We start from the raw sequence: 134,013 nt of genomic DNA, 5'->3' as shown, positions 1-134,013 counted from the left end.
GGGCGCGCTTCTTCACCAAACTAGATCTCAGGAGCGCTTACAACCTGGTGCGTATCCGGGAGGAAGACGAGTGGAAGATGGCGTTCAGTACGACCTCAGGGCATTATGAGTACCTCGTCATGCCGTACGGGTTGATGAATGCTCCATCAGTCTTCCAAGCCTTTGTAGACAAGATTTTTAGGGACCTGCACGGGCAGGGTGTAGTGGTGTATATTGATGACATTCTGATATACTTCGCTACACGCGCCGAGCATGTGTCCCTGGTGCGCAGGGTGCTTGGTCGACTGTTGGAGCATGACCTGTACGTCAAGGCTGAGATATGCCTGTTCTTCAAACAGTCTGTCTCCTTCCTAGGGTACCGCCTTTCCACCTCAGGGGTGGAGATGGAGAGTGACCGCATTTCAGCTGTGCGTAATTGGCCGACTCCCACCACGGTAAAGGAGGTGCAGCAGTTTCTAGGGTTTGCCAATTACTACCGGAGGTTTATCCGGGGCTTTGGTCAGGTAGTGGTTCCCATTACCTCACTGCTGAAGGGGGGACCGGTACGTTTGCAGTGGTCGGCTGAGGCGGACAGGGCTTTTGGTCACCTGAGGGCTCTGTTTACCTCGGCTCCCGTGCTGGCTCATCCGGATCCCTCTTTGGCGTTCATAGTGGAGGTGGACGCGTCCGAGGCTAGGATAGGAGCCGTGCTCTCTCAGCGCTCGGGTACGCCACCGAAGCGCCGCCCCTGTGCCTTCTTCTCGAGGAAGCTCAGCCCGGCGGGGCGAAACTATGACGTGGGGGACCGGGCGCTGTTGGCTGTTTTCAAGGCTCTGAAGGCGTGGAGACATTCGCTTGAGGGGGCTAAACACCCTTTTCTCATCTGGACTGACCACCGCAATTTGGAGTACATCCGGGCAGCGAGGAGACTGAACCCTTGCCAGGCAAGGTGGGCCATGTTTTTCACCCGTTCTGTTTTCTCACTTTCTTACAGACCGGGTTCCTAGAACGTGAAGGCAGATGCACTGTCCCGGCTGTATGACACAGAGGAGCGGCCCATGGATCCCACCCCCATACTCCCGACCTCCTGCCTGGTGGCACCGGTAGTAAGGGAGCTGGACGTGGACATTGAGCATGCGTTACATGCAGAGCCCGCTCCCCTCCAGTGTCCCGCTGGGTGTCTGTACGTTCCGTCTGCTGTCCGTGATCGGCTGATCTATTGGGCCCACACGTCACCTTCCTCTGGTCATCCAGGCATCGGTCGGACGGTGCGCTGTCTGAGTGGGAAGTACTGGTGGAGTGGGAAGGACATGAGGGTTTATGTTTCCTCTTGCTCGGTGTGTGCTCAGTGTAAGGCTCCTAGGCACCTGCCTAGAGGTAAGCTACAACCCTTACCCGTTCCACAACGGCCATGGTTGCACCTGTCAATCAATTTCCTGACCGATCTCCCCCATCACAGGGAAACACCACGATCCTGGTTGTTGTGGATCGTTTCTCTAAGTCCTGCCGTCTCCTTCCTCTGCCCGGTCTCCCTAAGGCCCTACAGACTGCAGAGGCCTTGTTTACGCATGTCTTCCGGCACTACGGGGTGCCTGAGGATGTAGTGTCTGATCGGGGTCCCCAGTTCACTTTGAGGGTCTGGGGGTCTCGATCAGCCTTACCTCGGGTTTTCATCCCGAGAGTAACGGGCAGGTGGAGAGAGTTAACCAGGATGTGGGTAGGTTTCTGAGGTCTTATTGCCAGGACAGGCCGGGGGAGTGGGCGGCGTTTGTGCCCTGGGCAGAGATGGCCCAGAAATCGCTCCGCCACTCCTCCACTAACCTCTTCCCCTTCCAGTGCGTACTGGGGTGTCAGCCAGTTCTGGCTCCTTGGCATCAGAGTCAGACCGAGGCTCCTGCGGTGGACGACTGGTTCCGGCACGCGGAGGAGACATGGGACACCGCTCATGTTCACCTTCAGCGCGCCGTGCTGCGCCAGAAAGCCAGCGCAGACCATCACCGCAGTGAGGCCGGTCTGGCTCTCGACGCGAAACCTGCCCCTCCGCCTGCCCTGCCGGAAGCTGGGTCCGCGGTTTGTGGGGCCATTTAAAGTCCTGGGGAGACTGAACGAGGTGAGTTACAGGTTAAAGCTTCCCCCCGATTACCGTATTAACCCCTCGTTCCATGTGTCTCTCCTCAGGCCGGTGGTGGCTGGCCCGCTCCAGGAGTCTGAGGTGCGGGAGGTTCCTCCGCCACCTCTGGACATCGAGGGGGCCCCGGCGTACTCCGTTCGACCCATACTCGAGTCAAGGCGCCGGGCGAGGGGCCATCAGTACCTCGTGGACTGGGAGGGGTACGGTCCGGAGGAGAGATGCTGGGTTCCGGTGGAGGACGTGTTGGACCCTTCAATGCTGCGGGAGTTCCACCGTCTCCGTCCGGATCGCCCTGCACCTCGCCCTCAGGGTCGTCCTCGAGGCCAGTGTCGGCGCGCTGCTGGAGCCGCGCGTCAAGGGGGGGGGGGGGGGGGGGTATTGTCACGACTTCCATCGAAGTCGGTTCCTCTCCTTGTTCGGGCGGCGTTCGGCGGTCGGCGTCACCGGTCTTCTAGCCATCATCGATCCACTTTTCATTTTCCATTTGTTTTGTCTTGGTTTCCTACACACCTGGTTCTCATTTCCCTCATTAAGTGTTGTGTATTTAACCCTCTGTTCCCCCCCATGTCTTTGTGTGGAATTGTTTGTTGTAAGTGCACATGTTTACTGGTGCGCGTCAGGTTTTGTACCCATGTTGGTTAATTATTTTTGCCGTTGGTTTTGAAATTAAACTGCTCCGGCTATTACCTAGTTCTGCTCTCCTGCGTCTGACTTCACTGCCACCAGTTACGCACCCCATTACGTCGGTTTTGTTGCTAAACATCTAACCCAAACCAACCCGTCTATTGTACAACTCTGATAAGACAAGACATGAAAAAATGTATTTGCTCCTGCCCCCTAAAAGGTCTGTGTACGGCCTGCCCTTCAATGTTTATTACCTAGAGTAAACCTTCCTGTAGGAGCCTTAACCACTGGGCACAGACGTCAGTTTTGATTTATATTTGTTTGAGTTGTCAACTACTGTGAATTTAACGTGAAATCAAGAAAACATTTCACCGTGTCATTGGATTTAAGTTAAAAGTTGGGTGAAAAAAACACGAAGTGTCCTTACGTTGACTTTTTGCAAATCCAATCAGTTTTCCACGTTGATGCAATGTCATCACATAGTTTATTATATTGTTTTAATGGCGTGGAAACAACGTGGGACAATGTTTCACTGCTTGCATAATAAACATTAGGACAATGTTTCACTGTTTGCATAATAAACATTAGGACAATGTTTTACTGCTTGCATAATAAACATTAGCACAATGTTTTACTGCTTGCATAATAAACATTAGCACAATGTTTTACTGCTTGCATAATAAACATGAGGACAATATTTTACTGCTTGCATAATAAACATGAGGACAATGTTTCACTCTGACAGCAGAGGCGTTCCATTCACGGCCCCATAAAACTGATTATCCTCATCATTCAGTTATTGGACTTGTCTGGTTATCTTCACGCCATATTAATATCTGTGTTGTCAGACATCGGTAGCCTAATAATTCAGTTGAAGGAAATTGATTCTTGCTTGATTGCTAGCAGTCAGAGATCCACCAGTGTCATATCTGTGAGTAGGTGATTGTGTGCACATATGGAAGAGCGCATAGAACAGGTTTGTATTGTGTGTTGAAGTTAATTGAAGGATAGCCTCACTGAGCCGTCGCTATGGCAACATGTGTTTTTTCCTCTGACCGTTTTCACAGCTCTGGCATTGAACAGGTTAAAAGCTGAATATTGTCATAATAGTAAGAGTACACATTCTCAGAAACACAAATTCTCAGAAAGACTTAAAGGGCTAAGAGGACTCGGCCACTGTTTGTTTTGAATAAAGTTTTTTTTTTTTTTTTGCCTGGCTTAACAAGGTCCACTGTACTGTCGGATATAATACACACAATTTTACTTTACAGTATCATACATGGGGCCCTCACCATAATCCATACAGCCTTGAGAATTTCTGACCACGTGGCCTGACCATACATTGCATTCGGAAAGTATTCAGACCCCTTGACTTTTTCCACATTTTGTTACGTTACAGCCTTATTCTAAAATGTATTCAATTGTTTTATTTCCCCCCATCAGTCTACACACAAAACCCCATAATGACAAAGCAAAAACAAGTTTTTACACATATTTTTTTTTAAATAATTCAATACTGAAAAATCACATGTACATAAGTATTCAGACCCTTTACTCAGTACTTTGTTGAAGCCCCTTTGGCAGTGATTACACCCTCGATTCTTCTTGGGTATGACGCTACAAGCTTGGCACACCTGTATTTGGGGAGTTTCTCCCATTCTTCTCTGCAGATCCTCTCAAGCTCTGTCAGGTTGGATGGTGAGCGTCGCTGCACAGCTATTTTCAGGTCTCTCCAGATATGTTCGATCAGGTTCAAGTCCGGGCTCTGAGTGGGACACTCAAGGACATCCATAGATTTGTCCCCAAGCCACTCCTGCGTTATCTTGGATGTGTGCTCTGGGTTGTTGTCCTGTTGGAAGGTGAACCTTCGCCCCAGGCTAAGGTCCTGAGCGCTCTGGAGCAGGTTTTCATCATGGATCTCTCTGTACTTTTCTCTGTTCATCTTTCCCTCGATCCTGACTAGTCCCTGCCGCTGAAAAACATTCACACAGCATGATGCTGCCACCACCATGCTTCACCGTAGGGATGGTGTCATGTTTCCTCCAGATGTGACGTCTGGCATTCAGGCCAAAGAGTTCAATCTTGGTTTCATCAGACCAGAGAATCTTGTTTCTTATGGTCTGAGAGTCCCTTAGGTGCCTTTTGGCAAACTCTGTTACTCGTGTGCCTTTTACTGGAGTGGTTTCTGTATGGCCACTCTACCATAAAGGCCTGATTGGTGGAGTGCTGCAGAGATGGTTGTCCTTGTGGAAGGTTCTCCCATCTCCACAGAAGAACTCTGGAGCTCTGTCAGAGTTACCATCAGTTCCTTGGTCACCTCCCTGAGCAAGGCCCTTCTCCCCGATTGCTCAGTTTGGCCAGGCGGCCAGCTCTAGGAAGAGTCTTGGTGGTTCCAAACTTCTTACATTTAAGAATGATGGAGCTCACTGTGTTCTTTGGGACCTTCTATGCTGCACAAATGTTTTGGTACCCTTCCCCAGATCTGTGCCTCGACACAATCCTGTCTCAGAGCTCTACGGACAATTCCTTTGACCTCATGGCTTGGTTTTCGCCCTGACATGCACTGTCAACTGTGGGACCTTATGTAGACAGGTGTGTGCCTTTCCAAATCATGTCCAATCAATTGAATTTACCACAGGTGGACTCCAATCAAGTTGTTGAAACATCTCAAGGATGATGAATGGAGCTCAATTTCGATTTTCATAGCAAAATATCTGAATAGTTATGTAAATGTGATATTTCTGTTTTAAATGTTTTTGTAAAAATTGATAAAACCTGTTTTTGCTTTGTCGTTTTGGGGTATTATGTGTAGATTGATGTGGAAAACAATTAATTGTATTATTTTATAATAAGGCTGCAATGTAACAAAATGTGGAAAAGGGAAGGGGTCTGAATACTTTCCAAATGCACTGATGGCACATATGTTTACCAATCAACAAGCATTTTGTTGCAAACGTAACGTTAGCTGGGCCTCTCACCATTTCCTGGAAGCCCTCGCACCACTGTTCTTCTCACAGATCATAGTTTCTGTCTCCTGGGCGTCTTTGATTGGCCATATATACACACCCCTGATACTCTCATGGGTGTCCTCAGGACAGCTCCCTGGATCTGTAGAGGGGGAAAGAAGTCAGGCACCGTCCTTCTTTCCTGAAGTAATCACAGATCTGAGAAAGTATGATTGGTGACAGCAGTGGGCACCATTCATTCACTTATCAAGTCTAATATGCACTGAGAACAGCCTCTGAAGCCTCAGCCTCAGCACAAAACATTAGGAACAACTGCTCTTTCCATGACATAGAGTGACCAGGTTCATCTAGAGGAAAGTTATGATCCCTTATTGATGTCACTTCAATCAGTGTAGATGAAGGTGAAGAGAATGGTTAAAGAAAGATTTTTAAGCCTTGAGACAATTGAGACATGGATTGTGTATGTGTACCATTGAGAGGTTGAATTGGTAAGACAAAATATTTAAGTGCCTTTGAACGGGTTATGGTAGTAGGTGCCAGGCGCACCGGTTTGAGTGTGTCAAGAACTGCAATGCTGCTGGGTTTTTCACGCTGAACAGTTGTGTATCAAGAATGATCCACCACCCAAAGGACATCCAGCCAACTTGACACAACTATGGGGAGCATTAGAGTCAACATGGGCCAGCATCCCTGTGGAACGCTTTCGACACCTTGTAGAGTCCATGCCCCGATGAATTGAGGCTGTTCTGTGGGCAAAAGGGGGGTGCAATTCAATATTAGGAAGGTGTTCATAATGTTTTGTACACTCAGTGTAGATCAGCAAATCTAATACAGATCGAGGAAAGCCGTACTGTACCTATATGTGAGACGTGAACGTCTCTGCTGTCTACCTGGATCTCTCCACCAAAATGGATCCTGGACAGAAGGTCATTGATGAGTCTCTGAGTGGTCATGATGTTCCGTGCATCAGCATCCTGAACATGGAAGGTACATCTAAACCTATACAGACAACATGGGATGAGTACACGAAACCATAGGCAGCTGCTAATAGACCAGGGTCCATACGTATCAAGCGTCTCAGAGTAGGACTGCTGATCTAGGATCAGGTCTTCCGTATCCATGTTATCTTTTTCCTTGTGATCTAAAAGGCAAAACTGATCCTAAATTAACATTGTGAGATGCATGATACATACCTCCCATGATTATCATGATACATACCTCCCATGATTCAGTAAAATATAAAATAATGGTTACTGTAATTTCAACTGCATACTAAATCAAGATGTAGTTTTCAATATCTATCAAGGCGTCTCTGAATTGTCAGACATGGTTTGTTTCATCATCACTTACCTTTTCTGATTTCTCAGCTCAGCAGTCTAACAGAGAAGACACCATAAGGAAGTATTTACTGTTCGCTATTCATCAAACACACACACAATTCATTGCTACTGGGAAACCATTTGTTTACTCATATTGAACGTTATTTGAAGACAAGGCCATAGACTTACAGTGTGGTAATAAAGATCATGGTTATTAATTGTTGCAGTAGTATAACTGGTTCCTTATTGCTGCGATGATGCTTTGTTTACCCAAATTACATTTTACATTTAATTATACCCTAATCAATTTGCATGTTTGATAAAAGCCAAAATGTTTAAAGCATACTCACCATCTCCACTCTTTGAGTCTCTTTTTTATCATTGTCCCTACAAAAAAACACATGGACAGAGGTGTAAAAGTAACAAATTACAACTACTCTAGTTACTGTAATTGAGTAGCTTTTCCGAGAACCTGTTTTTTTTAGTATTTTTCAGTCAGTAATTTTACTTCTACTTGAGTAAAATGTAATGTAAGTAACTGTACTTCGACTTCAGTAGGATATTTCAGAAGCCTACTCTTTCCACCCCTGATTTTAGTTGCTTTGAATGTTACATTTATTTTGAATATGTTCATAGTATAATAGTATTTTTACATACAGATGTTGCAAGCATAAAATAAATTAACTTTATTTATTTTCTCTCTTGCTTTTTCAATTGAACGCATGGAAAAGATCATGTGTAACAACGTTCAGGTAACCTTAGCAAAGTTAGCTAATTATTATCAAGGTCAATGTTTTTATTTTAAAAGTAACTCAATTACTTTTACTCTGAGTACTTTTTAAATTATCTACTTTTTACTTTTACCTGAGTAGCTTTTTTTACACCAGTAATTTTACTTCTACTTGAGTACAATTTCATTGAAGTAACTGTACTTCAACTTGAGTAGGATATTTCAGTACTCTTTCCACCCCTGCACATCGAATGCAGTATTGCTTTTATTATGCTATTTTACATGTAGCCATATACATTCATGTAGGTAGGTTGATGCCATTTGTGAATGATGAGGACTTACTTATAAGTCGATTGAAATATTTGGAAATGTAATGCGTTCATCCTGACTTCCCCAAGCTTTCTCTGAACCTGTAGCCAATACATAAAGACGCTGTATAAAAAGTTATATCGAGGAGAATGTTATTGTACGTTTATCATCTTCCAGTTTCAGTGCTGTCATTGTTGTGTTTCTTACCCATTTCTGAATGGTTTCCCCTGGGTCGCTGCCAGTTACAGTCGTTGTCATGTTCAGCTTCATTTGAACTCTGTAGAAGGTGGATGCAATGCCTAATAACAGCATAACAGTGGAAATCATTGTACATTTGAACAGCCTTCATCTCTAACCTTGAATATTGCACCCATGGAGACGGAAAGAACTTCAGAGCCACTGATATTTTTCTATGAAAATTAAGCATATTTTTTTGCGATAGCAGACTCTAATCAAATGTGTCTTATTGGCTGACCTGTTCCTGTTGAGTTGAGGTCTGAAGGTTCTTTGGTTGTAGACAGGCCAGTGGGACTTACAGGCAATCCAGGGGATGGTTGCTGTGTCTCTGTAGGGGTTACAGGGTCTACAGACAAGAAATTAACCAGTTTCTTTTGAATAGATTTATGAAAATGTAATGGAAGCCAATTTCAGGTCCTCCTTAGTGCATAGCAGTCAGCATTTTTATTTTATGAAATAACTTTGTCACCTGATGTATTAGTGCTGGTTGGTGAACCAGGAGTGGTGTTGGTGACAGTGGGAGGAGAGGCTGTCACATTGGGGAAAGCCACTGTGAAGAAGAGAGATATTACAAATAGGTATGCATAGCAGCGTGAAAAATGTGAATGTGCATTAGATTTGCATCCATGTGTATGCTTTGTGCATGCTATTTGTATGTGTTTGAATATGTACAGTTGAAGTCTAAAGTTTACATACACCTTAGCCAAATACACTTAAACTCAGTTTTTCACAATTCCTGACATTTAATCCAAGTAAAAATTCCCTGTCTTAGGTCAGTTAGGATCCCCACTTTATTTTAAGAATGTGAAATGTCTGAATAATAGTAGAGAGAGTTATTTATTTCAGCTCTGATTTCTTTCATCACATTCCTAGTGGGTCAGAAGTTTACGTACACTCAATTAGTAATTGGTAGCATTACCTTTAAATTGTTTAACTTGGGTCAAACATTTTGGGTAGCCTTCCACAAGCTTCCCACAATAAGTTGGGTGAATTTTGGCCCATTCCTACCGACAGCGCTGATGTAACTGAGTCAGGTTTGCAGGCCTCCTTGCTCGCACACGCTTTCTCAGTTTCTATAGGATGAGGTCAGGGCTTTGTGATGGCCACTCCAATACCTTGACTTTGTTGTACTTAAGCCATTTTCCACAACTTCGGAAGTATGCTTGGGGTCATTGTCCATTTGGAAGACCCATTTGCGGCCAAGCTTTAACTTCATGACTGATGTCTGAGATGTTGCTTCAATATATCCACATACATTTCCATCCTCATGATGCCATCTATTTTGTGAAGTGCACCAGTCCCTCCTGCAGCTAAGCACCCCCACCTAATGATGCTGCCACCCCCGTGCTTCACGGTTGGGATGGTGTTCTTCGGCTTGCAAACCTCCCCCTTTTTCCTCCAAACATAACGATGGTCATTATGGCCAAACAGTTCTATTTTTGTTTCATCAGACCAGAGGAAATTTCTCCAAAAAGTACAATCTTTGTCCCCATGTGCAGTTGCAAACCATAGTCTGTCTTTTTTATGGCGGTTTTGGAGCAGTGGCTTCTTCCTTGCTGAGCGGCCTTTCAGGTTAATTTGATATAGGTCTCGTTTTACTGTGGATATAGATATTTTTGTACCTGTTTCCTCCAGCATCTTCACAAGGTCCTTTGTTGTTGTTCTGGGATTGATTTTTACTTTTCGCACCAAGGTACGCTAATCTCTAGGAGACAGAACGCGCCTCCTTCCTGATCGGTATGACGGCTGGTGGTCCCATGGTGTTAATACTTGCGTACTATTGTTTATATAGATGAACGTGGTACCTTCAGGCATTTGGAAATTGCTCCCAAGGATGATCCAGACTTGTGGAGGTCTACAATTTTTTTCTGAGGTCTTGGCTGATTTCCTTTGATTTTCCCATGATGTCAAGCAAAGAGGCACTGAGTTTGAAGGTAGGCCTTGAAATACATTCACAGATACACCTCCAATTGACTCAAATGATGTCAATTAGCCTCTCAGAAGCTTCTAAAGCCATGACATCGTTTTCTGGAATTCTCCAAGCTGCTTAAAGTCAACTTAGTGTATGTAACCTTCTGACCCACTGGAATTGTGATACAGTGAATTTCTTGTGTCATGCACAAAGTAGATGTCCTAACCGACTTGCCAAAACTAGAAATTTGTGGAGTGGTTGAAAAAATACTTTTAATGACTCCAACCTAAGTGTATGTAAACTTCAGACTTCAACTGTACATTGTGTACAAAACATTAAGATCACTTGTTTTTCCATTACAGACTGACCAGGTGAATCCAGGGGAAAGCTATGATCCCTTATTGATGTCACTTGTTAAATCCACTTCAATCAGTGTAGATGAAGGGGAGAAGAAAAATCTGCCGATGTGCCCTTGAGCAAGGCACTTAACCCTAATTTCTCCTGTAATAATGCTCCTTTAATAATGCCAATTCAATAATGTTTACACATCTTGCATTACTCATCTCATATGTATATACTGTATTTTATACCATCTATTGCATCTTGCCTATGCCGCTGAGTCATTGCTCATCCATATATTTATATGTATATATTCTTATTCCATTCCTTTACTTAGATTTGTGTGTATTAGGTAGTTGTTGTGGAATTGTTAGATTACTTGTTAGATATTGCTGCTCTGTCGGATCTGGAAGCACAAGCATTTCGCTACACTCGCAATAACATCTGCTAACCATGTGTATGTGACCAATAATATTTGATTGGATTTGATTTTAAGTCACTCTGAATAAGAGTGTCTGTAAATGACAAAAATTTAAATGTATAACTTTTGCCCTTTATTGTACATTCGTTCAATGGGGCCCTTTTAATAGGACTCAAAAATCACCCACAATAGAATACAGTAGAACACAATAAGTATGGAAACTAACCACACTGGATGTTAGTGTCATCTTCAGGTAGGCAAATCTGGTAATCCCAGTCGTTGTTGTCCCATCTCACCACGTTCCCATCAATACAGCTATGGGCCCTCAGCTCCTCAGCTGTCTGCTCATGCCCCCACATCCTGAACAGGCTGATGGCCCCCAGGAAATTCTTCCCATTCTCAAACTCCATCACCCCACCCACTATGTTATGGGACACCCCCAAGGTCAGGGTGCCATTGTGGGCCAGTCGCCGGGGCAGGGTGGCGTTAACATGGGCGTCCAGGCGACTGCTCCCATTGATGTAGAGCCGGAGCCTCTCGGAGTGGCTGGACCAGGTGAGGCAGACATTGTGCCAGCATTTCAGGGGCAGATCCTCTGGTACGGACCACTGATGCCCAAACAGCCATGCCACCAGGAACCCTCCTCGGCCTGCCAGCCCCAGCTCTACCTGTCTCTCGCCAGGCGCCTTGTATACGAAGCCTGTCCACTCAGATGTTGCGATCTTTCGGTGCAGGTGCACACACACACTGAGCTCTTCCAGGGAGGGCACTACGCACCCCTTATCCAGCTGCCACACACAGTGACGACCCATGAACACCACTTTCTTACCCCACAGGCTGGGGCCTGGGGAGCCTGGTACAGACACAGAACCAATATCACACATTATTGGAAAATTTCACAAAACTCCTCCAGTCTTCAGTCAAAGCCATAATGCATTTTATTGATACTATTGTAACACTAATGCTTCATAATTACATTATTATACAGTATATTTATGACCATACCGGAGCATGGAAGACAAGTGGCTGCCAGTACTGATAAACACACAGTTATAAAACACGGTCTCCTGGCAGAATCCATCACGAGTCTAAAGACAAAAGAGAAACAATATCTCTCATGTCAGAAAAGGGGAACAATGACTATCTGCAAATAGAACCGTTATCAGTACAGTGCCCTCCATAATTATTGGGACAGGGTAGCATTTTCTCTTCTTTTGGCTCTATTCTCCAAAAGTTTGGATTTGAAATATAACAATGACTATGAGGTTAAAGTGCAGTATGTCAGCTTAAATTTGAGGGTATTTTCATCCATATCAGTTGAACCGTTTAGAAATTTGTACATAGTCCCCCCACTTTAGGGGAGTAAAGGTATTGGGAAAAATTCACTTATGTGTATTAAAGTAGACAGAAGGCACTGTACATGCAAACAAAACTATGACTTACCTGTGTCATTCCCCAGTCCAAACAGCACTCTCCTTTGCCAGAAAACACAAGCAAATGAGAGTTTAATAAACTGTCTCTTATTTGTCTATAATATTTAATGGAAGGTAAAGAGAAAAAGTTGACCTCCTGGGACAATAGTCTTTGTTGAAGGAGGGAGACTTTAGTGTATTTATCTTTAAGAAGACCTCCACGCCCTCTCCTTTAGTACCCTAGGTTACTTATTAATTAGCAATAAACGTAACTAACACAACAGAGGGCAGCTGGACAATGCTATCTAAAACTTTAGTTCTTCAAATATGGAAATAAATACAAATTCTACCCAACTTAGATGTACTGTATGTCCCCTATCTACAGTTGAAGTCATTAAAACTTGTTTTTCAACCACTCCACACATTTATTGTTAACAAACTATAGTTTTGGCAAGTCTGTTAGGACATCTACTTTGTGCATGACACAAGTCATTTTTCCAACAATTGTTTACCTACAGATTGTTTCACTTATAATTCACTGTATCACAATTCCAGTGGGTCAGAAGTTTGCATACACTAAGTTGACTGTGCCTTTAAACAGCTTGGAAAATTCCAGAAAATGATGTCATGGCTTTAGAAGCTTCAGATAGGCTAATTGACATCATTTGAGTCAATTGGAGGTGTACCTGTGGATGTATTTCAAGGCCTACCTTCAAACTCAGTGCCTCTTTGCTTGACATCATTGGAAAATCAAAAGAAATCAGCCAAGACCTCAGAAAAATAATTGTAGACCTCCACAAGTCTGGTTCATCCTTGGGAGCAATTTCCAAACGCCTGAAGGTACCACGTTTATCTGTACAAACAATAGTACGCAAGTATAAACACCATGGGACAACGCAGCCGTCGTACCGCTCAGGAAGGAGAGGCGTTTTGTCTCCTAGAGATGAACGTACCTTGGTGCAAAAAGTGCAAATCAATCCCAGAACAACAGCAAAGGACCTTGTGAAGATGCTGGAGGAAACAGGTACAAAAGTATCTATATCCACAGTAAAACGAGTCCTATATCGGCATAACCTGAAAGGTCACTCAGCAAGGAAGAAGTCACTGCTCCAAAACCGCCATAAAAAAGCCAGACTACAGTTTGCAACTGCACATAGGGACAAAGATTGTACTTTTTGGAGAAATGTCCTCTGGTCTGATGAAACAAATATTGAACTGTTTGGCCATAATGACCATCGTTATGTTTGGAGGAAAAAGGGGGAGGCTTGTAAGCTGAAGAACACCATCCCAACCGTGAAGCATGGGGGTGGCAGCATCATGTTGTGGGGGTGCTTAGCTGCAGGAGGGTCTGGTGCACTTCACAAAATAGATGGCATCATGAGGATGGAAATGCATGTGGATATATTGAAGCAACATCTCAGACATCAGTCAGGAAGTTAAAGCTTGGTCGTAAATGGGTCTTCCAAATGGACAATGACCCCAAGCATACTTCCAAAGTTGTGGCAAAATGGCTTAAGGACAACAAAGTCAAGGTATTGGAGTGGCCATCACAAAGCCCTGACCTCAATCCCATAGAAAATTTGTGGGCAGAAATGAAAAAGTGTGTGCGAGCAAGGAGGCCTACAAATCTGACCCAGTTACACTAGCTCTGTCAGGAGGAATGGGCCAAAATTCACCCAACTTATTGTGCGAAGCTTGTGGAAGGCTACCTGGAACGTTTGACCCAAGTTAAACAATTTAAAGGAAATGCTACCAAATACTAATTGAGTGTATGTAAACTTCTGACCCACTGGGAATGTGATGAAAGAAATAAGAGCTGAAATAAATCATTCTCTCTACGATTATTCTAACATTTCACATTCTTAAAATAAAGTGGTGATCCTAACTGACCTAAAACAGGGAACTTTTTACTTGGATTAAATGTCAGGAATTGTGAAAAACTGATTTTAAATGTATTTGCTTAAGGTGTATTTAAACTTCCGACTTCAACTGTATGTTAAAGGCTTTGATTTGTTTGATTTGGGTCTTTTCACTATTTGATATGCAGCTAACAGACAGACATGTCTAGAGAATGAGTCAGGGGTGATGGGAAACCACCTGGTGTCTATACATCATAAGCTATGCACTCATTAGCACAGTTAAATAAAGGTTCAATTTAAAAAATAATAATAATAAAAAAATAAATGCAAAGATATGCACACAGATGCCATGCAGCAATGCATAGCGAAAATACGCACTTATACTTAGAAAATACTGTAACATTTAGATTCGCATTAATATTTAGGCTAATCCTTCTGGTAATAGTGACTTAATTTGAATGCAAGTGTAAGATATACTTGCTGACATTTGACAAACACCATGCCGAATGGCATATGAACTGAAATTGGAGACGGTTTACTATAATTGAGGAGAATAACAGTTTAATCAACCCTGTTGTATGGTGGTACAGCATGTGCTTAGTCTGAGAATAAGAGAGGCAATGTAAAATAAATATATAGGCTATAGAGTGTGTGTGTTTGTGCATATGTGTGCCCACATGTAGTATGTGTGAGCGTAGCCCAAGATGTACACTTTAGGAGCCTACTGTTACTCCTTAAGATCGAAGGTCCTTACAGAATATGTTAATTTCAGAAGTACAGTGCATGCGGAAGGTATTTGGACCCTTTGGTTTTCTCCACATTATGTTATGTTACAGCCTTATTATAAAATTGATTAAATATAAATATCAAATCTCATCAATCTACACTCAATACCCCATAATGACAAAGCTAAAACAGGTTCTTAGAAATGTTTGGAAATTTATTAAAAATAAAAATAAAGAAATACCTTATTTAAATAAGTATTCAGACCCTTTGCTATGAGACTTGAAATTGAGCTCAGGAGCATCCTATTTCCATTGATCATCCTTGAGATGTTTCTACAACTTGATTGGAGTCCACACGTGGTAAATTCAATTGATTGGTCATGATTTGGAAAGGCACACACCTGTCTACATAAGGTACCACAGTTGACAGTGCATGTCAGAGCAAAAACTAAACCATGAGGTCGAAGGAATTGTCCTTAGAGCTCTGAGACAGGATTGTGTCGAGGCACAGATCTGGGGAAGGGTACCAAAAAAATGTCTGCACCATTAAAGGTCCCCAAGAACACAGTGGCCTCCATCATTCTTAAATGTAAGAAGTTTGGCACCACCAAGACTCTTCCTAGAGCTGGCCGCCTTGCCAAACTGAGCAATCAGGGGAGAAGGGCCTATGTCAGACAGAAGCCACTCCTCAGTAAAATGCACATGATAGCCTGCTTGGAGTTTGCCAAAAGGCACCTAAAGGACTCTCAGACCATGAGAAATAAGATTCTCTGGTCTGATGAAACCAAGATTGAACTTTTTGGCCTGAATGCCAAGCGTCATGTCTTGAGGAAACTTGGCACCATCCCTACGGTGAAGCATGGTGATGGCAGCATCATACTGTGGGGATGTTTTTCAGCGGCTGGTACTGGGAGACTAGTCAGGATCGAGGGAAAGATGAACGGAGGAAAGTACAGAGAGATCCTTGATGAAAACCAATCCAGAGCGCTCAGGACCTCAGACTGGGGCGAAGGTATACCTTCCAACAGGACAATGACCCTAAGCATACAGCCAAGACAATGCAAGAGTGTTTTCCGGACAAGTCTCTGAATGTCCTTGAGTGGCTCAGCCAGAGCTCGGACTTGAATCCGATCAAACATCTGGAGAAACCTGAAAATAGCTGTGCAGTGACACTCCCCATCCAACCTGACAGAGCTTGAGAGGATATGCAGAGAAGAATGGGAGAAACTCCCCAAATACAGGTGTGTCAAGCTTGTAGCGTCATACCCAAGAAGACACAAGACTCTAATTGCTTCCAAAGTTGATTCAACAAAGTACTGAGTAAAGGGTCTGAAAACTTATGTAAATATGATATTTCAGTTTTAGATTTTTTTTATGAAGTTGCAAACATTTCTAAAAGCCTGTTTTTGCTTTGTCATTACGGGGTATTGTGTGTAGATTGATGAGCGAAAAAAAACATTTTTAATACGTTTTAGAAAAAGGCTGTAATGTAACAAAATGTGGAAAAAGTCAAGTGGTCTGAATACTTTCCGAATGCTCTGACAGCCAAAACAGCCAAATACTCCCTCTAAACGTGAATCGATTCTCAATTGCGATACGGTTCTAGAAACATAAAGCCCTTTGCCTTCATATCACATCAAAATTATTTCACAAATGCAAGATATACACTTACTGTACACAGTTTTAACCGGCTTTATCACAGTTGCAGCCGACAGTATTTTTCAGTGACAACACGTTTCTTGCGGCCTTTTTCCATTACACACTGACACACTGGTGTTCAGCACTTGCTAGATTAGCTAACTAACACTGGTGGTCCCTCTGTCTTCTGTAAACACCCGCTGTAACATGGAGATATGGCAGTGTGGGAACCCTAACCCTATAAGGGTGTGTATCAATTTAACCTTTAGGTTTTTTGAAAAATATTTATTGCTGATATGAAAGATAAGGTCCTTAAACTTCCAAAACCGTACCGTAAGCGATGCGTGTTAATGTTCAGGCCAAGAGTCGTGGCGCTTGACAAACAGAATACACTTTGTCCAATGACTCTTATGTGTAGTGTCATGTAATTGATGTAGTTCTGTCCTTGAGCTGCTCTTGTCTACTAATGTTCTGTATTATGTTGTGTTTCATGTTTTGTGTGGACCCCAGGAAGAGTTGCTGCTGCTTTCGCAAGATCTAATGGCGATCTATAATAAAATATCAATACCGAACTATAATGTTGTGCAACGTTCACCTTTAGGTTTTCAGTTCAGATAACAAATGTAATAGTTTTCCTGAGAGTCTGCTGTTTTGATTTAAGGTCATTACTTTATTCTCCTGAGCCTGCCACCTATTGGGCATTTAGTGTGCTGTAACCTTCAAGGTGCATCACTATTCAGTAGTTGAGTCTTTTTCTTTATATAACTGGCATTTCTGTATACAGTTTATAATCTGCAATACACTACATGAGGAGTAAGGCCCATGGAGGCACACACACAGCCTACATGGTACTCAAATCAAATCAATAAGGTCTCTGCATATAAATACTTAGGGGTATGGTTAGATGATAGGCTTTCTTTTAAAAAACATGTTACTGAACTGGGAAAAAAGCTCAAATTCAAGATAGGATTCCTTTACAGAAACAGGGCTTGTCTGTCCTCTGTAAATAGGGAAAAAATTGTGCAGGCTACTTTTATGTCCGTTTTAGATTATGGTGATATTATCTATATGCATGCATCGGCAAACACATTAAAACCACTGGATGCTATTTACCATTGTGCACTCAGGTTTATCACGGGTGATAGTTACAGAACTCATCACTGTATCCTATATCAACATGTGGGTTGGGTCTCTCTATCTGTGAGGCGAGAGCAACATGCTCTCTTGTTTATTTATAAAGCACTTCTTTTAAAACTACCTCCATATATATCATCATTAATTTCCACAAGATGTACTAATTTTAAAACCAGATCACAGATGTGGATTACATTAGAGACTCCTGCGGTCTCCACAGAGTTGGGTAGGACTGCCTTCAGTTCCTTTGCACCTTATTCATGGAACAAACTGCAGATCCAACTTAAGTTAGACACTCTGGTGTCCCTTGCCCATTTTAAAATGCTTATGGAGGATCAATATGATGTTGTCTGTGATTGTTTCTGTTGAATTGTGTATGTTTTGAAATGTTCTTGTCTGTATGTCTAAAACTGTACATGTCAACATGTTTACACAGGGCACAGCCGTAAAAGAGATCCAGGTCTCAGTCTGTTTTCCCTGTTAAAATAAAGATTTAAAAAAATAAAAAAAACATACACCTGGCTATTCCTTTGTATGAAACAGAGGACCGTATTCATCCACTTTCAAGGCTCACCTGCTCCCCCCTCCCTTCCTTGACCTTATAGAACAGAGCCCAGCCCCTGGAAAGGGCTTCCCAGCCAGGACCAGACCAGGGGGAACCTGAGAAGGCCAGCCGTTACGTAGGCTCCAGGTGGACATCAGCATCCCCAGTGTTCCCTTGCCTTCTATTGGCCTGGGAGGGAATCTCTCCTGTGTCACAGAGCAGGAATGCTGGGTGGTGAGAGGGGGATTCCCATGAAGCTTTCCCACCACTGTGAGCCACCCTGTGGAGAGAGAGGGAGGGGCCTGAAGGTTAAAGGAGGCAAGCACCCTCTCGTTCTCTTCTGCTGTGCTGAGTGAGGGTCTGCCATGTAGAGTAGCAGGCAGTTCCGAATACATGTTGGATGAGTTCCACAGACCCTGGACACCCATAAAGTTTACCCATAAAGTTTGAGTGAGAACACACTGGGAAGAAGCATTACAGGTATGGTAATTAAGGACTATGTCTATGTAATTTAGCATGATTGTTGCTGTTTTTCTCTATATTGGCTCTTCTTCTTTGGTGTTTTATGGCATTGTGCAATGTTAAGGTGAATTACTGCTACCTACTGGGCATATGGACATATTCAAAATTCTGAAATGTAATCAATATTGGCTACAATTTAGAATTTTTCTGACATCAGCTATCATTGACAGAATGTTTGTGGCATTTTGTAAAAATATGACTTGGAACCCCTAGAGGGCAGTCTACTCTTTTTGCAAAATGATGGAGAAATGAATGATTTCCTGACTTCTTCAGTTGATTACTATAATTTGAATGTCTCCCACATTGAGCAGCCCAGACTGCAGGACCATGGAGGGTCTTTCTATGGAGGCCAGTGTTTCTGCAGCTCTGCTGATGGTAGGTCCTTCTACATTCTGTGTTATGTTGTGGGGGGGTTTCACCATAGAGTTATGCCAATAAGTGTTTATTTGTGGCTTGTGCTTCTCCACAGGCATCCTGTCTGCTGGCACTGTCTGAGCCCAGCTGTGATCAGACCCAGTTTCTGCACTCTAATGGCAGTTGTGTTGACTGTCCTGTCTGTGGACCTGGGGAGCAGCTAACAGACGTAACACATAGAGTTACTGTGTGTGTGTGTGTGTGTGTGTGTGTGTGTGTGTGTGTGTGTGTGTGTGTGTGTGTGTGTGTGCGTGCGTGCGTGCGTGCGTGCGTGCGTGCGTGCGTGCGTGTGCGTCCGTCCGTCCGTTAGTTCGTCCATCCATATGCCTGTGTGTGTGTGTGTGTGTGTGTGTGTGCATGCGTGCGTGCGTGCGTGCGTGCGTGCGTGCGTGCGTGCGTGCGTGCGTGCGTGCGTGCGTGCGTGCATGCATGCGTGCGTGCATGCATGAGTCTGTCTGTCTGTCTGTGTGTGTGTGTGTGGTGGGCTGTGTGTCTATGTGTCTATGTGTCTGTTTGTCTGTGTGTATCTGTTTAACTGCCTCTGGCTCTACACCTGTCTGATTCCTGTCCCAGGACTGTGGTTATGGGGATGGGGGAGAGGGCGGCCGCTGTGTGGCGTGTGCAGAGGGGCAGTTCAGTACTGAGACTGGGTTGGCCCCCTGCTGGCAGTGCACTCGTTGTATTCTGCTAAACCGCCAGGAGAGAGCAGTGTGCTCACCCACCAACAACGCCCAGTGTGGCAACTGCCTCCCAGGGTAAGTCCTATATCTATGGGGTGAGTAAAGTGCAGTGCAGACAAAAGGAAACACGTAACATTTCACTTCAGGGGGTCAAGTTTGGACTTGGCTGGTTTCCGTTTGTGACATAATACTGATTACAATTCCATTGTATTGTATTCCAATAACGTTCAGGAGAGGCCAAAAACCGTTGTAGTCTTAGAGAGCATGAAGGAAACTTAGGATCAGTCACCATCCCCATGGGCCATGCTGCGTATGTCTTTATGTCTGGTGTTTATGTCTGGTGTTTATGTCTGTACTCAGGTATTATAAGCTCAGAAGTAGGAGTGGGGAGGTGGACCTGTCGTGCATGCCCTGTTACAGCCCCACAGGCAAGATCCGGAAAGAGTGTTTACCTTTGCAGTGGAAACACACCTCCACAGCAGGTAAGGTAAACATGAATCTAACAGCCAGCAAATAAGTGAATGTTGTTAGCAAACAATTATAACATCACTGTAAGCCTTCCACTGGTAGCGCCCATTGATTTTCAAATGATCTTCCTCAGAGTGAGAATTTCATTGGCAATCACTATTTCCAGGAGAAGTTTCAAAGGAGTTACAGAGAACAGTGAGTAATAGTACATTGACTCTTAAAACTAGTTGTGTAGATGATGGTTATGTGTGTATTGTTCATCTAGTGACGCTGGATACGGTCCAAGTCTCCATGGCTCTTATTGGTTCAGTGACTTCCGCCTCAATCTTCCTACTGCTTCTGTTGCTTTGGGCCTTACTACTGATCATTGAGAGATTCAGTGAGTTTTGCCTTCACGTTCAAACCATGGCTAAAAACTGTACTCGATCTCACATTTGTTTTCTGTATTCACACAAGGTGGGAATGGAATGTGGATTATATGTGGTTTTTTTTTGTGGGGTGTTCAGAACAGGTTCCAAAGTATTGTCCTGAAGGTCTACATTCTGAAGTAGACACAGCCTTCCCACGGAATACACTCCTCTCTAACACCACAGAGACTGGAGAGAAACCACCAGTTACCCCATCAGAGAGTCCTGGACCAACACAGAACGCCCAACACAGGTACCTATCCTCCTGGCCAGAGGTTCTGCTTTGGGGAATAACTGTAATCGGGTCAATTGAACAATCTTCTCTGCATTGCTCCGTCTACCGGTCATGTTGGCTGGTGGATGAATAGATGTCAAACAATAGATCCTCTTTCTTTCCACCAATAAGATGCCTAAGCTCACTGAGTAATGAGGGTAAAGTGCATCCCACCTCTATTGTCATCAATGTCACCACCAACATTAAGCCATCCCTTCAACATGGAGGTGAAGACGGCCCCTGGGAGGGTCAGAGAGGACACTGTCACACACCAGAGCAGGTATTGCATGTGCTTTGTGTTTTCATTTTCATTTTCTAATGAATAATGATCTATTATAAATTATGAGACACTAGGAAATTCTTATAACTAGTCTAACTCACTCCACTTTTCATTTGTAGATGGAACAAAAACTGTTAGAAATCTGCACAGTAGCTCAAGGTACAGTAGGCTCTCCCATGTCGATCAAGTGATGTTGAGGGTGAGATTGATCAATTCAATCAATTCATGCTCTGGTATTTTCATATGAATATACAACCAAATGTTTTCAGAAACTGATATCAGGTTGACTTTTTGTGTTTCCACGGTTTGGGTGTTGACTGACAAGTCTCTATTACAGTGCTTACACCAATATTTATGTCATTGACTGACACTGAACTCCTAGTCTTCTTGTGCTGGTCCAGGTCAGAGTCTGGAGGAGCTAAACTATGACACAGTCCAGGACCTGTCTCTGCTGCTGGACTCAGGGGGCTGTGGCCGGGGCAGCGGGGTGAGAAGGCTGGGCTATTCCCTGGGTGTCACCCCGGAGGTCCTTTCTAACCTCCATGGCTTCCAGGATCTCTTCCAGTACCTGCGCACCTCCACCTACATCCTACTGCCCCAACTGGCCCAGGCCGCCGCCCTCCTGCCCCGCCCTGACGTTGTTGCTAGGATACACCGTGGTCTGGTGACCAATCACACAGAGACATCCAGGCCCTAGGGACATGTTGCCAATCCCACCTTGGCCTGTGTGACATACAGTGCATTTGGAAAGTATTCAGACCCCTTGACTTTTTCCACATTTTGTTACGTTACAGCCTTATTCTAAAATGGATTCAATTGTTTTCTCCCCTCATCAATCTAAACACAATACCCCATAATGACAAAGCAAAAACAGGTATTTAGATTTTTTCCCCAAAAAACATAAATTAATAATAACTGAAATATCAAATTTACATAAGTTTTCAGACCCTTTACTCAGTACTTTGTTGAAGCAGCTTTGGCAGCAATTACAGCCTCAAGTCTTCTTGGGTTTGACGCTACAAGCTTGGTACACCTGTATTTGGGGAGTTTCTTCCATTCTTCTCTACAGATCCTCTCAAGCTCTGTCAAGTTGGATTGGGAGTGTCGCTGCACAGCTATTTTCAGGTCTCTCCAGATATGTTCAATCGGGTTCAAGACCGGGCTCTGGCTGGGCCATTCAAGGATATTCAGAGACTTGTCCCCAAGCCACTCCTGGGTTGTCTTGGCTGTATGCTTTGGGTCGTTGTCCTGTTGGAAGGTGAACCTTTGCCCCAGGTCCTGAGGTCGTGGGGCAAAGGTCATGAGCGCTGACGTCCTGAATGTTTTGGAACAGGTTTTCATCAAGGATCTCTCTGCACTTTGCTCCGTTCATCTTTCCCTCGATCCTGATTAGTCTCCCAGTCCCTGCCGCTGAGAAACATCCCCACAGCGTGATGCTGTGGAGCTCTGTCAGAGTGACCATCACCTCCCTGACCAAGGCCCTTCTCCCCAGATTGATCAGTTTGACCATGCAGCCAGCTCTAGAAAGAGTCTTGGTGAATCCAAACTTCTTACATTTAAGAATGATGTCCACTGTGTTCTTGGGGACCTTCAATGCTGCAGAAATGTTTTGGTACCCTTCCCCAGATCTGTGCCTCGACACAATCTTGTCTCGCTCTACGGACAATTCCTTCGACCTCGTGGCTTGGTTTTTTCACCTGTGGGACCTTGTATAGACAGGTATGTGCCTTTCTAAATCACGTCCATTCAATTGAATTTACCACAGGTGGACTCCAATCAAGTTGTAGAAACATCTCACGGATTATCAATGGAAACAGGATGCACCTGAGCTCAATTTCGAGTCTCATAGCAAAGGGTCTGAAAACGTATTTATTTTATGAATTTTTAAACATTTCTAAAAACCTGTTTTTGCTTTGTCATTATGTCAATGTTGGTTTAATCAAGCGAAACGGAGCAGCACTTGACAGTTTGAAACGTGATTTCTTTTGGGCTATAAACTGCCATTGCTTGTACACATTTGGTTAAATTAACCCATTGAATGTATAGCCATTACATATGTAATACCGTTGAACTCCTTTCTGTTGCATAAGACAGTGTGGTATCATTTGTTTGCATATGGTGTGAATAGTCAGCATTGTAATGTGACCTAGATAGATGACTTTGTCATCCGAATCACAGGATGCAAAGCACAGAGACGTCATCATAAACCATCAAATAGTATGTAAACTGCAGGCTGTGAACCCATGACAAATATACCATTGTGGGGTTTATAGTATCTCATAGGTATACTGGCCCAACATCTCACTACCACTTCCATTATTTGTGATGGTGGTTAGAGTGTTAAATAACATGGGGCTCTTCTGTATCATTCTGGGAAGTGTAACTGAACCCACAGTGTCATGTTTCTCCCTGTTTTCCATTCAAATTAATGAGGGCCCGCTGGCTAAGGCATTTGAAATGGGGTAGGACAAAAGCATTAGTGTTGGATGGAAATAGGGAGAACATGTTGTTTTCTTTATGGGAGGGGTTGGTTCACCACTGCAGCAAAGCAGTTTCTCCTGAAACTATCTCCTCAGACTCTCCAGCTTTCTCCATAAGGTAAGTCCTCAAGGAGACTTTGTATTTATGCTATGACAGCAATACATATAATGTTTATACAAAACAATATATATTAAATGTAACCTTTATTTAACTAGGCAAGTCAGTTAAGAACCAATTCTTATTTACAATGACGGCCTACTCCAGCCAAACCCGGACGAAGCCGGGCGAATTGTGCGCTGCCCTATGGAACTCCCAATCACGGCCAGATGTGATACAGCCTGGATTCAAACCAGGGACTGTAGTGACGCATCCTGCACTGCGATGCAGTGCCTTAGACCGTGGCGCCACTCGGGAGGCCTAATATTATTTGTGTTCTAATTAAACTTCCATTGTAATAAAACATGCATACATTATCATTCCATAATCTGTGTTTTGAAAGGATTTCACCATCAACATGTCAAAATACATGATAAGCAACAGTTGCCTACTGTCAACCATAAATTCTCACGCTAGGTGACGCTATTGCCTATTATTGGCTCATGTTTTACTTGGATGTCCACGTACCCGCGGATTATGCGCGTTTCTGGGTAATGTGCCATAAAAAATAGAGAAGGAAAACTTCATAGAAATGGCGGAGGGTGCAACGTCTCTGAAAGAGTTGCGAGCTCAAATGGGTAAGAAATACACATAGCATAACTAAATATTGATGTGCCAAATGTATTTCATTAAGTCGAAATTGCTCTTGGTTGTTTGCTAAGTGACCCTGCTACCGGTAACCTAGCTACACATTTTGAACATGTTTTGTGGCTAGTAAGCCGTAGCTATCCGTTGACAATGTGCTGGGGTTGGTAGTCTGATCCCCTCCGGTGCTAGTTTGATAGCTAACGTTATCTGTCAAAGCTACTACTAGCTAGCGAAATGGCTACATCAAAATGATAGTTTACCGGGTCATTTATTTTGCACTGTAATGTAACATGGCTAGGTATCATAACCACGCCATTATATTTGGTACAACGTTCGGCATGTTTCAATTAAAGTTAGTTTATTTATTGTGAACTGCAATTAAACATCTAAACTAACAGAGTTACTGTAGTAGCAGAACGACAACCAATCGTTGGTTCATGACGGTTTGACACATCTGCGCGCTGATGTCTGGCGCCATACATACATTGTTAACTTTTTTTATTTTTTATATTTGGCTAACTAGTTGGCTTTTACCTAACTAACTTATTTGGCCATTTAACATAGTTGGCTGATTTGTGTATACACTTAGCTAGCCAGCCTCACAAGTGTTTACTTTCTGACTAACGTCATGCCCATCTTTGACTCCTAGTCTTACCGTTAACTAATAAGCTAACTTTAGGTACCCTGCCATTTTGTATGAAAAGTAGTAAACGGTGGTTTCTGGCTGGCTAACTAACTAGTTTACTAGCCAACGTTAGGTAGATATCTTGGCTAATAAGATTGATTCTGGGAAGGCCAGCAAGTGATACTTTTTTAAATTAAATTAGCAGGGTAGCTGAGCAAAGAGCTAACGTTAGTTAGCTAACCATATTTATTTGTCTATGCAGCAGTTTTCCTACTTGGCTGTATGTAACTGTTAGCTAACTTTAGCTAGTTAACGTTACAACATCAATTGTCTTGGCCTGTTAGCTAGCTAGCATTCAAGCGGGATTCAAGCAGTGAACATTATCTCAAAGTAAAAAATATTTCAGTCTACTGTACTAACCTTGTTTACATGTCACAGGTTCTAAGGTGTTCACCCATAAAATTAATATTTAATTCAAGTTTTATAAAGATATGTCCATTCAATAGAGAATTGCAATAATCCAAACCCTATGTTAGATGAGTGACTGAAAGTTTAGCACGATTAGAGTGACTAGAATAGTGTAATCATGGTCAAAAATTGTCTTGACAAGGTAGCTAGCTACATAACTTCTAACGTGGTTTTGCACTGAGTTCCACACAGGCACTGAACAACAAGCCCACATAGCTGCTGATGGAGGATAAGACTGTCCAGTTACAGCTAGTTTTCATGGATGCAGTCAGTGATAAAGGGTTGTTTCTTGAGCGGTTGAAAATTGCTGTATAAACCAACACTTTTTCTGTCTTTTACTCCTCTATAACGGCAGTAATTTTATTTACACACAGTTCCTTTCAATGTCCCTCGTTCATTCCTTTTATCTCTTCTGCGGGCCACTTCCTGAGTGGCAGCCAAGTGCTCACTGGGTCTACGTCAGAAGGTCTGAATGCCCAGTTTGTTTTGACTCAAGCTGTAAGATTTGGCTGAAATGCTAGTGTCCCCCCCCCCCCCAACATAACACGGCTTGGGTGTGCAATTTTCCTTGTGGAGAAGGGGTTTCTGAAAGTAGACCATAACTTTTCTTCATCCAGTTTCCCATTCACTATTTTCACTCTGAAAGTTATCCACACTGATTTTTGTGGCTTTGTGGAAGTATTTTCCAGTGAAATGCAATCTAGCCTAGAGGGTGATGAGGGGATGTTTGAAAATCCCAACTGCACTGACTTTGTAGAGGTTCCCTCAACATTTGGACATAGGAAGGCTAACAAAATAATGGCTGGAATCTAGTCCAGCCTTAAAATCTCCACAAGAATGTGAGCTTGTGTATCAAACTGGGCATTCAGACCTTGAGTGCAGATCAGATGCCTGGGACTCAAATCCAGGCACGGCTATCTGAATCCTGGCTCTGCCTGGGCTGTAGAATCAAAAGCTTGATCAATATTTCTGAATCGCTGTGACTGAATCAAAGGAGGAAATTGACAGGCCTTATTTGGTGCAGTCGCTTGTAGCAGTGAAACGGCTAGGAGGAGATCCTGTCATCTCTGCATTCTGCAGGAGGTTAACCCTGAGTTGAGGTCATGACCCGCTAGTCAGTGAGATGGCAGAGCCCCAGTCAAGAACACAGTTTGGTTCCTCACCAGGCATTACAGCACAGAGAAGAACGTGCCCCCAGGCAGGTCAACTCTTTTTATAAGGTGAATAAGAACTGATTGTGTTGCAGTTAACGATCATGGATGTGCTTACTCATGCAAAAGGCCCTCTCCTTTCGGCACAGTGGAAAGATTTGAGAAGCAAATGTAGACTACATTATTTGAATAAGAGGCCAGTCCATCGCCCTCTCATTTTGACGGTATAGAGTAGTAAATGACACACTAAAAAGGAAAGATGGGCCTAGTTCATAGATTTTGCTTTGAATCAGTGGACTGTATAAGCATTGAGCCTACTAGCCTATCCACTCAATTGCACTTGTTGGCCCACCATGAGTGATGTTGATGAAATGTGATGTATGTCCACACCTGGGACAGTCCTTGTGTGCACCCTAAGGAGCCAAGCTCTGGTCAGGGCATTCTCTCATTAGCCAGTGAGAATGGCGTACGACCTGCTGTCGCTGACGTATCATCCCGGTGGCTCTGGAAATAGCCCAGGCTTAGCTCTTGAGTGAATGTGTCCCAAGTTCTCATGGACAAGATCTGCTGTCTGTGTGTGTGCGCACCCTCATCACAGTTGTGCCCGGTGAAGGCTGTCATTGTTAGACCGTGTGGACACATTACACTCCAGGCATCTGCAGTACTGCACTTCCTGCCAACCAAGTAACACCCAGCCTGTTACCGCTGCAGCCGGGGTCCTGGAGAGAGAGAGAGGGAGAGAGAGGGAGCGCGAGTGTTGGAACAACTTCACTGACCCACTGAACTTACTCGTCGTCTGACTGGTATGTGTGTATGTGTGTGTGTGTGTGGTGGGTGGTGCTTTGAACAGGAGGCACCAGTGCAACGGTCAGTCAGCATGGGTCTTCTTTAGCAGTGAACCAATGTTCTCAGTTTATTGTGAAGAATAAGGGGTTATGAAGTCGGGTGGATATCTGAGTACCCTTATGCCTCATACTGTTATACAAGTGCTCATTGGTGTGCATTACCCATAGTGCCTTGAAGTTAGATGTTTGCTGGTTGGATACTGGTGGTTTTGGCCATCTGTGAACATAATTGCAGCCTCATGTTAGTGCAGGCTGGCCTGCTTCCTGTTTATGACCATTGACTGGCCTCTTCCAAGACAGGAGCCCCGTGGAGAGTGGTCTCTTACTGCCTCCCCTAACAGCTCTGCCTGGGGCTGTTCCCTAGCCTAGCTAGCCTAAACCAATATAGATGGGTTAGCTGACAACGTCAAATTATGTGCACGCTTCAATGGGGAAGAAGTCTGTATTGCTGTGATTCTGGATGGACAGATAGCAACAATGACAAGAAACTGCCATGTGGGGAATTGTAAGTGACTTGTTTAATCTTGTTCTTGATACCATGTCTTGTTTTGAGGTATTTTGACAGATTTCATGTCAATACTATTATGGCTAAAATAATTGCTTGCTAGCTAACCAACAACTGTCACCTACAATGTATTTTAAAGACAAGTGATCATTGTGCAAATGTGTTTGTCTCCAATGTTTATTGAAAATATAATGGGTTACATGTCAACAATCTAAGCCAACCGTGTATGATTTTGCCCAATAGTTGTCGGTTTTGTTGCTAAACAACCAACCCGTCTATAGCCAGTCTATTTACTATGTTGCGTGTGATTTATAGAGAGCTCTGTTCAAAGCTGTTCCTGTACTATATCCTAACTGCCTAATAGGATAAGTTACGTACTTCAGACTAATCGGTTAAGGAGTTTCCCCCTATCGCAGCAATGTGGCGCCTCCGCAGCTAGCAAGCATATGCTATATAAAATGGAATGTCCTCTATGGTCTGATGCAGGAAAAAGTAGGTTGTTTTCAAAGGATAGTGTTTTAGTTGTGGACATAGGCTAGGCAGGCAAATCTGTTGTGTATCCTAATGGTTTTCCATAATACAGTCACCATTGACTTCTGGTTTAAAAAACACTACCCACGTTCTGGCCCGGCTTTGTGCTGCGTCAGTCTGTCTGATTTTCTGCAGCCAGCCCATTCAGGTCTAATGTATGCTTATCGATGCAAATCTCCATAGTGATGGAGAGATGGATGCAGGTGCCCTCTTCCTCCCCTCGTCAGCTCTTCTCTATGTTGACCTTTTTACAAGGATGATGTGTGCACCTAAGTTGAAACAGTTAGGTGCACACAAAGAAATGTAGAATCCTTCATTTTTCTAGCCGCACTGGTGCTCCTACATTTTAAAATGGTCGCACTGTATAGCCCTGGGACACCTGGCTCTTTCAGTTCTACATTACGTTGACATGTATGGAGAGAAAGTCCTGGATCAATACATAGTTTGACTAATATTGGCTTTGAAAAATGTATGGTATCAACATTCTCAAGGGGTAGTAGTAGGGTTAATGGGTATGGACTGGAGCATAGTTGGGTGTAACCAGGGACTCAGTCATTAATGTTGATATGGTGGACTGTTATTTGCGTCCATCGTAATGGAGCATGCCCACTATTTGCCCACTGCCCTCCTTTTTTGAGTGGATAGAAGGATGGTGACTGACTCGGTCTCCTTTTTCACATTCTGTGATATCCTCAGCCTGCTCTTTACTGTGTCTGCTAGGGCAGGCTACACCAAGGCCTAATCACGCTATCACACAAACAGGTGATCATTAAGGCTGGTTCACTAATACATTACTGAGATATTGCTGCAGCTTTGTTTGCTGTGTTAGGAGCTAGTCAAGAGGACAAACCTATTGAGCTACTCTGTAAAGAACAATGGCTAAAGATGCACATCTATTCCAGTAATATTGGGAGTGGAGGAGCATTATTTGGGTAAAATAAAAAATGTCACCATGATTTAACTTCTAAGTGGTCCGTCTGAACGTCAGGAAATCATGTAGAAACGTGTCATAGCTACATAATTCTTGTCTCTGGTGATTGTGTACCACACACTCACATTTTGTAACACTTTTAAAACAATTACCTGAATTCCAGATCGTCAAATCAGCCAATCGCTGGTATGGGCATAGTTGTCGAACACATCCATCCATTTTATATCGACATGACAAAGTATATATTTTGCTTAGATGTGCTTAAAGATAAACTTGTTGTTAATCCCACCACAGTGTTCGATTTCAAAAAGACTTTGGTACGAAAGCACACCAAACGATTGTTAGGTCAGCACCTAGTCACAGCCAAAGGGAGGAGTCACGAAAAGCAGAAAGAGATAAATGTATCACTAACCTTTGACGATCTGCATCAGATGACACGCATAGGACTTCATGTTACACAATACATGTATGTTTTGTTCGATAAAGTTCATATTTATATCCAAAAATATTAGTTTACATTGGCGTGCTATGTTCAGTAATGTTTTGCCTCCAAAACATCTGGTGATTTTGCAGAGAGCCACATCAATTTACAGAAATACTCATAATAAACATTGATAAAAGATACAAGTATTATACATGGAACTTTAGATAAACTTCTCCTTAATGCAACCACTGTCAGAAAAAATAAAAAAAATAAAAAATACGGAAAAAGCACACCATGCTATAATCTGAGTACAGCGCTCCGAGCCCAAATAAGCCATACAGATATCCGCCATGTTTGAGTCAACAGAAGTCTGAAATAGCATTATAAATATTCACTTACCTTTGATCTTCATCAGAATGCACTCCCAGGAATCCCAGTTCCACAATAAATGTTTGTTTTGTTCGATATAGTCCATCATTTATGTCCAAATACCTCCATTTTGTTCGCGCTTCCAGTCCAGTAATCCAAATTCATGACGAGCAGGTCAGACAAAGTCAAACAATTCCATTACAGTTCGTAGAAACATGTCAAACGATGTATAGAATCAATCTTTAGGATGTTTTTAACAAATCTTCAATAATGTTTCAACCGGAGAATTCCTTTGTCTTCAGAAATGCAATGGAAAGCAGGTCGCTCTCACGTAAGCACGCATGTTCAGCTCATGCCAGGCACCTGACTCAAAGAGCTCTCCTTCCCTCATTCTTCACAGTAGAAGCATCAAACAAGGTTCTAAAGACTGTTGACATCTAGTGGAAGCCGTAGGAAGTGCAATATGGCCAATATCCCACTGTATATTGGATAGACAAACCTCAGATTTCCCACTTCCTGGTTGGATTTTTTTCTCAGGTTTTTGCCTGCCATATGAGTTCTGTTATACTCAGACATCATTCAAACAGTTTTAGAAACTTCAGAGTGTTTTTTTATCCAAATCTACTAATAATATGCATATCTGAGCCTGGGTAGCAGGCAGTTTACTCTGGGCACCTTATTCATCCAAGCTACTCAATACTGCCACCCAGCCATAAGTTAATCTAAACAGTGTACCAAATTATTGAACTACATTTCTGTAAGTACCATGTCGCAATGTGCTGTGTCTGTGGGAAATGAAGATGTAACAGAAAGGAGATGGGTATCCAATTGGGCAATATATGGAAAATCGCCCAACCAAAACTGACTGTCAACTCATCACATTCACCTAATGCGGTTGCTAAGCTAATTGTCACGCAATCCCTTCTGAAAGGCAGGATATGAGTCTATTTTGCAATGTTGTACTTGTTCATGAAATGCATGCCATGTTTGTTTTTTGAGCTAGCACCCAATTGATTCCCATTCACTCCTTGGAGGGCTCTCCTTGTCCCAGAATGCACTGCGCATCCCATTGACGATGCATGGGCAACGTACACAATGGGTGTTAATACAATTCTAATGGAGATTCCCATCTCTTCAAAAGTAACTCTGTGGGAAAGAAATGTGCTCTGGGCAGAGATGAAATGCAAGTTGAACTCGGTGAGAGACTTCTAAATTGATAGTGCAGTTTAGCAGATTTTTACAGTAGGTAGCTACTTCCCATGCTTTGACTTTGGTATTATTGTGTGTAGCTACAGTGGGGCAAAAAGGTATTTAGTCAGCCACCAATTGTGCAAGTTCTCCCAATGAAAAAGATGAGAGGCCTGTAATTTTCATCATAGGTACACTTCAACTATGACAGACAAAATGAGGGGGAAAAATCCAGAAAATCACATTGTAGGATTTTTAATGAATTTATTTGCAAATTATGGTGGAAAATAAGTATTTGGTCACCTACAAACAAGCAAGACTTCTGGCTCTCACAGACCTGTAACTTCTTCTTTAAGAGGCTCCTCTGTCCTCCACTCGTTACCTGTATTAATGGCACCTGTTTGAACTTGTTATCAGTATAAAAGACACCTGTCCACAACCTCAAACAGTCACACTCCAAACTCCACTATGGCCAAGAGTTGTCAAAGGACACCAGAAACAAAATTGTAGACCTGCACCAGGCTGGGAAGACAGAATCTGCAATAGGTAAGCAGCTTGTTTTGAAGAAATCAACTGTGGGAGCAATTATTAGGAAATGGAAGACATACAAGACCACTGATAATCTCCCTCGATCTGGGGCTCCACGCAAGATCTCACCCCGTGGGGTCAAAATGATCACAAGAACGGTGAGCAAAAATCCCAGAACCACACGGGGGGACCTAGTGAATGACCTGCAGAGAGCTGGGACCAAAGTAACAAAGCCTACCATCAGTAACATACTACGCCGCCAGGGACTCAACTCCTGCAGTGCCAGACGTGTCCCCCTGCTTAAGCCAGTACATGTCCAGGCCCGTCTGAAGTTTGCTAGAGAGCATTTGGATGATCCAGAAGAAGATTGGGAGAATGTCAGATGAAACCAAAAAGTTATATTTTGGTTAACTCAACTCGTCGTGTTTGGAGGACAAAGAATGTTGAGTTGCATCCAAAGAACACCATACCTACTGTGAAGCATGGGGGTGGAAACATCATGCTTTGGGGCTGTTTTTCTGCAAAGGGACCAGGACGACTGATCCGTGTAAAGAAAAGAATGAATGGGGCCATGTATCGTGAGATTTTGAGTGAAAACCTCCTTCCATCAGCAAGGGCATTGAAGATGAAACGTGGCTGGGTCTTTCAGCATGACAATGATCCCAAACACACCGCCCGGGCAACGAAGGAGTGGCTTCGTAAGAAGCATTTCAAGGTCCTGGAGTGGCCTAGCCAGTCTCCAGATCTCAACCCCATAGAAAATCTTTGGAGGGAGTTGAAAGTCCGTGTTGCCCAGCAACAACCCCAAAACATCACTGCTCTGGAGGAGATCTGCATGGAGGAATGGGCCAAAATACCAGCAACAGTGTGTGAAAACCTTGTGAAGACTTACAGAAAACGTTTGACCTCTGTCATTGCCAACAAAGGGTATATAACAAAGTATTGAGAAACTTTTGTTATTGACCAAATACTTATTTTCCACCATAATTTGCAAATTCATTAAAAATCCTACATTGTGATTTTCTGGATTTTTTTCTCATTTTGTCTGTCATAGTTGAAGTGTACCTATGATGAAAATTACAGGCCATCTTTCATCTTTTTAAGTGGGAGAACTTGCACAATTGGTGGCTGACTAAATACTTTTTTGCCCCACTGTATGTTTTCTAGCTAGCCAGCCCAGAGAGAGCATTGCATTGTGGGTTTTGTAGTAGACTTGAGCTGCAACAGATTTCCAAAAACGATTTTCACATGTTTCTACCAGTCATGCTATAACGCCAAAATGAAACATTTGTTAACAAAAATAGTTTTCAATGTAACACTAACACTGTTAATCATAGGAATTAGTGGTTCGGGGTGGATTATCCCTTAATATTTTTTCAGTTCTCTTTGGCACTGCGCTTGGAATTAGTGTGAATTTTGAGGCTTTGGTCCACAGTGAGCCAGATATATAAACCCTTGTCTGGTCTCTCAAGCTGTACTCTGCCTCGCACAGCAACAGTTGCCATGCGACAGAGCTGCCTAAGCCTTGGCAGGGCGAGGAGGACACCAGATGAATAGTGTTGTAAGAGTCACTTTAAGCCGATGTGAGGGTAACTTCATTTTGTGGATGATTCATAAATATCTGCACAGACTTGGATTATATCTTTTCTTTTCCCTATTTGGTACATCCAAGAGCTGTGTGTTTGCTAAAGTTAATCTAATTTCCCTCCACCTGTGTTTCTCTCCCCTGTCTATTCCCCTGATGGAAAGGTGGATGTTTATATTGTCGGCAGCTCATGAGACACGTCACTACTTAATTGTTAACCCCAAATGTGTATCTGAGCAGGAATTAAACTACCCCTCAGTTTCTAGAGGCAGTGGGTTGGCTAACTAGTGCATAAGCTTATGAATGCTATCGTCATTCATTAAAACTCCTTTTCATCCACTTTTTTAATCACTTAACCTGGGATTCCCACCCAGTGACGCGTTACCTCGTACCCCTGGACATCGACTTGGTATTGGTACCCCTGCTATGTACCTAATTTATCGTTACTCATTGTATATCTATTATGACTTTTATTACGTGTTTTTACTTCATATTTGTCTTTTCTCTCTGCATTGTTGGAATGGGCCCATAAGTAAGCATTTCAGTGTTAGTCCAGACCTGTTGTTTACGAAACATGTGGCGGGGGGAAAACATTTATTTGAGGAGAGGAAAAGTAAACTGACCTCCATTTCCTGTGGGATTAGCAGCAGACATTCATTCATCCATGATGACCTGCATGAAAAATATTGATACTGTTTCAGGGCTCAACACTAATGCTTGTTCTCTTGTCAGTGTCAAGTAAAAAATAAAATGTCGGAAAAGAAGAATATAGATATAAAGGGATACTTTTTCTACTTCTGAGCCGGATACCATCTTTATACCTCTGTGTCCAGTATGAAGGAAGTTGGAGGTAGGTTCATGAGCCAATGCTAACTAGAGTTAGCGCAATGTATTGATATCTGCTAGCAAATGGTATCCACAAGTTCATCAGACTCTGGGGAAGTAGATAAAGGGCCCCATTGCCAAAATCCCGAAGTATCCCTTTAAGTTGTCCAAATGGACAAGTTTTAATAAATAACACAAATCGCAATATCAAACAATTAATCTGCTCAGAATTGGATCAGAGGCCAACATTGAAATAATATTTAAATGAATAAAGAAGCCTACATGTCAGTGTATGTGATATGCATATTGACTACAGCCTCATGTACAAACTGATGCTCACTTGAGGGATGGGCCAGAAAATGTTGCCAAACTATGAGACTTTAAATTACAGAAATATAGGCTAAATGTCAGTCATGTTTGACAAGTATAATGAATGATAACTAACATTAACGTCTATGGGTTTGATTCTGTCGCCATACTCGGCACAGTTCATTCAGATCAAATTGTCACAAGATCAGAGAGTGAAGAACAGTGCCTGTTGCACATCGCCCACCTTGAATCTGATTGGAGGTGGTCAGCATTTTGAAACTATTTAACCATTAACTTAATTGTTTAAAACCTGGATTTTTTTGTCATTTTATGAACCATGTCTTGTTTCAAAGTAGACTAGCCAGAAAATGACCATGGAAATGTTGAGGGAATGCGTTTAGAAACACTTCATGCCTTTGAAACTAGCATTTCTTTCATGTTCTATTTTTCAAATCAACATTATTTTATTGTCCAGCAGCCAAAGGCACAATCCTACTCATATTAGTAACCCATGCTAGTTGCTGCATCTTTAGAGCTCCCCTTTTTTCTTAATTTCTAACTTAGGTTTTCAGCTCTGTCACATGAAACTGCTCGCTCGTGCGAAGTGTTTTTGGCTAATTGCATTTTGGAACCTTCACGTGTAGCCTACAGCCATGTACACATTTCTGAGCTTATAATATGAAGAAATACAACTTCATCAACATTTTAAGCTAAACTGTCTGATCTGTTGCATCAGCCTCATTGCTTTTGAAAAAGTTTTGTTGTGCAGTGGTTCTATGAATTTTGGATCTGTCGTCCCTGTACCTAGCATCGAACATGGTGGCGACACAGTACAGAGGCTCAGAGAGAATTCCACCAAATCACTTTTTTACAGCCTCTTGTAGAGTACTTTTGAAAGTTTTAACCCCACGGTATGTTTTGACAGAGGGTATCACGTCTGCTGCAGACGCAGTTGAGCTTATTTCTCGAGTCGGTTGTTTGAATGGAGGTAGGAGTGTTCATGTTTCAAAAAATGTTCTCCAGTGCCATTGAAATGGCAGCAGTGGTATGAGAACCAGCACATTCTTGAACATGCAGTACGGCTTTCCTTAGTACGAAATCCTCGTCGACTCACTGTGCAGTCAGACTCAGCATGCTCATGGGGCTGACATCGCTGGTCCAAATGTCAGTTGTGAAGCTAATAGCAGTGACACCCATAACAAGTAGCTCATAGATATGCATTACAACAATACTATGTAACTCCGGTAGGGCAACATCTGAAAAATGGTGCATACTTGGTAGTGTGTACCGGTGCTCGACAAGTCGGTGCAAGCCAACATCATCCACGAGAGCGAACGGTTGATTTTCAAGGGCAATGAATTCCATTATCTTGGAGTTAATGGATTTCGTCTTTGAGTTGTCTCGCTTAAATTTTCTTACTCTTGCAAATGAATGCTCGACTTGAACTTGTTGTTGGAAGTGTACGCTTAGTATTTTTCTGCTTCTGTTCTGTGTAGAGCTGTATTTCATGGCGCCACTACGTCATCTACCTACGTTATATAGGTATGCACGTCAGCTTTGACATCGGTTTTGCACATTGGCGTTAAACTATACATCGGGCCGATGTTGGCTTTTTTTAGCTAATATCGTCCGATTCCGATGTGCTTACCGATATATCGTGCATCCCTAGGATTTGGGCCCATCTGGGAGCAACATTATAGCCTTAGCGTCTGACTCATTAAAGAAAAAAAATCTTTGAGGTGAGTAATCGCTGTTTTGATATCCAGAAGCTCTTTTCGGTCATAAGAGACGTTCACAACAACATTATGTACAAAATAAGTTACAAAAAATGCGGATAAGCACACAAAATAGCACAATTGGTTAGGAGCCCATAAAACGGCAGCCGTCCCCCTCTGGCGTCATTCTGTTGAGTTTAGTTTTTTTGTCCTATTGACTACATCCTATTGCTCTAGTCTGTGAAGACCAATGGCTAAAGATACACATCTATTCCAGTAATATTGGGAGTGGAGGAGCATTGAACTTTGAGCTCCATTGTCTGTCACTGTTTGAGGTGTTCTCTCCAGAACCACACTGATATGGGCTAATGTAATGCTAAAGGGATGTAACATAGTCCTCTTCTATAGTCCCCTTTATGTTCCTGATTTGAGTTTCCACTCGCTGTTAACCTGCCTTTGTTTTGTGTTCATATCCGGCTTTTTTCTTTTTCTCCTGCAGATTCTCTTCCTCCTTATGAGCTTTTCTGTAATATGCACTCCCGGTCATCCCACTCAGCAGAAAACAACAGTATGAAACAAAGCATGGCAGTGAACACAGTGTACTGTCAGTGTCACTTCTTGTAAGGAGAGCCATGTCACCACCACTCCCCTATTGTCACCTACTGTCTCAATGCAGACAGGTAGGGAGAGGCAGAGGTGCTGTGGGAAGTAAGGATCACGGTTCCTTTCTGTTGCACTAACATTATTGTTTGCATGTGACATCATAAAGAGCAGTGAGAGGGGACCGGTTTTGTGTTGACTTTGTTCTCCAACAGTCTGAAAGGTCCTTTTTTGTGGTCTCCTTTCCTGTATTCTTCCCTTCACAATCTCTAATCTAACCAGATAGAGCATCACCGAAGCAGCAGTTGAAAATTCCAACCTGTCCTTCCACTTATCAGTGGCGGTCATGAAGGACAGGAGTCAGGAGGCTATTTCAGACTATTGGCTTGAGCTTGATCAGCAGCCAGAGTGCTATCACATGATGACCCCTCTGTCAGCAGTCTCACAATGCTCCTAACACAGCGGTGTAATGTACTTAGGTAGCACTTTGAAATATTTGTATTTAAGGAGTTTTTGGGGTATCTGTACTTTACTTCACTACATTCCTAAAGAAAATAATGTACTTTTTACTCCTTACATTTTACCTGACACCCAAAAGTTACATTTTAAATGCTTAGCGGGACAGAAAATGGCCCAATTCACACACTTATCAAGAGAACATCCCTGGTCATCCCTACTACCGCTGATCTGGCAGACTCACTAAACACAAAGGCTTTGTTTGTAAATGATATCTGACTGTTGACGTGTGCCCCCTGTCTATCCGTAAATTTAAAAAAGCAAGTAAATGCCGTCTGGTTTACTTAAGTCATTTCCTATTAAGGTATCTTTTTACTTTTACTCAAGTAAGACAATTGGGTACTTTTTCCACCACTCCTGACACACACATGCGCGCACACATTTTCACGTACTGGGGACGAGGAAAGAGCTGCTACCAGGGCTCAGAGCTGTTGATCACGTTCTCTCCACCTCTTCCCTCTCTCCGTTTCCTCCCTGCCGGCCTAGTGCCTTGGCTGCCGTGATAGGCTTAATATAGAGGCCCCTCTAGCAATAGGTTACAACTTTGAATGGAGCCATTTTGGCCATGCTGAGTGGGGCTCTCTGATGTGCCCTATGGAGGTCTAGGCCTCAATGTTTTTTAGTCATTTGCCCAAGTCTGAAACCAACATTTAACCCTTACCCCTACACTAAAGTGTTCCTCATCTGACTGATCCTTTAAAATCCAGGGATGTCTGCATAGGGTGGTCACTTGAATGCTGGGAACTGGGTGTTTCGAGAGTTTCACAGAGCCCAGTGCACAGCAGCCTGGCTGACCGTTGATGAGAGGGGGCAGGGGGAGGCTGAATAGCTGGATTGTTCTGTAGCTTTAATTCCTCTGGATCTCTCTAGAACATGCATTCCTATGGAGGACAAACAGAGCACAGAGAACCACCTGCTCTAGACTGCTCAGCAGCTTGTTATTCCAAAGGCATTTTCATTTCATTAGACATTGCATCATGCTATTCTAGACAGCGTGACCTGACTTTCTCTCTCTGTGTGTCTTTAGCTGCATCTGCGCAGGCGCAGGCAGAGGAGCGGCGCAGCCTAGCAGGGAACAGCCCAGTGCCTGCATCCCCTGCAACAGCAAACACACCACCCAACACCACTGCAGCGAAGTCTCCCCGGCCAGGTAACAAAATATCCCCAGCCTGCTGCATCTGCATTGTCACACACAAACAAACAAACAAACAGGGTACATTCATATGCATATATTATGCATACCTATAGCTTAGGCCTACACAAACGAATACACACCCACCACCAGAACAACTCGTATGTCTCTCCCATAGCCTCTGCCAGAGTTCCAGTGTGGAGGCTTAGCTAATATTTGATGTCATTAACCATGTGGTAAACATGACGATGGCTCAGTAGTCATAAATTAGGCCTACCTGTAATTCATTGCCAAGTAGCCACAGGCTTTTATTTATATATATTCCTTATTTCATACAGGCTTTTAACTACACATCTCATTGTCTTGTTTTCCTGGGTTATGAGTGACACTTATCACTCACACGTCACACCGCCATGTCATTGTGGCTTAATGCCGCATAAACAGTGCTGTCAACTGTTGCAGTAATAAGGTGATGACTCAAAGGGCATTAATGTCATTCATGATGAGCACATCTGCCTGTCAGGTGATTAACTCACGGTGACCCTGCAGCACATCATAATCCACCGCTGATTTTCTGCCCATGCCCACACTATTTCCACTGTGTGTGTGTGTGTGTGTACACACTTATGTGCATCTCTGTGTGCATGCAGTCATTGATGGTGCTGCACTAAGGATAGACGACCGGCTTCGAGTGGCAAAAGAGAGACGAGAGGAGGCCGATAGGCAGCAAGGTAAGAGCTCAGTCTGAATGGTGGGTCCATTTCTATGGGTTGGTCATAGTCCATCAACACGTTCTACTAGCTTTTAGCTAAGGTCTCAGGAGTCCGGCCTGTACACCATTCTCTTTAATGGGCCCAGTCTCTGATGCTGACCATTTCATTCCTTATCTACTCATTGGATTAGCAACATACACAAGTGTATACACAAGTTCCTGTTAAGACAGGAAATGCCTTCTATATAGTGGGACTTTACTGGGAGATTTAATTGGGTGATGATTTTGACCACTGGGCTGGTCACAAAGTAAACAAACCAATGTGTTTTCCCTGTTTCTCTTCACACTGCGTGCGCACACATGCCACACCTAAACACACACACGCCTATCCAGCTGCGAAGGACTCTCAGATCCTGGAGAGAGAGCATAAGGCCAAGCTGCAGGTGGCGCGTCAGATGGAGGAGCGCCAGAAGAAGCTGGACGAGCAGCGCAGGAAGGAGGAGCAGAGACGCTCGGCTGTGGAGGAGAAAAGGAAGCAGAAACAGGAGGAAGAGAAGGTACTGGGGTCCTCAACACCAGGGTGGCGCTACAGATACAGCTCTTGTTTTGTAGACTATTTGTGTTGTCAATGGCGTAAATGTGTGCACTAAACTGGAGCATGTCGACATCCACAGTAAGCGAAAATAATGTATTTGAATTGGGACGGATGAACTGCAGCGACTAATCAGATGTGCAGCTATCACGAGTTGACTATTTTCACTGCTCAGGTTCATGGGATTTTATGGTGTAGCCTAATTGGCAGAGTTAATGCTATGTCTCTGTTAGAGCATGAGTGAACAACTTGTTATGAATGAAACCATCTCCTGTTTTTGCTTCTTTTAATTGGCGTCTGCTGCAGGAAACTCATTCCCTCAGTGTTCTTATTCCAGCCTGATTGGCACTAGTGACCTGTTGCTTTGCACCACTGCTAAGCAGACAAATGCAACTCTACCACCCCAGAACAATGTAGTGTTGGTATTCAATATGGAAGACTGAATCGTTTAAAACATTACTGGGATATTATTCTTTGCTTCATCTAATATCACATTATCTAACGTTGTCATCACCCCCTCTTGTTTCACTATGATCATATTGTAGTGATCTGTTATTGTCAGACTGAAAACAGCATTTCTCTTTGAGTTACCGACTCACCTCATTCTGGGACGTAGGCTCATATTGTCACCATTATCCCTTTGACCCTGTTTATTTGGGTTTGGGAGACCCAGAGTATTACTTTGTCATGTGAATGACTTTGCATTCCCCCCTCTTCTCCTTTCCCCCTCTCTCTCCTTCTCTCTCTCCCTCTGTGTGCTGCAGGAGCACTATGAGGCGGTGATGCGGCGGACCCTGGAGCGCAGCCAGAGAGTGGAGCAGAGGCAGAAGAGGTGGTCTTGGGGAGGACTCTCAGAATCAGACAACCGATCCGGTAAGGAATCCTCCTCCGTACCATTCCACTCTGCTATATACCATATGGATAGGACTGCTAAGTGTATAGGACTCACGCATGTGTGTAAGGATTTATGGTTTCCTGTTTGTCTGACAGCGGACGCTGAAAAACACAGGTCGGTTAAAACTTGCTGACTCATCCTCAGAGTGACTGGCTCGTTATTGGTTTGCTGTCAGCTGGAGTTATGTTGATTACGCATCGGTATATGTTCTGCGTATGTCCAAGGCTCGCTTAATGACATTTCTCAACATTTTCTATGTTTTTCTTTTGAAAAAATATATATGGAGCATACTCTTAATGTGCAGTGAGCAATAGCATAGCTGCTATACTATATCTCAAACCATGTTTTTCTTTAATTTATTGTTCATAATCATATAGGGGCCGTTTCCCAGACACAGATTAAGCCTAGTCCTGGACATAAAGTATAATCCAAGAGAATCTCAATTTGAAAGCTCTTAGTCGAGGATTAGGCTTAATCTGTGTAAGGGAATCCGGACCATACTTCATAAAACCAATGTTCATATTATAGGTCAAAAAAATATGTCTGTTATCAGGCCATTTGACCCTTATGTGGTCTGATCCCAAAGAGCCTCATCCGAGTCTTATCATGTGAGCTTGTTTCCTAGCAGCTGTGTTGTGGGCGCTGACTGTCAGAGATGGAAATCTACTGATTGTCAGCCAGCCCTTTTCCTCCTCCTCAACACTGCCCCTGTGGGCGGTATGTGTCTGCTCCTGTCTCCCCGCTGAGAGCCTCTTTCCCCCCCCCCCACAGGAGACCCTGACGCAGGCGCCGCCTCTCCAGTAGCTATAGTAATCTCCCCCGCGTCTCCAGAAAAGCCCCCCAGGACACAAAGTGCAGGTTAAACTGGTTGATACCTGTACTGTACCCACAGCAAAGCAGCATGGACTGGCACTGTTATGTTAACCACCAGCCCTTATCTTACTCACTCACTGCCTCACTAATATCTTCCTTGTTCTCCCAGGGATGGGTTCATGTTGCTTGTATGCACAGGTCTAGGATCAGCTTACCCTCACCCAATCCTGACATTAACCATTAGTGGGGGAAATGCAAGGCTGACCTTAGATCAGCATGTATGGGCAACTTCACTGTCACTTCTGTCCCACAAGCCTTTGGACTTCCTCGTTTTCTTTACTCTCTCACTCACTTTGAAGCACTTCCAGATGAGGTGTCACATGGAGGTTCAGCTCTCTGAGCAGCACTGCTGTTGACTGTTTAACACCTGTGCCAACTAATGTTGATCTCTTGACTGTTCATCTGTGGTATCTATTCCGTGGATTTTTTTTCTTCTGGCTTTTCAACTCTTATCACTAACTGCTGTGCCTGCCTATGAACTGGAATGGCTTTGGTCTGCTACTTGTTCTGTTATGAAAATGTATTATATTCAGTAGTGCCTTAGTTCAATGTTTGTTTTATACATGGACCCCACCGGTGTAGTATGCCCAAGAATTGAGACTAAATGAGTGTTGAATGTTGGTTGCAGGTCATTAGGACTCTGCAGAACCCTGTCCTCCACCCCCTCCCGCCATGTCCTTTCCCCTTCTCCCAGTCTCCCATTGGTCAGTCTCCTGTATAACCCCCTCCCTCCCTTCCTGTCTGTCTCTCCCTCCACCCCTTAGTTGACAAGCGCTCCACTTCCACCATGAACCTGAAACAGCTGTCTGAGGCTGGCATTAACAAGCGCCTGTCCTCCTCCTCCGCCACCCTCATCAACTCTCCCGACAAAAGTAAGTCCCCTTCTCACCCTCCTGCTTTCCATCCTACCCTCCACCCAGCCACCGTCTCAGCCCACTGTCACTGTTATTGTCACTGCGTTGACCCTCTCCTTCCCGTGTCCAGGAGCTGAGTGACAAGCCAATCAGCGGAACATTAAGAGACTGGTAAACCAATGCCTTGGCTCGCTGTCTCTGACCTCAACCAATGATCAACCCAGCATGAACTTGTGATTCCATTTCATCCATTTACTGTTCACTTTCAGTTTTGTAGTGCGTTTTGTGACACAGTGAAGTGTCAATGAATCATAAGGAGTTGCCCCAAAGCATCAGTGACTAATTTGTGAACTCTTCTATCCTCTTCGTTAGTCTTTGTACTGTACCTTCCTAATGCTAATGCAATTCATCCTGGTTTGATTCACAGGGAATTGCATTGTTTCTGACCACCTCTGAGAAGAAGAATCATTCTAGGTCCAATCGTTCTCTCTCCACAGCTTCCTTTTCCTCCACCGTTGCCAAGATACTCACAATGTTGTCTGTCCTCTCTCGCTCTCTGATATTGTTGATTTCTCTCCTCCTTAACCTGTCTCTGTGTCAAATTCCACTAGCCTGTTTCCTTTTTCACCAGGGTTAGGAACACATTCTGAGAATGTCGGCACATTTCTTTTGTAATAACAATCACCTGTGACCTTGGGCCTTCCTGTGGTAGTATGATGGGAATTGTAAGACCAACTGCAGCAATATTTCAGTGTGTATGTCCCTCTTAAGTAGAAGGGACAAATTGCTAAGACCAACTACAACAATGTTCCTATGACTGTTATTGTGAAGGAGACGGAAAGAGAAATGGCTGTGTCACTGTTTCACCCTGGGTGTCTACTCGTTGTCTCTCAGGTGCTCGTGTGAGGAGTTCGTCATTGAACCGGTTGCCTAGAAATGACAAAATCGACTTATACACTCAGCCCAATAAGGAAGGCAGGAAAAAGCTTCAGGTGGAACAGACAGGTGCATATTAAGGCCCTCCTTTACATGCTCTACACTCCCTCTAATAGGTCTGAGCAACCATTGCCTGGTGTGGCTCTGAGGCTCCTTCCAACCCACTGGGTAAAGACGGCAATCCGGCGCCTATTCCACGTTGATTCAACCTGTGCCCACTGGGAAGGCCCTCTTTCAGCACAGTAAACGAGTGCCTGAAGATATTTAAGATAATTGACCTAGTCTTTGAAAGTGTTTTTAGTTTTTTGCATGTTTTTTAGATCTAGATGAATGTTTTCTTGGGACTGATTAGTTGATCGATGCAGGCTAACACCATGGACTACTGTGGTGCTAGACGACATGTAGCTCTCTACCAAGAGCGCGTCAGTAACCAGATTATGACCAGTGCAATGGCTGTGTTCCTTCTGCTCACATGGAACATACAGTGCAATTTAGCCACACAGTCCTACTAACATGGACTTTAAGGCCAATTGATTTGTACTGTAATGAGAACAAAATAATGCTAAATAACATTCATGTGGTTCTTGTGGACTTTTAGGGGAGCTTGACCCGCCCCCTCTGTCTGATAGGCTGTAACCCCACTCTCCTGTCTGTAGGACCCTCCCTGAAGAAGAGAAGCTCCTCCCTTACACGAGCGGGAGGGGGCAGAACGCAAACCCCCTCCAAGCTCGACAAGGGGACGACGGACGACCAAGGTGGCTAGCATGTACCTATTTTATATTCTCGTCGTTGTCTGCATCGCTCGGGCCTCCTCTTTTTGTAATAACAAGCACGCATCTCCGCAGACATTTTGTCTTTTAACTCAGTTCGCTAATGTTCAGCTCCTAGCGGTGATTTGTATGCGCCAGCTGGGGAGGTGTAGCCAGTTGCCGCTACTGTTGTCGTGCTGTGATTGTGAAGTGCAGCAGCCTAGTGCTTCTAAACTTCCAAACCAGCCTTCTCCCATTTTCCTCCACTCTTTGCCCCTCTCTACACGTGTGCTCTTTTCCAGCCAACACCGCACACACTTGTCTGTCTGCCTCTCGATAGCCTCTAACCTACCGCCCAACTCCTGTGTCTCCGTCTATCCCTGGTCTCGTCCAGGGGCTCTCTCTGGTCCTCGTGTCGCTAACTCACCCCACTCCTTTGTCTTTCTCGAACAGATCCGTCCTATATTGTTGCTCACCGCTGTGTTTCGCTCCCAGATAATCTTGTCTTAACCTCTCTCTCTCATCGGAGCTGCTATAAACCAGAAATACCTCCTTTGTGCTCCTGACTAACACAACGTTTTGTTTGTTTGTCACAATGGGTTTGTTGTTTTCCCTGCAGATGACGTATGTAAGCAAAGGATTTGACACGTGTGGTCTTGTGCCCCAGCGGTGTATGTCAGTGCCATCCCACTGTAGCTAGTGTGTCGAGAGCACTGGCATGGCCACTGACTCTCCTTGTTGAAATGCTGTGCTACTACTACTAAATGTGTTGTATGTGTTAACCATATCTCACTCCATCCGACCATACTGTATATGAATTGAGGTCGTTTTTTCAAAGTAACTATCTAATTTGCGTTCTTTCTTTTCCCCCGACGCAGTTAAGCCAAAACCATGCCCCGTTATTCAGAGGGGCGTTCAACAACGCTTTGAGCGCTCTCCAAGTCCGGAAGTGAATATCTTTGTATTGCAAAATTTCAGTCACTGATTAATAACGTTTGCCCTTGTATTTTCAAGATTGAAAAATATACTAAAATAATGCCGTGGACCGAGCTAGCCGTTTGCGTCCCTTAACGCTCAGACCGATTCAATAGCTGTAGCATAGCGTATTCGACTGAATGATTTAGCGAATAAATATTTGAGGAATTATGAATAGTAAGCATACGCTTTCAAATGATTGACTACTTATGATAATATAACTTCAAATACCGAGCTAGTAACGTAAATTAGCCTAGGTTAATTTTGCTGACCTGAAATTGATGGAATTCAGCAGAGTTCTGAGACATTTTTACAACCCATTGAAACTCTGAAAATAAATACATGGGCAAATGTTACCAAACATCGTGATGATGATAATAGGCCTGCATTATGGTAGTCAGCTAATTGTTAAATTACACTTTCCATCCTTAACTTGGAAGGTCACCGTCTCTGCGCTGGTCGCTTGTGAGTGAGACACCGCTAGCTAGCCAATGGGAGCGTAGTAGAACGCGCCTCTGAATAACGGGACGTGGTTTTGGCTTAACTGCGTTGGGGAGAAATAAAATACGCATCTCATTTACAGGGCAAATTGTTTCTCAGTGATGTGACGTTTTGTGAGACTTAATGCACTGTTCAAATATCCTTCAGCCTTTCAGTTTGAGTCAATAAGATCATCTTTGAATGTCTCATACTGAGTTAGAAGAATCCCACAACGAGACATCTATGTCTGTCCTTAAAAGCTGGATCCCTTCATTAACTAGACAGGGGAAAACTCACCCATCCCCAACCGTTCTTAACCATGTTCCCTGAATTGTCCTGTCCTGATTATCCTGTAATCAGTCTGGAGCTCCGCGACTGACAGTTGGAAGGGGCTGGCTCCATGCTTTTAGGGGCTGGCCCACTCTACCCCTCACATATTAGTCTGTCTGAAAAAGATGTCCACTCTGTTAGGGAGCCTGAAGGAGGCCTCGATGGAAGTCCCTTCATCCAAAGTGCCAAAATGGAAACAGCGCTTATAGCCCATTTTACTTTTACCTTTCTGTTTTTGTTTTTCATCCTTTTGTAACTGGGATACTTGGATTCCAATGGAACCAACAGTATTCCGTCATTGCATGAGATCAAGAGCTCTCTGTTTTTACTGTCAGACTCACTGTCTCCTGATAACGTGCATAAGTGATCGGTACACCACTGTCTTTTCAAATGCAGTGGGCAGGGCATAGAATTACTGCCTTAGTTTGTCATTTTCCATTTGACTTTAAATTCTTGTTCTTCCCAAAACAAAGCACTGAGTCTGTACAGTAGAAACCTAAGAGTAATTGCGCACTCTTACGTTGAGCCCTTACCTCCATGTTCCCTGCCCCCCTATCTACCCCATAGCACACCCCCTTTCCTATCTGTGGACTAAGCTCACTAACACTCTTTTTACCCCCTCTGCACCAGGGACACACCTTGATTTGACCTCATTGTACCTCACTTGTTGTCCTCTTCAGTTGCTCGACAATCACTCTGGGTCTGTCTCAATACTTTTTCATGGCTTCCTTTCCTGGTCTCCTTGTCCTCATGACCACTGGGTGGAATGGGTGATAGGACTAGGTTTCCACAGGGAAGCCATTCAAGACTATTGCAACACGGGCTTGGTTTCTTATGTTTATTCTCTCCTTTTACAAGTGGAAATCACATGGTGACCCCCCCCCAAAACCCCATTCCGCCCCTTTCTTTGTGTTGACCCTCACCCCCCCCCCCCTCTCCTCCTCTCGCCTCCTTCTTTTTCTTGTTTTGGCTCCTTCATTTTTGGGGGGGTTCTGCTCATTCTGGCCGTGTAGCTCGCAAGCCCCTGGCGAGCCCCGTGGACGGAGGGTTCCTCAGTCGCCTGCTCACCCCCACCCAGGCCTCACTAGCTAGGAGCAAGAGCACCGCTGCCCTGTCGGCCGAAGGAGGCGATGCCCCAGGTAACCCCCACAGAGGAGACCCCCTTTAGAGCTTGAGGGACTCAGCAACGCACAGGGACCCCCCCCCCCCCCCCCAACTCTGCTTCTGGCCTCCATTATATCACCAGCTACAGTATACGATAATAGCCCGAAATCCACACCCCTGCCCCGTTACATCATTACCTAATAGCTATTAAACACCCAGATCTCCCCCCACCCCAGGACCCTATTATGTCACTAGATGTATAGAAATATATCTCTAGCCCAGGCCCCTGCTGCTGGCTAGGCAAATCCTTTGAAGCAAACTGTGGCCCCTTGTTGTTTTTGGTGGTGGTTGATGTACAGTGGTGGCTGAAGGCTATAGTCCTGCGATTTCGATGTTGAGGGGCCCTGCTTGCTTAGTGGTACAAAACTTGCTTTACAGTAAAAGTACACTTGTGATCACAAGGTTGTGTATACATATGTAGATTGGTGCCACACACACACAGGCACTGCTCACATGCACTCAGCTCAGACACAATTGTCTGAGGATGGAGCCCTGGGGAACAGGGTCCATGCTGGAGGCTTTGCACTAAGCTGCTTTCTTGTGGGCCCAGTGCTGGTTGCGTGAGAGAGAATGAGTGTTGTGGTGGTTGTGTGCTGGTAACTAGTAATGATCCCAGTGAGCTTGGGACTTGCCTAGAGGAGCTTCTGCTCTAATCCCGGTGTTACCACTCTATTCTATTAGTACATTGCCTGTGGAATACCTGTTACAGAATGCACAGTTCAGCTGGTCTTACTCATTTGACCTAAAGGTAGTTCAGCCCAGATCATTGACTTCCGTTGACTTGCTACACCGGTGATTTTAACTCAATTTGTTAATATCTAATGTGCTGTCATGGGAATACGTCACCATGAGGAAGTGCAGAAGCTATGAGATGTCTTCCATACTACTTAGGGATCAAATGACCCCTATCTAGAGGCTCTTCCTCCACTTACCTAATGGACTTAACCCCCTGATCACATTACCTGGGCTGAACCCATTAACCCTATCCTCGGAGATGGCTGGTTGAACATGGTTGAGTGGCCTGGTTGGCCTGCCATGTGCCGCATAGTGTCGTAACGAGGTGCTGATTTGACAGCTGTGCGTATCGACAACCCATTGAGACATTAGCTGGTATGGATTCCCTCCCCACTAATAATTATAGCCCCCAGAAACATGACGCACCAGTGACAGTTTATGGACAGGGAGCGTTAATTTCAACAGCGCATCCTTTATCTCTACTGCTGCTCATTCAGTAACCTATCAGGATGAGTTACAGAGCATATCTGGGAGTAGGGACTGGCAGGTTGAGAGAGATCCCTGGGCCTCCGGATTACCACTGCTAATCCCCCAATCTGACACAGCAAGCACCCAGCTACAGTAGTAAGAACCTGTGTCCCCAAACCACAGACCAGCTTACACTGGCTCTCTATGAAACAGACTGTCACTCAGGTTTACTCATTAGCACCCTTTTTAGAGAGCCTAGCTAGGTAAGCCAAATATACTGGAGTTCTCTATGGTGTAGCTGACAGTTGGCATACAGAATTCTTCCTGAAGGACTGTCATATATTCTACTGTTTTGATTTGGATTGAATTCAAGATGGAAGGAGTAGTGGCACTGGTGTACTAGGCTAAGCCCTAAAACACTCTTTAAAACAGGAAATGCTGATAAGCCTGAAATGATCAGATTTCTTTTCAACGAATGGGTACCAACCATTAACGTCATCCTCCAGCAGTTGTGCTTCTAGACTAGTGTGAGCGAGGTCGGCTTGTGCTGCATTGGTGTGATGGTGGCGGGTTGTGTGTGTGTGTGTGTGCACTGTTTGCTGTGGCGGTGTGCTCAGTGCCGTGGTGTGTCAATGTGTTCAGCTTTGTGCAGCACCAGAGCTTTAGCACCAATCAAGGGATGTCAGTCTGTCTCCAGCCCTGCCACTGCCAGCCTAGCCCCGATGCTTCAACAACCAACCGTGTGCTACCAGTGCATAATCTAACAATATGCCATGTTTTGTGCTCTTATCCCCCGAACCATCCTCTTTCTCTTTCTACTTTTATTTTCTCCATCTCTCTTTATCTCTCTCTCTCTCTCTCTCCATGCCTCTGCTTTGCTCACCCAACTCGGCTGCTTTTACCCATGCTCCCATTGGCTGGCTTCCCTGCGCTGCGATGACTGTGTCCTTTACCAGAGTGTCACCTGTGTCCTCGCTCAGCCTCGGCCAGCCCCCTGCACCCGGTGCAGCGAGGACCCCTGCGCAGCCGCAGTATCGACCGGCAGAAGAGCGCCACCCTGCCTACCTCCGCCTCGGCAGACCAAGTGGACCCCTCACTGGTGAGACCTCGTAAATGTGGAAGACAGACTTGGCATGAATAGAATGGACGTATGGAAGACAGACTTATTAATAGAATGGACATGGGATCTGATGCATGTGTCAAGCACTAAGAATGGCAAAGCCGAGCACTTTAACACCTGATAGGGTTGGGTGTAGCTAGTGTGTTCATGTCCATGGTGGCAAACTGATCATTTTTATTTTAACTAGGCAAGTCAGTTAAGAACGTTGTCGTGTCTCCACTGTGTAAATGTATCGCCATAGTAGCCAGTGGAAATACAGTAGCTACATAGTCTCTGCATTCTCAGTAAGTACATTATACTTATTATTATCCCAGATGCCATTATTCCAGATCATCAAAAGCCGTTTCAGGTATGAAGTCCACAGTGGAAATGTATGCCATGTAAATGTGTGTGGGGTATCTTTCCCAGAAGCCCGTATGACACAAGGATAATAAAGTTACAGGAACAAGGTGCTTAAAGCCATGATAACACTATCTCTCCGAGCCTGCAATGATACGGTATCAGGAAAATAAATCCTGTGGACAAATGGTACTGGTTTTATATGCACACATCCTGTATGATTTGCCAGTCAAAGCAGCCCTGTGGGTTATCCATCCACGATATTGATCTGAGAGCAGTGTTCTCTCAGGATCACATTGCTATCCCACGGCTCAGACCGAGTCTGAATTGAATCCTTTTTTTATTGTCTGTTGGGGTGAAGAGCTTTGTTCACTAGAGGAGAGCGTTGCTCACTCTTGCTGCATTAGAGATGTCTACCAAACAAGTAAATAAGATGCAACTATACTGCATTCAAGATTTAGTCCTTAAGTAGAGTCATTGGGCATTAGCAGCATCATGCTGGCCTCGAGATGTGTTCCATGAGCCTGGGAGAAGCTCTTTGATTGGTTCAGTGTCCTCCACTGCCTGGCTCTCCCTCCCTGCCCTTCCTCCATGGTCCTTCATGCATATGAAGTAGCGCTATTGTCTCAGAAAAAGACAAAGGAGCCCGCAATAGGCGGAGTACAGTAGTGAAGTGGAGCGGCTGGGTCAGGCAATGCAAAGCAGGACAGACCGACAGAGAGCAGGCCACACCCTGAGCCTGCCCAGGGCTGTGTCTCAATAGCCTGAGGTGGCTTCCTCATCTCCTTTGCTCTTTTCCTCCACCGACTGACTATGAGCAACTGGACAGGTGAAAGCCAATTCCTGGTAGGTAGCCTCTATATTGTTTTGACCCAGTCTGTGTTTTTAAGATCAGCAAGGATAAATGAGAAGATAAGGAGATGAAGCTTTGGTTGTCCTATTCAAGGAGAGATGGTTCACAGTACAGCCTACAAAAGAGATTGCAGAGAGAGACAAAGACACTTGTGTAGGTATCTCACCAAGGCTTTGCAGGGGACAGCTCTAAGCTATGGAGATGGTATGTGAGGAGAAAATTGGTGATATTCAGAATGCACGTTAAAGGGAGTCATGCTGCTTCTATGATGCGGGCAGACATGCCAGTGTCTTTGCGTGTGTGCTTGTCCATACACTCATCCTCTGAGTGATTAGCTAGTGTAAATCTCCAGTGTGCGTGTGTGGACGGAGGGTACTCTGTGTGTGGACGGAGGGTACTCTGTGTGTGGACGGAGGGTACTCTGTGTGTGGACGGAGGGTACTCTGTGTGTGGACGGAGGGTACTCTGTGTGTGTGGACGGAGGGTACTCTGTGTGTGTGGACGGAGGGTACTCTGTGTGTGTGGACGGAGGGTACTCTGTGTGTGTGTGTGTGTGTGGACGGAGGGTACTCTGTGTGTGTGTGTGTGTGGACGGAGGGTACTCTGTGTGTGTGTGTGTGGACGGAGGGTACTCTGTGTGTGTGTGTGGACGGAGGGTACTCTTTGTGTGTGTGGACGGAGGGTACTCTGTGTGTGTGTGGACGGAGGGTACTCTGTGTGTGTGTGGACGGAGGGTACTCTGTGTGTGTGGACGGAGGGTACTCTGTGTGTGTGGACGGAGGGTACTCTGTGTGTGTGGACGGAGGGTACTCTGTGTGTGTGGACGGAGGGTACTCTGTGTGTGTGTGGACGGAGGGTACTCTGTGTGTGTGTGGACGGAGGGTACTCTGTGTGTGTGTGTGGACGGAGGGTACTCTGTGTGTGTGTGTGGACGGAGGGTACTCTGTGTGTGTGTGTGGACGGAGGGTACTCTGTGTGTGTGTGTGGACGGAGGGTACTCTGTGTGTGTGTGTGGACGGAGGGTACTCTGTGTGTGTGTGTGGACGGAGGGTACTCTGTGTGTGTGTGTGTGGACGGAGGGTACTCTGTGTGTGTGTGTGGACGGAGGGTACTCTGTGTGTGTGTGTGGACGGAGGGTACTCTGTGTGTGTGTGGCGGGTCTGTGTGTGTGTGTGGACGGAGGGTACTGTGTGTGTGTGTGTGGACGGAGGGTACTGTGTGTGTGTGTGTGGACGGAGGGTACTCTGTGTGTGTGTGTGTGTGGACGGAGGGTACTCTGTGTGTGTGTGTGTGTGGACGGAGGGTACTCTGTGTGTGTGTGTGTGGACGGAGGGTTCTGTGTGTGTGTGTGGACGGAGGGTACTCTGTGTGTGTGTGTGGACGGAGGGTACTCTGTGTGTGTGTGTGGACGGAGGGTACTCTGTGTGTGTGTGTGGACGGAGGGTACTCTGTGTGTGTGTGTGGACGGAGGGTACTCTGTGTGTGTGTGTGGACGGAGGGTACTCTGTGTGTGTGTGTGGACGGAGGGTACTCTGTGTGTGTGTGTGGACGGAGGGTACTCTGTGTGTGTGTGTGGACGGAGGGTACTCTGTGTGTGTGTGTGGACGGAGGGTACTCTGTGTGTGTGTGTGGACGGAGGGTACTCTGTGTGTGTGTGTGGACGGAGGGTACTCTGTGTGTGTGTGTGTGTGGACGGAGGGTACTCTGTGTGTGTGTGTGTGTGGACGGAGGGTACTCTGTGTGTGTGTGTGTGTGTGGACGGAGGGTACTCTGTGTGTGTGTGTGTGTGGACGGAGGGTACTCTGTGTGTGTGTGTGTGTGGACGGAGGGTACTCTGTGTGTGTGTGGACGGAGGGTACTCTGTGTGTGTGTGTGTGTGGACGGAGGGTACTCTGTGTGTGTGTGTGTGTGGACGGAGGGTACTCTGTGTGTGTGTGTGTGTGGACGGAGGGTACTCTGTGTGTGTGTGTGTGTGGACGGAGGGTACTCTGTGTGTGTGTGTGTGTGGACGGAGGGTACTCTGTGTGTGTGTGTGTGTGGACGGAGGGTACTCTGTGTGTGTGTGTGTGTGTGGACGGAGGGTACTCTGTGTGTGTGTGTGTGTGTGGACGGAGGGTACTCTGTGTGTGTGTGTGTGTGTGGACGGAGGGTACTCTGTGTGTGTGTGTGTGTGTGGACGGAGGGTACTCTGTGTGTGTGTGTGTGTGGACGGAGGGTACTCTGTGTGTGTGTGTGTGTGGACGGAGGGTACTCTGTGTGTGTGTGTGTGTGGACGGAGGGTACTCTGTGTGTGTGTGTGTGTGGACGGAGGGTACTCTGTGTGTGTGTGTGTGTGGACGGAGGGTACTCTGTGTGTGTGTGTGTGTGGACGGAGGGTACTCTGTGTGTGTGTGTGTGTGTGGACGGAGGGTACTCTGTGTGTGTGTGTGTGTGGACGGAGGGTACTCTGTGTGTGTGTGTGTGTGGACGGAGGGTACTCTGTGTGTGTGTGGACGGAGGGTACTCTGTGTGTGTGTGTGTGTGGACGGAGGGTACTCTGTGTGTGTGTGTGTGTGGACGGAGGGTACTCTGTGTGTGTGTGTGTGTGGACGGAGGGTACTCTGTGTGTGTGTGTGTGTGGACGGAGGGTACTCTGTGTGTGTGTGTGTGTGGACGGAGGGTACTCTGTGTGTGTGTGTGTGTGGACGGAGGGTACTCTGTGTGTGTGTGTGTGTGTGGACGGAGGGTACTCTGTGTGTGTGTGTGTGTGGACGGAGGGTACTCTGTGTGTGTGTGTGTGTGTGGACGGAGGGTACTCTGTGTGTGTGTGTGTGTGTGGACGGAGGGTACTCTGTGTGTGTGTGTGTGTGGACGGAGGGTACTCTGTGTGTGTGTGTGTGTGGACGGAGGGTACTCTGTGTGTGTGTGTGTGTGGACGGAGGGTACTCTGTGTGTGTGTGTGTGGACGGAGGGTACTCTGTGTGTGTGTGTGTGGACGGAGGGTACTCTGTGTGTGTGTGTGTGGACGGAGGGTACTCTGTGTGTGTGTGTGTGGACGGAGGGTACTCTGTGTGTGTGTGTGTGGACGGAGGGTACTCTGTGTGTGTGTGTGTGGACGGAGGGTACTCTGTGTGTGTGTGTGTGGACGGAGGGTACTCTGTGTGTGTGTGTGTGGACGGAGGGTACTCTGTGTGTGTGTGTGTGGACGGAGGGTACTCTGTGTGTGTGTGTGGACGGAGGGTACTCTGTGTGTGTGTGTGTGGACGGAGGGTACTCTGTGTGTGTGTGTGTGGACGGAGGGTACTCTGTGTGTGTGTGTGTGTGTGGACGGAGGGTACTCTGTGTGTGTGTGTGTGTGGACGGAGGGTACTCTGTGTGTGTGTGTGTGTGGACGGAGGGTACTCTGTGTGTGTGTGTGTGGACGGAGGGTACTCTGTGTGTGTGTGTGTGTGGACGGAGGGTACTCTGTGTGTGTGTGTGTGTGGACGGAGGGTACTCTGTGTGTGTGTGTGTGTGGACGGAGGGTACTCTGTGTGTGTGTGTGTGTGGACGGAGGGTACTCTGTGTGTGTGTGTGTGTGGACGGAGGGTACTCTGTGTGTGTGTGTGTGTGGACGGAGGGTACTCTGTGTGTGTGTGTGTGTGTGTGGACGGAGGGTACTCTGTGTGTGTGTGTGTGTGGACGGAGGGTACTCTGTGTGTGTGTGTGTGTGGACGGAGGGTACTCTGTGTGTGTGTGTGTGTGTGGACGGAGGGTACTCTGTGTGTGTGTGTGTGTGTGGACGGAGGGTACTCTGTGTGTGTGTGTGTGTGGACGGAGGGTACTCTGTGTGTGTGTGTGTGGACGGAGGGTACTCTGTGTGTGTGTGTGTGTGGACGGAGGGTACTCTGTGTGTGTGTGTGTGGACGGAGGGTACTCTGTGTGTGTGTGTGTGGACGGAGGGTACTCTGTGTGTGTGTGTGTGGACGGAGGGTACTCTGTGTGTGTGTGTGTGGACGGAGGGTACTCTGTGTGTGTGTGTGTGGACGGAGGGTACTCTGTGTGTGTGTGTGTGGACGGAGGGTACTCTGTGTGTGTGTGTGGACGGAGGGTACTCTGTGTGTGTGTGTGGACGGAGGGTACTCTGTGTGTGTGTGTGGACGGAGGGTACTCTGTGTGTGTGTGTGGACGGAGGGTACTCTGTGTGTGTGTGTGTGTGTGGACGGAGGGTACTCTGTGTGTGTGTGTGTGTGTGGACGGAGGGTACTCTGTGTGTGTGTGTGTGTGTGGACGGAGGGTACTCTGTGTGTGTGTGTGTGTGTGGACGGAGGGTACTCTGTGTGTGTGTGTGTGTGGACGGAGGGTACTCTGTGTGTGTGTGTGTGTGTGTGTGTGGACGGAGGGTACTCTGTGTGTGTGTGTGTGTGTGTGTGTGGACGGAGGGTACTCTGTGTGTGTGTGTGTGTGTGTGTGTGGACGGAGGGTACTCTGTGTGTGTGTGTGTGGACGGAGGGTACTCTGTGTGTGTGTGTGTGGACGGAGGGTACTCTGTGTGTGTGTGTGGACGGAGGGTACTCTGTGTGTGTGTGTGTGTGGACGGAGGGTACTCTGTGTGTGTGTGTGTGTGGACGGAGGGTACTCTGTGTGTGTGTGTGGACGGAGGGTACTCTGTGTGTGTGTGTGGACGGAGGGTACTCTGTGTGTGTGTGTGTGGACGGAGGGTACTCTGTGTGTGTGTGTGGACGGAGGGACGGGGGGTACTCAGGGTATGTGTGTGTGTGTGTGGACGGAGGGTACTCTGTGTGTGTGTGTGTGTGTGGACGGAGGGTACTCTGTGTGTGTGTGTGTGTGTGTGGACGGAGGGTACTCTGTGTGTGTGTGGACGGAGGGTACTCTGTGTGTGTGTGTGTGTGGACGGAGGGTACTCTGTGTGTGTGTGTGTGTGTGGACGGAGGGTACTCTGTGTGTGTGTGTGTGTGTGTGGACGGAGGGTACTCTGTGTGTGTGTGTGTGTGTGTGGACGGAGGGTACTCTGTGTGTGTGTGTGTGTGTGGACGGAGGGTACTCTGTGTGTGTGTGTGTGGACGGAGGGTACTCGTGTGTGTGTGTGGACGGAGGGTACTCTGTGTGTGTGTGGACGGAGGGTACTCTGTGTGTGTGTGTGTGTGGACGGAGGGTACTCTGTGTGTGTGTGTGTGTGGACGGAGGGTACTCTGTGTGTGTGTGTGTGGACGGAGGGTACTCTGTGTGTGTGTGGACGGAGGGTACTCTGTGTGTGTGTGGACGGAGGGTACTCTGTGTGTGTGTGTGGACGGAGGGTACTCTGTGTGTGTGTGTGTGGACGGAGGGTACTCTGTGTGTGTGTGTGTGTGTGGACGGAGGGTACTCTGTGTGTGTGTGTGTGGACGGAGGGTACTCTGTGTGTGTGTGTGTGGACGGAGGGTACTCTGTGTGTGTGTGTGTGGACGGAGGGTACTCTGTGTGTGTGTGTGTGGACGGAGGGTACTCTGTGTGTGTGTGGACGGAGGGTACTCTGTGTGTGTGTGTGTGTGGACGGAGGGTACTCTGTGTGTGTGTGTGTGTGGACGGAGGGTACTCTGTGTGTGTGTGTGTGGACGGAGGGTACTCTGTGTGTGTGTGGACGGAGGGTACTCTGTGTGTGTGTGGACGGAGGGTACTCTGTGTGTGTGTGTGGACGGAGGGTACTCTGTGTGTGTGTGTGGACGGAGGGTACTCTGTGTGTGTGTGTGTGTGTGGACGGAGGGTACTCTGTGTGTGTGTGTGTGGACGGAGGGTACTCTGTGTGTGTGTGTGTGGACGGAGGGTACTCTGTGTGTGTGTGTGTGGACGGAGGGTACTCTGTGTGTGTGTGTGTGGACGGAGGGTACTCTGTGTGTGTGTGTGTGGACGGAGGGTACTCTGTGTGTGTGTGTGTGGACGGAGGGTACTCTGTGTGTGTGTGTGTGGACGGAGGGTACTCTGTGTGTGTGTGTGTGGACGGAGGGTACTCTGTGTGTGTGTGTGTGGACGGAGGGTACTCTGTGTGTGTGTGTGTGGACGGAGGGTACTCTGTGTGTGTGTGTGTGGACGGAGGGTACTCTGTGTGTGTGTGTGTGGACGGAGGGTACTCTGTGTGTGTGTGTGTGGACGGAGGGTACTCTGTGTGTGTGTGTGGACGGAGGGTACTCTGTGTGTGTGTGTGGACGGAGGGTACTCTGTGTGTGTGTGTGTGTGGACGGAGGGTACTCTGTGTGTGTGTGTGTGTGTGGACGGAGGGTACTCTGTGTGTGTGTGTGTGTGTGGACGGAGGGTACTCTGTGTGTGTGTGTGTGGACGGAGGGTACTCTGTGTGTGTGTGTGTGGACGGAGGGTACTCTGTGTGTGTGTGTGTGTGGACGGAGGGTACTCTGTGTGTGTGTGTGTGTGTGGACGGAGGGTACTCTGTGTGTGTGTGTGTGTGGACGGAGGGTACTCTGTGTGTGTGTGTGTGTGGACGGAGGGTACTCGTGTGTGTGTGTGTGTGGACGGAGGGTACTCTGTGTGTGTGTGTGTGTGGACGGAGGGTACTCTGTGTGTGTGTGTGTGTGGACGGAGGGTACTCTGTGTGTGTGTGTGTGTGGACGGAGGGTACTCTGTGTGTGTGTGTGTGTGGACGGAGGGTACTCTGTGTGTGTGTGTGTGTGGACGGAGGGTACTCTGTGTGTGTGTGTGTGTGGACGGAGGGTACTCTGTGTGTGTGTGTGTGTGTGGACGGAGGGTACTCTGTGTGTGTGTGTGTGTGTGGACGGAGGGTACTCTGTGTGTGTGTGTGTGTGTGGACGGAGGGTACTCTGTGTGTGTGTGTGTGGACGGAGGGTACTCTGTGTGTGTGTGTGTGGACGGAGGGTACTCTGTGTGTGTGTGTGTGGACGGAGGGTACTCTGTGTGTGTGTGTGTGGACGGAGGGTACTCTGTGTGTGTGTGTGTGGACGGAGGGTACTCTGTGTGTGTGTGTGTGGACGGAGGGTACTCTGTGTGTGTGTGTGTGGACGGAGGGTACTCTGTGTGTGTGTGTGTGGACGGAGGGTACTCTGTGTGTGTGTGTGTGGACGGAGGGTACTCTGTGTGTGTGTGTGGGACGGAGGGTACTCTGTGTGTGTGTGTGGACGGAGGGTACTCTGTGTGTGTGTGTGTGTGTGGACGGAGGGTACTCTGTGTGTGTGTGTGTGTGTGGACGGAGGGTACTCTGTGTGTGTGTGTGTGTGTGGACGGAGGGTACTCTGTGTGTGTGTGTGTGTGTGGACGGAGGGTACTCTGTGTGTGTGTGTGTGTGGGACGGAGGGTACTCTGTGTGTGTGTGTGTGTGTGTGTGTGGACGGAGGGTACTCTGTGTGTGTGTGTGTGTGTGTGTGTGGACGGAGGGTACTCTGTGTGTGTGTGTGTGTGTGTGTGGACGGAGGGTACTCTGTGTGTGTGTGTGTGGACGGAGGGTACTCTGTGTGTGTGTGTGTGGACGGAGGGTACTCTGTGTGTGTGTGTGGACGGAGGGTACTCTGTGTGTGTGTGTGTGTGGACGGAGGGTACTCTGTGTGTGTGTGTGTGTGGACGGAGGGTACTCTGTGTGTGTGTGTGGACGGAGGGTACTCTGTGTGTGTGTGTGGACGGAGGGTACTCTGTGTGTGTGTGTGTGGACGGAGGGTACTCTGTGTGTGTGTGTGGACGGAGGGTACTCTGTGTGTGTGTGTGGACGGAGGGTACTCTGTGTGTGTGTGTGTGGACGGAGGGTACTCTGTGTGTGTGTGTGTGTGTGTGGACGGAGGGTACTCTGTGTGTGTGTGTGTGGACGGAGGGTACTCTGTGTGTGTGTGGACGGAGGGTACTCTGTGTGTGTGTGTGTGTGGACGGAGGGTACTCTGTGTGTGTGTGTGTGTGTGGACGGAGGGTACTCTGTGTGTGTGTGTGTGTGTGGACGGAGGGTACTCTGTGTGTGTGTGTGTGTGTGTGGACGGAGGGTACTCTGTGTGTGTGTGTGTGTGTGGACGGAGGGTACTCTGTGTGTGTGTGTGTGGACGGAGGGTACTCTGTGTGTGTGTGTGGACGGAGGGTACTCTGTGTGTGTGTGGACGGAGGGTACTCTGTGTGTGTGTGTGTGTGGACGGAGGGTACTCTGTGTGTGTGTGTGTGTGGACGGAGGGTACTCTGTGTGTGTGTGTGTGGACGGAGGGTACTCTGTGTGTGTGTGGACGGAGGGTACTCTGTGTGTGTGTGGACGGAGGGTACTCTGTGTGTGTGTGTGGACGGAGGGTACTCTGTGTGTGTGTGTGGACGGAGGGTACTCTGTGTGTGTGTGTGTGTGTGGACGGAGGGTACTCTGTGTGTGTGTGTGTGGACGGAGGGTACTCTGTGTGTGTGTGTGTGGACGGAGGGTACTCTGTGTGTGTGTGTGTGGACGGAGGGTACTCTGTGTGTGTGTGTGGACGGAGGGTACTCTGTGTGTGTGTGGACGGAGGGTACTCTGTGTGTGTGTGGACGGAGGGTACTCTGTGTGTGTGTGGACGGAGGGTACTCTGTGTGTGTGTGGACGGAGGGTACTCTGTGTGTGTGTGTGTGGACGGAGGGTACTCTGTGTGTGTGTGTGGACGGAGGGTACTCTGTGTGTGTGTGTGGACGGAGGGTACTCTGTGTGTGTGGACGGAGGGTACTCTGTGTGTGTGGACGGAGGGTACTCTGTGTGTGTGTGGACGGAGGGTACTCTGTGTGTGTGTGTGGACGGAGGGTACTCTGTGTGTGTGTGTGGACGGAGGGTACTCTGTGTGTGTGTGTGGACGGAGGGTACTCTGTGTGTGTGTGTGGACGGAGGGTACTCTGTGTGTGTGTGTGGACGGAGGGTACTCTGTGTGTGTGTGGACGGAGGGTACTCTGTGTGTGTGTGGACGGAGGGTACTCTGTGTGTGTGGACGGAGGGTACTCTGTGTGTGTGGACGGAGGGTACTCTGTGTGTGTGTGGACGGAGGGTACTCTGTGTGTGTGTGGACGGAGGGTACTCTGTGTGTGTGTGGACGGAGGGTACTCTGTGTGTGTGTGTGGACGGAGGGTACTCTGTGTGTGTGTGTGGACGGAGGGTACTCTGTGTGTGTGTGTGTGTGGACGGAGGGTACTCTGTGTGTGTGTGTGTGGACGGAGGGTACTCTGTGTGTGTGTGTGTGGACGGAGGGTACTCTGTGTGTGTGTGTGTGTGGACGGAGGGTACTGTGTGTGTGTGTGTGTGGACGGAGGGTACTCTGTGTGTGTGTGTGTGGACGGAGGGTACTCTGTGTGTGTGTGTGTGTGGACGGAGGGTACTCTGTGTGTGTGTGTGTGTGGACGGAGGGTACTCTGTGTGTGTGTGTGTGTGGACGGAGGGTACTCTGTGTGTGTGTGTGTGTGGACGGAGGGTACTCTGTGTGTGTGTGTGTGGACGGAGGGTACTCTGTGTGTGTGTGTGTGGACGGAGGGTACTCTGTGTGTGTGTGTGGACGGAGGGTACTCTGTGTGTGTGTGTGTGGACGGAGGGTACTCTGTGTGTGTGTGTGTGTGTGTGTGTGGACGGAGGGTACTCTGTGTGTGTGTGTGTGGACGGAGGGTACTCTGTGTGTGTGTGTGTGTGTGTGTGTGTGTGTGTGTGTGTGGACGGAGGGTACTCTGTGTGTGTGTGTGTGGACGGAGGGTACTCTGTGTGTGTGGACGGAGGGTACTCTGTGTGTGTGTGTGTGTGTGTGTGTGTGTGTACGGAGGGTACTCTGTGTGTGTGTGTGTATGTGTGTGTGTGTGTGTGTGGACGGAGGGTACTCTGTGTGTGTGTGTGTGTGTGTGTGTGTGTGTGTGTGTGTGTGTGTGTGTGTGTGTGTGTGTGGGGGACGGAGGGTACTCTGTGTGTGTGTGGACGGAGGGTACTCTGTGTGTGTGGACGGAGGGTACTCTGTGTGTGTGGACGGAGGGTACTCTGTGTGTGTGGACGGAGGGTACTCTGTGTGTGTGGACGGAGGGTACTCTGTGTGTGTGGACGGAGGGTACTCTGTGTGTGTGTGTGGACGGAGGGTACTCTGTGTGTGTGTGTGTGGACGGAGGGTACTCTGTGTGTGTGTGTGTGTGGACGGAGGGTACTCTGTGTGTGTGTGTGGACGGAGGGTACTCTGTGTGTGTGTGTGGACGGAGGGTACTCTGTGTGTGTGTGTGGACGGAGGGTACTCTGTGTGTGTGTGTGGACGGAGGGTACTCTGTGTGTGTGTGTGGACGGAGGGTACTCTGTGTGTGTGTGTGTGTGGACGGAGGGTACTCTGTGTGTGTGTGTGTGTGGACGGAGGGTACTCTGTGTGTGTGTGGACGGAGGGTACTCTGTGTGTGTGTGTGTGGACGGAGGGTACTCTGTGTGTGTGTGGACGGAGGGTACTCTGTGTGTGTGTGTGGACGGAGGGTACTCTGTGTGTGTGTGTGGACGGAGGGTACTCTGTGTGTGTGTGGACGGAGGGTACTCTGTGTGTGTGTGTGGACGGAGGGTACTCTGTGTGTGTGTGGACGGAGGGTACTCTGTGTGTGTGTGGACGGAGGGTACTCTGTGTGTGTGTGGACGGAGGGTACTCTGTGTGTGTGGACGGAGGGTACTCTGTGTGTGTGTGTGTGTGGACGGAGGGTACTCTGTGTGTGTGTGTGTGTGTGTGGACGGAGGGTACTCTGTGTTTGTGTGTGTGTGTGGACGGAGGGTACTCTGTGTGTGTGTGTGTGTGTGGACGGAGGGTACTCTGTGTGTGTGTGGACGGAGGGTACTCTGTGTGTGTGTGTGTGGACGGAGGGTACTCTGTGTGTGTGTGTGTGTGGACGGAGGGTACTCTGTGTGTGTGTGTGGACGGAGGGTACTGTGTGTGTGTGTGGACGGAGGGTACTGTGTGTGTGTGTGTGTGTGTGGACGGAGGGTACTCTGTGTGTGTGGACGGAGGGTACTCTGTGTGTGTGTGTGTGTGTGTGGACGGAGGGTACGCTGTGTGTGTGGACGGAGGGTACTCTGTGTGTGTGTGTGGACGGAGGGTACTCTGTGTGTGTGTGTGGACGGAGGGTACTCTGTGTGTGTGTGGACGGAGGGTACTCTGTGTGTGTGTGTGGACGGAGGGTACTCTGTGTGTGTGTGTGGACGGAGGGTACTCTGTGTGTGTGTGTGGACGGAGGGTACTCTGTGTGTGGACGGAGGGTACTCTGTGTGTGTGTGTGTGTGGACGGAGGGTACTCTGTGTGTGTGTGGACGGAGGGTACTCTGTGTGTGTGTGTGTGTGTGTGTGGACGGAGGGTACTCTGTGTGTGTGTGTGTGTGTGTGTGTGTGTGTGTGTGTGGACGGAGGGTACTCTGTGTGTGTGTGTGTGTGTGGACGGAGGGTACTCTGTGTGTGTGGACGGAGGGTACTCTGTGTGTGTGTGTGTGGACGGAGGGTACTCTGTGTGTGTGTGTGTGTGGACGGAGGGTACTCTGTGTGTGTGTGTGGACGGAGGGTACTCTGTGTGTGTGTGTGTGTGGACGGAGGGTACTCTGTGTGTGTGTGTGTGTGGACGGAGGGTACTCTGTGTGTGTGTGGACGGAGGGTACTCTGTGTGTGTGTGTGTGGACGGAGGGTACTCTGTGTGTGTGTGGACGGAGGGTACTCTGTGTGTGTGTGTGGACGGAGGGTACTCTGTGTGTGTGTGTGGACGGAGGGTACTCTGTGTGTGTGTGGACGGAGGGTACTCTGTGTGTGTGTGTGGACGGAGGGTACTCTGTGTGTGTGTGGACGGAGGGTACTCTGTGTGTGTGTGGACGGAGGGTACTCTGTGTGTGTGTGGACGGAGGGTACTCTGTGTGTGTGGACGGAGGGTACTCTGTGTGTGTGTGTGTGTGGACGGAGGGTACTCTGTGTGTGTGTGTGTGTGTGTGGACGGAGGGTACTCTGTGTTTGTGTGTGTGTGTGGACGGAGGGTACTCTGTGTGTGTGTGTGTGTGTGGACGGAGGGTACTCTGTGTGTGTGTGGACGGAGGGTACTCTGTGTGTGTGTGTGTGGACGGAGGGTACTCTGTGTGTGTGTGTGTGTGGACGGAGGGTACTCTGTGTGTGTGTGTGGACGGAGGGTACTGTGTGTGTGTGTGGACGGAGGGTACTGTGTGTGTGTGTGTGTGTGTGGACGGAGGGTACTCTGTGTGTGTGGACGGAGGGTACTCTGTGTGTGTGTGTGTGTGTGTGGACGGAGGGTACGCTGTGTGTGTGGACGGAGGGTACTCTGTGTGTGTGTGTGGACGGAGGGTACTCTGTGTGTGTGTGTGGACGGAGGGTACTCTGTGTGTGTGTGGACGGAGGGTACTCTGTGTGTGTGTGTGGACGGAGGGTACTCTGTGTGTGTGTGTGGACGGAGGGTACTCTGTGTGTGTGTGTGGACGGAGGGTACTCTGTGTGTGGACGGAGGGTACTCTGTGTGTGTGTGTGTGTGGACGGAGGGTACTCTGTGTGTGTGTGGACGGAGGGTACTCTGTGTGTGTGTGTGTGTGTGTGTGGACGGAGGGTACTCTGTGTGTGTGTGTGTGTGTGTGTGTGTGTGTGTGTGTGGACGGAGGGTACTCTGTGTGTGTGTGTGTGTGTGGACGGAGGGTACTCTGTGTGTGTGGACGGAGGGTACTCTGTGTGTGTGTGTGTGGACGGAGGGTACTCTGTGTGTGTGTGTGTGTGGACGGAGGGTACTCTGTGTGTGTGTGTGTGGACGGAGGGTACTCTGTGTGTGTGTGTGTGTGTGGACGGAGGGTAATCTGTGTGTGTGTGTGGACGGAGGGTACTCTGTGTGTGTGTGTGGACGGAGGGTACTCTGTGTGTGTGTGTGTGTGTGGACGGAGGGTACTCTGTGTGTGTGTGTGGACGGAGGGTACTCTGTGTGTTTGGACGGAGGGTACTCTGTGTGTGTGGACGGAGGGTACTCTGTGTGTGTGGACGGAGGGTACTCTGTGTGTGTGGACGGAGGGTACTCTGTGTGTGTGGACGGAGGGTACTCTGTGTGTGTGGACGGAGGGTACTCTGTGTGTGTGTGTGGACGGAGGGTACTCTGTGTGTGTGTGTGGACGGAGGGTACTCTGTGTGTGTGTGTGTGGACGGAGGGTACTCTGTGTGGTGAAATGGATAGGTGACGGCGCTTCCTCTTATGAAGCCATCCCTCTCTTTCAGTCTCTTCTCCACACAAATCCTCTCACAGAATAATTATCATACAGTGCATGCACTTTGCCTTCTCTGCTTTTGGAAAGCTTTAAAAGCTATTTCTATCCCACATAAAACAAATGGTCTAGAACTAAATGCACACTCCTCTCTGGCTTTTACGGTTTCTTTCTTAAGCAGTTTTCAGACGAACCAAGGATAAATACACAGGCACGCATGTGCCACACACACACACACACACATCAGGGTTTCCGTTAACTGGCTTTTGGCTGATTAAAAAAAGAAATAATGATATAGATATATTAGAAAATAAATAACATGTACAATTGTCCGGGAGAAGAAAAAACTCTTTTAGAAATAATGCTATTTAGCCTATTAATTGATTTGAAATACCAGTCGATGAAAATACATTTGACTGGTCATGCTTATTGGTCTATAGATTACTATTAATACATTTGTGGAATTAAATTGCAGCGTGTGTACAGTATATTCGTTATGCATTTTGAAAACATATACTTAATTGTTTGAAACGAAAACGTTTTACCACATATTATTGGGGCGGCAGGTAGCCTAGTGGTTAGAGCCTTGGGTTGCTGGATCGAATCCCAGAGCTGACAAGATAAAAATCTGTCCTGCCACTGAACAAGGCAGTTAACCCATTGTTCCCTAGTAGGCCGTCATTGTAAATAAGGATTTGTTCTTAACTGACTTGCCTAGTTAAATAAACAAAAATAAATTGAGCTATGTCTTACCTTGTGTCAAAGTAGCCTAGCCAAAGTCCACCATATTAATTTATGGAGGCAATTAATTTATATAAACTTTCTTTCATTGTCCTAGTCATATTAGCAACCAATATTAGGTGTTGCATATTAGATCTCGCTTCTCCATTTTCTCCTGTCACGTCCGGTACCCTTTTGAGGCACTTGAGGTGTTTTCCTGCTAATTGTGTTATGGAATGAAAATTTGTGTAGCCTACTAGTATTTTATCAACATTTAAAGCTAAACTTTCTGATTTGTTGCATTAACCTCATTGCTTTTTAACTGTTATTTTTATGTAGCCTAGGCCAACTGGTTGTATGAATTTGGCATCTATTGTCCCACAACTGTCCCAGAGTCTGTTTTGGAATAGTCCATTTCTTTCTCAACAAGCTGACCAATAGAAGAGGCTAACTTGTCTACTAAGTCCGATAGTAGGTTGACATGGGCTAGTGACTTTGCTGTTCGTTTCTCATCTTGTTGGCTGATGAAAGGTAAATGTGGATGGTTATTCTAACATCTTCAAAGTGCATATCAAAATTCAATAAGAACGACCGCACATCGTTGCGTCCTCGAATGTTCTGTTAATATGAATTACTGTAACCTAAATGTGATTTGCATATGGGTCTGGTAAACTTCTCAAATATCCGGTGAATTAAATTGCTGCTGGTCAAATGTCAAGCTCCACATTTTCCTAATGCAAACCCTGATATACAGCTCTGGAAAGAATTTCGAGACCACTGCAAAATTATCACTTTCTCTGGTTTTACTATTTATAGGTATGTGTTTGGGTAAGAAACACTTTTCTGTTGTTTTATTCTATAAACTACTGACATTTCTCCCAAATTCCAAATAAAAATATTGTCATTTAGAGCATTTATTTGCAGAAAATTGTCAAAATAACAAAAAAGATGCAGTGTTGTCAGACCTCGACTAATACAAAGAAAATAAGTTTAATATTCATTTTTAAACAACACAATACTAATGTTTTAACTTAGGAAGAGTTCAGAAATCAATATTTGGTGGAATAACCCTGATTTTCAATCACAGCTTTCTTGGCATGCTCTCCAGCAGTCTTTCACATTGATTCCAGCCTTGCTGAAGCACCCCCAGGTCATCACGGATCCTCAACCAAATTTTACAGTTGATGCGAGACACTGTGGCTAGTAGGCCTCGCCAGGTCTCGCACCCGCTGTGAAATTTGGTGGAGGATCAGTGATGATCTGGGGGTGCTTCAGCAAGGCTGGAATCGGGCAGATTTGTCTTTGTGAAGGACGCATGAATGAAGCCACGTACAAGGTTGTCCTGGAAGAAAACGTGCTTCCTTCTGCTCCAACAATGTTCCACAACTCTGAGGATTGGTTTTTCCAGCAGGACAATGCGCCATGCCACACAGCCAGGTCAATCAAGGTGTGGATGGAGGACCACCAGATCAAGACCCTGTCATGGCCAGCCCAATCTCCAGACCTGAACCCCATTGAAAACCTCTGGAATGTGATCAAGAGGAAGATGGATGGTCACAAGCCATCAAACAAAGCTGAGCACCTTGAATTTTTGCGCCAGGAGTGGCATAAAGTCACCCAAGATCAATGTGAAAGACTGGTGGAGAGCATGCCAAGACGCATGAAAGTGGTGGTTTGAAAATCAAGGTTATTCCACCAAATATTGATTTAAGTTAAAACATTAGTATTTAAGTTAAAATATTGATCCTAAGTTAAAACATTAGTATTGTTTAAAAATGGAAATTAACTTTATTTTCTTTGCATCATTCGAGGTCTGACAACATATTTTTTGTTATTTTGACCAGTTGTCATTTTCTGCAAGTAAATGCTCTAAATGACTATTTGGTAGAAATGTTGTCAGTAGTTTATAGAATAAAACATTTTCATTTTACCCAAACATATACCTGTAAATAGTCAAACCAGAGAAACTGAAATCTTTAGTGGTTGTACTTTTCCAGAGCTGTGTGATAGAAATATATACACACACTCTCTCTGAACAAAAATATAAACAACATGCACATTTTTTTTTTACTCAGTTAGTTCATAGAAGGAAATCAGTCAATTGAAATAAATTCATTAGGCCCTAATCTATGGATTTCACATGACTGGGCAGGGGCGCAGCCTCTTGGCAGCCAGGTCTACCCACTCGGGAGCCAGGCCCAGCCAATCAGAATGAGTTTTCCCCACAGAAGAGCTTTATTACAGACAAAAATACTCCTCAGCATCCCCCGTCAGACAATCCCGCAGGTGAAGAAGCCGGATGTAAAGGTCCTGGGCTGCCGGGGTTACACGTGGTTGTGAGGCTGGTTAGACGTACTTACAAACTCTCTAAAATTACGTTGGAGGGGGCTCATGGTCGAAAAAAATAAACATTACATTCTCTGGCAACCGCTCTGTTGGACATTCCTGCAGTCAGCATGCAATTGCTCCCTCAAATCAGTGGCGTTGTGACAACTGCACATTTTATAGTGGCCTTTTTATTGTCCCCAGCACAAGGTGCACCTGTATAATGATCATGCTTCTTAATATGTTACACCTGTCAGGTAGATGGATATCTTGGCAACGGAGAAATGCTCACTAACAGGGATGTAAACAGTGTACACAATTTGATAGCAAAAAGCTTTTTGTGTGTATGGAAAATGTCTGCTCTGTTACAGTATTTCAGCTCATGGAAAATGGGACCAACACGTTGTATTTTATAATTTTGGTGTGTGTGCAGTACCAGTCAAAAGTTTGGACACCTACTCATTCAAGGGTTTTTATTTATTTTTTAATATGCTCTACATTGTAGATTAATAGAGAAGACATCAAAACTATGAAATGACACATGGAATCATGTAACCAAAAAATCTAAATATATGTTTAGCTTCAAAGTAGCAACCCTTTGCCAAGAGTGTGCAAAGCTCTCGTCAAGACATTCTCTCAACCAGCTTCACCTGGAATGCTTTTCCAACAGTCTTGGCGTTCTCACACATGCTGAGCACTTGTTGGCTGCTTTTCCTTCACTCTGTGGTCCGATTCATCCCAAACCATCTCAATTTGGTTGAGGTCGGGGGAGTGTGGAGGCCAGGTCATCTGATGCCCTTGAACCCTTGAATGCGTAGGTGTCAACTTTTAACTGGTACTATAGATAGATCTATCTATGACCAACACACCTCTCCTGAGTTTGGCATGTGTGTCCCTCTGTGGTGCCTTGTGGATGACCTTGCTGCACCATCAGCACGTGGGATTTTTAAAAATAGATGCATTTGAAACAGACAGGCCCACACAGTGACTGTCAGTCCTGTGACATTATTTAAAGCCTGATGTGTGCTGCAGTGGGGGTTGGAGGGAGACTGTCCATGACACAGACAACATGGGAGGGAGACTGTCTGTCTCATGGCTCAGGTGTTATCTGGTCACTCTCCATGTTTATTGATCCACTTCTTGTGTTCCACTGTGTTCTCATGAAGGATTTTAGTGGTGGGGCGCCATTATGCACTTAACGTGGAAACAAAATACATGACTGATTTTTCGGCCATTGAAATGCTTGGGCGGGCTGCCTAAACGTTCTGTCAAGCCGACTAATTCCAGTGTTTTTAATTGTAGAACATTTTCTGGGGATTAAATAAACACTCCGTGTAAACCGTAATAACTAAAACCAGATGGATTATGTACCCCCATGCCACACCCACCACCTAAGCCCTTTTTGATCCAGATAAAACCCTGCATGACACGAAATGAATAAAATGTTATAGCCTACATAACTTTTTATTAGAAAACATTTATTTTTATTTTTAAATGTTATTTTAAGGATGATAAAATATGACATTTGGAGGATCTGACGTAAGACTGAATGGTCCCTCTTCTCTCACTATCTCTCTTTGTGGAACGACAGAAGGAGAAAAGGTTCTCGTCGCCCGGAGGGAAACGTCCCGCCTCGCCCTCCAACATCGCAGGACGCCACCGCTCGCCCTCCCCCGCCCCCCTCCCAGCGAGCAAGAGAACCCCCTCCCCAAGTGCAAAGTAAGACACCACATTTCTCCCTGAGAAAATGTTTTAACTATATTCAATATTTCCTGTGTTTAATTGTGTACTGTTGAAATTGCTTAGCTGTTAGATAATTTATAAAACGTCATAAATCTTGTCTCCCCTCTACAGGCCAAGCCCACGTAACCGTCCCCCATCACCTGGGGGTATCAAACATCGCCCCTCATCTCCTCAGTTTAGCTCGGCCAAGCCCCCGTCCCCCCAGCCCACCTCGGCCAAACCTCCACCCATCCAGAGACCGGCCCTCACCCCCACCGGCCCCCCAACCCTGCGGAAGAGGGACTCCAAGCCAAAGGACCTGTGTCCCGTCCAGCCTGTGGCGCCCCAGTCCCCAGAGGCTCCCCAGACCAGCACAACACCCACCCCTACTCATACCACCTCCAGTAAGACCAAAGACAAGGACGGTGAGTGAACAGGACCTCCAACCTCACTGAGATCACCTTTCTCTCTAAGCTGAGTTAGCCATTTCCTTCTGTCAGTACCACAGTCATGACATAGGGCTAAAATCTCACTTGCATAAGGACCTTGCCGTGCTCCGATCAAGCAGGAAAAAATACCAACAGTCTCATAGTCTTGAGACTCACTTTCATCTGATAATGAGAGCGAGGGCCTGTACTGCGAGTCCCTGAAGCAGTGGGTTGGAAACCCTGTACTGTATGGGAACTGAGTAATAAAGAACATCCGTTTGGCCCATAGTAGTTTCTGCTCTGTCCTCCATCCTGATGATCTATAGCTTAATTCCTAAGTTTCACCACAGTGTGTTTAGTGTGTTCCTCTGCGGATCATTAGCAATGGGAAACTAACATGGCAACAGCAGAAAGTTGGTCTGTAGCTAGCTGTAAATTCTCTGTGGACCAGCACAGCCATTATCTCCCTCCCAGCTGTAGTTACATCCTGTTAGCCCTAGAGATGTCTCATGCCCCCTTCTGGTGAGAGTCCTGTACTACTACTGTAGAACTCATTAGGAGAGGGTTAATGGATACTGTGTGTGCTGCAGGGACTCACTGCTATCAATAGGACTGTCTGCAGTAGGACACACAGAGAGCTCTTTATGACCAGCAGCCACAGAGACTGTCATTTGAAATCGGATCCCAACCTTTGTTTCTCTTTTGCTCCCTCTTTCTCCATCTTTTTCATCGATCTCCCTCTCTCAACCTATAGTTTTCATTCTCCTCTCAATGTGCTATATAGTAGGAGAGTTCTGTTTGGTGCTATGGCTCCTGTATCTTGTTGGCTATGCCTTGAAAATTGGTTATTATGCCTTAACTTGGTTATTAGTGAACCAATATATGAGCTAAGATTGGTCAAACTAAACTCTTGTGTGTGTCCTCTGGCTCTCAGACAAGTCCATGGCGGGCACCAACTCGGCTGCAGAGGCTGCCATGATCCTGGCCGAGAACCGTCGTCTGGCGAGGGAGAAGAAGGAGAGGGAGGAGGCACTCCGAGTTCTGAGAGAGGAGGAGGAGAAGTGAGGAACCAGATGAGGCTAATATAATCTCTTTCTCTCTCTGGGGGGAAATTGACCGACCATATCTCGTTATCTACAGGCTGAGGAAGGAGGAGGAGAAACGCTTGGCTGAGGAGGCTCGGTTGAAATGCCTGGAGGAGGAGAAGAGGCTGGCGGAGGAGAGGAAGAAGAAAGAGGAGGAGGACGCTCTTATGGCGGAGGCAGACAGAGAAAGACTGGAGGTAGAGGAGGCCGTGAGACAGGCTGAGCTACAGAAAGAGGTACGGACAAATGTTTTTAGTCTTGTGTTGATCTAATTGATTGGTTGCTTGTGTGATTGGTAACATGTTTGTCCAATCGCAGCGTGAAGAGGCGGAGGCACAGGCTGCAATTGAGGCAGAGAAGGTCCGCATTGAGAGAGAGAGGGTCATGGCCCAGAACCAACAGGAACGCATGGAGAGGAAGAAGGTGGGTGGAGAATCACCATTTCAGCTTGCACACTTTATCATACACACTGTATGCATTCCATTCACTATGGTCTCAGTAACATGTTCATTATATACATTAAGTATGCACACTCAGGCCTCCCGGGTGGCGCAGTGGTCTAGGGCACTGCATCGCAGCGCTAGCTGCGCCACCAGAGACTCTGGGTTCGCGCCCAGGCTCTGTCGCAGCCGGCCGCGACCGAGAGGTCCGGAATTGGCCTAGCGTCGTCCGGGTTAGGGAGGGTTTGGCCGGTAGGGATATCCTTGTCTCATCGCGCACCAGCGACTCCTGTGGCGGGCCGGGCGCAGTGCTCGCTAACCAAGGTAGCCGGATGCACGGTGTTTCCTCCGACACATTGGTGCGGCTGGCTTCCGGGTTGGAGGGGCGCTGTGTTAAGAAGCAGTGTGGTTGTGTTTCGGAGGACGCATGGCTTTCGACCTTCGTCTCTCCCGAGCCCGTACGGGAGTTGTAGCGATGAGACAAGATAGTAATTACTAACAATTGGATACCACGAAATTGGGGAGAAAAGGGGGTAAAAAAAATTAAAAATGTGCACTCAGTGAAAACACCCCCTACATGACACTTGAATTTTAAAGCAGTCCAATCAAATCGATCGTGTCATTAACTTGTATTACATTGAGTGTCTGCAGGGTGTAATTTTCCATTAGTTCTTGACATGAACCTTCCTGTCGCTCTAACTTACAGCGAATTGAGGAGATCATGAAGAGAACCAGAAAAGGGGACCTAGAAAAAGTGAGTTCACATTTCTCAAGCTCTGATCTCTCCATGGCAACAGGCATTTCTACAATACTTAAGTCAGTCGCCTTGGATAAGAACACCCAGTAGTCCTTGCACCTACTTGTTGATGGATATTTTAACCAGTACTCTGTTAATGTGTCCTGTTTAGAGAGATTATGATGAGAAAGACATGCAGGATGAGGAGGGAGACGAGGAGGGTGACGAAGAAGAAACCAAGGGTAACTGTCCACCATCCGTGTGTGTACACTGTGAATGGCCTGTCTGTTTGCACAGACACCACTCCCTCTGTGTACGTGTGCAAATTGAGTCATCTGCTTGTTTCATCTCCGCAGACGACGAGTCAGCCCAGACCGGAGATGTCGCCATGGAGACGGACTGCATGGACGAGGAGGGGCGTGGCCTGACCCGCAGCGAGCCAATGGGAGAGCGTAGGGAGCCGCTGGGCAGCGTGAACTGGAAGCCAGAGGCGGACGACAAGGAGAACAACAACGGAACCAGCGCTGAGGAGCCCCTGGCTGTTAAGTATGACACTAACACACACACTCCCAAATACTTGAAGCACAATGACACTGTAGGACTATTTTGGCTTTAAGTGTCTCTTTCACTTACTCACTCGACGCCTTCCTTATACTCTGACTGGCTCTCTCCCTCCCCTTCCAGTTCAGTGCCTAAGGGTCGCCTGGTAGAAGGCTCAGAGTTCCTGAACGAGGACTCTAACAAGCTGGCCCCGGGGCTCAACGGTAAGCCTGGCCCCTGGAGCTTCGAGGAGCTCATTGACCTGGGTGTCAACTCCAAGGGCCGGCCCCTCATCGATGCAGAGGGCCGCAACCAGGGTCTCATCGACTGTGACGGGGGTCCCGAGGGGCCCAGGGTGGCCTTCGAGGACAAGGGGATCCCCGTGGCCACCCTCCACCCCTCCAGTCAGCCTATCGAAGCACTGTCAGGTGAGAGAAGTACTTTGGCAACTAAACTGGTTGTATAGTTGATTTACTGTAACTGTACTGCACGTGTTGTGTAGGAAAGTAAATAGCTTTGTGGATATTCTATAATCATTACACATTTTTGTTCCCTCTTTCTCTCTCTGTAGAGATGTGAGGCTGTACCTCTCCCTTCAGATGCCTGTTAATATTGCACTCCTGGAGTTCCTGTCCAGCTGACCCCCCTCCACACATACACACACACACACACTTACCCACATACACACACCCCGCCCAGCCTTCTTGTCTGGACAACCTCAGCCAGAGGAAGAGCATGGGGGACACATCCAGAACGCAAGCTTTGCACCCCCCACCACAAGAAAAAAAACATAACAAAGAAACGATGCTTCAGGGAAAATCTCAATTTTCCTTCAATGTGCTCGCTTTAAGGTCTCATCTTTAGCCTCCCATACTTACCATTTCACTTGGTTCTTTTTTGTTTTGTTCACACTTGATGTTTTGTTGGGGCAGGGGGTGTGACGTAATTTATAAATTTGGGCTTCTTTGTGATATGTAATTACTGTTATCTCATGTCTATTTTTGGGGGGTTACTCTGGTTTGAGAATATTCCAGGATGCACGTGCACTCGGCTATATGATGGTTAAGACTTCACTACTTCTCATGTTAGGAAACTTGATTCCCCCCCCCGAGATGTGATCAAACACATTTTGATTGGTGGGGAGTGGGCTGGGTACTGTAGTCTATCAGGGTCTGCCTAAAGGGGTGTCTCCAGTGAATAGTCTGAGACTGAGGGAGCACTTACACAAACCGGTTACGACCTACTGTGTGCCCAAGCCGTGAGCAGCACTATGTAACTAATCCCATCCTACCCTGACCGAGAATTCTGGATTTGTTTGGCAGGCTGCTTTTCCCAACTCTCTAGACCCTATTCTTCTATGGTTTACCCCTCTCCCTGTGCCCCGAAGGGCTGGTCAGAGCCCCTCCACCTCCCTTGCCTTCTCCCACCTCCCTCACTTCTACTCTTCTTAGGGCCACTAGGGGGCACTTATGTCTACAAATCAAACTGATTGTTTTATGAAATGACTCTTGACTATTGCTTTGTCTTTACAAACTGAAGGATATAGGAATTCCCCAAAAAGCTGGTGATTTTGTGAATATTTGTTCAGGGAAGTTTAACTGTTGCTGTTAATTTTCAGTTCCTGGTCTTTAGGTTTATCCTAATATTTTGACATGTCGTTACGGTTTTACATGTATGTATATAGACTTAATTGTTAGCTAACTCGTATCAAATTCTAATTTAATTGCATCCTGAGCGCTGAGGTATAACTTGACCCCCAGCAATGACTGCATGAATCTATACTCTTACCATATGAATGACTATAGCCCATAACGGATTAACTTGTGTATGTTGGTTAATTGCAGTCAGACAAGGTCCATCAGCTTCATTTTAGAATTGCATCAGAGTTTTCTCTGAAGGGGTTGTGTGTACAGTACTAGTCCAGAAACTGAACTTGAAAGGTTTGAAGTTCTCACAACGCCCCAAAGTATAGGGCTGAAACAACAGTTCTGTCAGGCATCTCAGAGCAGTTTTGACCCGGCAGTAGATGTACGCAGTCTGTGTAGCTCGTTCCATGCTAATTCCATTGCTTCTCTACTAAGGCCCTATGATCTCCAAAACACACTAGCTAATGCTTTTATACTTCATCCCGGCAAAAAAACAACACATTTCAGTTATTTTTTATAGTGTATAATTTGGATGTCTGTTTATATGAAAATATATTTCTACATATTTAAGTGTTATTGTACCGTGTGTGTATATAATCAGTGTTAGGCCGATGTGGGTGGTGTAGTGTGGGAATGGATGTTAATAGTCTCGTTATCTGTTACTGTATTTTAGTTTGGGTTCTGTTTGACTCGTGCCCTTTGGCAGGGTAGTCAGTGCTGTTGCCCTACGCACTGTTCCAAGTCAAGCCCTAGTCCCTACCCTCTAGACACTAGATTGGATCGGTGTAAGCAATCTGGCAACAATTCTACAAGGTCACGCTATTATATTGCTTATACCTATCAAGTACTTACAGATCACCTCAAGTACAAAGGGATAGGGGCTAAGGGTTTGTGTGGAATTGAGTTAGGTTTGTTTGGGGGGGGGGGGTTACCCTGGGCGCTAATAGGAAACCCTCTTCTCCAGTACTCTACAAGCCCTAGGGGATGGAACATGGGTGTGTATGTTGATTGAGAGCATTTTTGTGAGGCTTTGAAAGGTTTTGCTTTTCATCCCCCAACCACCTCAGACAATTGCCTTTGTTCCCAACTGAGGAGTGGGAGAATGTTTCAGGGCTTTTTAACATGCTGTGAAAGGTTGCAGGGATGGTGTTTTTGAAGGTTGCAATAGAAAAGTTAACATGGACTCTAACCACTGCGCCACACACCTCTTTGTAACAGCAGTGTGACTGAGTCTACCACTGAAGGATGGAGACGGGAACAATGTGATTTGGTCAGTCTTGTGCTTGTCTCGTTTGTTTATTTTTTTTAAAGCTGTATCGAGAAGCTTTAATTCCCTATGCTTGAATCGTCCAAACAGAGGTTTGGGGACCTTATTTTTTGCCTCATAAGCCTGTTGGCTGATTGTTGTGCTAATAAACCAGAAGGTTTCTCTGAAATGGCTTTATATTAAACAGTATGTCTAGAGTTAGAGGGCCATGAGCTTAGCTTTGACTTATAGGCTTAAAGAATGTAACTTTGACTAAACAAACAAGCCCTTAATCGTTTAACATGCATCTCTCTGTCAGGAGAAACTGTTTTTAGTTATTATTCATCACAATATGATACGCTTTGCACTGGGAGGTTTTCCACTTTTTAAAAGGCTTGAAAAGCTTTCTGAAATGAATTACATTTGTAGATTGGGGTGACTTAACTTCACTGTATAGTCCTGAGGGGGGTTTGGTATTCTTGAAGGAAATACATTTTCTCTATCCTCTCCTGTCTCTTCCCATCCAGGCTTTTTATGAACTTCCCTCCTTGACTTGACAAACCTTCATCTATTCAAAGTGCAGGGTATTGCTGTAGACGTGTTCAATATGAAACCCATGGTGGTTCCGTGGTCAGCGCTACATGTGCTTAGGTAATGGCAGTGGCACATCCAGTCAAAGAGCCAATACATGGCAGTCCTGATCTATTACTAATAAACAGGACTTGGACACTTAAAAAAAAAAAATGTAATCCCTTTCTGCATCTGTGGGCTTGAATACGGAGCTAACTGTTCTTAACGATCTCATGACAGTCAGTTGCAATGACGGTAGGATAGAATGGTGCCTTATTATAGCAAATCTAACTAATAAAACGCGTCACATGTCCTTACCTTGGCCATGACAATCATTCTACCTGACCAGGGCTACAGTGAATGTGAATTGGTTTCTGGAGGCTTTTCAGACCCTAACCCAAGCCCTGTCCACAAATTATATTTGTAAATATATCTAAAATGTACTGAGAGGATATGAACTGTTAAATAAAGTTTTGCAAAATAAGAGGGGTTTCATTTGTCGAGCAGAGGGAAATAAACACAATTTTGGAGCTTACCTTTATTGATCAATAATGTGCATTCACTTCAAAAAGCTGAGTACATGATTAGACTCTGAGCATAACACTTTGATACCTACGAAGACCTAGTTTGTCCATACTGATTATTGAAGCACAACACACAAAACCCTCAACAGCTCTTCAAACACATCACTTGAGAGACACCATGACTGATTACTTAGCTAGTATATGATTCAAGAAGCAACAGGAAGCATGTAACAGCCATTACTGTTCCAGTAAGGAGCTGAAAAGGGCATTCCCTAATGATTATGCAGAGTTCTGAATTTGACCCAAGCTTGTTAGTATTACATATTGTAGGCCAAAAAAAACAAACCACTTGGTGTGTTAGTATTAAACAATGACAGAAAACAGTGGAACAAGATTCATATTCAACTGCTGTTAGATTTCATTCAGGTGATTAACCTAATACATGCTTTCTCTTTTAAACCCTTGATTGGCCACTTAATTTGAGTTAGTTGGCTTATCCCGTTTATGTTCTGCCCCCAACATGAATGAGACAGGGCACTTATTTGGCCCCGTTGCTGGCTATGCTCACAGCTTCTTAGCACAGTCAGGGCAGTAGATGTCCTCTCCGTTGATGACAAAGCGCTTGTTGGCCAGGGAGAGGGAGCATTTCTTGCAATTGAAGCAGTTCTCGTGCCAGGAGTGACCCTCGTAGTTCACCACGTTGGTCCCATGGCCAAACCCTGTATTATGGGAGATAGTATGTGCAGCATAGTAATGGGCCAGATATATTATAACTAGTTTACAGCCATAACATCTTATTAATGCCACTGAATCTCACTAAAAACATTCCATCCTACACAATGAAATCCTTCATTTATTATAAAAAGTGTCCATAGAATAAATGTTAATGTAAAGTGTGGGTGTCTGACCTGTGATGGGATTCTTGCAGCCGTTGCACTGCTTGGCCACGGAGGTCTTGTAGCAGTCCACACAGTAGACATGCTCCTCGTGGGAGGTAAAGCGGGTTCCGGCCAGGCCCTTACGGCATGTACGACACACAAAGCACTCGGAGTGCCAGGGCTGGTCCTGGTAGCTTATACCACCTGTGGTGATGGGCTGGGGGGAGAAAAACCATGTTAGTTGCATTGGAAGACCATGTACTTATTCTGTATGAATAACAAAGCATTTTCTTTTAACTTGTACCTTCTGTTGGTATACTTGAGTATAAGAATGCTATAATTAGGCCTGTAATTACACTAACATGGCAGGAAATAATTTAACAAAATTCAGACAGAATGACAATGATTTTGTTCTGTTTGTGGGTGTGTGAAGGGGCAGGTCTTATGCACCTGCTTGCAGTGGAAGCATTTCTTGGCAAATTTCTTCTCGTGGCACGGGCCGCAGAATATGTCGTCGCCCTTGTTCAGGAAGCTCTGCGAGCGGATTGGTTGCTTGCACTCGAAGCAGGTGAAGCACTCCTCATGCCACACCTTGTTCTTATACTCCACATTCTGCGTGCCTGGCAGTCAAAGATATAATAGATGAGAAAACAGACCCTTGTTTCACACAGTGGGTGAGTTCGTAAATTCACTGTCTATCTACTCCGATTTCAGAGTACTCTTGTCTGAGTGTCCCAGAGTGCCGAATAACGGATTAATTTACGAATGCGCAACACCTGTTGAATATGACTGGTATCAGTAAGCTTCGGAAAATACACGTAATTCATTTGTTGCCAGCAGCTCAGTTAGTCACTAACGCTCTAGATAACATAAACAGTCTAACCAGTTGTGCTAGGGCGAGTAAAGTGGCCAGTGAGATGTTCTCTCATTTGTGTCTGAAAGTAGCTAGCAAGATGGCTTGGGTACTTGACTGCGAGTGTGAGGTCAGAACAGTCGGATCAACCGTACTCCTCGGCCAGAGCGTCCAATGTGCGTTCTGAACGCTCCGAGACTGAGAGCTAAAAGCTCTGAATTTACAAACGGACCATCTGACAACGCTCTGAATTTACGAACGCACATAGTGTCGGAATTTGCCCTGGGCTTCACAAGAACAACATAAATGTAAACAGCGGCCATCTGCACACTGCTAGGTCACTTTTAAGAAAGAAGTGTATTATGGGTATGGTTAAGCCCACCTGGCATGACCACCTTGTAGCAGGCCTGGCACCGGTTGCCATCCTCGCGGGAGCCACACGTGCCACACATGATCTTTCCGTCGTCCCTGGCGCCGAAGGGCTCGTTAGCCAGGGGCTTGTAGCACTTGGCACAGCGGAAGCAGTCCTCGTGCCAGTGACGGTTCTTATGGTTCAGCTCCTGGACAGAGAGGAGGGAGGGAAAGGCGTGAGATGCATTCATTCACATGGGCTTCCTACACACCTCATCAAACTGAGGCTCTTTCCCCAATCATTTGTTGGCGACGGTATTCAGAGGTGTTAGCCAGAAAAAAAGAGTATGTCCTTCTGGAAAGCATTAGTGTAGATTACGTGAATTTGAGTGCAGCATACCATGAAGGGACTGACAGCCAAACGGACACCCTGGGGTAGACACTAGTCATGGTGAAACAATGTGAATGGTATAATATTTCAGGGTTCGTTAGCAATGATAGTGGCTATAACACAAGTAAGTATCTGTGACTGTTATGTTGTGGAGGCGGCTGCCCCAGGATCAGGTCGCCACCTGTCCATATAATCATATTCGTTATTATCTAAACGGCTAAATTGATCTTATATCAACACTCCTACTCTGAAAGGCTTTGTGGATACTGGCACAGATATGCAACACTGGCCTTAATCTGGACATATGAACTGAAGCCAATCAGCTTTATGAACACACATTTAAGGGTACACACACACTCACAAGGACATACACAATACCCACCTTGGCATCAGCCCCAATGGGGCGACGGCATTCGGCGCATGTGTTGGCACAGAGTTTGTCGAAGCACTTTGTACACACGTGCTTCTCATCCTTCATCACATACTTCTTCCCATGCAGGTTGTCACGGCAATAGTAACAGTCAAAGCGTTCAGTCATGGTGGAAGTAGAGTAGCTCCTCGGCCCTGTACAAACAACAATCACATTTACCTTGGGGAACAAGTCATATATACAGTACCAGTTAAAAGTTTGGACACACTGACTCATTCCAGGGTTTTTCATTATTTTTACTATTTTCTACATTGTAGAATAATAGTGAAGACGTCAAAACTATGAAATAACACATATGGAATCATGTAGTAACCAAAGCAAAAGTGTTACTTGTGCACATGACATTAAAGCTTGAACTTGAAACTTGTTCCTCAGCCATCTACAATGCATGCAGCCAGACCTGAATAATGACTCAGGGCTCTCCAAACGTCCTCACACTGCCATTAACCAGTGGTGTAAAGTACTTAAGTAGTTTTTTGTGGTATCTGTACTTTACTATTTATATTTTTCACTACTTTTATTTCACAACATTCCTAAAGACAATAATGTACTTTTTACTCCATACATTTTCCCTGACATCCGAAAGTACTCGTTACGTTTTGAATGGCTAGCAGGGCAGGAAAACGTTCAAATTCATGCACGTATAAAGAGAACATTCCTGCTCATCCCTACTGCCTCTGATCTGGCGGACTCGATAAACACAAATGCTTCGTTTGTAAATTATGCTTGAGTGTTGGAGTGTGCCCCTGGCTAGCCGTAAATTTAAAAAAAAAAAAAAAAAAAAAAAAAAAAAAAAATGGTGCTGTCTGGTTTGCTTAATATAGGGAATTTTAAATGATTTATACTTTTGATACTTAAGTATATTTAAAACCAAATACTTTTAGACTTTTACTCAAGTAGTATTTTACTGGGTGACTTTTACTTGAGTCATTTTCTATTAAGGTATGACAATTGGGTACTTTTTCCACCACTGCCATTAACACACACTGTCATGTTGACAAAACATGGCCCTGTCTAGCAGGCACCCAGACACACAAAACCTATCCATCATCCAAGCTAAGAAAAATACATGTTCAAGCTGGCATCCCAGTACGAGTTCTGTCCTCTAATCAGACCCAACCAGGCAAGGGGCTTAGCACCGGCATGCCAAGGGTCTGAGGGAAGTGTGTGGAAAATGGCTGCCTCAAAATGACCCACAGATGTCTGGCTGTGAACAGAGCTTTAGCATGTAGTCATCACGCTGTGTCTAACTCGGCCCTGCGGGGGTTGGCTGACTTTATCAGGCTTTGTTGGAAAGTTTAAGTCATATTTTTAGAGTGCCTGGCTCATTCAGTCCATCACATCCCATCCAACCTCTCTGCCGTTGTCTTCTTTTTGGCAGCGCCATTTCATTGGCTGTAAACAAAACCGTCCTCTGCTCCTCTCATTAACATTCCGATCACAATGGGCAGCACAGGCGGGTCATCCGTCAGGATAAGACCAACAGTGTTGGAGAAGATACTCTGAAAATATAGTTTCCCAAGCTACCAATTATTTCACACTGGAAGAAGGTTAAGCTACACTAAAGCTACCCTTAAGAAACATATAGTTTACCAAGCTACCAATTATTTCACACTGGAAGAAGGTTAAGCTGCACTAAAGCTACCCTTAAGAAACATATAGTTTACTTAACTAAAGTTACCTTGAAAAAGTAGTTCACTACATCCAAACTACTTTGTGAAAGATTATCATATGTAGATCTGAAATGTCATAGAATACAAATTGCAAGACCGATACCTTTGGGGTCATATGTTTATAGAATGTAAATTAATGCCCACTTCACCCATATTTTCTCAGGTTTTTGCATTAAAAGTAGTGTGTGGTTCCAGTAGTAAGCAATTAACTAGTGAAAACACTACCTAGATTTTATTTAGTTCAACTACCACCAAGCTACTGCAGAAATGAGTTAAATTACTAGTTGAACTACATGTAGTTCACTACTCCCCAACACTGCCCTTGGGAAAAAATATTGCAGTCAGAGTGCAGTATAACTGCAGTACACTGCAATATAACTGTAGTTATAAACTTGGTGCTTCAAGCCCTGAATACTGATTGGCTGACAGCCATGGTATATTAGACCGTATACCACGGGTATGACAAAACATGTATTTTTACTGCATGTATTATAACCAGTTTATAATAGCAATAAGGCACCTCTGGGGTTGCGCAGTGCCTAAGAACATCCCTTAGCCGTGGTTTATTGGCCATATACCACACCCCCTCGTGTCTTATTACTTAATTAGAGTGCAGTATAACTGCAGTATGCTGCAAATACTGCATCCAAAATAACCGTTTTTTTTTACTGCAGTAATTTTGTAGTATAAATGCAGTTAGAGTGCAGTATAACTGCAGTACACTGCAGTTATTCTGCAATTACTGCCTCCAAAATAGCAGTCAACTACAGTTACTGTACTTTTACTGCAGTTTCAAAACTGCAATCTTTTTTTGTAAGGGTGAAGACCCAGCTGTGTCCTGGAAGAGATTGGTTGTGTTCTATGGCCTCCCTGGAATGAACAATGCTCTTTCAGCCTGTCAGTGACCTACAGTATGTGTCATCGTGATCATCTTGATTGTCAATGTCATGCACTTGCAAGCCTCCTACATGTCTCATAGATGGGTTAGCTGACAATGTGAATTGTAAGTGGCTCAAATATGCTAGCTACCTAACCAACTGTAACAATGTATTTCAAATCAAATCGCATGTCACATGCGCCGAATACTTAAAAAATAAAGGAGAGCCGCACACTCTAGGAGCTCAGATGCAAAAACATTTATGTCCAAGCTGTCTTCATCAGGGTATCAAATGTTATTTGTCACGTGCACCGAATACAACAGGTGTAGACCTTACAGTGAAATGCTTACTTACAAGCCCTTAACCAACAATGCAGTTAAGAAAAATACAAAAAAATAAAATGAAAGTAACAAATAATTTTAAAGAGCAGCAGTAAAATAACAATAGCGAGGCTATATACCGGGGGTACCGGTACAGAGGCAATGTGCGGGGGCACCGGTTTGTCGAGGTACTTGAAGTAATAATATGTAGGTAGCGTTATTAAAGAAGCCTCTTGGACCTAGACTTGGCGCTCCGGTACCGCTTGCCGTGCGGTAGCAGAGAGAACAGTCTATGACTAGGGTGGCTGGAGTCTTTGACAATTTTTAGGGCCTTCCTCTGACACCGCCTGGTATAGAGGTCCTGGATGGCAGGAAGCTTGGCCCCAGTGATGTACTGGGCCGTACGCACTACCCTCTGTAGTGACTTGCGGTCGGAGGCTGAGCAGTTGCCATACCAGGCAGTGATGCAACCCGTCAGGATGCTCTCGATGGTGCGGCTGTATAACCTTCTGAGGACCCATGCCAAATCTTTTCAGTCTACTGAGGGGGAATAGGTTTTGTCGTGCCCTCTTCGCGACTGTCTTGCTGTGCTTGGACCATGTTAGTTTGTTAGTGATGAAGACGCCAAGGAACTAGAAGCTCTCAACCTGCTCCAATGCAGCCCCATCGATGAGAATGGGGGCGTGCTCTGTCCTCCTTTTCCTGTAGTCCACGATCATCTCCTTATTTAAGAGACAAGTGCTGATTGTGCAAATGTATTTATGTTTTCAATAAACATTGGAGACAAAATACAGTTTACATGTTGTCAACAATCTAAGCCAACCCTGTCTGTTTTGCCCCATAGTTGTGCATGCGTTGGTTTTGTTGCTAAACAACCAACCCGTCTTCACGAAAATATCTCTGATTAATGAGACAACAGATGTGATATTATTGTGAGCGCTCAAGTATCTTAAACCTTTTTAATACAATGAGAGCAATGGGGGGAAATACTAATGATGGAATGACAATATATCCTGGTAGCCGCGGGAACACTGCAAATATTGACGAGTGCCAATTGGTGCTCTTCGAGTGGCCTGGGGATGTGGTCAACAGTGAGTGTGGTGAACAGAACGGGATGAGTTAGAGCCGCTGTGGTATGTGTTCTCTCCCAGCTGTAGTGTACAGTGAGGATGGATGGATTCGTAGAAGAGGGGAAAGAGAGAGGCCTGTCTTCACTGTGCCAGAGGGATAAAGGAGGCAGCCTGGCTTGAGCCCCTATACAGAGCCACCGGTGAGTCATCCCCATTCTTATCTCAGTGGTACGAGCCAGTCGGGATCAGTTCAATAGAATCCAATTGGCAGGACCGGATCAATGGCTTAGAGGCAGTAGGGTATCAAGGTATCACAGTCTCAGAAGCCCAAATCCATCTCAAACTGAGTTAACCATGCATTCCATTCTGAGTGTGTAAGCACTGTGCCTGTATGTCAGGGACACCTAGGCCCACAAAGTCAGATGATTGACTTTTGAGGACACTGTGGATGCCACTGTGCCACCGTGACCATTGTGGGTCTAGATGTGCCTAATAAAAGAGCACTGTGATTAAGCGCTAAGCCTTTCAGCTACTGCCAATCACACAGCTGCTTCCACAGAAACAGCCATGGTATGCACCAGCACTCTTTGTAGGAGGGGTTAGAGTACACCACTTTGGTCCCTGGGGTGGGAGAAACACTTTACAGTGGAAAGGTCAGAGTAAGAGCACAGTGAGTGGTGAACCAGGATGGTGCCAGGGATAGCCTCACAGAGCCTGGCTCTCATTAACATTGATCACGGATGGCTTACTGATGGCAGATCAGAGCCAAACGGACCCCAGAGAGAGGGTTATGGAGGTAAGATCAACTGCTACAGTGACTTCAGAAAGTATTCACACCCCTTGACTTTTTTCCACATTTTGTTTGCGTGACAGCCTGGATATAAAATGTATTAAATTGATCTAAACATAATACCCCATAATGTCAAAGTGGAATTTTGAGTCTTGAGTCAATAAGTATTCAACCCCTTTGTTATGACAAGCCTAAATAAGTTCAGGAGTAAACATTTGCTTAACAAATCGCACAAGTTGCACAGACTCTGTGTGCAATAATAGTGGTTAACATGATTTTTGAATGACTACCCCATCTCTGTACCCCACACATACAATTATCTGTAAGGTCCCTCAGTTGAGTAGCAAATTTCAAGCACAGATTCAAACGGATTCAATGCCTCAGAAAGAAGGGCACCAAATGATAGATTGGTAAAAAGAAAAAAATGATATCCCTTTGAGCATGGACGGTGAAGTTATTAATTGGGCATTGGATGTTGTATCAATACAAAGATTTAGGCATCCTTCCTAATGCAGTTGCCAGAGAGGAAGAAAAAATGCTCAGGGATTTCACCATGAGGCCAATGATGATTTTAAAATGATTGCAGAGAATTATGGCCGTGGTAGGAGAACTGAGGACGGATCAATAACATTGTAGTTACTCCACAATACTAACCTGCATGACAGAGTGAAAATAAGGAAGCCTGTACAGAATACAAAATATTCCAAAACATGCATCCTGTTTGCAACAAGGTACTAAAGTAATAATGCAAAATAAATGAGGCAAAGGAATTCACTTTTTGTTCTGAATACAGTGTTTGGGGCAAATGCAACACAGCACTGGGTACCACTCTACAAATGATCAAGCATGGAGGTGGCTGCATTGTTATTTTGTAAATGTTATTTAACTAGGTTCTTATTTACAATGACGGCCAAACCCTAACCTGGACGACGCTGGGCCAATTGTGCGCCGCCCTAAGGGACTCACAATCACGCCCGGTTATGATACAGCCTGGAATCAAACCAGGGTCTGTAGTGACACCTCTAGCACTGAGATGCATTGCCTTAGACCGATGCGCCACTCGGCAGTTATGAGTATGCTTGTCATCAAGAATTGCAGAGTTTTGCAAGATAAAAATAAACTGAATGTAGCTAAGAACAAGTCAAATCCTAGAGGAAAACCTGGTTCAGTCTGATTTCCAACAGACTCTCTGAGATTAATTCACCTTTAAGCAGGACAATAACCCTAAAACACAAGGTCAAGTCTACACTACAGTTTCTTACCAAACAACCTTGAATGTTCCTGAGTGGCCTAGTTTTGACTTAAATCTGCTTGAAAATCTCTGGCAAGACTTGAAAATGGCTGTCTAGCAATGATCAACAACCAACTTGACAGAGCTTAAAAATAATAAATTGGCAAATATTGCACAATCCTAGGTGTGTAAAGCGCTTAGAGACATACCCAAAAAGACTCACAGCTGTAATCGCTGCTAAAGGTGATTCTAACATGTATTGACTTAGGGGGGTGAATTCTTATCTAATCAATATATATTAGTTACATTTTTCCTTCCACTTTGACATTATAAAGTATTTTATGTAGATTGTTGCAAAAAAATTACAATTAAATACATTTTAATAATACTTTGTAGCACAACAAAATGTGGAAAAAGTCAAGGGGTCTGAGTACTTTCTGAAGGCACTGAATGTATAGTATCTACCATGTGATATCTCTGTCTGACTTGAAATGTACCCAATAAAAAAATATTGAATGAATCATCTTTGATCCACTACTTACAGCCTGAATGATGCTGTCCCAAGGACTCCATTTCCATGATACAGATGCATCAATCCAGCTGTAAATAGCATTGCCTTGAAAAAGGTCAAACCATCACTTTTCTCCAGAATTATTTTTCAACTTACTCGAGGGACCTCTTTGCTCCCTCTGTGGTGTCATAAGACCTTAGCTTCCTTTCCACCAAAAATGCAACAATTAGAAAATGAACTCCAGAGTAGTGGTTCCTCACAAAATGTCCTTTCTGACGCACCAAACAAACCCATATTTCTAGCCAAGGCCCAAGAGGAACTTTCCACAACCTACCAGCCAGTGTCTTTGACCAAACTTGAGAAAATCTCACCAAACCACCACCACTAGTCCAGCACCAGGTATCAGTAATGGATTGAACCCATATGAACAAGACACGCATCCATCACAATGCAACCCCACACTCCATCAGCCTATTTCTTTAGCTACCTGAAAGTCTGTAAGCCATGTTTTGGTCCAGGTAAGAGAGGTAAGGAGAGGAGAAAGACAAATCCAAGGACCGGAGGAGAGAGTAGCATCCACACAGGGAGAAAGGAGAAGACCACACACCCTACCAAGGTATGGGTTATATATACACCCCCTCTGACCCACAGCCTGACGCCCACAGCCGCCCCTTCACCCCCTAACCCCACACCCAAACCCAACCATGAACTATCCATTCCATTTTAAGATATGTATCAGAAGAATAGAATGTTGGGGGGGAGATGGACAGAGAAAGCCAATACCATGGCTGGGACATCAGAGTCAACATATACCCACACTGCCCCCTATGTTATTTTTATATATAATATATACATTATATTAACATTGAGACAGTGGCTGAGTGCAACACTGTGACCAACCAGCAAGCTGATATCATTACTCAGTGAAAGTGCTGAAAGACATGGTGCAAACAGTGTATTAATCAAGCCGTAATTTATGGTTAGTTTGTTTAGTAACGCTGTTTATATTACCATCAACACTTAGTGTGTGTGTCTGTCTGTCTGTGCGTGCATATGTGTGCATGTTGCGTCTGTATTTACATAACCAGATTATGTGTTCTAGAAACTATGCTCTGAAGTGCTCGCAGACAAGGTTCTTCAAGGCACAAACACAAGATGCATTTAAGATCCAAAGGAGAAAAAAAAGACACATTTTCAAACACTTTTTTTCCAATGTTGAATACCTCTCTGTGACTTTGGTGTCTCTGTGAAAATATTTCCTTGAAAGGAGCGAAGCTGTTCACAGTAAGAGGGATTTATTTTGTAACTCAAAAGGAACTATACACCATAGACCCGGGATGGGCCACATTGATGGGGGTGGGGGCCACAAAAATATGAACTCATCATGAGGGACCGCAGTGGCTCGCAAGTCTGCGTACCCACACATGCAGACAACGGATTTGTGCAATCAATATATTTGTGCAGTTAAACTACTTAACTCTCTTAACTAAATGCATTATACCAATAGCCAGGGCTTGCCTTCACTTTGTCATGGGGTGGAGAGAGGTTGTTGCAGCTTAAAAGCGAATTTCCTGCAATTCTACACATTTTGCCACGACTTATGCCATGTTAATATTAGGGCTGGGAATTGCCAGGGAAGTGTGGTTCTAGACACACACACACAATGAACAGGAAAGTATGGTAGGTAATGACGGAAACTGGATTAAATAATCAAGACATCATCAAGTCAATGACCCGAGTAAAGACCCATGATCCCCATTGTTTACTTGCCCTGATGAGTCTACCATGTCTCAGCACTTCTCCCTGTGTTTCTCCCAAATGGCATCCGATCTCCTGCGCAGTGCACTACACTTGACTAGAGCCCCATGGACAATGGTCAAAAGCAGTGCACTATATAGGGAATAGGGTGCCATTTGGGATGAAACCCATGTCAACCAGGAGAATAAGCCAGAGGACAACAGATCCTGTGGAGAGAATTCAAAGTAGTGGAGGCTTGTTTAAGGCATTTGGTTGTCGTCACAGAATTTGTTTTCTCCCATTATTGAGGTTTGAACTTATTGTTTGTTCTTTTGTTGCCTGTCTGTGTAAATCACCTGTCCCTCAGTTAAACTAAACCCACACAGTAGCATTTATGATCAGGTAGGTATCATGGACACCACAACACACCACTTAAAGGGGCAATCTGTAGATCAGTGACTCCCTGCCACTGTTTTAATAAAAAGCTGAGGGATGGGTTTGGAAAAATGTAACCACTCAAATTCATATACAAAGCTATGGACGCAAGAGCTGACCATGCATGAAATCAAAATATTTTGATTTCACTGAATAGCCATATTTGAAGTCTATTCAGTGCTTGTTTACATTTTACATTATTTACAAACATTAAAGTAAGCTTATATTTGGGGTTTTGGTGGGGTAGGACAGTTGGACTAAGCTCATGAGGCATGTATAAATCATATCATACATTTAAAAATCCCAAAATTGATGTGGCAATCACAGATTGCCCTTTTAAGCCCCCTGAGTAAGAGCCCTGTCTTCTGTCCTCTGTTTAGTACACTCATCCCCCCCATTATTGTCATCCCTGTCCCTTTCTCCCTTGTACGGCCTCCCTCAGTTGTTATTTTTCTTGATCCTTTCTCAATATCTCTCTCCTCTCTCCCTCCATCTCCCCCTCCCTCTGTAACAGGCAGTTGTTGTGTTGACAATATAAATCAGTGTTTGTGTGTTTGTGCATGTGTGTGTGTGTGTGTGTGTGTGTGTGTGTGTGTGTGTGTGTGTGTGTGTGTGTGTGTGTGTGTGTGTGTGTGTGTGTGTGAACGTGCGTGCGTGCGTGCGTCTGTGCATGTGTCCGTGCATGTCCCTGTATGCATGCGCGATTGGAATGCTGACAGCGGTGACATGCTCATTTGTGGGTACTGCTATTGAGACTGTGTCTATTCCCCTAGTAGACAATAGCAGAGGAATGCACACCCGCCCGCCAGTCCCTTAGGTACTGCCTTCAAACAGGACAGAAATAGCACCACACACTCACCCTGGCTCCATCAGCAACAACAAACCACACAAGAACCACAAATACCTTTTCCAATCTAAAGATGGAAACTGATAGGAGTTAGTCAGCCAATAGCCATAAACACCGAAGTGTTAAAATGTTGACAATACATGTGACGTACTGAAGTAGAATATGTTGACCACGTTCAGTTGTATCTACCTATCCAACCGGGACACAGATATCAGGACTCTACAATCTCTGCACCGCATATTTGCTCTCCCTCAATGCTTCCTAGCACTCCACTACATGAAACGCTATTGGTCTCGGTCTTTATGCTCCCTGGCAGAGATTAAAAGAACTGTTCAGAGGATAACCCGGCAGCCGTTCAGTAGCAGTGGTGGTAGATAATGACATCATTTGAAATCCTCTGTGCATTAACATCATATATCTAACCAGACAGTCGTATTGCACATGTTACCAGTGGGATTAGAGAGGTAAGAAAAAATAGGATGTCTGGAGTGGACTTCCTGACCAGATGCAGGAGTAGGTCCTGATTGGGTCATTAGAACATGCCGACACCCCTTCTACCGTACAGCCTAGTGTACAGTGTGTACAGACACAACCTAAGATCACCATAGCCCTGTGAGACAGCTATATCACTGGTACATTGTCTGCGGTTTTATCACAGTTCGTAGATCTGTTGATAACCTACCCTACAGCACAAATGATCCCTTACCATGTGTTACAGTAACACTGACGTCCACTGGCAACATGCATTATTCATCTTGTGCGGCTGTGTTTAAGTTGTCATTATAAACTGGGTGGTTCAAGCCCTGAATGCTGATTGGCTGACAGCCGTGGTATATCAGACCGTATACCACGGGTATGACAAAACATTTATTTTTACTGCTCTAATTATGTCGGTAACCAGTTTATAATAGCAATAAGGCACCTCTGTGTTTGTGGTATATGGCCAATATACCACAGCTACGGGCTGTATCCAGGCACTCAGTGTTGTGTGGTGCCTAAGAACAGCCCTGGGCCGTGGTATGTTGGCCATATAACACACCCCATCGGGCCTTATTGCTTAAATAACACATTCTCAATGACCAGCTCTCTGGCAAAAAATGTCAGCCTCTAATCGTGATAATTTAGTTAATGTATGGTTGAAATAGCCCCGACAGAAACAAAAGGACAGCCTATCCAAAGGGTAATTTCTCAGAATGTTCCCTCTGTCTGTCTCTCTGAGTTCTGTTGTGACTCTGTCACCATCTGGTCCTGGTCAGTGGAAAGGGCAGTGATAAGGCCGTCTAATCTCAGGGGAGTACTATTGTATTACTGACTCACCACCACTCACACAAACACAGACACAGTGACAGACACAGAACTATATCAACACATGTTCCCTAGAAACAACAGAGGTGAAGGTGGAGACAGACCTGGGTCAAATATGTGTGATTTCTGAGTGGACACAAGGAGCCATTTTGTCAACAAGTCTGACGTGATCACATGCCCACATCATCATCTCGCAACCGGACATGACACTGACATGATATCCACGTCACACTTGCACACAAAGGTCACTACTCCTTAGACAACCACACATTTATTCTCGGTCCTATGTGTCAATCGAGGGCAACAGTGTTTCCAAACAAGAGGGGGTGTGGGGGGGATATGTGTTTTTCCATTCACCACCCTCCAAACCCTCCCTTCCATGACATTGAGCTCCACACACAAACACAAGCGCACACGCACACACACTGATAAGGATTTCACAGTGGGCCCGGCCAACACTTCAAGCTCCCATTTCTTCTGCATGACTCACAGCTCTCTGAATCTCTCCAAAAGTAAACTGCTCCAATAGCCCAGTCTGCTCTGTTCATAAAGATAGATTGAGGAGTCTATCCCCAGTATATGTCAAGTAGGACGATGGAAAGAGCTCTTAAAAGAAATAGACTCACTTCATCCCTCCCTATAAGCCTGCAGACCGCCCTTAAAAAGTGGTGAGCCCCAGTTGCAAAATATGGTCATAGTCATTTGGAGAGTCACACAGTACTTCTGCCAATTGGAAAGAGGGTCTGGGAGAGGGTTATGAGCTCTCTCTCGCTCTCTTTCTCTGTAACAACACAATGAGGTGTGGATGTGGAGATGGGTGATAGGTACCCTAGCAGTTAAGAGCGTTGGGCCAGTAACTGAAACATCGCTGGTTTGAATCCCCAAAATCTGGTTCGAAATATGTTGATGTGCCCTTGAGCAAGGCACTTACCACTAATTGCTCTTGTAAGTCGCTCTGGATAGATGACCAAAATGTAAAATGTGTAAGGCAGGGAGGTACAGTTCTGCCTCCATTGGAGACAATGTTGCTTCCCTCACAGCCAGCCGGTCAGTCAGACACACTACATTGCCTAATTAGGATATACTCAGCAGTCAGCTGGAAGGCTAGTGAGCGTGCTGTATCATTATTTCATATGCTCCACTCCTCTACACACACTTCAAATCAAATGTTATTTGTCACATGCACCGAATACAACAGGTGTAGACCTTACAGTGAAATGCTTACTTACAAGCCCCTTAACCAACAAGTACACATAGGTGCAAGCCTACACACACACACACACACACAGTGAGAGTAAACAGAGGACACTAATGCTCCAGAGGCTGTCTTCTTGGGCAGAAGGCCAGGTGTCCCCCTGGGACTGATGTGGACCATACAGGAAACACAAGGCCCTCCAGTAGTGGAGCCCTCTGATCTAACATAATCAATGTCACAATGTGTTCCAATGGGCATTATGTCTGCAAACATTGGGTCCTGCTGCTATTGCTGGTGTGCCACGCTGGTATATGACTGGTTGATCAGATTAAACTTTGCATGAACACATTCTTCACGAAGGCACAAATGCTCACATGGACTGAAACAGGACTGAATCAATCAGTCTGGTTAGAGACAAGGAGTGTACTGTAAAGTACCATATAATTAATGTACCATATTATGAAAAGTTATGGGCGCTGAACCCAATCCAAACAAAAAATAATTTCGGCTTTTATTGCCTAAAATGGTGATGTCATTGGCACAATGAGAGCCAGTCACACTAGAAGAGGAGGGGCCTCCCCAGGTGTTCTGAAGCTGCTGCTGGGAGAAAATTACATCATACATTTGGCTTGGCAGCTGGCTTAACCAGTAAAGTGTAGCAGGACTGAGGGCAACCTATTGTACTGTGTGTTTTGTAAAGGGTTTTTGGGCTGACCTTGAATAACCCGCTGGTGGGAGGTAGGCTAGTGTTATTATGGTATTCTTGAGCACTGTTGATGTAGACATGGGGTCAGGGCCCTATTCAATTAATACTGGATACCACATTTTGACTATTGGATATGTCCAAAACAACATTATATACAATACAGTTTTTTGTGAGTCCCATTGTACACAATATTTTGCTTGAGGAAGACAAATGCTGCTTTTGACTTATGCCAGAAAGCTGGTTTCAGGGTTTGATTGAATAGATTACATCATCTGTGTACAGAACACAATAAAATGTAAATAAAATGGTTTTCAGTTACTTATTTTTTCCATATGTCAGTAAACTATAAAACTTGAAATTAAAAGCACTAGTAAATGTACCAAACGGCTCATTTTAAACCATTAAAACTGACCACATAGGCTTCAGTAATTTACCAAGCCACACAATAACCATATGCATATAGACACTCACAGATCTTTGGTTTTATCTGAAAATCTATACATTTTCAGTCCACAAAATGTACTGCAACAGCTTCTTTAAAAAATATACTTGAGATAAATAATTGCCAATAGGCTAAAATGCACTAAGAATAAAGACACCACATGCCTCCAGGGATGGAACTTTACTTCATATCACTGACTATTAAAATTCCAGCCTTCCTTATCAGACCTCTTTTTAAAGCTACTGGTGCCAACTACGTGGAATTTAATTATGTACACCAGCATTCAATGTGCCCAAATGCACATGCACCTTGTGTCCATTTTTTGTTGTTGCTTGGACCCAAAGTCAGAATTGAACAAAAACACAACAAATGTGATTTAAACATGTACTCATCTCATAGACATAAAGGGGAGTAAAGAAATATATAACAAAAAAAGTTTAACTTTTTCGCATAAACAGTCTGGTGCGCTGGAATTTTCCCAGTCAAAGATAAACTTTATCCCAACACTAAAAACGAATATTACTAGGTTAGAAGTTGTTTTTTAATTCTCAAAATGTAATTTGACTCACCTATCTCCAAGCGTAAAATATGCACCCTCCTCTCTCCACAGTGATGCGTCCAACAGTAAGTTTTTAGCCGAGGTACCAGACGCGCCGTTGACGCTCCTTAAAAAGCAAGTGGAGCTCAGAAGAAAAAAACCCAGCAGGATATGATCCAAACCTCTATGTTAATATCAACAATGACCTCATCCAGGAATTTATAAGATGTAGCTGTTAGGATCTCAACTTCTCACTGGTTAATACTGGAGGTCATGGAAGCAATACTGTAGAATTTAAAAGCATCAAGAAAGGGCTTATGCCTAACAACAGGCTGCTCTTTGAGATCAGGTATATGAATCAAGCAATCGCAATATACGTTTGTAATGTTTTAGTGTGGTGTGCAACTCTTAGCGTAGCCTAAGCTATTTTCATTGCATATATCGATTGCATTGCATTCAGAGGAGGATGTAAGGTGCTATCCAGAAAATGTATTTAGGATGGAGATGTTTGACGTCACATTTATATGTCATCTATATTATCCATATGTATGCAAAGTATTCCCCAGTGCATGCTCACCTCCTTCTTTGGTAATGAATATCGTTTGCTGAGAGAGATTGCAACAAGATGAGTCACACTAAGCCAAAAGTAAATAGAGTACTTGTATCCTTACTCACCCTCCTTAAGCCTGCAACTGTTACTACAAAGTAATAACACAGGTAAATAATATTGTTGATACATTAGAACCACAGACGTTGTATCTTATCAAACTGTAAGGTGTCAATGACATAAGAATAACCATATTTTCTATTATTTTATATCAAAAGCACAATTCTAGCAACAAAGATCGAAATGGCTTGGCTTTACTATTAGCATCACTAACAGTACATGGATGGGAAATCCCTAGGAGCAGACACCCCTCTCCCAGTGGTCCAATTTAGGATGACCACCTGTCCCGGATTTTGCGGGCTGTCCCGCATTTTGTCCCTTTGTTCCGAAAACAAACAAACATGTCCCGCATTATATCAACAAATTCCAACTCCACTCATTTAGAAAAATAGGTCGATTTGGCCCGTATTTCAGTCAGACAACCAACCTGTCTCTTGCGGTCAAGTTTCGCGAATGAAAACATATATATCATAAGGATGTGGTAGTTTCTCATTCAACATCTTTGCTGCTACTTCACTCAAACTCATTCCTGTTTGAAAAGTCTCCCTTCCTAACTATTTTACATTCCCTGAGACCAACCAGAAATGTTTCCTTGGCCAAATATTCCCCGATTTTCATAAAACGGCCACACCTGTGGTCCCTCGTTTCTGCATCACCAAATGTTGTGCGAGGCAACAATAGTGTAGACTAATTGCGCTTCAACTGCTTGTTTGGTGCAACAGGTGTAGGCTAGTGCTGCACCTCTCACAATGGTGCTCGTTTAGAAAAGTTAGATCCAAGCTAAATCAGTGTCTTGGAAGATCACATAATGATTCATTAGTATTCCACATAACCAAATATTAGCATAATATAACGTTGCAGTAACATCAAAAACACCACCTAATTTCTTCTGAGATTTTAGGATGGTTAGCTGAATAGTCCCAACAAAAATCTCACGCGGCCAAAAATCAAAACAGAGTGCAACTAAGCAGAATGTGCTATGATTTAATCAAAATACAGGAAGGCTCTATCTACCGTTTTTTAATACCATCTACTCTAATTTGCTCACGAAACAGTAATTCAAGAAGATCTAAATGCATATTCCCATGAAAGTGATTGAGATCAAATGTTCCCCAATCACTGGGGGAGCCGTGTGTGATAATTGCACCATGACATACAGGCCTAAAGGCCCGAGACAATAAGACACAGTGGCAGAATAAATTCAACCACACCTTTCTTTTAACACAAAACCGAATAGCAACCTCTGTCCAGTGAAGTCCACAAAGGATATACAGTTGAAGTTGGAAGTTTACATACACCTTAGCCAACTACATTTAAACTCAGTTTTTTACAATTCCTGACATTTAATCCTAGTAAAAATTCCCTGTCTTAGGTCAGTTAGGATCACCACTTTATTTTAAGAATGTGAAATGTCAGAAATAATAGTAGAGAGCATGATTTATTTCAGCTTTTATTTCTTTCATCACATTCCCAGTGGGACAGAAGTTTACATACACTCAATTAGTATTTGGTAGCATTGCTTTTAAATTGTTTAACTTGGGTCAAACGTTTCGCGTAGTCTTCCACAAGCTTCCCACAATAAGTTGGGTGAATTTTTGTCCCATTCCTCCTGACAGAGCTGGTGTAACGGAGTCAGGTTTGTAGGCCTCCTTGCTCGCACATGCTTTTTCAGTTCTGCCCACAAATTTTCTATGGGATTGAGGTCAGGGCTTTGTGATGGCCACTCCAATACCTTGACTTTGTTGTCCTTAAGCCATTTTGCCACAACTTTGGAAGTATGCTTGGGGTCATTGTGCATTTGGAAGACCCATTTGCGACCAAGCTTTAACTTCCTGACTGATGTCTTGAGATGTTGCTTCAATATATCCACATAATTTTCCATTCTCAGGATGCCATCTATTTTGTGAAGTGCACCAGTCCCTCCTGCAAAGCACCCCTACAACATGATGCTGCCAACCACCGTGCTTCACGGTTGGGATGGTGTTCTTCGTCTTGCAAGCATCCCACTTTTTCCTCCAAACATAACGATGGTCATTATGGCCAAACAGTTCTATTTTTGTTTCATCAGACCAAAGGACATTTCTCCAAAAAGTACAATCTTTGTCCCTATGTGCAGTTGCAAACCGTAGTCTGGATTTTTTTATGGCGGTTTTGGAGCAGTGGCTTCTTCCTTGCTGAGCGGCCTTTCAGATTAAGTCTATATAGGACTCGTTTTGCTGTGGATATAGATACTTTTGTAGCTGTTTCCTCCAGCATCTTCACAAGGTCCTTTGCCGTTGTTCTGGGATTGATTTGCACTTTTCACACCAAAGTACGTTCATCTCAAGGAGACAGAACGCGTCTCCTTCCTGAGTGGTATGACAGCTGCGTGGTCTCATGGTGTTTATACTTGCGTACTATTGTTTGTACAGATGAACGTGGTACCTTCCGGCGTTTGGAAATTGCTCCCAAGGATGAACCAGACTTGTGGAGGTCTACAATTTTTTTTCTGAGGTCTTGGCTGATTTCTTTTGATTTTCCCATGATGTCAAGCAAAGAGGCACTGAGTTTGAAGGTAGGCCTTGAAATACATCCATAGGTACACCTCCAATTGACTCAAATTATGTCAATTAGCCTCTCAGAAGCTTCTAAAGCCATGACATCATTTTTTGGAATTTTCTAAGCTGTTTAAAGGCACAGTCGACTTAGTGTATGTTAACTTCTGACCCACTGGAATTGTGATACAGTGAATTATATGTGAAATAATCTGTCTGTAAACAATTGTTGGAAAAATTACTTGTGTCATGCACAAAGTAGATGTCCTAACCGACTTGCTAAAACTATAGTTTGTTAACAAGAAATGTGTGGAGTGGTTGAAAAACGAGTTTTAATGACTCCAACCTAAGTGTATGTAAACTTCTGACTTCAACTGTATAGTAACAGACCTAGAGCATGGTCAAGCAAGTTAATGTTTCCAACATTTTCAGACCACTAAACAGCTATTGATTTAGAACCACAGTAGATATGGGAGTTTATTAAAATTGGGTTTGTGGATCTGTGTAATCTGAGGGAAATATGTCTCTAATAGTCATACATTTGGATGCTCAGTTTCCACCTCATTTGATGGGCAGCGTGCACATAGCCTGTAAGCTGAGCTTCCCAGTCATTTTTTGTTTGCCTCACAAAAGTCAACTAATTCTGTTTTTTGAATATCCATTGCGAATGATAGTTCCTCAGTATTTAAAAAATAATAATAATATAATAATAAATTATATTATTTATTAATAAATTAATTTATTAATAAATTATAAATTATTATTAATAACCAAGCCTCGGTGTGAAAGAGCAAAATATCATGATCTGATGATCCTATATATCCAGTGGAAACGTCATAATACAACAGTTGTCTGTCCTGAGCTCACTGGCCCAGGAAACTCGGAGGGTCAGAAATAGGCTAGTTGATACAATGATGCAAGTTCGCTAGCTACAGCTTCAGGCTGGAACCAGTGATGATTTAATACAATGTTGCACTTCACTAGCAATAGCTCAAGTCAAAACGGATAGAAAGAGAGGCAGACAGGCGGAGTAGAGAGATTAATGTGGAACCAGAATTTTCAGCAGGATATTTTCTACTGTTTTTATTTGTCAGCTTTAGGCCTATGTATTTTACTTAGTTGATGATGGAAGTTATAGGCCTACTGCTGCATTGGCCAATAGGCTATCTCTGAGTTCTATGCTCTCATTTCTTTAGCCGCCAATGGGTCACAGAATATTAATGTGTCCATATGGCAGAGGGTAGTGCTCTTGCCATAGTTGATTTTTAACTTTTAGACTTGTATCATTTTACTTCCGATTTGTATGATTAACCACATGACAATGATTTTGAGAAACTAAAATGTAATTATTGAAATGAAACTGTTCCACAAAAATGCGTATATCAAAATAATCATAACTGGCACACAGATCGGTAGAAATGGTAAATTGCAAGCTTCCCCAAACTTGAAACTCACGAGCAGCCTATGGTCTTTGCTATTACACCCATAAAAACACATCTAAACGCAAGCATTTCTGGTTGCACACATAGGAGGTCCCGTGCAAAAACGTGCCCCGCCTATGGAAATCAAAGGCCCGTTCAACTGATTCATTCTTCCGCCGGCCCTGGAACCTTGTAGTCCCAAGCACTCGTTTTGTCAGGCTTTACTAATAATAAACCCCCTTCTCTCTGGAATAACTAAAGTATCCAGAGAGACAATCGTGAAATGTTCTGTCAAACAATTGTTTCATTTTTATGTATAGCTCTACACTTAAATCACTCATCTAACCCTCTTTACATTTGTGATTGACCCTTCTGAAATGAGAGAGAGAGAGAGAGAGAGAGAGAGAGCAGTGTTTGAGCAGTGTTTTCCACTCTTCCTAGAAAGATGAAGTGTGTGTGGCTCTAAGCGCTGACAGAGGTGAGGTTTATTGAAGTGCACACACAGGCCTGTAGTCGACATCTCTCCTCCCCTTCACCCCTCCCTCTGCCACTCATTGAATGTTTATTGACAGGATTGCGTCCAAATGTCTGTGTTTTTTAGGCAGAGTGTATGTTTAGCTCACTCCAAACCCCCTCTGAGCTTGGGTGTCTGACAGCGCTAGCTAGAGCAATGTCACCTCATTCGACCAACCTGTTCCTGTGAAACGAAACGAGGGCGCAGCGGATCAGGCCATGTGCACTGAGACTAAAAGCAGAACCGACTGGACTAGACTGGACCAGACGTTTCCAACCTTTTCCGTTCTGTGCACAACCAAATCACACACAAAAGCCCTGGGCTGTTCCAAAGTGGAACAGGAGAACTGGCTTTGCCTCTTCAACTGAGCTTTCCTGGTGGGGGATAATGTGTTGGAGTCTACGTCTACGTCTACTTGAGTCTGCAATGTTTTATAGGTGTCTGGGTCTTTCAAACCTCAGGCCAGAAGTATGTGAGCTGAGCTTTTGATGAGCTGGTGTTCATTTCTACTGAAGGGGAGGGTGAAGGCTGCCACACTGATCTGGTTACTGTCGTCTCACACACAAGCACACTCCCTCTTTCTTTCTGTCTCTCTCTCGTAAGCAGACACATTAAACACACTATATAATGGAGAGAATGCTCCCGTCCTCTACCCTTAGAGAGAATAACATTTGAATGAATTAGTTCTAAACCAGCACCTACAGTAGTAACACAGTACATGAGAGTAAACACATATCTCCCACTTGGCAATGCTAAGAAACCATGACGCGTTCCTTTCATAAACTGATGATGATGAGACCAATTCATTTAGCCTCCTCTGTATGCTAATGAGGATGATGAAGGTGAGTGTTTTGTCTTCCTGTATACCAAGGGCATCTGTATTGAGATTCTATAACCTTTATAGCCCAAAGCATGACAGCTGTTCCTGCCATACTGCCAACGAATCCCACAATTCAGGAGAATCTTAGACAGGTGTGCTATGTCTTCCATTTAGGATGACACATTTAAAATACCCAAATGCAGGACAAAGGGATGATTTGGCGGGACGTTCGCGGGATAATTTTTTGGGACAATACCGCCTCTGTTTAATCACCTTATATATACTTTCAGTCTAATACGGCTATTTATTTACTTTTGTAGCTCTTTGTCAGAAGCATGTTTTTTTAACTGTCCTCCAAATTTAGCTGGAATTTTGTGATTGGTATGACATTGGCCTACATCTCGCCTTGCACTCCACAGAATATCAGATTTCAACAACCATTGGAGAAGTGATTAACATCATCAGTGGCACATCCTTATGATATATATCTTGTCAAAAGAGCAACGTGACTGTAAACAGAGATCTGTATATAATGACGAGATGCTCATGTCTCCGTCCTAACAATGGGTAGTCTTTGTCCCAAAAGGTGGGAAGGCAGACGAAAAGCTTAGGTCCAAAATAAGCCCATATAAACGCATTGGGCTTATTTTGGCGAGTGAAACCTCTCGCTCCGCCCCTTCCTCTCCGCTGAATGCCTAACAAATACGGAACAAATCTACCTTTTTTGTAAATTAGTGGTGTCAGAATCTTTTGATAAAATACGGGACATGATTTTTTGGGTTGCTGGATGTGGGACAAAGGGCCAGAATGTGGCACTGTCCTACACAAACCGGGACATGTGGTCACCCTACTTTCATTGTCATAGGAGGGTCTGGCTGGCTAAAAGAGTTGGCTAGCTATGACATTTAGCTTTCCTGTCCCCGGTTCGATCTGGTAGGTGATGAGTGAGTGAACCACTGCTCACTTTGAACACACTATTAGAGGTGTATGTTTTTAAAGAATTTTTACATTTAATTTCACCTTTATTTAACCAGGTAGGCCAGTTGGGAACAAGTTCTAATTTACAACTGCGACCTGGCCAAGATAAAGCAAAACAGTGCGACCAAAAACACAGAGTTACACATGGGATAAACAAAAGTACAGTAATAACACAATCGGAAAATCTATATACAGTGTGTGCAAATGGAGTAAGGAGGTAAGGCAATAAATAGGCCATAGTAGCAAAGTAATTACAATTTAGCAAATTAACACTGGAGCGATAGATGTGCAGATGATGATGTGCAAGTAGAAATACTGGTGTGCAAAAGAGCAAAAAAAGTAAATAAAAACAATATGGGGATGAGGTAGGTAGTTGGATGGGCTATTTACAGATGGGCTGTGTACAGCTGCAGCGATTGGTAAGCTGCTCAGATATCTTTAAGCATCAGCTAAGTCTCCAACTTCAGCGATTTTTGCAATTCGTTCCAGTCATTGGCAGCAGAGAACTGGAAGGAAAGGCAGCCAAAATAGGTGTTGGCTTTGGGGAATACCAGTGAGATATACCTGCTGGAGCGCGTGCTACGGGTGGGTGTTGTTATGGTGACCAGTGAGCTGAGATAAGGCGGAGCCTTACCTAGCAAAAACGTATAGATGGCGACGAGAGCATACAGGTTGCAGTGGTGGGTGGTATATGGGGCTTTGGTGACAAAACAGATGGCACTGTGATAGACTGCATCCAGTTTGCTGAGTAGAGTGTTGGAGGCTATTTTGTAAATGACATCGCCGAAGTCTCTGATCTGGAGAGGTAGGTTTGAGACTCAGGCTGTCCATCCTAAAGGGTATTGCGATACAGTACTAAAGGGGATGAGGGCCAAGGCTGGTGGATAAATGACTGGCATGATTTAAGAGTTTTTTTTGTTCTGTTCTTATTCCAGCCAAATCTTAGGGGAAGGTCTGGACTGGAGAAGTCTGCATCAGAGACTTGATCTGGTTAGCTATTAGCTAACGTTACATTCTCAGAGGCCAACTAGATCGTGTCTACATCATAACGTTGATGTGTAATCAGCAAGTCAATGAGGATACGATTACAGAGGGGTTTAATCCAAAGCACAGGATTCTGTTTATTGAACATTTTGCACGCAACTTGGAACAGGTGAGGAATATTTACAGAGATGTAAACAGTCAGTACCTGCAACACTGAGGGAGCACAGTGTGGCACACACACGCATTACAGCAGACACACACACACACGCTTAGGTGTAGACAACATGCGCACACACAAACAGCGAAGTAGCAGTATAAACACAGAGTGGACAGTCTGAAAACACAGAGTACAACAAGCCCCTTTGGTCAGCTACTTCAGACTAGTGTCAACAAGTTAATTACAAGTTACCATTGACAGTTCAAATTTAAAAAAATGGAACACATACTGTAAGAACAGTACTGGCAAATATAAGTAGACCTACAAGGGGCTTTTTTGACCTACAACATTAGATCTGTCAGTGGTAGACTGGTACACACTCCTGATTTTTGACCTTTTTGTTGTTGTGAAGACAGTCAATGGCATGGAAAAGGAATGAGGCAATGAGGCCAATCTTGTTTCTCTTGGTAACATAGATCATAATAACCTGTACATAAATGGATCATATTTCACTGTATTCCTTTTCATTTCATTATAAACCCAACATGTAATTCAAAGCCAGTTAAAAGCAGCTCAAAAGTATGACAAATGTCACATGCAAGACAATCGAAGCAGAATGAAACAAACGATTCTCAAAAGACAAGTGCAAATGCTGCAACATCCTCAATGCTTTTGCCTTATTTCCCTTCTTCATCAAGATTATTATTTTTTTAAATAGGAGGGAAACAAACAGAAAATAGAGGGGAAAAAATTATTAACTGCACGTTGCGGTGTCAAGAGGCATGCCTGATAAAAACGAAGAGAGAAGACACGTGCCGTCAGAGGTTCCTGCACAGCAGGAGGTAACACTGAGGGGAAGACCAAGGCATGTCTAGTAAACGGCCTCCCTCTTCCTTCCTTCCCTCCCTCCCTTTACCTTCCCCTCCACCCCAGGTGCAAAGTTAATAGCTTGGACTATAGGAAAAATGTACACTTAATCTCTACCTCTCTTTCCTCAGCTCCTACCCTGCCTCATTCTCTCTCCCTCGTCTGTAGTGTTGTCTGGCACAGTGCCTGATTCCATCCATATCAACAGTGCGTTGCCAAGCAGGTGTCCTGTCAACAGTTCCTGCTGCACTACATTAACAGCCACCGCTGATCCCAGAACAGTCACAAGGGTAGAGCACATGAAGCCAAGCAGCTCAGAGGAGCTACTCACTCTGATCGCAGACCAGTCACAAGGCAGAGCCCATATAGACAAGAAGCTTAGAAGAGCTACTCAGAGGCCAGGCATCAGCTATAAATCAGGCCAAACCCCATACAATATACAGCGAGGTATATAGGATACATTAGACTAGTGTTATTTTACACAAAAAGATTCGCACAAATTCCTTTTGTACAACCATTCTGTTTTCTTCTCGAAATATCTATTCGGAATCATTTAATCCGAAATGTTACCCCAACTTGCCTATTCAAATTGTGAGTGATTTCTACATACTATCCGAGACATCACAACGTCATACAGTATCAGGGACAACGTAGCCAATAGACCAGTAACTCAGGCCAGTTAACAGTTGAACTGCGGTCCAGTACATACAGTAGCAGCCCATCAATCTTTTGACATGGACATTCCCATAAACAATCCCAAATGAAGCAAATTCAATCTGAAATAGAATTGGATAAGAAGTGATGAAATAGATTAAACATTGTTGATCCACAAAATGTCAATTCCAGACAAATTTGACAAAAACAAAGCAAATTTGATCCTTGATCAAGAGCTACTGTAGCATGTTCCCTGTATACTACTTCAACGCAGTGAATAACCAGATAGATCTTAGCCAGTAGGAAGCAAGAGCTTAGCACAGATAGAAAGTCCACAGTAGGTTTGATAATAGTAACATTGCAGTCCCTAATATCAAATATTCACCATGTTACACACACAGTATAGTATAATTACAGTGACAATTAGTTATGTAGCTAAAGTACTTCTAGTATGTTGCAAAATACATACAAAGTATTTTGAGGCTGTCTGCACTCTTTTCATAAAATGTCAATGCAGGGGAAATGGCACTAGCTTTCACCGTACGGGAGATTTGGATCTGGTATTCAAAACGACAGCCCTTCTTTCTGCATCTGTGGTGAGTGACATCAGCTTCTAAAATAAGGTGTCAAACCCTCCCAAAGTCACAGTCCAAGGTCGTTGTGGGAAGTCCAAGACGTGCGCCAGGTTACACTGTTAGCCTGGTTAAACCAGACTGAACTCTGTCCTTCCATTGTCATTCAACCAGGCTTTAACATTGTAACAGTCCACAGCCCAACGGCTCAAAACGCAGACAGCCTGTCACCCATAGAAAACGTCGCCACCCTGTGGACGGAGGAGTGTATTACTTCTAAAAGGGAAAATAAACTACAGTGGTCACTGAGGCACTTGATTGTAACCGTATTCACATAGCAACAAAATGCAACGCAGAGCCATTAAATCAAGTCAGCATGCCTTGGATCGCACAGAGAAGGCAGTAACATTCAGGATCAGACCCAAAAACAAGGCTACAAACTCAGTCAGCCGCGCAACCTTCTCACTCCCCACGCATAGAAAAAGGATGCACAATTTAGCATGCACAGTTAGCATGTCACCGTTATTATACACCTTGTGATACAGAGACAAACTAGCTGTTGTACTGTGACCTCCACATAGACTAATGCATGCGCATAGACTCGTATTGAGTCCTCTATAACGCTACTGTGACAAGATTGCCACGTGATTTCAGTGTGGTCCTATTAGAAGACAAACTGAGAAAAGCTATCGGTTTAACCAAATCAAAAGAAAACATGAATAAATACTTTATATTACAGTGATGGCGACAGGAGTAAAAATTAGCAAACAAGAATGAGGTAGAGACATGGATTAGCCACTTGAGAAACTCAAAAGAGGAACGAGAGTGAGGGAGAGTGAGAAAGAGATGATGAGCGGTATGAGAGAAAAGGAAAGAGAGAAAGACAGTCAGAGAAAGACAGACTGGCACAGTCAAAGAGACAGACAGAGAGAGACCAGTCTCTTGCTGATTTTAGTTAATCTCATTCCTGCAGATTAAGGTGAGCAGGACGTAGAGTGAATTGGTCATCTGGCCTCTCTTTCGCCTCACATCCGCATACGGTGTCGGGGGTCCGCGAGGGGGGGCTCGGAGTCGTCCATGGGCAGGACCAGGCGGGTGCCCCTCATCACCAGCTCGTTGTCACCGTACGTCAGCTCGCGGTCCAGGTCGTCAGCGGAGATGACGGCGGAGGTGGTGCCCGCGGGCCCGGCGCTGGTGTGGGCGCCGCTGGCGTCCGTGCTCACCGTGATGTCACCGTAGGTCAGGCTGATGTCCCCGTCCGTCAGGATGAGGTCCGAATCGTCGTCCTTCAGCTGGCACTCGTTCTGGTGGCGGGAAAGAGAGAAAGGAACATTTAAGAATATGTCATCACCAGTTCTAACTGATCAAACACTCCTATTATAACTGAACTAATTCTTTAGCTTTTATGAAACAGGCAACTCTTCATTCGAGTACATTCATTGATACGTGATCCATTGTGATACTCATTAAGACAAAGAAGAAAACACGACATGTCATCGCTATTACCATAATCCCCCTAACAGGGTCACAGGGTCAATAGGAACACATGGTTTGTGGCGACTGACCTCGTAGGCCTGTGGGCTGGTGAGGCATCTGGCCAATGGTCCACAGCAGGCAGGCATGGTGACGGTGAGAGGAGGGCCGCTGTGGGTCAGGATGGGCTTCAGGTAGCTGGAGGGGTTATAGTCAAGGCCTCAACTGTGTCACAGAGAATCAAAACAAACTGCTCAAATACGTAATGGAGATTTACTATAGGTGAACCATACTCCTCTTCCTCAATACACCAGCCTCCACTGCTGTAGGCTAGTATGTTATTGCAGTAATTGCGCACACATACTGTATACAGTGCATTTGGAAAGTATTCAGACTCCTTTACTTTTTCCACAGTTACATTACAGCACTACTCTAAAATTGATTGAATTGTTTCCCCCCCTAATCAATCCACAAATAACACCCCATAATGGGGGTCAAAATAATACCCCATACCAGTCAAAAGTTGACACACCTACTCATTCAAAAGTTTTTATTTTTAGTATTTTCTACATTGTATAATAATAGTGAATACTTCACCCAAAAACTTTAATTGTGTTAAACAAATCAAAATAGATTTTATATTTGAGATTCTTCAAAGTAGCCACCCTTTGCCTTGATGACAGCTTTGCACACTCTTGGCATTCTCTCAACCAGCTTTATGAGGTAGTCACCTGGAATGCATTTCAATTAACAGGTGTGCCTTGTGTTGTGACATGGTAGGGGTGGTATACAGAAGACAGGGCTATTTGGTAAAAGACCAAGTCCATATTATGGCAAGAACAGCTCAAATAACCAAAGAGAAACGACAGTCCATCATTACTTTAAGACATGAAGGTCAGTCAATCAGGGAAAATGTCAAGAACTTTGAAAGTTTCTTCCAAGTGTAGCCGCAAAAACCATCAAGTGCTATGAAACTAGCTCTCATGAGGACTACCAAAGGAAAGGAAGACCCAGATCTACCTCTGCTGCAGAGGATAAGTTCATAAGAGTTACCAGCCTCAGAAATAGACAATTAACTGCACCTCAGATTGCAGCCCAAATAAATGCTTCACAGGATTCAAGTAACAGACACATTCAACATCAACTGTTCAAAGGAGACTGCGTGAATCAGGCCTTCATGGTCAAATTGCTGCAAAGAAACCACTACTAAAGGACACCAATAAGAAATAGAGACCTGCTTTGGCCAAGAAACACGAGCAATGGAAATTAGACCGATGAGTCCAAATTCGAGATTTTGCAGTCCAATCGCTGTGTCTCTGTGACGCAGAGTAGGTGAAGCAATGATCTCTGCATGTGGGATTCTCACCTTTTCCAAATAGCCCTATCTTCTGTATACCACCCCTGCTTTGTCACAACACAAGGCACACCTGTTAATTGAAATGCATTCCAGGTGACTACCTCATGAAGCTGGTTTAGAGAATGCCAAGAGTGTGCAAAGCTGTCATGAAGAAAAAAGGGTGGCTAATAAAAAATATATTTTGCTGTTTAACACTTTTTTTGGTTTCTACATGATTCCATATGTGTTATTTCATAGTTTGTAGAATAAGTGAAGACATCAATGTAGAAAATATAAAAAATAAAGAAAAACCCTTGAACGAGTAGGTGTGTCAACTTTTGACTGGTACTGTAACTATTCAGCCCCTTTACTCAGTACTTTGTTGAAGCACCTTTGGCAGTGATTACAGACACTACAAGCTTGGCACACCTGTATTTTGGGAGTTTCTCCCATTCTTCTCTGCAGATCCTCTCAAGCTCTGTCAGGTTGGATGGGGAGCGTCGCTGCACAGCCATTTTCAGGTCTCTCCAGAGATGTTCGATCGGGTTCTAGTCCGGGCCACTCAAGAACATTCAGAGACTTGTTTCGAAGCCACTCCTGCATCGTCTTGGCTGTAGGCTTAGGGCCATTGTCCTGTTGGAAGATGAACCTTCACCCCAGTCTGGGGTCCTAAGTGCCCTGGAGCAGGGTTTCATCAAGGATGTCGCTGTACTTTGCTCCATTCATCTTTCCCTCGATCCTGACCAGTCTCCCAGTCCCTGCCACTGAAAAACATCCCCACAGCATGCTGCTGCCACCACGCTTCACCATAGGGATGGTGCCAGGTTTCCAGATGTGACGCTTGGCATTCAGGTCAACGAGTTCAATCTTGGTTTCATCAGAACAGAGAATCGTATTTGTCATGGTCCTTTAGGTGTCTTTTGGCAAACTCCAAGCAGGCGTTGATGTGCCTTTTACTGAGGAGTGGCTTCCGTCTGGCCACTTTACCGCTGTCCTTCTGGAAGGTTCTCCCATCTCCACAGAGATACTCTGGAACTCTGTCAGAGTGACCATCGGGTCCTTGGTCACCTCCCTGACCAAGGCCCTTCTCCCCCGATTGCTCAGTTTGGCCTGGCAGCCAGCTCTAGGAAGAGTCTTGGTGGTTCTAAACTTCTTCCATGTAATAATTATGGAGGCCACTGTGTACTTGGGGACCTTCAATGCTACAGAAATGTTTTGGTACCCTTCCCCAGATCTGTGCCTTGACACAATCCTGTCTCAGAGCTCTATGGACAATTCCTTCGACCTCATGGATTGGTTTTGCTCTGACATGCACTGTCAACTGTGGGACCTTATATAGACAGGTGTGTGTCTTTCAAATCATGTCCAATCAATTGGATTTACCACATGTGGACTCCAGTCAAGTTGTAGAAACATCAAGGATGATCAATGGAAACAGGATGCACCTGAGCTCAATTTTGAGTCTCATAGCAAAGGGTTTGAATACTTATGTAAATAAGGTATCTGTTTTTTTATTTTTAGTACATTTGCAAACATTTCTAAAAACCTGTTTCACTTTATCATTATGGGGTATTTTGTGTAGATTGAGGGACATTTTTTTATTTAACCCATTTTAGAAAAGGCTGTAACGTAACAAAATGTGGAAAAAGTTAAGGAGTCTGAATACTTTCCGAATGCACTGTATCCATGATCATTTTGGTTATGCAGGACAAATCATGGTTTTATACTCACACATTAATTTACTGGATAGAGAACAAAAATGCTTTCTCTGTGAAATGAATCTGTCACTGGAGTGCCATCTGCTGTGTGCTGATGGGAGTGACACCAAAGGATACTTGTGGTCAAAGTTGTACCAGATCCTGAAGAGCCAGGCGCTCTCGTGTTTGGTGCTCCGCCGCTCTGATCCCTCTGTAATGCTCATCTGAGGAGACAGAGTCACAGAAAAGACAGATACAGAGATCCACTCAAAACAACAGCACTACATTAAAATCAGATGATTACAGCATTCAAGTCAAATAACTCCATTTTCATAGGCTTAATACTCACTGAGTTATCTGCGTCCGAATCTACACCCACACTGTTAGAAATGCAGAAACACATAAATGAGTCTACCAGATCAGTGTTCACAGACGATCATACTGAAACTGGACAGACAACTCTACGTGCTGCGTATATCCTAAATTAGAATAAACATCAAAAGGTTCAGTTTGAAGGCAAAAAAAAAGACATACACCAATAACCCCAAACTTTGACTTTCGACCCCCACGGTGGACCTACCGTATGTGCTGGCAGGAAAGCATCTGGGTGGTTCCACCTCCACAGACCCATACAGTGAAGAAGACGATGAGGAGGGTGGTTGTGAACATCATCTGACGGGCGTAGGTAGCCGTGTCCCGGATGGAAAGGGCAAAGGTCATCGCCCCACGCAACCCTAGGGAGGACAAGGAGGGGTTATTTAAGCAATAAGGCACGAGAGGGTGTGGTATATGGCCAATATACCACGGCTATGTGCTGTTCTTAAGCGTGACGCAACGCGGAGTGCCTGGACACAGTCTTTAGCCGCGGTATATTGGCCATATACCACAAACCCCAGAGGTCCCTTATTGCTATCATAAGAGCGGTAATAAGATTTTTTTTGTTATACGGTCCGATATACCACGGCTGTCAGCTGATGGGTATGGATTTCTGAACTTTAAATGTTATTAATCATTAGAGAGACCTGAGGGGCGCCATAGCTGAGGGGCTACACCAAAGGTTAATGGTTATCTGTAGGGGGAAGGTATATTGTGGGTGCAAATATGCTGGAATGTACTGAGTATGGAAAACGATCACGTGGCAGGCATTGATAAGGGGAGAGAGCCATGGATTTGTGATGAAGAGGGTCGAGATCAGGTCACGTTAAGGGAGAAGGAAAAAAGTTTATTGCCCATATCACTTAGTTTGCCTAGCAATAAAGATAATGTTTAGCGAGGAGGAGACTCCGCCCAAAGTGGGGTACAAATACCACCACTATTGTAAACATGTTTTTGTCGTTTCAGCTGTTCGATCCTTTGGGAAGAATAAAACTTGTTTTAAGCTTTCAGTGTCCGTCGAGTTCTTACTCTAATAATTAGAACCTAACAGTTGGCGTTGTCGGCAGGATTCACCACGATTTACAGTCAAACCAGAGCGTCGGGATCAGTGGAGCAAGAGCTGGCAACAAACTAGGTAGGCACAGTTCCTACACCCGTTTCCACTCATTTTGACATCTTGGGGAGATGAGAATTGTAGGCTGAACAACTATAGGATACGGACCTAGAAAGCCTGAGTTTATTCAGTAGGCCCATTGTGTAACGACTGGTCGTAAATATATGGTGTAGGGCAGGTTCCATAGGGATAGGTCCCGAGTGGAGGTTTTCCTCTGTGAGATCCAGGTAAATACACTGCTCAAAAAAATAAAGGGAACACTTAAACAACACAATGTAACTCCAAGTCAATCACACTTCTGTGAAATCAAACTGTCCACTTAGGAAGCAACACTGATTGACAATAAAATTTCACATGCTGTTGTGCAAATGGAATAGACAACAGGTGGAAATTATAGGCAATTAGCAAGACACCCCCCAATAAAGGAGTGGTTCTGCAGGTGGTGACCACAGACCACTTCTCAGTTCCTATGCTTCCTGGCTGATGTTTTGGTCACTTTTGAATGCTGGCGGTGCTTTCACTCTAGTGGTAGCATGAGACGGAGTCTACAACCCACACAAGTGGCTCAGGTAGTGCAGCTCATCCAGGATGGCACATCAATGCGAGCTGTGGCAAGAAGGTTTGCTGTGTCTGTCAGCGTAGTGTCCAGAGCATGGAGGCGCTACCAGGAGACAGGCCAGTACATCAGGAGACGTGGAGGAGGCCGTAGGAGGGCAACAACCCAGCAGCAGGACCGCTACCTCCGCCTTTGTGCAAGGAGGAGCAGGAGGAGCACTGCCAGAGCCCTGCAAAATGACCTCCAGCAGGCCACAAATGTGCATGTGTCTGCTCAAACGGTCAGAAACAGACTCCATGAGGGTGGTATGAGGGCCCGACGTCCACAGGTGGGGGTTGTGCTTACAGCCCAACACCGTGCAGGACGTTTGGCATTTGCCAGAGAACACCAAGATTGGCAAATTCGCCACTGGCGCCCTGTGCTCTTCACAGATGAAAGCAGGTTCACACTGAGCACATGTGACAGAGTCTGGAGACGTTGTGGAGAACGTTCTGCTGCCTGCAACATCCTCCAGCATGACCGGTTTGGCGGTGGGTCAGTCATGGGGTGGGGTGGCATTTCTTTGGGGGGCCGCACAGCCCTCCATGTGCTCGCCAGAGGTAGCCTGACTGCCATTAGGTACCGAGATGAGATCCTCAGACCCCTTGTGAGACCATATGCTGGTGCGGTTGGCCCTGGGTTCCTCCTAATGCAAGACAATGCTAGACCTCATGTGGCTGGAGTGTGTCAGCAGTTCCTGCAAGAGGAAGGCATTGATGCTATGGACTGGCCCGCCCGTTCCCCAGACCTGAATCCAATTGAGCACATCTGGGACATCATGTCTCGCTCCATCCACCAACGCCACATTGCACCACAGACTGTCCAGGAGTTGGCGGATGCTTTAGTTCAGGTCTGGGAGGAGATCCCTCAGGAGACCATCCGCCACCTCATCAGGAGCATGCCCAGGCGTTGTAGGGAGGTCATACAGGCACGTGGAGGCCACACACACTACTGAGCCTCATTCTGACTTGTTTTAAGGACATTACATCAAAGTTGGATCAGCCTGTAGTGTGGTTTTCCACTTTAATTTTGAGTGTGACTCCAAATCCAGACCTCCATGGGTTGATAAATTTGATTTCCATTGATCATTTTTGTGTGATTTTGTTGTCAGCACATTCAACTATGTAAAGAAAAAAGTATTTAATAAGAATATTTCATTCATTCAGATCTAGGATGTGTTATTTTAGTGTTCCCTTTATTTTTTTGAGCAGTGCATATGGTGTAGGGTTGGTTCTTTAGGTCCCAAGTGGAGGTTTTAGTATTGGTTCTAACACAAGGTATTAAGTGCCAATAGGCACAAATACCAAACCATTCTCCGGGGAAGTGGGTAGCGCTACCTTGGAAAATAGTTAATAGAAGGTGTGTATTAGAGACGGGAGTGAAGAAATCTAAACACACTGGACACCGTCGGGAGAGGTTTGGGAATAATAATTATTGATATGGCGACAGATGGCCTTCGATTCTCCCTGCAAAGCTGAGCTAGAGGATTTTAATAAAGCCATGGAGGCGCTGAAAGAAGCGCACCAGCATTCTACCAATTAGGTTTGAATATGGGAAAAATTGAGCAAACTGGATCAAATTGGGCAGCACTTCTCTGTTGACGGAAAATTCTAATCAAATGAAGAACTCAGAGGCTGTTGTGGTATGGCACAATGACAAATTGCAAGCTCAATATACAAGTGTTTTGATGTCAGCGTTTTATCAACAGAAGAGTATAACCGATAAAAATGAAATTAGTAGATGCTCAGCCACAGAAAGACTGGGTACGGGAGTACATTTATAGAACTTGCACTTCGGCTTTGATGGCAGGTTTGAAGCCTGTGATCAAAACGGCAATTGCGGGGGTAGTGGATGAAATAGAGCAGGATGCTTTAAAACCTCTTTGGGCTAGGGGGCGGTATTTTCACGTCTGGATGAAAAGCGCGCCCAAAGTAAACTGCCTGCTACTCAGGCCCAGAAGCTAGGATATCCATATTATTAGTAGATTTGGATAGAAAACACTATGAAGTTTCTAAAACTGTTTGAATAATGTCTGTGTATAACAGAACTGATTTGGCAGGCGAAACCCCGAGCCCAATCCATCCAGGGGATTTATTTTTTGAGGTCAATCTGTTTTCTACTGGTTTTCTATGGCAAGCCCGTTTTAATAGAAATATGCTTGCAGTTCCTATCGCTTCCACTAAATGTCAACAGTCTTTTGAAATTGGTTGATGTTTTTTCTTTGAGTAATGAAGAAGTAGCCATTTCCTATCTGGGTGGATAGCCAAGTGTACTGTTGTGGTTGGGGCGTGCAACCTGAAGCTCGCTCCACTTTCATTTTATCTGCTATTGAACGCAGTTTATCCCGTCTTAAATTTGATTGATTATTTACGTTAAAAAATACCTAAAGTTGGATTAGGACAGTTGTTTGAAATGTTTGGACAAAGTTTACAGGTAACTTATTAGACAATGTGTAGTCATGTCGGGCGAGTTGGAACCGGTGTTTTTCTGAATCAAACATGCCAAATAAATGAACATTTTGGAGATATAATGACAGAATTTATCGAACAAAAGGACCATTTGTGATGTTTATGGGACATATTGGAGTGCCAACAGAAGAAGCTCTCCAAAAGGTAAGACATGAATTATATCTTTATTTCTGAGTTTTGTGTGGCACCTGGCGGGTTGAAATATGATTGTCAGTACGATCGATAGTGGTTCATAGAGATTACATCTTACACAACTTTTTAATAGATGCCAGGGATCAAATATCATCGATTCCTTATGATGAGATATTGGCTAAATTTGCCAAAGGAAAAAGTATTTTGGGTTTAAGAATCTAGGCGAAATGCCAGAACGATGTATTCTAAAGATGTAACAAATAAAAATGATCTGGCCAAAACCTAGGGGGGGTTAATCTCATGAGACATTTTATGTCGCCTTATTCTGAAATAGATTTCTAGAATGGACGAAAGGGTGGAGGGGTCATGAGGAATTAGGAATTAGCATAGGGGTACCAAACCTAAAATGAAAATGGTGGTGCGGTGGTTATGGAGAATCATGGGGAAAAGAGACCAGTGAATCCTTAGACTCGGTGGCGAGAAATAAAAGATAAACGCTAGGGTGGATTATAACAAACGTTTAATGATTGGAGTAAGGACAGTGGACTTACCATTATCATCTTTGGTTTATAATTAATAATTTGGGATTGCTGATTTTTTTTTTTTTTTTAATGTTACCTTTATTTAAATTAGGCATGTCAGTTAAGAACAAATTTATATTTTCAATGACGGCCTAGGAACAGTGGGTTAACTGCCTTGTTCAGTGGCAGAACAACATATTTTTACCTTGTCAGCTCAGGGATTCGATCTTGCAACCTTTCGGTTACTAGAAACCTGCCGCCCCGCTAAGATGTAGCATTGTGAATGCTAACGAAATGTATACTTTCTTTTCCAGAAGAGGGGGTTTCATTGACTGTGGTCTTGGGGAGAGCAGTTAAGTATAAAAGTATCTGGAATAGGCCATAAACACAGTTCACAGATAAGTAAGGCCTGTTCATGTGTGTTTTTGACCTACGGTTTACCACACACAATTTACTGGTTATGAATATGCGTTAGTAGTGTTAATACTGTGGGAATTATTTTGTGTGGGGTCTTTACAATTTGGTTTTAAATTGGGTATGCAGAATGATGGAAATGTTTTACATGTTTTAAAGGGTTTCTGAAGGACAGGGAAAGAAAGGGGAGAGGAAATATTTAATGGTGTTGGATGCCCTGTACCCTGACTTTCTGGTGAGGCCTGATCAATCTCACTAGAAATGATCAAAACAGGTGGGATTTAATTATAAAATGAATGAGAAACACCAGTCTCTATTCTATTTTACCATTACTTCATGAGATATCATTATTTCCTTATGGAGTTATCAAGAGTTGTAATTCTAAGTTGATGGGTTATTCAAATTTGTTTATTTTAGATTTAACACGATTTTGAATCACAATGTGAATCATGTGTTCAAAGGGGAAACTACCAGTTCCCCAGGGCTTCGGGTAAATACACAAATGTATTTTGTTTACTCTGCATATAGAAGGAAAAATATATGTTAATGAGGGTTGACAGTTACTCCAAATGGATTGTGATGTGTATTGCTGATTTCATGAAATGGATTGTGATATGTGAATTGCTGATTTAATTTCTTGACATTGTTTCGATACAACATTTCACAAGATCTGCTGGATGGTTGGGATTCTCCCATGGGTTATGGTGCTAACTCCCTGATCTGGTAACTCTTCCGAGAGGTCGCCAGTAAAATAAGGAAGTATGAACTAATTTTGAAAATGGTTTCAACAGTAACAGTATGTTGTTATGCTCTTTGACATTGGTCGTAGAGATAATGTTAATAAGGAAATTGGGAATGTAATAGTTGTCATATAGTCGACGCTTGTCTGGATTTCCTGAATCAGAAAGGAATTGAACTAAACTGTTGTTCTGATCTGTCCTCTCGAGGTTATCATGGAAGGTGACGTCAGATTGTGTCTTAATGCATGGTAGGAATAATGTGACCACAAACCGGCTGAAGAAAGAGCAACAAAGGCGTTCAATGGGACAGTGACTTTTAACACACCAATCTGAGTCCGAGCCATTAACCTGGGTACGGGCGGCAGGAGTGCGCCATGAGTCCTGAGACCGCGCATGTGGAGTGAGCGTGGAGAGAGATAACATACAAACTTCTCTCATGCTCCTGGTGTACTGGTGGGAGAAATGGACCAGACAGAATGGTGAGAGAATTGTGTACGTGGGAAAAACTGATTACTTTATATTGAAAAATCGGGACATTACCAAGGGCCATCAAATCTGACAGGCAAGAGTTACATACAGTTGAAGTAGGAAGTTTACATACACCTTACTCAAATAAATTTAAACTTAGTTTTTCACAATTCCCTGTCTTAAGTCAGTTAGGATCACCACTTTATTTTAAGAATGTGAAATGTCAGAATAATAGTAGAGAGAATTATTTATTTCAGCTTTTACTTCTTTCATCACATTCCCAGTGGTTCAGAAGTTTACATACACTCAATTAATATTTGGTAGCATTGCCTTTAAATTGTTTAACTTGGGTCAAACGTTTTGGGTAGCCTTCCACAAGCTTCCTACAATAAGTTGGGTGAATTTTGGCCCATTCCTCCTGACAGCGCTGATGTAACGGAGTCAGGTTTGTAGGCCTCCTTGCTCACACGCTTTTTCAGTTCTGCCCACAAATTGTCTAAAGGATTGAGGTCAGGGCTTTGTGATGGCCACTCCAATACCTTGACTTTGTTGTCCATAAGCCATTTTGCCACAACTTTGGAAGTATGCTTGGGGTCATTGTCCATTTGGAAGACCCATTTGCGTCCAAGCTTTAACTTCCTGACTGATGTCTTGAGATGTTGCTTCAATATATCCACGTACATTTCCATCTATTTTGTGAAGTGCACCAGTCCCTCCTGCAGCAAAGCACCCGCACAACATGATGCTGCCACCCCCGTGAGTCACGGTTGGGATGGTGTTCTTCGGCTTGCAAGCCTCCCCCCTTTTTCCTCCAAACATAACAATAGTCATTATGGCCAAACGATTATATTTTTGTTTCATCAGACCAGAGGACATTTCTCCAAAAAGTACAATCTTTGTCCCCATGTGCAGTTGCAAACTGTAGTCTGGATTTATTGCGGTTTTGGAGCAGTGGCTTCTTCTAGGCTGAGCGGCCTTTCAGGTTATGTTGATATAGGACTCGTTTTACTGTGGATATAGATACTTTTGTAGCTGTTTCCTACAGCATCTTCACAAGGTCCTTTGCCGTTGTTCTGGGATTGATTTGCACTTTTCGCACCAAAATACGTTCATCTCTAGGAGACAGAACGCGTCTCCTTCCTGAGCGGTATGATGGCAGCGTGGTCCCATGGTGTTTATACTTGCGTACTATTGTTTGTACAGATGAACGTGGTGCCTTCAGCCATTTGGAAATTGCTCCCAAGGATGAACCAGACTTGTGGAGGTCTACCATTTATTTTCTGAGGTCTGATTTCTTTAGATTTTCCCATGCCATGATGTCAAGCCAAGAGACACTGAGTTTGAAGGTAGGCCTTGAAATACATCCACAGGTACACCTCCAATTGACTCAAATGATGTCAATTAGCCTATCAGAAGCTTCTAAAGCCATGACATAATTTTCTGGAATTTTCCAAGCTGTTTAAAGGCACAGTCAACTTAGTGTATGTAAACTTCTGACCCACTGAAATTGTGATACAGTGAATTATAAGTGAAATAATATGTCTGTAAACAATTGTTGGAAAAATGACTTGTGTCATGCACAAAGTAGATGTCCTAACTGACTTGCCAAAACTATAGTTTGTTAACAAGAAATTTGTGGAGTGGTTGAAAATGAGTTTTAATGACTCCAACCTAAGTGTACGTAAACTTCTGCCTTCAACTGTATGTGTCGTTGGGAAGGAGGAAGTCCCGGGAGGAGGGGAGTGGTATTGAGGAAGGTCTACACACTGCGAACAATCTAGACTAAGAATGCAGTGAGATACCAATCTTTCATTACCATGCCACTCGCAACAGGAAAACAGGGACAAAGGGGTGGTGTTGTAATGAGAAGAGTTATTTCCGGCAATAAAAGGTCCCACTTATAAACGTACATTCTAACCGTGATGTGTGCTAGGTTGAGAAGATTGAATTCGAGTGATAGACTCAAAGTAAAGCACGGAGGACAGTCATTCTAAATTTGGGTTGGATAATTTATCAAATGTTTTAGTTATAATTCGGATACAGCGGGAGAGAATTGTTCTCAAACTGTGAGGGGTGGGTGCACTGCTCAAATGTATTATGCCTAGGAAGCCTCTAGAAACCTTATCTTTAAGTGTCCTCCGACAGGGAGGTTATTAGAAAACTCACTGGATGATAGCTTGGTTCAAACAGTACGTTTTTTTTTATTTATTACCATGTGATCAGAATTTTATGTTAAATCGCATTAATATATAGATTAGATTGCTTATATACGGTACAATTAATTGCATACAAGGCCCATAGTCTTGCATTAACACCCAAGGATGAAAATGAAGGAGACGGGCATGGAGACCAGCATCACATGGGCTTGGAACGTAACGGATGGATGGTTCTTTCCCCAGTTTTAGTCGCATCAAGGGTGGTGTGAAATTATTAAACATTAACTTTTTCCTCTTTCCTTTTCAAGTCAATACGTTTTTAGGTTTCGTGCAACATAAGTGTGATCATTGTTCCAGTAGGGACTGATGTACATTGACTAATTGATTTAAGAATGTTTCTTAGTATGCTTATAAATGTAGAAGTGCATAAGGGGTAGTGACTAGTGTGTTATGGTTTAGATGGAATGATATATGTGCAAATGTATCTGTAGCAGGAAGTGATGTACACATGAGCTCTGTGTTTGAGACATAATGTTTACATAAGGCTGTTAACTTCTCTAGGGTAGGGGGCAGCATTTTCACGTTTGGATGAAAAGCATACCCAAATTCAACTGCCAGCTACTCATCCCCAGAAGATAAGATATGCATATTGTTAGTAGATTTGGATAGAAAACACTCTGAAGTTTCTAAAACGGTTTGAATCATGTCTGTGAGTATAACAGGACTTATTTAGCAGGAGAAAACCCGAGGACAAACCATTCAGATTTTTTGTTGTTGTTGAGGTCACTCTCTTTTCAATGAGTTTATTGGGAAACCAGATTTCTAAGCGACATGCTTGCAGTTCCTACGGCTTCCACTGGATGTCAACAGTCCTGAGAAATTGGTTGAGGTTATTCCTTTGTGTAATGAAGAAGTACGGCCATCTTGAAAAAGTGTCACTTCATGTGTACTGTTTGATAGAGGCGCAAGACCAGAAAGCATGCTTGCGTTTGTTTTTGTCCTGTATTGAACACAGATAATCCCGTCTTCAATTGTATCGATTATTAACGTTAAAAAATACCTAAAGTGGTATTACAAAAGTAGTTTGAAATTTTTTGGCAAAGTTTACAGGTAACCTTTGAGATATTTTGTCGTCACGTTTGAGCAAGTTGGAACCTGTGTTTTTCTGGATCAAATGCGCCAAATAAATTGACATTTTGGATATATATCGACGTAATTAATCGAACAAAAGGACCATTTGTGATGTTTATGGGACATATTGGAGTGCCAACAACAGAAGCTTGTCAAAGGTAAGGCATGAATTATATTTTTATTTCTGCTTTTTGTTACTTTTCTCTTTGGCTGGAAAAAGGGCTGTCTTTTTCTGTGACTTGGCTCATACCTAACATAATCGTTTGGTGTGCATTCGTCGTAAAACCTTTTTGAAATCGGACACTTTGGCTGGATTTACAACAAGTGTATCTTTAAAATGGTGTAAATTTGAGGAATTTAAATTATGGGATTTCTGTTGTTTTGAATTTGGCGCCCTGCAGTTTCACTGGCTGTTGACGAGGTGGGACGCTACCATCCCACATACCCTAGAGAAGTTAAGTGAGCTGGAATGTGACTGGGGTGGAGATCTGTGGGGCTCATAAATTAAGGTTGTGGTGATAGAGTGGTATCATCCCCAGACTATGTATATTGTTACACGAGATAGCTCTCCTCACTCTCCTGCGAGCTAACTGTGCACAATATAGGGACTACTATGAAGTTAAACTGAACGTTACACATACCCAGATCATGGTGCGAGTAGCAGAGATAGTGTTGGCATTTCAGACACTATTGTCAACTTTCAAGAAACCTGTGACTCAAGAGGTTTTTTAGGTTGGATATCCTTCCAACTTCATTCATCTTTTCCCTATTCATAACAGCCAGCGAACACTTGACAGATTCCATGCAGTAGCTACTCACGGCAGTCGCTGTAGGGACAGTAATTAAAGGAGGCTATAGTAACAGCATGGAATTGGACTACGGCGCAAATGAGGGAGTTTGAGGTACGCGTCACGGGCAGTGTCAGTAGTAGCCGGGGTTATTTTAGTAGCATTGTTGGGATATCATTTTATGAGGACTCATGCCACATGGCTTGGTAACTGGGAGACCGATGGGAGTACCGGGTGCTGTTATACATGTCACAGATTAATGATCTGGGCTAAGGGGAGTCTGTGTTGTCAGGAAATGACCAATGCATTGCATTGTGTATATTCCCAGGTGGAAGCAGCACATGAGGAGCAGCAGATAACCGAGGACCACGAGCTGAATTCTGGAGATCAAGATACACCAGGCGGGAGTGTTGGGACAGCGTTGGTCTGGTCTACACGCAGTACTCCTTACAGCACCTGCAGCGGTAAACATCGTCATGTCTCTCCTCGGTGGGTTCACAGTTCTCACGTGAAGTGAGGTCCAGCTGCATAATGGGCGAGCTTGAAGACGCCATGACAGAGGAAGCGGAGCTAATGAGAGAGAGAGAAAGACTAGATTCCACTGTAGACATACAGATGGTTTGGGTCTGGGAGCTACTTTAACCTCCATAGTTGGGTTTAGTTGCCTTTTTGGTTAATGCATCAGATGAAAGGATATATGTTGGGGTTATTGTACTCTGGACAACATTCTGGAGGCATTCTCAAGAGTAGCGTTGATTAGGGCTATGCACTTGCCCATCAGGTGGCAAAGAAGGAGATGGGGAACAAAGTGAAAATTATATGGCTTGGGAACACCTCTCGGAGCCTGTGGCAGGAAAGGGGAAGACTGGGTGAAAGCATGAGGAGGTTCTCTAGGGCCTTCATTTTTGTGGAATCCAGCAGAAAAGTATCCTGGGGGCATAGTGTCAGGCGAAGAGAGAGTGGGAATTGTCATGTTATCAGACTTTGGGTTTTCATGCATATATAATTATGCATAGCTTACCACACTGTGAATACTGTTATGTTTTGTGTTTCTTTTTGCTTTTCAAGTCTTATGCGATCACTCTCTTAGGAACCAGAAGTAGAAAGTTGAAATGGAAGAAGTCAACAGCTCCAGCGGACATGTTATTATCAGTGTTCTATGAGAAATGAGAGTGTGCTTGGTGTGATCACGGAACAGAGGCCATAAGTCTGAGTTTCTAAACCTCACGGTGAATGTTAATCATGTTTATTTTTTTGTTTGTTCATGTTTTATTATCATTGTTTGTCCATTTATAAAGTGATTTCCAAGTTTATGTAATGTTGAACAGTATGATGTCAAATGTTCAAAAAGGGGGGACTGATGGGTTTGGATTTCTGAACTTTAAATGTTATTATTCATTAGTTATAATAGAGACCTGAGGGGTGCCATAGCCGAGGGGCCACACCAGAGGTTAATGGTTATCTGTAGGGGGAAGGTATATGGTGGGTGCAATTAAGCTTGGAATGTACTGAGTATGGAAACGATCACGTGGCAGGCATTGATAAGGGAAGAGAACCATAGATTAGAGATGAAGGGGGTTGAGGTCAGGTCACGTTAAGGGAGAAGGAAATGTTTATTGCCCGTATCACTTAGTTTCCTGCCTTCTTTTTGCTTTTCAAGTCTTATGCGATCACTCTCTTAGGAACCAGAAGTAGAAAGTTGAAATGGAAGAAGTCAACAGCTCCAGCGGACATGTTATTATCAGTGTTCTATGAGAAATGAGAGTGTGCTTGGTGTGATCACGGAACAGAGGCCATAAGTCTGAGTTTCTAAACCTCACGGTGAATGTTAATCATGTTTATTTTTTTGTTTGTTCATGTTTTATTATCATTGTTTGTCCATTTATAAAGTGATTTCCAAGTTTATGTAATGTTGAACAGTATGATGTCAAATGTTCAAAAAGGGGGGACTGATGGGTTTGGATTTCTGAACTTTAAATGTTATTATTCATTAGTTATAATAGAGACCTGAGGGGTGCCATAGCCGAGGGGCCACACCAGAGGTTAATGGTTATCTGTAGGGGGAAGGTATATGGTGGGTGCAATTAAGCTTGGAATGTACTGAGTATGGAAACGATCACGTGGCAGGCATTGATAAGGGAAGAGAACCATAGATTAGAGATGAAGGGGGTTGAGGTCAGGTCACGTTAAGGGAGAAGGAAATGTTTATTGCCCGTATCACTTAGTTTCCTGCCTAGCAATAAAGATACAATGTTTAGTGAGAAGGAGGAGACTCCGCCCAAAGTGGGGTACAAATACCAGCACTATTGTAAACATGTTTTTGTCAATTCAGCAGTCTGATCCTTTGGGAAGAATACACTTGGTTTAAGCTTTCACAGTGTCCTTCAAGTTCTTACTCTAATATTTTAGAACCTAACACAGCCAATCAGCATTCAGGGCTCGAACCACCCAGTTCGTATGCGTGTGCACAAGCGACAAGCTGTGTGTGTCTCTCCACAAGCCATATCACTTAAAATAGCTTTTTGTTAGATAACGTCGCTGGTGTGGGAACTCTGTAAACAGTTTCAATAATCGTCATCACATGACAATCAGTTAGTACAGTTACATAGTGGTCAATGTAACAACACGTTCTGGTATGACTTGTTTTTTCTATATTTATAATAATAATATTATTATTAATAATGAATCAAACTGGCATTCCAAGTGCTTCTCTATCAACTGAGCTTCAGAAGACTAAGGATGTAATGGCAGAACAGTGACTTCTAAAATCACTGGACATAAGAAATCAGACTCATAAATCAACATGGTTCAAAAAGTGGCAGGATATCCCAGCCTCTGCACTTTTTTAAATTTCCCCAAAAATATTTTAAAGTAATAATAAATACTAAAATTGTGGCAGATATTTCATCACTTGAAACCTAGAAACTGGACAGAAAGCGCTATATTATCATCACCTTTTCTCTTCAAGTAAATACAATGCTATTTAATCTAGTGATTAAAAAAGGAAAATGAAAAATGGTGGCGCCAGATCTCCGCCTGGCCACATTCCAATCTTTATTTCCACTAATTAGTCTTTTGACAAATTAGAACAGCTCTTTTGACAATAATTGGGCAAATGATCAGAATTGGGCTGCCTGTGTAAATGCAGTACCTGCAAACATCATCATGTGCTGGAAGTTGGAGCTGATCTTGTTCCTGCGTCCAAGGTTGAGCAGGAAGGACAGGGGGTAGATGTTGGCTGCTCTGCCCAGGAACACTGCCAGCTGGGAGTGATTGTTGTCAAGGAGAGGTCCATAGAGGGTAAAGAAACTAGCAATGTCCTGAAAACTTTTCAGTCTAGTGCCTTCCCAGCATTACAAACAAAATTCTGTACTTAGATGCCCAGTAATGCTACTTACTCTATTATGACTACAGTGGTTAGATAACAGTTAAATAATGCCCAGTTTGTCATTGCTTATGCCATTCCCACCCAGTCTTACAGTTTAACCCCTATACACTACTCTACTCTTAGACTAGGGTTGCGTGCTGTACTCCCATCATCTCATTGTATTATGAGTGAGGATACAAAAGCGCCCACGATGAAGGTGGGGTTGAAGATGTGGTTCTGGAAGGTGAACAGGGCCAGACCCATGTAGGAGAAGATGAAATTCTCTGCCAGGAAGTTCAGAAGCTCAAACAACTACAGGACAAGACAAAAACAACCTTTCAGGGACCATTTTGGAATGTCAATATTTAGCAGATGACATTGCTGTCCAGCGTAGCTCGCAGTAAATAAATGCAATGGTAAACGTGGTCCTCACCTGTTTGGTCCTGTCCTGTGATTCAGGGGACAGGTTGTTGAAGGTGTAATGAGCCTGAGTGATCCCGCAGAAAAGCACTGCCACCACACCTGCAGAAACAAACAACAACAACAACCAGACACACCATAAGAAAGTGGGTCATGAAAAAAATAACCTGTGGGGGGTGGGGCCATGACCGGTTCAGTAAGATGATTGGTTACCTGTGAAGCCACAGGCCTCTGCCATTAAGAAGGTGCTCCAGGACATGAGGAAGAAGAGAGCAGTCTCCAGTAGCTGGAAGTCCCTCAGCTTAGTGAACTTAGTGACGTGAGGATAACAGTCAAGGAGAAAATGCGTCATGAAAACGACCACACTACACAACTCACCAAACACTGAAAGAACAGCTTAGACTCCAGAGCATTGAGGTCATTATATAGCAACTAGCAAGTTGACAATACCAAGAGCACTTTTACATTTTAGCCATTTAGCAGATGCTCTTATCCAGAGCGATTAGTGCCAAGCTCAAGGGCACGTCGATAGATTATTTCCCTGGTCGGCTCGGGGATTCAAACCAGCGACCTTTCGGCTACTGGCCCAACACTCTTAACCGCTAGGCTAAGAATCTACTTCATCCATTGGAATACAAGAACAAAAGCATTTCCATCTGTTTGTAACCTTGCTGTTACTGTAATATACATTTTTGCATTTCTAGACCCTCAAATCACACAGAGGAAGTACTTAATTGACTAAAGGATATGAGCGCCGTCATGACCCCGGTGGCCACTCCCAGGGCGAAGGATCCACTGAAGACACCCAGGAACACCCCAAAGGACTTCAACATGGCCATCACCTCAAAGGTGTGACTGTTGTCCCCCTCCGGCTGGTACGACACGATGGACCTGGTACACACACACACACACACACACACACACACACACACACACAGTCAATCCCAGAAAAGGTGCAAAATAATAGAGTAGCTCAAGCGGCCTATGTGGATGGATGAAGTGTTACGAGGGTGGAAATGGAAATTAAATACCGGTATTTACTGCATCATTTCTGGGCATGAGAAATGAACGAACCATAGATCATTAGTACGGTTAGACCTAGAGAGCTGGTTAACAAAATGTGCTTCCATCCTGAAGAGGTTGAACGTCTTGAAAAGTCCCCAATGATATCAGAACTAAGGTATGGTGTACCAGGTATATCCCTACAGACCAGGGGAGGCCTTTATACAAATGACTCTGATGATCCTAATGACCCAAGAGCACTGTATAGTACTAGTACTAACATTTGCATGCCCGGTCTGTTTGAAGTGCAGATGACTCTCTTATGCAAATATATAGTGGCTCGCTGTGTCAATATCTACAATGACTATCGTAGTTTCACATGGAAAACCCATTAAGAAATTATGAGATTATACTACAGTATGCGCACATCAGCGGGGGCTGGTGGGAGCAGCTATAGGAGGATGGGCTCATTGTAACGGCTGGACTGGAATACATGGAACGGAATACGGTTTCCATGTCTGATACCGTTCCATTTATTCCACTCCAGCCGTTACAATGAGCCCGTCCTCCCACAGCTCCCCCTACCAGCCTCCACTGGTGCACATACTTGTGTATAGATATCTGCTAGTAAGTACGGTCCTGTGTATGAAGTGATACCATCCTCTGAGCAGCAATGTTCTACACTGGAGGGTTCTATGGGACTACTAGCTACCCAGTCTTAAGGTATCTCTCAGCACTGACTGTAGCAGAAATACATCAACAGCTTTCCATTCAAGTCAGACCAGAGGGACTATTGGGCATGGGTTTTTCAACTCGTAGCTACGGGGAACCACTCGTGAAAGATTAGCTGAAGCTTGGAATTAGTGATTCTAGATAACATGGTTAAATCCAAATTGCAATAAATCCAACCTCATTACACAATTCTGGCTCATGCGGCAGCAAAAGAAATCTGTGTTAAACTGATCAAATAAGAGGGTTATCACTATTCCCTAAAAAAATTTAACAATTCTCTTACATAACATCATTACCAGGGCATACGTACATGGCTGAGAGAAAAGCAGTGAGTGAGAGAGCGGTTTGACCGAGAAGACAGAGAGAGGAAGGGCAAAGGGGTTAGAGCCGAGCAGCAGGACCATGCAAATTGGGGACGTAATGAACGCCTGTCACCCAAACAGCAAATCACCAGGATTCTACACCACAAGAACTGGCTTACATTTTGAATTGAGGACTCAAGAGTTGACCTAATGCATACCTCAAGATCCACAAAACGGATGCCATGAAATATAGGCTCAGCACTCTAGCTTTTTGCTTACGCAAACATCTGACACGCTTTTGATGTCGGCGTGAACTATCCGTTTAAGGGTTGTACTTGTGCTGCATAGCTGCTATCTGGGGTGTAACGGCTGGTCATTTGCCGTGCATGTTCTCACGATGCAAAAAGAAGCCACCGCAAAAGCACTCTGAGCTAGCACACCCGTTCAGGGGAGTGTCTCGCGTCGCCGCCACGCCCTCTACCCAATGATTGGCTGATTGATTGGCTCCAGGGGCGTGCTGCACCCCCGCGCTGAGCCGACCATAATACATTAGAATTCTGAAAATAATCAGAGTTCCCGGCAGAGGGAAGGTACTGGTTAGGGTTACCAAAGGGTCAATCGCACACATTCCACAGCATTAATAATAGTTATTGGTTTAGTACAACCAGGTCACACACTGGATAATCAATACCAAAAAACATTTGGTTGAGAGTGTGTTTGTGTTTGTGTGTGCGTGTCCATGTGCATGTGTGTGTGTGTGTGTGTGTGTGTGTGTGTGTGTGTGTGTGAGAGACTAGGACAAACCTCCCCCTTATCCAGCCCAAAATATCTATAACAGTTCCAAAGCACAGCTGTTTGAAGATGAGGTTTGTCAGCCAAAGCTTCACAACAATGTATCACAAAGACAAATACCAAACTTCACAATGTGAGTGTGTCAAGGAGACCGACAGATGGTAGACAGGTGTGTCAGGTCAAGACGGAGGACTCACGAGGACAGCACCACGGCCACGGCGTCGTTGAGAACGCTCTCTCCAAACAGCAGAGCGTACAGATCCACGTCCACCTGCAGCTCGTTGAAGATGGCCAGCACCGTCACTGCAGGACAGGAGACAGTAAAGTAAAGGCTTCAGCTCGGCTGCATACTCCCTTAACAGACCTTTGCTTGAAAAACTAGAAAAAAGCAGCAATAGTACTGTTTGTTCATTTTGAGACACCGTAGCCTCAAATAGTTTTTGCAGCTTGTGAATCAGGAAAACTTTGGATAACAATATATAGACTAGGCTTATGACTGCTGAAGCAAGCGGTTGAACCATTACCGTGTGGTCCATTATTGAATGTCCTAAAGAGGTGACTGACATGAACAGGGTCTGTACCTGGGTCAGTTGCAGAGACAATGGCTCCAAACAACAGACAGTCTGTGAAGAAAAAGTCCCCGTTAAGCTGTCCCACCTGCTTCATCAGCGTGACACATCCGTACATCAGCAACCTGCACAGAGGTAGAGATCATATTACCTCAGGTCAGCATTTCTCTGACAGGTCACACAAAGGACTAAAGGTGTATGAACACACAAAGATGTAACGCATACATAATACAGTATAGCTGGGTGTAAACTTGCAGGTTGGCATTTGTTGTCATGAATCTTGCCCTGGAGGCAGCTCCGCAGAGTGGTCACTAGCTGGCACAGCCACAAAGTCATAATATCAGATTTTAAACCTAAACCTAACCATACAGCTAACCCTAATGCCTAACCTTAAATGAAGATCAAAATGCTAATTTTTATTTGAATGAATTTTGACTTTGCAGCTGGCCCATCTAGCGGAAATCTTTCCGGTCAGCCTCCATGGCAAGATTCATGACAATAAAAGTCCAGCAGCTATAAACTCACCCAATGATGAAACATGATATGACTGTTCCCAGAAAGGCGTAGGCCAGGATGGACCCCATGTTCCTGAAGAAGTGTCTCTGAGAGAGAGAGTTACGTGAAGGATTAGGCCTAAATATTACCGACGAACAAATCAGCACTGTGATATTTTACTATTGATTCAACTTTTAAACTAACCAACCACATGCCTTACCCTCTTCAGACTGTAGCCGGCATGGAAGATGATAGGGGGCAGGAGGATGTTGAAGAACACCTCAGGGTCAAAGGTCACCTGAGAAAAGAAGAAAAACTCAGAAGGGTTGTATTACATCACTGTACAGTACAGTATAATAAAATGTGATTTTTTTGTTGTTGTTATAACCCAATTATAAATGCACGTAATAATAACTAACTAGGGTCCAAAGTCCATTTTCATTTTCCATCATTGTTGTTACCTTAAGAAAACTCATGAGACCATAGGCCTACTGGTAAAAGCCACATAAGGGAGTACTCTGGGCAGTGCAAAAAAATCAATTGGTGGTACAGAACAGGGCTCCGGGCAGCCGAGCGGAAATGGAGGAAAACTCGCCTCCCTGCGGACCTGGCATCCTTTCACTCCCTCCTCTCTACATTCTCCTCTTCTGTCTCTGCTGCTAAAGCCACTTTCTACCACTCTAAATTCCAAGCATCTGCCTCTAACCCTAGGAAGCTCTTTGCCACCTTCTCCTCCCTCCTGAATCCTCCTCCCCCTCCTCCCCCCTCCTCCCTCTCTGCGGATGACTTCGTCAACCATTTTGAAAAGAAGGTCGACGACATCCGATCCTCGTTTGCTAAGTCAAACGACACCGCTGGTTCTGCTCACACTGCCCTACCCTGTGCTTTGACCTCTTTCTCCCCTCTCTCTCCAGATGAAATCTCGCGTCTTGTGACGCCCAACAACCTGCCCGCTTGACCATATCCCCTCCTCTCTTCTCCAGACCATTTCCGGAGACCTTCTCCCTTACCTCACCTCGCTCATCAACTCATCCTTGACCGCTGGCTACGTCCCTTCCGTCTTCAAGAGAGCGAGAGTTGCACCCCTTCTGAAAAAACCTACACTCGATCCCTCCGATGTCAACAACTACAGACCAGTATCCCTTCTTTCTTTTCTCTCCAAAACTCTTGAACGTGCCGTCCTTGGCCAGCTCTCCTGCTATCTCTCTCAGAATGACCTTCTTGATCCAAATCAGTCAGGTTTCAAGACTAGTCATTCAACTGAGACTGCTCTTCTCTGTGTCACGGAGGCGCTCCGCACTGCTAAAGCTAACTCTCTCTCCTCTGCTCTCATCCTTCTAGACCTATCGGCTGCCTTTGATACTGTGAACCATCAGATCCTCCTCTCCACCCTCTCCGAGCTGGGCATCTCCGGCGCGGCCCACGCTTGGATTGCGTCCTACCTGACAGGTCGCTCCTACCAGGTGGCGTGGCGAGAATCTGTCTCCGCACCACGTGCTCTCACCACTGGTGTCCCCCAGGGCTCTGTTCTAGGCCCTCTCCTATTCTCGCTATACACCAAGTCACTTGGCTCTGTCATATCCTCACATGGCCTCTCCTATCATTGCTATGCAGACGACACACAATTAATCTTCTCCTTTCCCCCCTCTGATAACCAGGTGGCGAATCGCATCTCTGCATGTCTGGCAGACATATCAGTGTGGATGACGGATCACCACCTCAAGCTGAACCTCGGCAAGACGGAGCTGCTCTTCCTCCCGGGGAAGGACTGCCCGTTCCATGATCTCGCCATCACGGTTGACAACTCCATTGTGTCCTCCTCCCAGAGCGCTAAGAACCTTGGCGTGATCCTGGACAACACCCTGTCGTTCTCAACTCACATCAAGGCGGTGACCCGTTCCTGTAGGTTCATGCTCTACAACATTCGCAGAGTACGACCCTGCCTCACACAGGAAGCGGCGCAGGTCCTAATCCAGGCACTTGTCATCTCCCGTCTGGATTACTGCAACTCGCTGTTGGCTGGGCTCCCTGCCTGTGCCATTAAACCCCTACAACTCATCCAGAACGCCGCAGCCCGTCTGGTGTTCAACCTTCCCAAGTTCTCTCACGTCACCCCGCTCCTCCGCTCTCTCCACTGGCTTCCAGTTGAAGCTCGCATCCGCTACAAGACCATGGTGCTTGCCTACGGAGCTGTGAGGGGAACGGCACCTCCGTACCTTCAGGCTCTGATCAGGCCCTACACCCAAACAAGGGCACTGCGTTCATCCACCTCTGGCCTGCTCGCCTCCCTACCTCTGAGGAAGTACAGTTCCCGCTCAGCCCAGTCAAAACTGTTCGCTGCTCTGGCACCCCAATGGTGGAACAAACTCCCTCACGACGCCAGGTCAGCGGAGTCAATCACCACCTTCCGGAGACACCTGAAACCCCACCTCTTTAAGGAATACCTAGGATAGGATAAAGTAATCCTCCTAACCCCCCCCTCCCCCTTAAAAGAGTTAGATGCACTATTGTAAAGTGGTTGTTCCACTGGATATCATAAGGTGAATGCACCAATTTGTAAGTCGCTCTGGATAAGAGCGTCTGCTAAATGACTTAAATGTAAATGTAAATGTACAGTAAGCAAAACAGGTTGGGAACCACTGTCACATAGCCACAGGAAGTATGGATGTTGGGGGTCCTGCAGCACCCTCTGAAAAATCCTAAGATTTATATTATTTGTTTACATTTTCACAAAAGTAGTTGCATTGAATAACAGTGCTCTGTAGGCTACCTCGGGACAAGACTGATGCCCTATGTTATGCACCGAGTTAGACACAGTGTGCATGTGTCTGTGTATTAGACAGTGAGTACGTGTGGAAAATGCCTTGGGAACGATAGAAAGGAAATATGTAAAGAAAGGCAACCGATTTGTCTGAGTTGTACAAAGCCTCCCAAACAGCGGTTTAGATTTGAAAAAAAAACACGTTTAGACAATAACCACAACTTATGTGGAAGCAGCCACTTTTCTGGTCAGTCAAGCCATAATTTCATGTTTCAAAATGAATAATGACCACGTGTTTGGGACTCTACCTTGCGAAGCATCTCGTTGTCTTGCACATCACTGATCTCAGAGGCGCTGATCTCGCCCTTCAGCGTGTACTCGTAGAACTTGCCGCTGACGTTGACGAGCAGTGTGGGTGGGCTGGCATTGACATGGCAACTGAGGGTGACGTTACTAATGTCACGGGGTACGTGGATACCATAGCGCAGGACCACCCCAACCAGCACGCCTGGAGGGAGAGCGAGGGAACAGAGTGAATGAACTTGGGTTAACAAATACCGAATTGCATCTATCAGTTGTCCTCTCTGCCCTTCATGCCGGAACAGCACCATGCGCAATGTACATAAATAACCAGCTAACATTCCATTGAAGAATGCAAGGTGACCTATGGGACTTCAGGAAGTGCATGAAGTGGTCAGAGCAACTAAAGAAAAATACTGCAAAGTAAGTTGAACCTTGTTGGGTGTGTGACATTGAACGGTATGGGTTTAGTACCTGCACACAGTAGCATAACTGATAAGGCATAAATATTATTCCAAACACCAACAACAGAGATCTAATTTAGAGATATGGCCATTGTAGGCCTCATTATTGCCGGAGCCTTGTGTTGTCTTGACAGCATCCCTATTTGAATGACAACAATGTTACCAGATTTCCAGTAAATGTCAATAAACATACTGTGCGTGACCTGTAGCTACATAAACATTATGACGTAGCTTCTATGCAACCAAGAGACTTTTGACATTGTGTTGGACTACTCAGAGACTATCGAAAGTCCAGCATTATGGCAGAAGTATCTTGGTTGCATCGAAGCTAAGTATGACGATAAGTAATGACGACATCATGCAGTCTCCTGACATGGAGGCCTCTCACCCATACTCACCATAGATCATAGCCAGTCCCGTTTCATGCAAAAACCTGAAACGACGGTGCTTGAATAACCATATGGTTAAAATCGTGAGGGTTAGGAGCATGATGAAAATCAGCAGGTCGGCACTGTCTTGTCTGTGGTTATCCTCAACCTTCCTCTCTGTTACCATGTTTTCCATGGCACTATCCTCTGCCCTGCAAACACAGATGCAGAACGACAAACAGGCTAGAACAGTCAGAGCTAACGTCTTCGACATCTTCCGAGTAGCGTTGACTCGGAATTTATTGTAACCCATTTTGACGATTCAATCTTCAAAGTAAGTACGTCGTCGTTATTCCAGGTTTCTAGAAAGATATTTCATGCAAGCTAGCTAAGCGGAGACAGCAACAGTAGATGGATGATTCCGGAAGGAAAAGTGATTGTTTTTATTTCAAAGTAAAAGTCCTTTTGGATATTGGTATGATAAAAAATGTGTTACCGTATTAACGACTAATGTGCCAAACTATATATAGATTTAGGAACGAACTCAATATGCTTTAAAACGACTAAAACCAAATCTAACGTAAACACGGCAAAAGACAACTCAGAACTCGGACATTTCCGACCTGTAGGAAGGTGTGCCCCGTTAAGGTCCTGACGGAAACGCGGCAATTTTGACTTGCTTACTCGTTATAGATTCGTTAATTCGTAAAAATCCAAATAACTTCACAGATCTTCATTGTAAAGGGTTTAAACACTGTTTCCCATGCTTGTTCAATGAACCATAAACAATTAATGAACATGCACCTGTGGAACGGTTGTTAAGACACTAACAGCTTACAGACAGTAGGCAATTAAGGTCACAGTTATGAAAACTTAGGACACTAAAGAGGCCTTTCTACTGACTCTGAAAAACACCAAAAGAAAGATGCCCAGGGTCCCTGCTCATCTGCGTGAACGTACCTTAGGCATGCTGCAAGGAGGCATGAGGACTGCAGATGTGGCCAGGGCAATAAATTGCAATGTCCGTACTGTGAGACGCCTAAGACAGCGCTACAGGGAGACAGGACGGACAACTGATCATCCTCACAGTGGCAGACCACGTGTAACAACACCTGCACAGGATCGGTACATCCGAATATCACACCTGCAGAATGGCAACAACTGCCCGAGTTACACCAGGAACGCACAATCCCTCCATCAGTGCTCAGACAGTCCACAATAGGCTGAGAGAGGCTGGACTGAGGGCTTGTAGGCCTGTTGTAAGGCAGGTCCTCACCAGACATCACCGGCAACAATGTCGCCTATGGGTACAAACCCACCGTCGCTGGACCAGACAGGTCTGGCAAAAAGTGCTCTTCACTGACGTGTCGCGGTTATGTCTCACCAGAGGTGATGGTCGGATTCGCGTTTATCGTTGAAGGAATGAGCGTTACACCGAGGCCTGTACTCTGGAGCGGGATCGATTTGGAGGTGGAGGGTCCGTCATGGTCTGGGGCGGTGTGTCATAACATCATCGGACTGAGCTTGTTGTCATTGCAGGCAATATCAACGCTGTGCGTTACAGGGAAGACATCCTCCTCCCTCATGTGGTACCCTTCCTACAGGCTCATCCTGACATGACCCTCCAGCATGACAATGCCACCAGCCATACTGCTTGTTCTGTGTGTGATTTCCTACAAGACAGGAATGTCAGTGTTCTGCCATGGCCAGCGAAGAGCCCGGATCTCAATCCCATTGCGCACGTCTGGGACCTGTTGGATAGGAAGGTTAGGGCTAGTGCCATTCCCCCCAGAAATATCTGGGAACTTGTAGGTGCCTTGGTGGAAGAGTGGGGTATCATCTCACAAAATGAACTGGCAAATCTGGTGCAGTCCATGAGGAGGAGATGCACTGCAGTACTTAATGCAGCTGGTGGCCACACCAGATACTGACTGTTACTTTTTATTTTGACCCCCCCCCCCTTTGTTCAGGGACACATTATTCAATTTCTGTTAGTCACATGTCTGTGGAACTTGTTCAGTTTATGTCTCAGTTGTTGAATCTTATGTTCATACAAATATTTACACATGTTAAGTTTGCTGAAAATAAACGCAGTTGACAGTGAGAGGACATTTCTTTTTTTTTTTAGTTTATGATACCCGAGTTTCCCACTAGTGTCAGAATCAACCAATCGGAAGATCTACGCAAATAATTTACGTTGATTTTAATTCGTATGTCCCGAGTTTCCGACATGACGTGAACGCGGCATTCAGCTCAGACTCGGAGGTTCCGAGTTTCCAAGTTGTCTTGAACGCACCATGAAGCTTCGTCCCAGCACAATAAACTGCACCTATCTTTTCCTTCCTTTGCAAAAAATAAATACATTACATTTTAGTCTACACATGTGTCCACAAATTAGGTGCTGGTTATTGCTTTTATCATATGATTTCGTGAGGATTCTATCAACTATATATTTCTGATTCAATAAGGTACGTAAGAAAGGGGCTAGGGGTCGGGTTGGGATGTGCGGCCGTCCTGCTCCCATTCCGGCCAGTAGGTGGCGGAATGTGCCGTTTGAATTTTAGGTAAGACCTAATTAAATAAGACTTTTCCGGTTTGCTGTGTGCATCAGTCTATGTGTGCATCGATAAGGCTCTTTATTTTTCATATCAAAGTAGTCACCATGCAGAACAAAAATACAAAAAATGTACCTCTAAATAAAATGCACGTTTTGTTAACATGGAATATTAGAAGTTCGTCTTCGGTGAAGCTAACTGAAATCAGTTAAAGTTACTAGAAATTGTCAGACAGCTACAGCAACTAGCCAGCTAACTACACTGAAAAATATATTGATTATATTATATATTAATTATATATTAATTTAAAAGATTTTACTTAGTTACAGTTCATATAAGGACATCAGTCAATTGAAATTAATTAATTCCTAATCTATGGATTTCACAACTGGGCAGGGGCACAGCCATAGGTGGGCCTGGACCCACCCACTTGGGAGCCAGGCCCACTCACTGGGCAGCCAGGCCCACTCACTGGGGAGCCAGGCCCAGCCAAACAGTATGAGTTTATAACAGACACATCTGTGGCTTTGTGTTGTTGGACAAAATGGCAGATATTAGTGGCCTTTTCTGGTCCCCAGCCTAAGGTGCATCTGTGTTCTTGAGACGCCAGACCTGTTAGGTGGATGGAATATCTAGGCAAAGGAGAAAAACTCACTAACTGGGATGTAAACAAATTTGTGCACAAAATTTGAGAGCAATAAGCTTTGTGCGTATGAAAATTTCTGGGAGATTTTATTTCAGCCCAGGAAACCGACAATTTACATGTTGCGTTTATATTTTTGTTCAGTATAGATAGCTACCATTAAAGATGAATATTAATCTGTTATTATGCACTGATTTGCAGTGGGGAAGGTTAGTTCGAAAAAAACACACGATGATGCACCACATGAGCTGGAGAGTGAATTTGTCCTGCAGCTGCCCACAGTAAGGATGGAGTACAGCAGTGATTCCCAACTTTGGTCCTCAAGTACCCAAAACAGTACCCATTTTTTTTTGTAGTTTTGGACAAGCACACCTGATTCAATTTATCACCTAATCATCAGGCCCTCAATGAATTGAATCAGGCATGTTTGTCCTGGGCTACAACGAAAATGTGTGCAGTTGGGAGTACTCGGGGACAGGAATGACTTTTCATAAGAGGTTAGGAGAGCATTTAAGCGAACTCTTTTCCTAACCTGGGTCATGGCTAGAAGGGATCTAGCCCTTGATCATGAAGGCGTCTCTGTGGGAGGGGAGTTTTGTTAAGATCCCTGATGCTCAGTCTGAACGTTAACATGCATCGCCTGCGGTACGGACCATAGCTTTCATATCAGCGAGAAATCATGAAAAGAAAACGAAAGGTTAAATTAATACACACCTTGATAGAGTTAGTGTTCCCACAGGGCCATATCTCCATGTTACAGCTCCTGTTTATGGAAAACAGACTGTAGACAAGAGGCGACCACCTGTGATAATTAGCTGTATAGCATCCTCCAAACAGCGTAAGCGTAACTCGGGAAGTGTAGTTTTGTCAGATAAAGGCACCCATACCTGTATGATCTATGCAAAACTGCTACAATAAGTGTACACTATATATACAAAAGTATGTGGACACCCCTTCAAATTAGTGGATTTTACTATTTTAGCCACACCTGTTGCTGACAGGTGTATAAAATTGAGCACACAGTCAGGCAATCTCCATAGACTAACATTGGCAGTAGAATGGCCTTACTGAAGAGCTCAGTGACGTTCAACGTGGCACTGTCCA

The 134,013-nt window shown here is 44.8% G+C and overlaps 4 protein-coding genes across 21 annotated transcripts; 2 read left to right on the top strand and 2 right to left on the bottom strand.

Annotated features, from left to right (window-relative positions):
- The first annotated feature begins 19,128 nt into the window (after positions 1-19,128).
- LOC139572640 (tumor necrosis factor receptor superfamily member EDAR-like) lies at positions 19,129-24,259 on the top strand. Its single transcript, XM_071395322.1, has 9 exons — positions 19,129-19,176; positions 19,271-19,384; positions 19,789-19,970; positions 20,256-20,377; positions 20,530-20,742; positions 20,870-21,023; positions 21,177-21,324; positions 21,444-21,483; positions 21,726-24,259. Exons 1-9 carry the CDS (start codon positions 19,129-19,131, stop codon positions 22,019-22,021), a joined length of 1,317 nt encoding a protein of 438 aa, XP_071251423.1. The 3' UTR covers positions 22,022-24,259.
- A 171-nt stretch (positions 24,260-24,430) lies between these two features.
- On the top strand, positions 24,431-75,942 carry LOC139574233 (ensconsin-like). 17 transcript variants are annotated; one of them, XM_071398603.1, is made up of 22 exons: positions 24,443-24,539; positions 37,048-37,256; positions 38,692-38,814; positions 39,447-39,527; positions 39,902-40,065; positions 40,865-40,973; positions 41,767-41,853; positions 42,633-42,740; positions 43,617-43,727; positions 44,315-44,413; positions 47,206-47,331; positions 49,540-49,658; positions 68,637-68,764; positions 68,900-69,192; positions 70,130-70,256; positions 70,336-70,516; positions 70,599-70,703; positions 71,427-71,474; positions 71,629-71,698; positions 71,813-72,002; positions 72,141-72,424; positions 72,568-75,942. In XM_071398603.1, exons 2-22 carry the CDS (start codon positions 37,181-37,183, stop codon positions 72,573-72,575), a joined length of 2,637 nt encoding a protein of 878 aa, XP_071254704.1. In that variant the 5' UTR covers positions 24,443-24,539; positions 37,048-37,180; the 3' UTR covers positions 72,576-75,942. The 17 variants fall into 17 exon arrangements, with proteins under 17 accessions (XP_071254705.1, XP_071254718.1, XP_071254704.1 ...); XM_071398602.1 differs by having other exon boundaries at positions 49,516-49,658; XM_071398604.1 differs by lacking the exon at positions 37,048-37,256 and having other exon boundaries at positions 24,431-24,539; positions 49,516-49,658.
- Positions 75,943-75,981: 39 nt separating this feature from the next.
- LOC139574234 (four and a half LIM domains protein 1-like) lies at positions 75,982-92,752 on the bottom strand. Of its 2 annotated transcripts, none has more exons than XM_071398622.1 (6): positions 92,595-92,752; positions 78,838-79,019; positions 78,096-78,273; positions 77,311-77,480; positions 76,891-77,077; positions 75,982-76,701 (listed from the first exon to the last, which is right to left on the bottom strand). In XM_071398622.1, the coding sequence occupies exons 2-6, from the start codon at positions 78,991-78,993 to the stop codon at positions 76,547-76,549; spliced, it is 846 nt and encodes a 281-aa protein (XP_071254723.1). In that variant the 5' UTR covers positions 78,994-79,019; positions 92,595-92,752; the 3' UTR covers positions 75,982-76,546. The 2 variants fall into 2 exon arrangements, with proteins under 2 accessions (XP_071254723.1, XP_071254722.1); XM_071398621.1 differs by lacking the exon at positions 92,595-92,752 and adding an exon at positions 85,846-85,962.
- A 7,835-nt stretch (positions 92,753-100,587) lies between these two features.
- LOC139574231 (sodium/hydrogen exchanger 6-like) lies at positions 100,588-130,297 on the bottom strand. The gene is made up of 16 exons (XM_071398601.1): positions 129,742-130,297; positions 128,888-129,087; positions 126,039-126,116; positions 125,849-125,925; positions 125,336-125,448; positions 124,952-125,057; positions 122,676-122,817; positions 122,140-122,245; positions 121,940-122,028; positions 121,705-121,818; positions 121,291-121,402; positions 107,818-107,971; positions 107,587-107,617; positions 107,376-107,461; positions 104,297-104,402; positions 100,588-104,035 (listed from the first exon to the last, which is right to left on the bottom strand). Exons 1-16 carry the CDS (start codon positions 130,022-130,024, stop codon positions 103,757-103,759), a joined length of 2,076 nt encoding a protein of 691 aa, XP_071254702.1. The 5' UTR covers positions 130,025-130,297; the 3' UTR covers positions 100,588-103,756.
- Positions 130,298-134,013: the final 3,716 nt, after the last annotated feature.

The sequence above is a fragment of the Salvelinus alpinus genome, chromosome 4 (genome assembly GCF_045679555.1).
Source record: "Salvelinus alpinus chromosome 4, SLU_Salpinus.1, whole genome shotgun sequence".
Lineage (NCBI taxonomy): Eukaryota > Metazoa > Chordata > Actinopteri > Salmoniformes > Salmonidae > Salvelinus > Salvelinus alpinus.
The sequence above is the reverse complement of the archived record's forward strand: the minus strand, read 5'-3'. Positions and strand labels throughout refer to the sequence as shown.

Excerpts from the sequence above, each read along its gene's own strand:
- LOC139574231 (XM_071398601.1), bottom strand. The coding sequence starts at position 130,024 with ATGGGTTACAATAAATTCCGAGTCAACGCTACTCGGAAGATGTCGAAG. Across the intron at positions 129,088-129,741 it reads GGGACTGGCTATGATCTATG|GCGTGCTGGTTGGGGTGGTC; the intron begins GTGAGTATGGGT and ends CTCTCCCTCCAG. Across the intron at positions 122,029-122,139 it reads AGAGGCCTGTGGCTTCACAG|GTGTGGTGGCAGTGCTTTTC; the intron begins GTAACCAATCAT and ends TTGTTTCTGCAG.
- LOC139572640 (XM_071395322.1), top strand. The coding sequence starts at position 19,129 with ATGGAGGGTCTTTCTATGGAGGCCAGTGTTTCTGCAGCTCTGCTGATG. Across the intron at positions 19,177-19,270 it reads TTTCTGCAGCTCTGCTGATG|GCATCCTGTCTGCTGGCACT; the intron begins GTAGGTCCTTCT and ends GCTTCTCCACAG. Across the intron at positions 21,484-21,725 it reads AATCTGCACAGTAGCTCAAG|GTCAGAGTCTGGAGGAGCTA; the intron begins GTACAGTAGGCT and ends GTGCTGGTCCAG.
- LOC139574233 (XM_071398602.1), top strand. The coding sequence starts at position 37,181 with ATGTCACCACCACTCCCCTATTGTCACCTACTGTCTCAATGCAGACAG. Across the intron at positions 40,066-40,864 it reads AGAAACAGGAGGAAGAGAAG|GAGCACTATGAGGCGGTGAT; the intron begins GTACTGGGGTCC and ends TGTGTGCTGCAG. Across the intron at positions 72,003-72,140 it reads GAGGAGCCCCTGGCTGTTAA|TTCAGTGCCTAAGGGTCGCC; the intron begins GTATGACACTAA and ends CTCCCCTTCCAG.
- LOC139574234 (XM_071398621.1), bottom strand. Across the intron at positions 78,274-78,837 it reads CCATTGGGGCTGATGCCAAG|GAGCTGAACCATAAGAACCG; the intron begins GTGGGTATTGTG and ends CTCTCTGTCCAG. Across the intron at positions 77,078-77,310 it reads AATGCTTCCACTGCAAGCAG|CCCATCACCACAGGTGGTAT; the intron begins GTGCATAAGACC and ends TTCTCCCCCCAG.